Source organism: Muscardinus avellanarius (genome assembly GCF_963383645.1).
Source record: "Muscardinus avellanarius genome assembly, chromosome: X".
Lineage (NCBI taxonomy): Eukaryota > Metazoa > Chordata > Mammalia > Rodentia > Gliridae > Muscardinus > Muscardinus avellanarius.
In genome coordinates this window covers 123,948,931-124,093,109 of record NC_137792.1, presented here as the reverse complement: position 1 = coordinate 124,093,109, position 144,179 = coordinate 123,948,931, and the positions used below count along the sequence as shown (strand labels likewise).

Sequence of the window (144,179 nt, the reverse complement as noted above, 5' to 3'; positions counted from 1 at the left end):
GATGTTTACACACGTATACATTGGTATGTGAGTACAAATATTATGAAATTATATAAAGAAAATCAAAGCCTGACTAACAATAAGTGGGAGTTGATTTATAGTATGTTGGTCAGCAAAGTTCTTTCTGAGGAAGTGCTGTTATATTGAGACTTGAAGTATGTATTAGAATTAGTTTGGCAGATAGGACAAAATATGCACATGCACACTGCGGGTTGGATGGCGGAGGTGAGGCATATTCTGGCAGTAGAACCACAGATTTGTGAAGGTTCTAAGACGAGAAATAACATTAACTATCTGAAGAACTCAAAAAATGGGCATTTTAAGCAGTACCTGAAGAACAAAGTTGATGTATAAATATAATTTTAGTACAGGTTGAGAACCTACAATTCAAAAATCTAAAATGCTCTGAAATCTGAAAATTTGAGGACATGACATTCATAAAGTTTTGAATTTCAGATTTGAGACTTTTGGATTATGGATGTTCAACTAGTAAAGTTCATTTAAATATTCCCAACTTCATAAAACTTCAGATTCTGAAGCACTGCTTATCCCAAGCATTTTGAATAAGGGTAACTCTAACCAGTAAAATGATAATCATATCTTAATTCTTCCTTAGTATCATATTCTTTCTTATCCTTGCTTAAAATTCACCTGAAATTTAGGCTTTGAGTAGGCCGATATACTATCTCATACTCATTTATGGAGTGTCCTATACCTAAATTATACCTAGATGGTACAATATTTCTTAAAATTTATTGGTGCATTGTAATCATACATCATTATGAGGTACAGGGTGGTAGAGGAATACATGCACACATCACTCATTTAGCCAGGCCCCAGTTTCCACATACTCAAACACTTCAAACCACCTTCCTTCTTTATATCACGCTACTGTGGAAATTAAATATTTGAAAATTTGGAAATGTTATTTATCTCTAAAAATTTCTAACCTGTCTATCTCCCTTAGATACACAAGAAAAAGAACAACAAAACACTAGATACTTTATTCATGTAGCAACTCCCTACCAACACCTACATGCAGATAAAATTTTGTTCTTACTATTAGTTTGAGACCTGTGAAAAGGTTATTATTGTTAAAGTCTCACTCTCTAACTGTGGCTTCTAAAGGGTAACTTGGGTTTGTGATTTCAGGAAATTATGGACAGCATAAATAGAACTATGATTTAAAAGTGAAGTTTATCATTTATTGAGGGATTGGGTGTGAGGGGAAGGGCATTTTTATATTAGCCAAAGCCTTAATTCTTAAAATTGGGGAGTAATGTGTGAAATGGAGGTCTCACCAATTTCTCAGCCCAGAATGCCGACCTTCTTATATTAGGCTTTTTAAAAGCCACTCAAGAAGGCTATAAGAATTTATTATCTAACAAAACTTGAGAACAGTGTAATATAGTCAATGAATAAGACACATAGTTAATAAGATACAGAGAGAGAGGACTAACACTTTATTAGGCATTCTTCAAGAGACTTTTCAGTTTTGACTGATGAGGCAAATTAGGAAGATTGTCATCTGTTTAACATCTATTTACTGTGTTCTCTTTGTAAAGGTTTTATGCCTATTATTATGCAGTCTAATTTCATTAAAATTTTATTTGGCAATCTGCTCTGAAATACCTGGCCTTTCTATTGATCTTGGCTTCAGACTAGAAGAGTAACAGGATACATCTGACATGACGAAAAGAGAAAACTACAGATCTATGTGACTGAGGTGAACTACACATGACACACATACAGGTTAAACCTGGAACGTTCTGAGTTTCAACAGCTGGAGAGCAGCAAGTAAAGCCTCCTGAAGCATTATCACTACTTCTTGAAGCCCCCACTTTCTCGCATAGGCTTAAGTCACCACTAGAAAATGTAGTAGTTAATATGAATTCTTGCTCATCAGCATTTACTAAGACCTTTAAAAATCACCAAATTGTTAAACAACGAAGGCCTCATATAAAAAGATCTCCAAGGGCAGGTCAAATATACATTTCCCAGAGCATATAAATCTATTTGAAGGAGTTAACTTAATCACCAGATGTCTGTCAGACCTCAAGGAAAGTGATAAGTAAATCAAGTAATTCCATGAAATATGGACTTTAGCTTTGCTGGTTTGACCTTCCTATTTGCTGTTTAACCTTACTGCCCTTCAAAACTCAGAAAATGTGTGTACGACAAAGGTTCTTGTAAAGTTCCATTCTACTGCATCAAGCAAAAAAACAATGAATTATTATTCTTCCAAAAATAATGATTGGAAGTAAGACAATGGGAAGAAATTAGAAACTGTATTGCTGATCTTGAGCATTTATTTATTTTACAGAGGCTTTATTAACTCAGGGATACTAGGAGTGCTTTAAAATATATCAAAAAGAATATTATAAAAATGAAAAAAATAACTTTAATAATAAAGGAATGTTTCTTGGAATGTAAAATGTATTGCCATGTGTTGTAGCCTGGCAGTTTACTTACTGTTTGCTGCTGTTTGATGTTTTTGAATGCTTAAGAAGTAAACAAGAATGTTTCGCTACAATTATATAAAAGTGTATGTGTGATACATTCATACTCCTGACAAAAATACGGGTTATTTTACCTGTATGTTGTTATGAATGTTTGAATCATACAGGGACTGAAATAGCGAGTGAACATAATTCAGAAATTTGCATTAGACTTAAATGAAGGGGAAACCACATTTCTTGACTTCAGGTAAAATGTATTTATTTCTATCCCAACCCAAAGGGGTGCTTCAGCATACTGCCTCTACATCATTTTGAGGGAATTGATGTATGTGAGATAAAATTTATCTGAGGCAGTAAAAATTCAATTAATATGTATTATAGAGCAACTATAATAATTTATTTTGAAAATGGAGTAACTGACTACTGTTATATTCTTTGAAATGAAGAATATGTTTATTGCTAAATCACCAAATTGTTGAATGGAAAGATAACAAAGACTGGAGAATCAGATAGTTCTGAGTGTAAATTCAAGCTTTCCTATATATCATCAGCTATGTGATTCTGGTGAAGCACTAACTGCCAGTACCTTGAAATGTGGCTATATTGGGCGATTAAGATTTCAAAGAAGTAATTAAATTAAAATGAATATTCTAACACAAAGAAGTAATTTAGAAAAAGACAACTGCAGAAGGAAATATACAAGGGCCAAGTCTATATTGGTTTTTATGGCTGCCATAGAAGGTACCACAGACTAGGTAGTTTAAGCAAAATAAACTTATTTTCTCATGATGCTGAAAGCTTAAGTTTAAGATCAAGGTTAGTCAATAGGGCTGGTTTTCTTCTACAACAGTATAGTTTTCTTTGTTCTATTTTTTGGTTCAAAATGAGTGATGTTATGCTAAGTGAGATCAGTGAGTCTCAGAAGGTCTAAGGTGGTATGTTTTCTCTTGCGTGTGGAAGCTAGAGAGAAAATAGGAAAGAAAACAGATAAATAGAGAGAGACCAATAGAATGGTAGATGGGGACTGGAGGAGGGAGGCAAGGAGGGGGAACAAAGAGGATTGAGGAATGAAATGATTCAAATAATATTATGTTCATATATGAAGGCATCACTACCAATCTCATTTAGCTTGGCACAGGCTTGAGGAAATAACAAGAAAAATAAAGGTTCTGCTTTCTTATATCCCATACTTAGCCTGAAGTAACCATTACTTAGCCATAATATTAAGAGAAATGATCTTTTAGGACTCAATTACTTACCTAAGTGGAAGGCCAGATATTGAATCCAGTCAACTTCAATAAGTATCCACAATGCAAGAGAACATACAGAAATCTGCTAGACCAGAAGAGATACTCTGGAGTCTGATTTTAGTTGTTCCACAATGTTGACATGTACTCTTATCAAGACATTTGATCAGATATAATGTTTTGAGACCCACCTTAGTTCTATTTGAATTCTAATCTGATAGCAAATACTTTCTTGTGGGAGATGGATTATATTTCTGATTTATCTACAGTTTATTAAAATAGAGAGAAATAGAAGGCATGTGCTCTAACAAAAATGCCAAATTATTTTTAGTAGAATTTCTAACAGTAGCCAGCTAAGTGTTCTAGAATGAGTGGATGTTTCATAAACATTTACATAAAAAATGAAGGAAGATAGGCTAATTTCAAAGAAGTTTACCTGAAAATTAAAGTCATATGCAATGACTTCATATTCATTCTCTTCTTAGACGATTTGTCTATAGATGCTGGGATCTGAAGTGAAACTCAATTATTATTAAACTTGAGGAATAAATACACACCATCATAATTAATGCTGGTATTCTCAAAACAGTGACCGGCCCTGCATTAAACATAGTGGTCAAAAAAGATTTATCGATAGTACAAGGGCAAGTTTAGAAAAATATAATCATCTTAGAGCTCAACATAAGCCACAGTACACTGTCCTTCAAAATCAGTGTTGGTTGGTTAAAAAATGAAGGAGCACACCTTTCACAACAACACATATTAAAGATGTATGGAAGTATAAATAAAGTAATTTTTTCTTGAAAGTGTTATTTTCCACTTAGTTCATTATTTGGCATTGTGCTTATTTTTTAGAAGATGTGGCTAGGGATTTTGCAGTGCTAAATATCATAGGCTTTATACAGCATAGGGTTACTATTTTCCTCTCCTGGACAGCATGATCCTCCTTTCACATTATTTGGATAAAAGTAGATTATATTGAAGTGAATTGTAGCAGGTGTTGCTGACAGGTTCTGATCTTTTGACCTAAACTTTTCTATTATGCTTTTTGTCTCTGCTTTCATGTGGCTGCTCTTTTTTCTTCTATAGTGCTGCAAGTACCAGACACTGCTTTGTGATGTTTAATTCATGTTCTTTATCAATATTTTCTTCCTATAAACAAAAGAATCAGATATTAGTAGTGTCCCACATAATATTAATTACAGTATTTTCTCCTCTATTTTTCTATTTAAGAAAATGCATGAGTGCACCATATTTGGGAGGTTATATTTTAGTAGATATTTTATTGAGGTAAATATAGGTGTTTTCAACTTCTCACAAAAATAGAAATGCAATCTCTCTCCTCAGCTAGGGCATAATGCTGTTTTAGAATGGAGTGGATGATTTTTCTCAGCTTTAAATATCTTTGTTGGAAAAAGGTTAAAAACAAATAAATCTTAGTTGGTAAAATACATATCTCTTTTGAAACATGGTTTTATTTTGTCTCAAGGGTATTTGGTTTCTTCAGCTTCAGTTTTTCTTTCTATAATTTATGAAAAAAGTATTCTGGTAATAATTATTTAACATTTCTTTTATATTTTCACATTGGTGTTTTTGATGACATAGATTACAGTAGGGACACACTGGCAGATAAATTCAGAGAAGATAAATGATTCAGGTTGTATCTGTATACACAAACTACACCAGTTGAAGGTTAAAAGGCAACCAAGCAGCTTCACTAAACAATATTATCATTCTGACTCATTTTTCACTAAATTGTGCAATTTACTTAACCCTATTGAAATCACCAAATCAATCATGCTTTGGCATCATGTAGACACAGTCATAAAATATTTTTCTGGAGAAATGAGACCATTTTAATAGCTTCATTTTCCCTCTTCAGTAAAAAGCATTCATTTGGAGTGTGAGAGAGACATTTTCCTCTTATAAATCCTTGAGAATTCAAAATATTGGAGTACTCAACTGCCACAATGTCATTTCCATTCACACTTTTCACTATTGTGGTGATTCTCATTGCCAAGCTAAGATTAGCACTACTCTACAGAGTTATTATATTTTTGTGAGTTTAAAGAGACATTTTAAAGTATATTTTTCTAGAAATACATTGAGATAAAACCTACGAAGAATCTATTAACTCTTTTCAAGAAGTTAGTATATATCATCATTTATGGCAAGTCTAAAATCATAATCTGTTACCAATCTGAGATTGTTGAGAACAGATTGCCACTATAAATGTTATCTAAAAACAATTTTGTCTATTAAATAAAAGGCTTACATTTACAAAATATGCTTGTATCAGTGCATTATAGTCCCACATAATGTAAATCATGTTGACAGTGACATACATGTACATAACACTTGGTACCCGCTTCTGCAGGTGCCTCCCCATATTCCCCTTCCCTATTCAGGGTACTGAGATTGACATTGGTATATTTACATATGTATACATACTGGGTGGTAATATTTCCATTAATAAACCTCAGTCTTCTTCCTCCTCTTTCCTTAGACCACCTCCCTGGCTCCACTGAGGTTTCTTCTCAATTACCTGGAGTCCCTCTGGTATCCCAATTAGTCCATAGCTTGTGCATATTAGAGAAAGCATTTGACCTTTCACTTTCTGTGCTTGGCTAATCTTACTTAAAATAATGTTCTCCAGGTCCTTGCATTTTCTTGCAAATGACATAATTTTGTTCTTTATTGAGGAGTAGAATGTCATTATGTGTATTTTCCATGAAAAAAGTTAAAGCATCATTAGCAATCAAGGATATGCAAATAAAAACTACAATGAGATTCTATATAACCCCAATCAGAATGGCAATCATCAATAAGTCAAACAATGAATGTTGTCAAGGAGGTGGGGTAATAGGAACTCTTCAGTACTGTTGGTGGGATTGCAAATTAATGCAGGTGCTATGGAGATTGGTGTTGAGATTCCTCTGAAAACTGAGAATACATCCACCATAAGACCTGGCTATAACACTCCTGGTAACTTTTCAAAGGGCAGAAATCAGAGAACTACAGTAATATATGCATATCAATATTCATAGTAGCACAATTCACAATAGCCAAACTATGGAACAAACATAGGTATCCATCAACAGTTGAATGGATTACAAAATATTTAAATTTTAATTAAAAATATATGAAGCTACTTGAGTAGCTTTTTAAAATCACTTTGTCAGTCAGGGATGGTGATGCATACTTGTAATCCCAGCATTGGGGAGGCTGAGACAGGAGGATCACCATTTGTGGCCAGCCTCAGCTACTTAGTGAGGCCCTCCGCAACTTAGTGAGACCAGGTTTCAAAATAAGAATAAAAAACAGGGATGGGGTGTAGCTCAGAGGGAGAATTCCCATGGGTTCATCTCGAGTACCAAAAAACAAAAATCATTTTGTGAGAGAGAGTAAGTAGTTTAGACTCATGAACAAATGATTCCCAAGCTAATTGCTGAAAAAATAGATGGCTATAGTAAGAGTGACTTTTATTTAAACTCAGAATAATAAAAAACAAATCAAACCATATTAATAATGTCCAAAATAATGTTATTTACCTCTCCTAGAAAACACAATACTTATTAATTATAAAAACATACTGTAGCAGTAAAGCATATCAGTTTTTATCAACTCTGGTCTGAATGCAGAAGTTTCTGAGTCTTCCAGAGTCTCAGCTTATTTATTTATAAAGTAAGAGAGTACACTTAGGGAATTGTGTGTAATTATAAGATAAAGTTTACATGATTGGTTCTAGATTAAGAGCTCAATAAGCATTCTATGCTATTATAAGCACAATAGTTTCCTACTTACTTGTTTTCCTCAAACTTCTATCAATATGAAAATAAAAAGTAGAATGGAAAACACATATACATTTCAAAGTAAAAGAAGCGTGTGTGTTAGTGTCTCTTTGGTGCCTCTTTGTCTAGGCTTGAACGACAAGTTTCCTAGGAATAGAATTTATGCGCCTTTTTTATGGATGTATTGATATGTTTTTTTCTCCACTCACATGTCTGAAATTTAAAAAGCTTGATAAAGTTGATTTTTAGAGGCCCAACATCCATTCTACTCTTCCCCATTGCATCCTGATTTCCTTTTGGTGATTCACCTCTTTCCTACTGGATAAAATCTGATAATACTTTAATTGAGCCCCACTTTTTTAAAGCTAAAGGGTAACCATCTTTTCCAAGCTAGATAAGTCAGAAGCTTCTTTCCTGAAATTACAATTTTGTATAGAAGATAATAGAAATGAAAGTCAGCTGACATTCATTAGCTGCGGTTTGACTAGCTTGTTTCTAGACTTTCCTTCTATCATTTCAAGGTGCAACTTTGCTCCCAGTTCTAAAATTGTTTAGAATTTCTAAAGTCTTGTTGATTCTGTGAATTTCCCTTTGCTTAGATTACTCAGATGAGTAATCAGTTGCCAAATAATAATTGACTTTGGAAACTAGCTAGATTGTAAATTGATAGGGCTATACTAGCATCTATAAGTAGGAATATAAATCTATATAGACCTATAAATAGGGATATTAGGTCTATAAATAAATTTATTTATATTTATTTTTGGTACTGGGAATTGAACCCAGGGACATTCTACCTCTGAGATACACTCCCATATCTATTTTTAAATTTTGAAACAGAGTCTAACTTGATTACTGAAGGCCTCTCTAAGTTGCTAAAGCTGGTCTTGTACCTTAGATCCTCCCATCTCAGCCTCCTAAGTAATGAAATTATAGTCATGCATCACCATGCCTGTCTTCAATAAGTATTTATTAAGAAAGTAATTGCCCCAAGACAAGATAAATTTTAAAAATCTTCTAATGGTGGAATTGTGGCTTCAACACAGTAAAATGTATACATGTATATGCACACATATATTTGGTTTGGGGCAGGGTACAGTATGCAGCTCTTAAAGCACTGCTTGTGTGTGAGGCAAACTTAGCATGTAGTTTTTCCACATCCAATTTGGTACTGTTCTGAATGACTTTCAGATGAATATGATGTTAGATCACTCTAGTTTCCATTACTTCCCAGTACCACATGCTGTTTCAAGAAAGCCAGTCTCCTCTCTGTTTCTTGGGCACACCACAACTCACTCACAAGTTCTGTTAAGATATTCATTTCCCTATATTGATCTTTTCTGCCTCTTGAGTAAGCGGAAAAGTTATGTGCATTAGCATAGTAGAACACTAAAGAGATAAAACTCAAGACCTATTATCCCTAGGATGCCAAGTCTTTTTCCACACTAATTTTATTTATGTATTTTTGAAATACTTTTACTGGTACATTGCAATTATATATCACAGTGAGGTTCAAAATGATACACCATACATACTCATAGCACTTGGTATAACTCCTTCCAGACCCCACTCTACTTCTCCCCTCACTTCCTTTCACGTAAGGAAGATTGTTAGTGACAGCTTCATATATGGACATGCATTATTTGAATTGTTTTCTTCAGTCCTCCTTCTTTCCCTCTCACATCCTTCCCCAGTCCCCTTCCACCTTTCTGCTCTCTCCTCCTTTATATGAAGTCTCCTTTCTTTTTCTATTAGTGAGAGACAAATACGGAGGTTTATTTGGAAAAAGTGAGAGATACACATTCAAGGGAGAATGCTGGCCATCTCAAGAGAGAGAGAGAGGGCGCATCTGTGAGGTCTCACAGTTTATATTTTATAGGAGATCCCTGTAGCAGGAGTTGTGGTCTGGATTTCAGGTCTAGAATCCTCAGGTTCATGGCATTGATGGGTGGTGGCTGGGTGACACCTGAACTTGACCTTCCTTATTGATCCTTTGTTTACTAAGAATCTCAGGTGAGAAGAGGGGCTATTATGATTAAGGGTATCCGCCTCCTCTTGAGGCTCCTGCCTAAGATGGAGCAGAACCTGTAGTATGGCAGATGAAACTAACCTCCTGGGGGCTTAACAACTGAGACTTGGAGAACAATCAGGACATAAAAGCACTGAGAATAGCCAATAGTTTGGCCCTAGCCCTCCAAGGTCAAATAGGACACGGGGAAGACCTCACTAAGCCCCCAGTACTCTGATGGGGATATCATAATAGCCCAGAGACTGGGAGCCACCAGCACATAATCTACAAAAGGGAGGGTCATTGGAGAGGGAATGTCCCCAGCACATGATCAGCAAGACCGTGCATGACCCACACTGGCAGATGCCATAACTGATAGAGGAAAAGTCTCAGAAATTCCCTAAAGTAACTCTGAGGAGCCTTGACTGACCATAACAGCAAAGTTTTGTAAAAAAAAAAAAAAATGTTTGCCCCACATTGGGCTAACTACTTGGTCTTGCACATCCAGTAGAAAAGTATAACCCAAAACAAGTGTGCTATTCTGGGGTAAAAGAAGAGTCATAATCATGGAGCACTTATAATACCACCCACATAATTTAATTATCTTCTGGCTTTGGTCACCTTATATTCCACGTTATAATTTATAATGGTTACCTCTACTTTTAGGCTCAGATAAAACTATAAATTGACATTGATGCCCCAAACTCCACATCTTTATAAAATGTCTATAAAGCTAAACCTGTCTTTTTGAGCTTTTTCGGGTCCAATACCATTGAACATCATAAAAAGAAAAATTCCTATTCCTTCAAGATTCCCACTGAAATTGGAATGTCATCAAAAAGCAGATGATTGGCTTTGTTGATGAAATAACCAGGCTTATGAATGTCAACTCTGTAGCTCTGACAGCTGGCTTGGCACTATAGGCACAACAAACGCTTCAAGCCCATAGGAAAACCACCTACTGGTCCTCATGTTCCTGGGGCTGTGTCCTTCAGTGAGGTTAGCTTCTGGCCCGAAGTCTTTATTCTTTCCTACTTTCTCTCCAGCTTTGACATATGAGAGAAAACATACCACCCTTGACTTTCTGGGACTTGCTATCTCACTTAGCATAATATTGTCTGGTTCCATCTGTTTTATTGCAAATGACATAATTATAACATTGACTAGACATTTGACTTAGGACAAGTTACTTAACCTTGTTGTGGCTCTCTCTGTATTTGTAAAACAGGGCCTTTATAATAAAAACCCCAACTCAGTTATTTTTTCCTTTGTAAGGATAAAAAACATTCATATTTACAAAGGAGTTAGTGCTTGATGTTTGACATGTAGAATAGACAGTACAACTGTTCACCAAGATTTGGTTCCCTTCCACCTTGGTATATATAGATAAATCATAATTTTCTGCGTTGCCCATTTCATCACCACCTTGGAAATAACTTCCTGATTTGATCTTCCAGAATAAAAGGTATTACGCTAAGACTGAAGCATTCTGGAATTCTATCTGTTATGATGATATGTTTTGGGGAGTTAACAAGACCTGTGGTAGACTTTTGTTAAGTCAACAGCATCAACTAGTTTATGCAGATATATCACTAACATACTAATATATACTACTATATATAATGTTTGCTATATAGCTATAATATATATATATATTATACTATCAAGCCATTTACTGATTGTGACTTATTCTGGCAGTCATTTTTATACTATAAAATTATCATATTTATACTATAATTGTCATTTTTATACTATAAAATTGTTATGGTTTGTGTGTATTATATTTTCAACAAATTGTAAAAGGGGTACTGTCATAGCTTATACTTTGTTTTGTTATCCTTCCTCAGTGCCTAAGACTGTATGGGTACAATAAGCCCTGTGAATATTAATCACACGAAAAAGCTATTTCAGTGTTTTCGATCTAGAGTATGGTTTCCTAATGGGATCTCTGAAATAGGCAATATAATTATTTAGAGAGGATTTCAGCAGGTATGTATAAATACACAAGCTCTACAATCTTTCAGTCTCAATATTTCTGCTTACAAGCAGTCTGAGCCAGAGCCCTCAAAGTCATACTTACTCCTCCTTTTCTTCACCTTCCACGTTCAGTTTCCAAATACTGTCATCTTTAGTTCCTAAATATCCCTCAGGTCTGTTTCTCTCGCTCCATCTCTTTAGCAAGTCTGTTACCTCTGGTAACCACAATTTCTTTCATGGATAATCAACACAGCTCCCAACTTTTCTTGATTCTTTTCTCGTTCCTCCTCAATCCATTTTTTATGCATATCCCCAAAATGCAGATATCATCATGTCCCCGTCCCTGCTGAATAAGGAATTCCTATTGCCTTCTTGATCAATTTTATACTTCTAAATTGGAAAATAAGATTTTCCTTATCTTCTATTCTTTGTACCCTCCTTTTCCTTGCATTATGTTTAATGCATAAATCAAACCCTCTTTATGCTGCCTTATATTTTGACTTTAGCTTAGAACATTCTTTTTCCTGCTTTTCTTGACAAACTGCTATTTGTCTTTCAAGTCTCAGCTTAGATGACCCTCCTTTCTGTGAAGCCTTGTAAACCTCTACCAAACTGTTCATCCAAAGGCCCTCCTGCCTGCTGTCATAGGATGAGGAAGTGTAGCATACTGACTTCTTAGACCAATGTGCGTTTGAGCATCTGTTCTGCCAGTAAATAGGAGGGGTGATCCTGGGCACATTACACACCAATAATAATGCTATCTTGCCATTATTATCATAATTATCATTATTGGGGTACTGGAGATTGAACCTTAGTAGTGTTTTACCTCTGAAATACACCTCTAGTTCTTTTACTTTGTATTTTGAAACAGAGTCTCACTAAATTATTGGGTGTTGGAACTTGTGATCTTCCTATCTCAGCCTCCTAAGGACTGGGATTACAGACATAAGCCACCATGGCTAGATTTCTACTGATAGTAAATTCAAATCCTTTTAGCACAGTACTTAAAATATAGTAAGTGCTTAATAAACGCTTTCTACCATTCTTGTTTTTTTTTTTTTTTACTTAAAGAGACTACTTTTAAAAGTCACTTTCAGGGCTGAGAAATTGTTTTCTTTTTTGTGACATTCATCTTTTTAAAATGAATAAAAGGAACCCTATTTTTATTAAAATATAAAGTTAAAGTCTGTTTCCAAATACAATAGGATTCTTTACTCAATTCACTTGGGAAAATGTTTAGTGAAACCGAGCAAGAATAAATTTGAATAAAATTTTCAATAAATATAATTGTTATGTTCAAATCATATTTTCAGAGACTCCTGAATATATGGGTACTATTAAAGTAGGAAAGTCATTTTTTTCTTATGCAGGGGTGTTATAATACCACGCCCAGTGATTGTCTCGGTGTGTTTCCTAGGCAGTCTATTCTTTAAATAATGATTTTACTATAGATATGTTAATCCCAGAAGACTCTGTTTATTGAGTCTTTAGAGGCCGTCTGATTGGTTATCATTCATGGAAAGTACCTAAAAGAATCAAGGATGTTTACTTTTAGAGAACTAAAATGGAAGGGAATTATTTTTAGGATGCACTTCCTTTGCAAAATGGTTAGCACATCTTTGGTGAAAACTTTAGTTGTGTCAATAAACTATAAAATTATCCTAATGCTAACAGTCTTATGAGAAACACATGACACAAGTCTTTTTATCATCATCCAAGGTTTATTTTGTGAGGATAATTGTTTGGTTCAATCCTGGAGAAGAGACCTACTTATACGCACATGTAACATTACTATCTTATACAGAACATACTAGTTTCTTGTTATTTTATCATATTACCTTGTAGCATTTCATTATTAATCCATGATAAAAGAAATATGAATAATGGCATGGGATAGGATGAGGTTGTAAATAAAAGGAATGTTTGCAACTTTTAGGAATCTCTCCTATATTCATGAATCCTCTTTGCCAACTTATTCTCAATTTAAATATGGTTAGGACAGGCATGGAGAATTCTCATTCAGATAAGTATTTCTCTTAGAATAGGCCATCTAGATTTTATTTGTTACTACAAAATCAGTAAAGGATAGTCACTAAATACCCTGTTCCTATTCACGGATAAAATGTGTTTTCTCTAGGTTATTCTCATTTAAGCTCATGTCTCACAATGCTAATGAGAGAGAGAGAGAGAAAAAAAATCAGACATACACACTGATATCATTCAGGTGCCAGGGGTAGAGCCCAGTCCTTTAATCAGTCTGAGGATAAGAGTTACCCTTACAGAGATGAAGGCTATGGAGAGCTCTAGAACCATTTTTTTTTTCAGGTCTGGGGATGAAACCCAGAGGCATTCGATCTCCAAGCTACAACCCCTGCCCTATTTTTTATTCTTTACTTTGAAACAAGGTCTCACTTAGTTGCAGAGGGCCTCACTAAGTAGCTGAGGCTGGCCATGAACCATGATCCTCAGGTCTCAGCCTCCGGAATGCTGGGATTACAAGCGTGCACCATCACGCTGGGCCTCTAGAACCATTTTTTTAAATTACCACAAAATATATCCTCTGTCCATTCTTTCATCTTCACCATAGCTCTGTGTAAAATGTATCAAATATAGCTCTTTAAAAATATGTACTGATTTTCTGTTAGTTTGGAAAAGACCGAGTTACCCTACTAAAGCTTTTTCTTCATGAACAAGGAAAAAAGAAACCTTGACTCACTCTCTCTCTGAAACAGAAAGCTCTAACATAAAAACAGAAAACTCTAACATGGAAAGCTCTAACATAGAAATCACCCGTTTTTATTTTTACTGTGGTTTCCCAGATCTTAGGAAATAGTTCAATTGAGTAAGTGCTACTTAATAGTACCGGCAACAATACACTGGAAGAAAGAATACTGACAATGCTTAAATATGTGTTTTTTTTTTTTGGCTAGGAACAAATAAATTGAAGGGGGTAAAGTATGGATCACACTCTGTTGTCCATCCAAACTTCACTACTGAAGAGACTTGCTTCAGGCATATTTTGGTCTTTGTTTTCACATTTTAAATCCTGCAGTATTTCTGATATACCAATAGGTGGCAATATAAGATAAGCAAGGTGAATGAATAAGCAGCCAAAGAACAAGAAAAAAATGCGGAAAATAACCTAAGTAAGGAAAATTCAGAAGAAAATGGTGAATTTCATATTTAACTCTTATTAATTTTTCACAATATAAAAGAAAACATTTTTTCAGGGAAATATTCTAAAATATGAGAACATATAACTTCAAAAAATTATTACTAGTCAGTACTGAAATTCCCTACACTGTAAGTCATTTAACTTTGTACCTAGGATTATTTAGAGCCTTTTCTGGAATTTCCGCACTCTGAAACATGTTGGGCTTTTGAAAATGTAGGATTATCAAATGAACACACACACACACACACACACACACACACGCACACACACACACACGCGCGCGCGCGCGTGTGCTTCTGCATACACGTGCAATGTCAAAGATGACCTTGGCAGCGTTGGAATTCCAAGAAATAACTTACAAGCTAAGACATCCTGGTAGAAAATGTATTATGTGCTCATTCATTTCAGTAGAACACTTTTTGTTTCCTTTTTAATTTTGAACACAAGAAGTCAGATTTTCCCCATTCATATTCTATATTCTTGTTCTCTGTGAATGTGTTATTCACCTGTAATCATTGTTTAACCAGTCAAATTTGTGAATGTTTCAGCCATTTCACAGAAATGTATCAATCAGATGGAATGTACTACATATTTTTAAAATTTATTCCTTACTCATATACTTAACAATAATGTCACTTAATTGAAAGAAAATATCTTACCAAAATATGTTTCATGCTATGGATCCAGATAGCTAGATACCAATACTGAAAAACCTAACTCATAAGAAATAGTGATGGAAAAGTAGTCTTAGCTTAAATATCACATTGTAATTTTGATTTTTATGATCTCATGGTTAAAAGAGAGCCCCTCCCTTCCTTTGTTTTGGCATCACTGTCAAAATAGCTCTTTTTTCTTTCTGTTGTGATTATAAAAATGGGCATGAGAGAAAAGTATGTTGAAAAGTTAAATAAGTAAGTGTTTAACCTTCTTATACTTCAAAAACTGCACTGTTTCTTTTTTCTTTTTATTTTTATTGGTGCATTGTAATCATACATCTTAATGGGATGAAAGATGGCGGAGGCATACATGCACTTATCACCCAATTAGCCCTTCCCCAATTCTGGCCTCATTCCCTCTCCCTCCCTCCTTCCCAAGCTTGGCTTAGTGATTGACTTTTTGATATGTTTGTTAAAGTACATCATGAACATTAGAGAATTTCCCTCTTCCCCCCTTCCATCTCCTCAGTTAGGTCGCCTTATTTGCTCCTCTATAGAATTTCCTTTTTCATCTAGAGTGCCTCCTGTTACCCATTTCTCCCTAGCTCTTGCATATTAGGCAGAGTATCCAATTTCTTATTTGTGTGACTGACTAATCTCACTTAGCATAATGTCGGCCAGTTCCCACTATTTCTTTATATTAGGGCACAATTAAAAATAAAACATTTCATCCACTTTTAGAAACACATGTCAGAATGTTAGGACATCATTTGGTTTTATATTCCCAATCCTTCAGGCATTTGGTTTTAGGAGATTACTTCCTTAGAAATTTAAATGGAGGTGAATAGGAGTGACTATTTTAACTAGTTCCTTACATCTTAAGGCACCAATTCCTAGAAGTATAACACTTTGCTCTGGGAGCCAGAAAGAAACAAAAAGAAAAGAAGTATGTTGTTTATAAATAGCTTTCTTTTGCCTAATCCTTTGCAACATGTCATAATAGAAGTAGCTCTTTGAAAGTGGAGTTTTGGGGTGTGTGTGTGTGTGTGCGCGCGCTATATCTTTTCTTTTAGTGGTACTAGGGATGAAACCCAGGAGCATTCTACCTCCAAGCTCCACCCCCTGCCCTATTTTTTATTCTTTATTTTGGAAAAGTGTTTCACTGGGTTGCGGAGAGCCTCACTAAGGAGCTGAGGCTGTCCGCGAACCGTGATCCTCTGGTCTCAGCCTCCTGAATCCTGAGATTACAAGCGTGCGTCACCACACCCGGCTCCCTTTTCTTTGACTGATCACTAGCTGGAGCACGTAACACAGCGCCTGACAGAGAAGCATTTCAGTCAATGTCTGAAAAATTAATGACTAAGTAATGTAAACTATGAAATCCCCCATCAAATCCATTTTAGTTATTATTGCAGAGATGATTTTTGTACAAGTGGTCCATGGCTAACTGAAATAGAAATGAAAATAAATTTAATTGGTGCATAAGGGCTGTTTTGGAATATATGTTGCTACTAAACATACCCAGAGGTAGAAATATTAACAGGGTCAGTCCTCAGAAAAATTGTGACTTTGGTCAAATTGACCTTTGGCACTTCTTCCCTATCAATATCTACTTTTTTGTGTGTGGTACTGGGGATGGAATGCAGGGGCATTCTACCTCTGAACGACACCCCCAGCCCTCATTTTTTATTCCTTTCTTTTGAAACAGGATCTCACTGAGTTGCAAGGGGCCTCACTAAGTAGCTGAAGTTGTCCTCGAATTGGGATCCTCTTGTCTCAGCCTCCCAAATGCTGGGATTACAAGCGTGCACCACCACACCCGGCCAATACCAATTTATTTTCACCTAAAAAAAAATAGTACAGTAGAAAGGTACATGGGCTTTGTGACTATACAGGCCTAGGTTGGATACTAATACTGGATTGGATACTTACTACTCTGTACACTTGAGAAATTCAGTTACAGTTTGGGTTTGAAATGTCCTTAAAAACCTCATGTTTTGAAGTATGTCCCTGAAACAGCAAGGTTCAGATAAAGGGCATAGCTGGAGGAGTTGGGTAACTGGGGATGAGACCTGAGGAATGATACATGCCGTCTGTCTGTCTGTCTGTCTGTCTGTCTGTCTGTCTCTCTCTCTCTCTCTCTCTCTCTCTCTCTCTCTCTCTCTCTTTCTTTTCTCTTCTCCTACCACCATGATGGGAGACCAGCTCTTCCTCTGCCATGCTCTTCTGCCTTGTGTCTGAGATGCTTTTGACACTGACCTTATCAACCATGGACTGAACCTAGGAAATCTCCAAACTTTGAGCCCAAATAAACCTTTCCTGGTTTTTTTGCTTTAATTGCTGTGTCAAGTATTTTGGTCACAGCAATGAAAAATCTAACACAAATAGAAATATTGATACCTATTTTATATCGTTGAAAGAAGAAACTAAGTGCCTAGCTCGGTACCTGGGATATAGATGCTCCATAAATAAACAACTTTTCCCATACTTGCTTTTATTTAAAACAGCTTTATGACATTATTATTATTATTATTATTATTATTATTGTTGTTGTTGTTGTTAGTATAATGGTAGCTCAGTGAAATTTAGTAATTTGCCCAGATAAAAGAGCTGGGACTTGAACTTTGACAATCATGTTCTATTCTTATAACCACTGTGCTATATTATGAAGTAATTTCATTTTGGCTTAGAATTAGAAAAAATAGCATAACATATTGGTTTCCATGGTAAATTTTTATCTTTTAAAGTACACATACATATACATATATATGTATATATACACATGTATATACATATATGTATATATACACATATATATCCAGGAAAGGAAACAGTTTTTAAAGTTATGGAGTAGAATCACATGCTACACAGTCTGACTTTAAAAACTGGATGTTACTAATTAGCTGTGAATTTGGCCAATTTACTAACTCTCTGGACCTCTTAACTATATAATAGGAGATGTTAACAATTATCGTTTCTTTGGGCATTTGTGAGGATTCTATAAAATGTATGCAAGGTACTGTCCCTGACATGTGACTATTCAATGGTTTCAGCTATTATGATTATTCTTGGGAACAAAAATGTGATTAAGAGGCAAATAACCAGGAAACTATACTCACATTTATTTTCCAAAGAAAGCTTGTATACATTTATTGATAATATCACATATATATTTAAGTTTATCTTAAGAAGCCCCACCAATAATATTTTCCCCACTTTGTCAAGCAGCTACAAACCTAGCCTGAGTTATTGGAAAGTCAAGCTAGATGAAAATATCATTAATTTTATTTTTAGCTTGGTTCCATTGCTAACATCTTTTACTCTAGTAACGTAATGCACATTCCTTTCATAAACTTAATGAGGACAGACTTATGTAAACTAAAATTATATCACATTTGTTTACTGGAGTGTAAAGTAACCATTAGGCAAACCAATCTAACTTAGCAAATGTTGAACGATCCAAAGTTCAGGACTGGGAGATTCTTTAATAAGAAATACTTTATAAATAAAATACCTATTCAGTGTGGAATGTTGAACTTTTTGTAGTATAGTACCTAAACTTTGAAATGATCATAAGAAAAATGGAACATTAACCATTTAAAAATAAACACAATCATTTAATGAACATCAACTAGGCTATGAAATTTTTATTAATTTCTGTGAAAGAACAGCTTAAAAGGATGAAAGTGAGCTTTAAAAGGATAAACACATAAGACATATTATGAGACTGTTGAAATGTTTTACAGAACAATTCCATTATAATATACTGTGCTTCAAGAAATTACAGTTCAGTCAGAAAGCCTAGAGGTAAAACAGTAGAAGCATCTTCATCAGTAATAAATTAGTAAGTTTAAAGAGCAACTTTAAAAAGACTTTTAAAAGAGCAACTAAGCAAGTTAGAGTAAGAAGTTCAAGATGGAGAAGGAATGTTTGAAAGGGATCTCAATTCTCTTTTCCAAACTCTAAATTAATTTACTGACCTTTCAATTTGTAATCCATTTATATATCAAATGAGTTTTTCCAATGAATACCTTAAGCTTCCTATTCAAGGTAATAGTGGTTATTAATCTGGTAATATTTGTCCTTTCTTTTTTTTTTTTTGGTAATTTATCTTTTTCTGAATTACGCCAGAATTTCAAACACCAAAGATACCCCTACTATACCTACCATACCTCACCTTCTCTATCTTAGTTGTTAAGCCAAAGCAACCATCTGTGTTCTCAACCTAGTCATTGCTTTTCAGAGAGCAAGGTCATCTGCTTTTCTTTTTTGCCTGAGAGAAATGATAGTGGTATCTGGTAATAACAGAATTTTCTTTTCTCAATTCGGGTACAGATCTGTGGGCTTGCTCTGGTTTCTAAGAGAAATATTGAAAAGTAGAAATTGTGTAAATATAGTCAGAACCTAAAACAACATATAGTAAGATTTTGAAGATCATGTTAGGCTTTTATCCTGTCAAGGTTTTAATACTAAATTGTCAGCTGTGAATAAAATAGTCAATGTACAAAGACTTCTTACTGACACTTTAACTAGTCCATCTATTTCTCAGATCAGGAGAAGATTATCACTTACAAATGACCATGAAACCAAGATATGTAAGGTAGTATTTCTTAAAGGTCTCCAGGCATGAAAGGGTAAGGACTGTTGAAAGACAGTTGCTGCTTGATGGCATAAAAATAGAGCTTATGAAAAGTTGAACTACTGCTTAGTTTTTCTCTTCCCTGTCGCTTCATCTCTAGAAGATTAAAGATTTTACCCAAATCAATAAAATACCATTATTACGGGCCAGCTTCTGAAAGTACAAAGCTTTTATAACATAGAAATGTTCTCAGAAATGACAATTGTTAAAATAAGATTTCTGCCCCTGAAATACATATTTACTGATACAATTGAGAGTTTTACAATTTATTATATTTTATTTCTTAAAATGTGCAGAATATACCTACATATGAGAGTTCTTTGTTACTACCATAGCTGTTTATGGCCTAAAAGCTGAGATTTTCATTGACGACATGATGTACCTCATTTCAGAGGAGTCAAGCAATGTCAACAACACATCAGAGATATTTTCTACACATGTGAAAAATTTTAAAATTATGCAATTTTTAGTGCCACTATCAGAAATTAATTGCTCCTGTTATCACATTGTGATACTATGTTCATTCCAATCAATTATATGAATGTTTTGCTTAATATTGAAGAGCCTCAATGGATTTGGTTATTCAAGGTTCTCCGTTAAGTGTTAAGTGTTGTCTATCCTTTTATCCTTTTAACCACAGAGAGGCAGATTCCTGTTTGTCCCAGTGGTAGGTGGATAGAGAACACAGGGATTTGTAAAAAGAGGGTGATTACAGAGTGAAATATAGAGATAAAACACTGTTAATGAGATTTGGCTCAAATCTGACATAGTTTACATAAGAAAGTAATGATACCTTTTTCCAACTTTTCTGTCTTCTATTAGAAGAAATTTTTCTAAACATACTCCTGGCACTCTCCATTTTTAAAATCTTTCTTCTTTAGACAAATTAGAATAACTTATCTGATTGGTAAATAACTAGCAGGCGTGGCTCATCTCCATCTTTCTGTCTTTGGGGAACAGGCCTGCCCATATGGAGGCATAATGTGCTCTTCCCTTCTAGAGAGGGAAGCCTAATCTGGTTCACTGCTGTTCTGAATCAGTGAGTTAGATTACCTAATTCTGGGGTTTGTTAGTAACAAATAGACCTGATTAACTGTACTAAAGCTACATACATTCTTTAACTTATACTCCACCAATTACAAAAGTGATTTTCTTGTTTTTCCTCTTCCTTCCCTTTGTTTTTTTTTTTTTTTTGGTTCAGAAACTGAGCAGGAAACATCTCAGAGACTTCAAAGGTATGCAATAATATGTGAGGCAAATGTTGAGAGATTAACATTTATTTGGTTGTCTTTATTCAATTAACAACATGAACAACACAACCAAAGAACATAGTCCTACCTTAGCCTTACTGTCTGGAAAAATATCAGTGAAATAGCATCTTATACACTTTAAATGCTTATTTCATTTAAATGCTGATTCTAGAACTCTGGTCACTCTGCAATTATAGCCTTATTTGAACTTTGAGTTATGTTGAAATTCACAGGCAAATAAAGTAGAGCAGCAAGGATACAGTTGACTGAAATTAAGCCATTGGTCACTAATATTCTCAAACTTCCTTTATGTAAAAAGATAAAATCATTCTAATACTGAGAAATGTTTGCTTTTTAGGGGAGATAACTTTAATGATTTTTATGACACTCCTGCATCTGAACACATATAGCCTCTAAAATACCCTAAAGTAAATTATAATTTAAAAGTAAATATATGTCATAGAATCTTTTTGTGTGTGTAGAACTGGGGGTGGAATCCAGGGGCTTTATACCTCCAGGCTATACTCCCAGCCCTATTTTATACTTTATTTGGAAACAGGGTCTCACTAAGATGCTGAGAGCCTCACTCAGTAGCTGAGGCTGGCTTCGAACCTGTGTGATCCTCCTGTCTCAGCCTCCCAAGCATAGGGATTACAAGCATGTGCCACCATGCCCAGCTGTCATAGAATATTTTTGAAAGAATGATATTGGATAATCAATTATTCCCATGGTTGTACTAAAATTTCTGAAAGCTTACAACTTATTATAATTCATTCTTTAAATGATAATAAGAAAACGGGTCTCATAAATAAGAAAAATGTTTCTATTTATGTCAAGCTACGAGTAACAGTATTTGACACTATTAGAGATTGTCAATAAAATGATATTGGCCCATTCAATAGTGAACTTTGCAGAAATAGACTGAGAGGCAGACAAATCAGAGAATGAAATTTTACCACGTGATTCATCAGCTAGAATGGAAGAATTTTTTTATTAAAGCCTGAGTCAATATGAATTTCTACTTACCCATCAGATATTCATAGAACAGTAGATAATTTCATTCGAAAAACTACCCACAATATTTTATTTAAAGATTTTTAAATCCTTGTCAATGTCCTTACAAATATCCACTTTCTAGTTTAGTACTTAGTTTAGCTGCCTTTTGGATTGTACCTGGTAAAGGAATGGAAACATTCCAATGGTACTGACACAGGATTATTCTACATCCAAGTTATACTCCTAGCCCTATTTTCTTTTTTATTTTTAAACAGTGTATCATTAAGACTTGGAGGGTCTTGAAAATTTGCTGCGGCTGGCCCTGAACCTATAATCCTCTTGTCTCAGCCTCCCAAGTACTAGGATTATAGACATACACCACCATGCCAGTCTTCTGTTAAGGATATTTGAGTTTCCGTTTCCACATACCTAAAATATGGAAGCTGAGCTGTTTAATATTTTTTATTCTAAACTTTCTAATTTTTTTACTTACTATGAGAATTAAAAGTATAAAAACAAAGAGACAAAATTATATAATATAATTATTGATAAGAATGGTCCATTGGAAACTGGAGACACATATCTTCTACTGATAAGATTGATTTCATGGCATTAAAAATAGGCCTGGACAGAAGATAAAATATGTCTCTCTCTCTCTCTCTCTCTCTCTATATATATATATATATATATATATATATATGCAGAATATTTTATAAGCATAGCATTTGCTGGAACCCTGTAACTGCTAAAATTAGCCACTATTATTTAAATTTTTAACCTTAACATTTCATCTGCGTTTGTTCAAATGAAAATTAAAGCACCCTGTTGATGACATCAATAATTTAATTTTACCTTTCATAAAAATAAATTAAGCAAGAGATTTATAGACAATTAAATGGAAGAAAGTTAACTATACAATAGATAAGTTTCCTTTTCCAACAAGTTGAAGCACATTTTAAAATATAAAGCACATTTTAAAATATGAGCTTTAGAAAATAGTGAAAGTAATTTCATTGTTAAAAATGCTGCTAGCAACAGTGTATCCACTTATATCTCTCCTCTAGCTCCAATGAATATAAATAATAGTGAACTTTTCAATGCTGCAGAGATTCTAAACCTTTTTCCATATATCTAGACCTGACCACCACTTTTGTACTCGCCTCTAAATAACCAAGCATTTGTGGACCTACCTTAGTAATTCGAGCGATATTGGGCAACCAGCTTAAAGGGCAAATATTTGAATTCAATAACTATTCCAAATATGTTTTGACCTTTTCCTTTTCCCTTTGTTTATATTGACTGTGCTTTTCTTAGCTCTTGAATATCCTAAATTTCCTTACATATATGGAGAGAGCCACTTAGCTACCTTCCCTCTGGCAATGGACACATAGCTTATATTTTCCCCTATGTATATGTTTTAGTCTGCTTTATTGATGCTGTAATCAAAATATCTGATAAGCACAACTTAGAGAAAGAAACATTCATTTTCTTTTCTTTTTGCAGTACTGGGATGGAACCCAGGGGGATTCTACCTCCACGGTACACCCCCAGCTCTATTTTTATTCTTATTTGAAACGGGGTCTCACTGAGTTGCAAAGAGCCTCACTAAATAGATGAGGCTGTCCATGAACCATGATCCTCCTGTCTCAGCCTCCCAAATGAAGGGATTACAAACAAGTGCCACCACGCCCAGCTCAAAACATTCATATGGAACTCAAGGTTATAGAGGTCAAACTATGATGAGCCAGCTCCAAGGTTAGGGCTTGGCAGCAGAGCATGGTGAAGGACAAACAAACAAACAAACAAACAACAACAGCACTCTCACCTCAGGGTGGCCAGGAAGCAGAGAGGGAAAGATAGAAGGGACCAGAGACAGGTACAGGCCATGTCCCCAGTGATTTACCTCTTCTAGCAATGCCCTATCTCTGAACCTGGGTATATTATCTAAAATAGGAGCTCTTTGGGGGGACATTATACATTTAAATCATAAAGAGTATATACTTCTGGTGTAATGTTATCTATAATTATTGGACATAGGTCTTGAAATTGTGGACGTAGGACAAAAATATGCAACTCGTATGTCACTGGTGTTCATAAAAATGGGCCGTAGACACAAGGAGACGTTATTTGCTTCGATCCTGGGTAGGCCTGGGGCAATCAGAATCCCTGAACTCCTTGGGCTGATCAGAGTTTCTTGCTAAAATAAGCCTTATCTTGATAATTCAGTATGCCTTACTACTATATATGTTTTCATTTTCTATGAATAGAGACTTTTTATAAATAGAGAATCAGTAATCTTTGTTCTTACTAAGTTGTTGAGTGTAGCACTCAATGACCAGTAAAGGCATCATTTGGGGGCTTGTAAGAACTGAAGGACCTCATTTCCCACCTAATGAATCAGAATCTTTTTTTTTTTCAGTATTCCTCAGGTGATTAATATGCACATTAAATTTGGGAATCTATGGACTAAGCAATGACTTGGTGCACAAAGAGTTTGCAAACTTATCACTTCAGAATCACTTGGGGTGCTTTAATCCTGGTGCCTGGGCTATACTACAGACTAGAATAACTAGAGTTGAATCCTAGGCATAATGTTTTCAGAGTGTACAATCAAGCTTTCCCAGCATCGATCTAGCAATTTTTCTACTTCTAATCGGTAGGTGCTACATGCATGAGATCTAGTAATCTAAAAGAAAAATATAATAATCAGCTGCTGAAGGCTGACTGAGAAAGGCTAGTATGTGTGAGTATATAGGAGATAAAGGTGAGTTTTAGAAAAGAACTGTGCTTCATAGTGATGGATATACATAATGCTATAAGCCTTTGTAAGTGTTTAAAACTTTAAGTTGAATTTAAGGTGTCACATTGTCAACAAAATAAGCTAAGGTTCTAAGCTCCCCAAAACTTGTCTCTTTGCTCAAATATATTAGTGCCCTGTAGTGAATTCAAGTGTAATATCTAGCTCTAAATACAGGATGTTGCTGTCAATCAATTTAGGTAATCTGCTGCTATTTCTTTTACTTTTTCTCTACTATCAAATTTTAAAAGCCTTAACCTAACTGGGGGGATGGGAAGGGGGAAGAGGAAAATTCTCTAATGTGTATGATGTCCATTCACAAACATATCGAAGTCAATTATTAAGCCAAACATGAGGAGGAAGCAGGAGGGAGTGGAGTAGGAACTGGGGAAGGGGTAAACGAGTGATGTGTGCATGTGTGCCTCCACCATCTTGTACTCCATTAAGATGGATGACTAAAATGCAGCAATTTAAAAAAAAGCCTTAACCTATTTTTTCTTAGAAAACTATCATCAAAGAAATCAGCTATTTTGATAGTAGCAACTGAGAAATTTCTTTAAACTATTTATGTATGTAGAAGATTCTATTCTAAGAAAAGAGAATAACAAAGTAAAATAAGAACAAAATACTGAAAACTTTGGAAATAGGAAGATTGACTAGATTTTTATCTCATCTTCACTTTAGGACTGCTTTATAAAAATATCATGATAGTCCCTGCAAGTTATAATAAGAGCCCAGAGCATTCTGGTTTCCTCTGTCACTACCAACAGAGATTTAGGGAGGTTTTGTTTTAGAGATAGTACCTTAGGAATTCAGCTTTGACTCTTTTTCTTATTTGTATCTCTCAGTACTGACATAGCACCCAGAGCAGCCATTGACCATGTAATACATTTGCAAAAAGTTTCCTGAGATGCTCTAACAAAGGACCATAGGTTTGGTGCCTTTAAACAATGGGAATTTATTCTCTCATAGTTCTGAAAGACAGATGTCTAAGCTCAGTACCACTGGACTGACATCAAGGTATGGATAGGAGAGAGCCATGGTTCCATGAAGTAGCTCTAAAAGAGAATCTTATTATTATTATTATTATTATTTTTTTTGCCTCTTCTATCTTCTGATGGCAACTGACATTTCTTGGCTTATGGCTGCACTACTCCAATCTCCTCACCTGTCTTCATATTACTTTCCTGAGTGTGTGTGTGTGTGTGTGTGTGTGTGTGTGTGTGTAGGGGTCATGTGCGTGGATGTGTGTGAAGAACAATCTTTCTTTCCTTCCATCTATCTATCTTTCTTTCTTTCTTTCTTTCTTTCTTTCTTTCTTTCTTTCTTTCTTTCTTTCTTTCTTTCTTATATGGATACTTTATATTTAGTAGCCACCCAGATAATCTAGAACACTACGACTGGAGATCTTTTTAATCTCATCAGCAAAGAACTATTTTTCATACAAGGTAAAATTTAAATGTTTAAGGGATTTCTTTAAGCAGTGATAAATACCTCAGGTGTAAGTGGTAAGGCAAGTCATATAATTGTAGCTTAGATCTAAAAACCTTTTGTAAGGAAACCATGCCTTTGGAGACCTTTGTTCACTATATATACTTATCTCCAGCCCAGCTTTTTCTTTTGGGTCTCCATCATGTTTAATCATGCTTTTTTACTATCACCCTGGTTCTATCAGTATTCCAAGCCAGTATCATTGCTTCCTAAATGTCTCTTGCCTCAGATCCAATAAAATGATCTTACTGGTATCACTGAAATAGGATTGACCTAACCGAAGTTTTCCATTCATGAATGCTTAGGTTATACATTCAAGGAGCTTTTTCTAGTGTCTATCATTCTCATTTTTAAAACCAATGGGAGCTGTGCTTTGGAAAGTCATGTTTCTGTGGTACTGGAAATTGAAATTCAGGGGTGTTCTACCTCCAAGCCACACCCCAGCCCCCTTTTTTTGCGGTACTGGGGATAAAACCCAGGGGTATTCTACCTCCAAGCTACATCCCCAGCCTATTTTGTAGTCTTTTTTATTTTTTTGAAACAGGCTCTGATTGAGTTGTGAAGGGCCTCACTAAGTAGCTGAGGCTGTTTTTGAACCGGAATCCTCCTGTCTCAGCCTCCCAAATGCTGGGATTATAAGTGTATGCCACCATGCCCGGCTCAGCCCTTTTTACTTTTCCTTTTATTTTGCTTATGAAACAGAGAGTCTTGCTAAAGTGCTGAGCCTAAATTGACAATCCTCCTGTCTCACTCTTCCAAGTACTGGGATTACAGGTATGTACCACCATACCTGGCTAAAGTCATTTTTAACATGTTATCATTGTGCAGAATGTAGAGTAACATGCTCCTTCACAAGGCACAGCAGGCTTGGCATAGATGGTCTTTACAAATTTACTTTAACTGCCTTGCCTTTTAACTCTAGACTGATAGTCCTTATTTCAGCTGTTTTCTTTTACTCTGTAACGCTTTCAGGAATTAAAAGAATAAGACAGGCCGGGCATGTTGGCGCACGCTTGTAATCCCCGCCCTTGGGAGGCAGAGACAGGAGGGAGGATCGCGCAGGTTCGAAGCCAGCTGCACACTCTGGCTTAGGAGACCCTGTTTCCAAATAAAAATGTAAAAATAGGTCTGGGAGTGTAGCCCAGAGGTAGAAGGGCTTCCAGGAACCCCAGTACCACCAAGAAAAAATAAATAAATAAGACAACAATGTTTCTTTAACCAGAATGAATCTTTGAGCATCCGGGTTATGCTTTTCAGATACTTCATCTTCTCCCCTGTTTGAGACTATGTCTCCAGTTCCTAGTCCTGTGACAGCCATAGAATAGTTGCTTACAATTTACTTGATGAATGGATGAAAAGAAAAGCTATCTTCTAATTTTGGAGAAAAAAACCTGCTGGGTTCTTGATACAACAGACTGATAACATCTGACAATGTTCATGAACAATTTTCCTGACCAAACTATTTATGGAACGACTTCTTTTTTAAATATTTTATTGTGGTGTATTGTAATTATACATCATACTAGCGTATAGTACACATGTACAAAACTCTTGGAGTACTTCCCTCTGGGTCCCCGATCCTCCCACATTCTCCCCATGTATGTTTTTGTGGTTTGAATTGGCAATTTTTATAGGTACATAGCATTATGTCAACTGTTAAGACTCTTTATGTCTCTTTCCCTCCTTTTCCTTCCTCTGAATCCACCCTATCACCTCATAAGAATCTCTGCTCTTCTACCTGATGTTACCCTTATTTCTGAATTTATATATAGCTTCCACATATAAAACATAAAATGATTTGGGTTTTTATTTTTAGACTGGCTGATCTCGCTTAGCATAATATTCTTGAGTTCCGTCCATTTTCTTGCAAATGACATGCCTTTATTCTTCTTTAGGTCTGAGTAAAATTCCATTGTATGTATATATCCAATCAAAACACTGGGTAAACTGAGAAGATACTTCTCCAAAGAAGAAATGCAAATGGCCAATAAATATATGAAAAATGTTCAACATCTAACAATCAGAGAAATGATAATCAAAATTATACTGGAATTTCATCTAATTAGAATGGAAGTCATCAAGAACACAAATAATAATAAGTTATGATGAGGATATGGGTAAAGTGGAACCCTATTACACTGTTGGTAAGACTGTAAATGTAAGGAACAGCTATGGCAATCAGTGTGGAGATTCCTCAGAAGATTAGGAATGAAACCACCATATGATCCATTAATACTGCTACTGGGCATCTTTCCAAAGAAACTAAAATCATACTATTATATACTATTATAGTGTTACCTGCATATCCATATTAATAATAGTATAGTTTATAATAGCCAAATTATGGAACCCGCCTAGGTATCCACAAAAGAGATTAATGGATCACAAAAGTATGGTATATACACACAATGAAATTGTACTAAGCCATAAATAACTGCTTCTTTAAAGGTGTCAGATTCCACTCTTTGTGTGTGTGTGTGTGTGTGTGTGTGTGTGTGTGTGTGTGGTACTGGGGTTCCTGGAATCCCTTCTACCTCCGGGCTACCCTTCCAGATATATTTTTATATATTTTTTTAATTTGGAAAGAGAGTCTCTTAAGCCAGTGAGGCTGGCTTCCAACCTGCGGTATCCTCCCGTCTCTGCCTCCCAAGTGCGAGGAATACAAGCGTGGGCCACCACACCCAGCCAGAATCCACTGTTTTGAAATTTTCCAAACACTTTGAATATAACCAACACATTTTAAAAATATCAAAGTCAATCACGAAGTCAAACAGGAGTAAAAGGGAGGGAGAAGGGTATGGGGTGGGAATTGGGGAAGGGCTAAAATAGTGCTGTGTGCATGTATGCCTCCACCATCTTGTATCCCGTTAAGATGGATGAGTACAATGCAATAAAAACGACAGATGTGCATCAACAAATAGAAAGTCCTTAGTACAATCCTTATATCTATCATCTAGCTTTGGTTCTATGAAGTAACAATGCTTTTAAATAGTGTGAAAGCCATGCTTGTCATCCCCATGCTTAGGAGGCAGAGACAGGAGGATCGCGCAGGTTCAAAGCCAGTCGCGCTCGCTCGCTTATGAGACCCTGTTTCCAAATAAAAAGTATAAAATAGGTCTGGGAGTGTAGCCTGGAGGTAGTAGGGTTTCCAGGAACCCCAGCACCACCAAAAAATAAAAATAAAAATAAATAGTGTGAAAGAAGATTTGGAGTAAACCATTCTCTTTATTCTGTCTCGCAGCTTATTTTTTCTAAAATTTTCACTAGTTTTTCATTCCATAAATATGTGATTCTATATGATATTGTCTACTAATAGATATTACTTAGAAATGGACATATGTAGACAACTATATTTTATAGATATTTATCTGAAAACGTGTAAAACACAGTTTATAAAAGATTAATCATATACCTAACCTTTTGGGAAATGTATTTATTGGGACAAAAGACTGGAAGTTGTAACTACAGTAAATGAAAATACACTTGAATAACTATGACTTGTGCTTGCATTTCCAAGAATACATGCAAGTTCACCACCCAATTAATGGGCAGAAATCTGTAAACATGGCATAGCATTAAATAACAAAACATTTGTAGCAATAGAAATCTAAAGATAATGGTGGAAAACGTGCTCTTTTTTTTCTTTGTTCCAAATGCTAGATAGAATTCCTTGACCTTGGAATAATTGGAGATAATAATAACATATTTTATATTGCTTAACTCTTAAAGTTCATGGAATAAACTAGATAGTTTCTTGGGACATATTAATGTAGCAAAGAAAAAGTCGGTGAAATTGGTTGATGAATCTGAGAAGGAAAACTAATCCCAGTGTGTTCTCTTCCCACACTCTATAAAATTTATACCACAGATTTAAGGAAGACAAGACAATTTATCCAGCTATTATTTTCATACAGCAGAAGTTAACTCTCTTGTTGCTGAGCTTAATTTAACTGCTTTCATTTGATAAGCATTTCCTAAAATGTGATACACTCTCTTCCACCCCATTAATCATGTTATACTGTCATTTAGTATGTTATTAATGACTCAGAATAATTATTCCAGACCTTAAAATGTACTTTTGGTTTCACTTTAGGGTCTATAATGACCTCAGAAATGCTCTGAGACTTAAACACCATGAGATGAGCTTTCATTTTAACCTTTTATCTCTCTCTATACAAGTAATATGTAGAACCAAGAGCGTATGTATGTGTGTGTATATATATATATGTATATATATATACATATTTCAGGCAGTATAATATGACTTGTCATATTAATTAATTGACAGAATGCTAAAACCAAGTGATATTCTAATGAAGAGCTTAATGTACTTCACTATCCTTGTCATTTCATTCTGATTCGGCTGCAGAATTCAGGACCCTAGCTCTTATTTCTCCACATTTTACATAATAGGTCACGGATCGCACGTGCGATTCTCCTACTTGCATTATTTGCTACCAGGATATACGAAAATGAGATATCACCATTTCAAAGATTTGTGAAATTGTGTTCTCTTGGAGGATATACATCAAGGGTGGCAAAGTCTTCCTCATCACCATCAAAAGTCAGCAATCCTGCTGATGAAGCACTTTGCCTCCGTGTTCTCCACGCTTTGCATATTTGACTTCAAAAAAGCTCTGAGCAAAGAAATATATTCTGTGTTAAAATGAGGATGAAAACCTCATATTATCTTTCCATAATGCATCAAAATTCCAAGGGAAGTTCATCTGTCATAATTTCTCATATTCTGAAGAGCGCCTAGTTGCACAGGATCAGTGAGGTGAGAGCCTGGAAGCATCATCTGGAGAACAAACTCGGCCTCTTAAATGTTCTGTTCAAAGATACGGTTCAATAATTTTCAGCAAGAAAATATGCCAGTACGAACTTGTTAAACGCATCCCATCTCACAAATCTTGATTTAGTAAGAATGAAGTAAGATCCAGGATTTTTTATTTTTAATAAAAGCTCTAGATAGTTCTGATACAGGTAGTCCAGAGATGACATGGTGAAAAGCAATGTCTAGGCTGGCAGTTTTTAACCCCAGCTGCACATTATAGAATCATCTGAGGAAATTTTTTAAAAATCCATGTGTTTGAGCCCTATCCCAGACCAATGAAATAAAATCTGAGGGTGAGGCACAGACATTGGTATTTTTAAAAGCTCTCCAGGTGATTTCAAAGTATAGCTATGATTGAGAACTAAGAGTATAAAGGTGGATAGTTTCTTCATCTTCTGGTTCTGAAGCACATGAAACATAATGGGATAAAAATGAGAAAGAAGAAAGAAAGACAGACAGAAAGAAAATGTTTCTGCCTATCCGTGCACTGGCTTATTCTCTGTTAGCAAGATGCCAACTGTGATGCTTTTGAACACTCTAGGATGATTACATTTTCCAAATTTTCTTTCTTGGGAACTCACATAAATAAGCTGTAAAATTTTATTCCCCAACTAGTCCCAGCTGATTCAGACTGTTATGTTGTGCAGCTGCATAATACGTCTCCCAATCTCACTGTAATAATGTGCTTGGTTCACAGTCCATGCCGCCTTCTTAGCACTTAACTCCTCCATATATGTTCAGAGTCTTGGACTAAACCTGTCTGAACTGCTCAGCATTGAATGAGCTATTCTGCTAGTTCTCTTTTGATTTGACACTATGGTTTTGTCAGTGTAGTTTGGTTTCGTCCTTTCTGACCTGATCAGTCTTTATTTTATATCCTGGTGAAATAAAAACTTGCTTTCTTTATTATCCACAGCATGTATGGACAACCTGGATTCTGTATTCAATGCTTTCATACACTGGATATTCAAAGCATTCAATCCCCCAAATGGGATCCCATGAATCTTGCTTCTGGCTTTTTGCTTTTATTTATTTATTTATTTATTTATTTATTTAGTGTGGTGTGGTGTGTGTATGTGTATGTGTTTGTGTTTTAGTGGGGAGAGACTCAGGGACCTGCTGCCTCTGGTCTACATCCCCAACCCTATTTTATTTTTTATTGTGAAACAGGGTCTTGCTAATTTGTGGAGAGCCTCATTAATTTGCTGGAACTGTCTTTGAAGATACAATCCTCCTGTCTCACCCCCCCACACACAAGTACTGGGATTATAGGCATGTTTCACCGTGTTGAGCTTATTCTCAAATATTTATTTTCATGTGAGTTCATCTTTACAGAAAATTTTCAAGAATGTTACAAGGAATTCCCATAGATCTTTTACTAAGTTCACCAACTGTTCATATTTTGATCACACACACACACACACACACACACACACACACACATGTAATATATATATAAAGTTTCAACTTATTTCATATAAGTTCATACTGATATTTTCAATTTTGAATGAGTACCACAGGGTATACTGTACTATCATCCATTTTAATATTTGAAAATTCCCCAAGAGTGAGAAACTTGGCTTCCAAAGTCCTCGATATATTTATTCATTTGCTCAAAATCAACATATTTACTCTTTCACTCAAGTTTGGAATATATAGAAGATAGTCTGAAAAAAATTTCACCCATGCCACTGTAAAAACCTTTCCTGGGTTTTAAACTTCTTTCAAGTTTCTAAAAGGGGGATCCTTGTGTATACTCCAGTTTGCTCCCCCTCCTGATGTTGGAATTTTTTTCTTAAGTGAAGTTTTCAAGTCCTAACTTCCATCATTTTCTGAAATATGTTGAAGGTTGGCTTCTTTGAATCACTGATTACTACATACTTTCAAAAGTACCCTTAATTCCTTAGCAGCGTATTACAAACTATTTTTTCTAGGATCTTTACATACCTCCAATAGGTTTGTGTCATTTCTGACCCAGTTCACTACTGGCCAATCCGTTTCAGACCAGTACATGGAAAGAATTACCAAACAGTATATATGAACTAAAATTTAAATTATAAAATGTGTGTGTGTTTGTGTATTTCTACATGTAGAGAGGGTTGTAGACGTGTTTCAAAATGATTCATTGACAGGCCCTTAGAAAAGTCAGAGTTAGCAACTATTGCCAAAACCATTCATTTTCTTAGCATTGCAAATATATAATATATTCAGGTGATTTCCAGGAGATGAGGTTTTTTCCCGTTGGAAAAAATTACATTCTTTTGCAGCATCATAAATTTCTGTCTTTTTTTATACCAACTATATGTAGGCTTCTAATGCTCCATCTCACTTTGAAATGTCAAAGTCATCCTTCTGAAAAGTCACACAATTAGGTCAAATATATTGCCTAATAAAAATTTTTCACCTTCTCAATGAGCACTGGGACAATGATAAGAAGCCTTTAAGAACCACTCATGCAGCATATGGCCTGGGTCTCCTGATTTGAATATTCAGAGGTTTAATGATTCAAAATCTATTTGAAACTTTAAGCATTACTCGTTTGAAGAAGAGAATATAACATTTAGAAATCTGCTGTCCGAATATAGTTTTAAGTTACTTTTCATAGGTTCAGTTGCTTTATCTATAAAATGGGTATACAATACTACATCATTGGCAGAGTTACTGCATAAAATGGCATGCCTACGGTATATTCAATAATTGTTAGCTCTTCTTTTAAATATTATTCAGGTTCATAACTCTATTCATTCTTTTAGTTCTTGGTTTCTTTTCCTTATAATCTTTTTACGTTTTTGCCCCTTGACCTTCATTAAAGAGAGATTTTCATGCGGCACACTTTTCTGTTGGTTACTTATATACAACAAGGAGTATAAGTGGAGGTGTGTCAGTTATTATAACTCAACTCATGCTTATAGAGATTCCCGGTCTTTAAAGGTACTGTATTGATGTTTTATTAAAGCTTTTTAGAGAGAGTTATTTATATAGATATATGAAAGGATTTATTAGGGAATTGACTCACATGATTATGGCAGCTGAGAAGTCCACTGACAGGTTGGAGACCATGGGATGTCAGTGTTATGGTTTAGTCCAAATCCCAAAGCCTCAGAACCAGGAGGGTGTAACTTTCAGTTCAAGGCTGAAAGCCTGAGAACATGGATAGGGCCACTGATATAAGTACTGGAATCCAAAGGCCAGCAAACCTGGAGTTGTTCTGATGTCCAAGAATGAAGAGATGTGTTCTCCAGCCCTCAGAGTAAACACAAGTTTGCTTTTTTATATTTGTTCTCACCTGTGCCCAACTCCATGAGATGCGGGCTGCCTACACTAAGGAGCAGTCCTTTCCCACCTAGTATACTCACATTCACATAATGATCTTCCCAAGAAATACCCTCAGAGAAAGGCAAAATAATGTTTCCAGATATTCCACGATCCTGTCCAAGTTGGTGTCTAAACGTAATCATTGCAAAGCTCTTCTATGCATTGACCTGCTTCTCATATCTAAAGTGATATTAATAAGATACAGGGTACTCTTAATGAGTGTTGTGTCTCTAACCACTCTGGTAAGTAGGTCTGTCTGTGTTTCTTCACTGTAGACTCTCTACTTTCTGAAATAGGCTGTTCCTGTTGCTCCCACCTCACGACTGCTTCAGGTGACTGCCACCATCTTTTCTGTCTTCTTCCTTTCCTTGATTCTCTAATTTCCTTCCTTTTCTTCCCCTAAGCACTCTGCATACATGATAGTGAGATTCATAGTTATACATTCATATATGTACACAACATCTGTTTCTCTCCTCAGCCCTCTCCCCTTGATTTCTGATTCTGGCTTATCTCATCACAATATTAACCAGTGCTCTCCTCTCTCCCTATGCATAATAGTGAGATTCACAGTTATATATTCATATATGTACATAACATTATTTGATTTTATTTCCAAAAGCTCACCTTTTCCTCACCTCTTTGGTACCCTAATCTCCTCTCACTACTCTATTTTGTCATGAGGTCTCTTTTCTTTCCCTTTTATTTTTATCTAGCTTCCACATCTGAAACAAAATGGAGCCTCTGATTTCTCAGTCTGACCTATCTTAGCATGAGGTTCATCAGTTCTACCCATTTTCCTGAAAATGACATAATTTTGTTCTTTATGGCAGAGTAAAATTCCATTGTATGCATATGCCACATCTTATTTAGCTGTTGATCTGGTGATAGACACCTAGATTGATTCCATAAATCAGCTATTGTGAATTATGCTGCTATAAACATGAGTATCGCTCTTTCACCATAGTATTCAGACTTTAATTCTTTTGAGTAGATACTGAGAAGTGGTATTAAATTGGTATTTTATATAAATCACCCATCAACAGAATACTCTTCAGATTGCAGAGTCGATTGATCAACCATAACACCCTAGTATTGTCTTTGTCTTGTATTTCTTTGTCAATTTGTCGGTGGATATTCAGAGCCTACTCCTTTGATCTTAAATATTTATTTTGTTTGTATATCTTTTAAAATACATAGTATTATGGTAGATGAAGGGATTTACAACTAGTCTTTAGGAAGCTGAGGTCTTAACCATATTTTTAACTCCTGAAAATATTTCCTGTAACATTTTAAAAATCAAGAATTAGCCTGGCATGGAGGCCCACACTTTTAATCCCAGTACTTGAGAGATTGAGACAGGAGGATTGCAGGTTTTCTGCCAACCTCGCCAACTTAGTGAGGCCCACCAGAACTTAGTGAGACCCTATTTAAAGTAAGGAATAAAAATAAAGTTAGGGGTATAGCTCAGAGTTAGAATGCCCATAGGCTTAATCTCTACTACCATAAAAGAAAAAGAAAGAAAGAAATCAGTTGCTTTTTTTGTTTGTGTGGTACTGGTATGGAACCCAGGGGCTTTCTATCCCCGGGCTATACTCCCAGACCTATTGGAAACAGGGTCTCACTAAGTTGCCGAGAGCCTCACTCAGTAGCTGAGGCTGCCTTCGAACCTGTGCCATCCTCCTGTCTCGGTCTCCCAAGCACGGGGATTACAAGCGTGCGCCCTGCTCAATCAGTTGCTTTTGCTTTTTATTTTCCTGAGAAAACACCAAGAAAAGTAGGATTTTGGAGTTGGACATTTCAAGCTGCCACTAAGAAAGCAATGATACTATCTGTTAAAATCTGTCTTCTCTGAGGCCAGGAGTGTAACTCAGTGGTAGAGTGCTTTCCTAGCATGTATGAGGCACTAAAGTCAATCTACGCAACACACCCCATACAAACACACAAATATATAAGTTTCTTAACTTTTATCTGTAAAAATTTACTCATGTGGAGCCAAGAGTTTCTGTTGTCATAGAGGACTATGTTATTGTTTAGATATAGAAAATCCCCTGGAAGGAAGGGCTCAGTTACTGGCAAAGATGTTCAGAGGTGACATAATTGAATCATAAGGGTTGTGATCTCATTAGTGGATAAATCCAAGGACAGATTAATTGATTTACTTGGTGGGAATATAGGCAGATAGGGTGTGGCTAGAGGAGTTAGGTCAGTGGGGTGTGACCCGGGGGATATATACGTCCCTCATCCCCTCCTTTGCTCTCTCTCCGCTTTCCACCATATCTGAGCTCTACAGACATAACATGGCCTAACATGATAGAAACATCTGAAACTTCTAGAGCTCTAAACAAATCTTCCTTCTTCACTGCAGAGTAACAGCAGTGAGAATGCTCACTAAAACAGACCATAATAACTTTACCTTTCTGTTTCTGAAGCAGGGAAATTATATTGGCTATAGGCATAGATTTCTGCTCATCTCAGGTCTCCGAGATCTTCCTGGGTTTGCAGAGAAAGAACATCAGGCACCTGCTTGTGACATAGAGAGGGAAATGAAAAGCAGCAGCAGGATTCCTCTACAATAGTTATTTGACAACATGGTGATCGATAATAAGAAATATCCCTAAAAATGGGCATTCATTACAAATGGACTATGTACTAGATATTTATTTGAACATTTCATTTTGCAAAACTTTCAAATTAATATTGTTCTTCTCATTTTTACAAATCAGGGACTGAAGCCTAAAGAGACTAAATAACTTCTCCCAAGTCACAAAGGTCGAGAGTTGCAGAGTAAGATTCAATTTTTTTGCTTTTTTACTCTAAAGACATTTTTTTTCATCACACTGGGCAGGCTTCCCTTTTAGACCTTTTTGAGGGCACAGTCAGACTGGGTCTCATTTGTAGAATGAAGATTCAAGATGTATACCTGAGGAAAGTATATATAATTCATTCCCATTCTCTTTCCCCACATCCTTGCCAGCATTTGTTGTTATTTGATTTCTTTGTTTGCCACTCTGATTGGGGTTAGATGGAATGTCAGGACAGTTTTGATTTGCATCTCCCTGATGGCTATTGATGTTGAACATCTTTTCATGTATCTATTGGACATTTGTGTCTCTTCTTTTGTGGAGTGTCTATTCAGTTCAGTTGCCCATTTCTTGATTGGGTTATTTGTTTTGCTAGTGTGGAATCTTTTGAGCAACAACAAATGCCGGCAAGGATGTGGGGAAAGAGGAACTCTTTTACACTGTTGATGGTAGTGCAAACTAGTTCAGCTGCTATGGAGATCAGTGTGAAGGTTCCTTAGAAAACTGAGAATGGATCCACCATATGATCTGGCTTTACCACTCCTAGGTATCTTTCCAAAGGGGTTGAAATCAGAGAACTAAAGTAACATATGCATACCTGTGTTCATAGCAGCACAATTCATAATAGCCAAAATATGCAACTAACCTAGGTCTCCATCAACAGATGAATGGATTGCAAAATTATGGGAGATACACACAATGGAATTCTATTCAGCTATAAAGAAGAACAAAATCGTGCCATTCTCAAGAAGATGGAAAGACCTGGAGAACATTATGTTAAGTGAGATCAGCCAAGCACTGAAAGAGAAGGGACTTATGTTTTCTCTAATATACCCAAACTAGGGAGTATCAGGAAAACCAGAGGGACTCCAGATAATAGAGAGGAAACCTCAGCAAAGCTATAATGGAAGGGTAGGAAAGGAAGAGGGCTGAGGTTGATTAATGGAGGAGCTACATCTGAATATGTGTAAAAGTATGAATGTAGTATGGTCAACCTGGACACTCATTGTTAGGAGGGGGGAGGGGAATCAGGGGAGGGAGAGGGCATCAAGCACAGTCTAAATGTATACTATTTTCAATATTTTTCATATATAAATAAAATTAAAAAGAAAGGAATTCACATACTTAAAAAATAAAATAAAGATTTTATTTATTCAGACCAAAAAAAAAAAAACAAATTCATTCCCATTCAGAACCAATTAATCAATAAACATAGTGACCAGAAGATAGAATTCAAAACATCAAATTCATTACTAAGGCCGGGCGTGGTGGCGCACGCTTGTAATCCCCGCGCTTGGGAGGCGGAGACGCTGGTTCGGGGCCAGCCTCGCTGGCTTAAGAGACCCTGTGTCCAAATAAAAAATATAAAATAGGTCTGGGAGTGTAGCCCAAAGATATAAGGGCTTCCAGGAACCCCAGTACAACACACACACACACACACACACACACACACACACACTCATTACTAAACTCTATTTTGGTGGGCCAAAACTGGAGATTGAAACCAGGGACATGCTACTTCTAACCCGTACCCTCAACCCTCCCTATTGCATTTTTTTTAAACAAGGTCTCACTATGTTGTTGAGGGTTTCACTAAATCTTTGAGTCTGGCCTTCAATCCTCCTGTCTCAGCCTCCCAAGTGCTGTGAGATGAAGCTGCATTTCAAGTAGTAACATAGAATCTCCACTCTGCAATCTTGGAACTGCTCACCTGAGGATCAATTTATTCCTGCAAAGGATACCATCTACCCATAGTTGCTGCAGCACACTGGTCTGTGTGAAGAAAGACTGAGAGAATGCTTACAGATTTTATTCTTGGCCCAGTCATGTAATTTTAGACCAGCTGCTATATATAACACACCCTCCAGGTAACTCACTGTATCTCAGTTGAGAGGCCTGGATGTTTAATCTCTCCTTAGGGAAACTAGAATTGAGGAATAAATATTCCCACTAATATCCCTAAAGTTTAGAGATTTTACTCAGTGACTGGTTCATTAAAAATGACAGATTGAGGCTATAGTTAATCTGTAGATTCATTTGAAAAGAAAAATAAAGTCTACGTGAAAAAAGCTGCACATATTATTTTTGTTACAAATGTAACACTCTCTGTGGCCTATGCAGATATAGCTTTGAGGTCAATTTTCTATTCAAATCAGTGGAATTTTCATTAAGTGCTTCTCAGCTGAATCCTTTACATGTTTACTTTTCATGATTAATCCATTTCCCCAAGAGAGTCATATTATAGAAGTATATCCGCTCATTCTTTCAAATCATACATTATAAGGCCCATGGGGGTATGTAGGAAAAACAGGGCCAAGAGTAGCAGAATAACCACGTGAATAAGTACAAAACTCTTTTGTCCATAATCACAGAAGTGGATGGATATATCCTTACAAATAAATGGAAAATGGAACTCAAAGGAATTCAATGAATAGCAATTTTTATAAATTAGAAAAGGTATTTTTAATCTTAGTTTTTTAAAGGAATTCTTGTATAAAATCAATACTGTAAACAACTGGTTAAATGCATATTTTGAATTTCTATCCAGTAAGGATATTCATATTTTAATACAAATACATCTAATATATTTAGTAGATAACACAAATATTGATTAAGTAGCAATTTATAATGTTTTAGCATCTTCATTTGTAGGTCACTCTAATTCTAATTTTTGAAATTTGTAATTCTGTGAAAGTTGTCTGGACTCAAGTTATATATGCTATGTGTTGCTATATATGCCTATATCAGCGGTAGGTAATAAAACAAAACATAACAATCGCCAGGAAAATATATAAGACATAAGAAGAACAGAGCTTAATGCATTTTTGTTATTACAGCTAAATTTGTGAAATGCTCTACAGAGTAGACCAGAGATCCTAAATTCACTTCCCTAGTTCAGCATGCACAAAATCATCATCTCACATTTAAGAATGCAATCTAATACCTAGAGTGACAAGAGTCTAGGCTCGAGAACCACTGTAAAACAGCATTTAGCCATGGAGCTCCTGGCTTAAAAAGGACCTTAGTGAGTGTCTGGTTTTTCTTCTTTGACAAAGGAAACTGAGGTCTAAGGAGATCAAATAAAATGCTTCAAGTCATATGTGTAACAAGTATCAGGTAACGAACTAAGACTCCCAGTTTTGTCATCCAGTCTAATATTCTTTTTTTACATATGATGCTTAAAAAAGAGAGATAAAAGCCCTAATATAATAGAAAGACTTAAAAGTCTATGAGTTTCCCTATTGTATTGGACTTTAACTCATTCTAAATTAGAGACTCAGATGTGACGAGTGAGACATAAAAGTTCAAATCCTTTAATTATTTCTGCACTAGCACAGTAAATCAGACACTACAACATCAATAATAGTGATGATAATAATATAATTAAAGCCAGGTGCAGTGGTGCATGCCTGTAGTCGCAATGCTTAGGAGGCTAAGACAGGAGGCTCACAGGTTTAAGGGTAGCCTCAGAACCATAGTGAGACTCAGCAAGGTAATGAGACTGTTTAAAAAATAAATAAAATCATGCTGGGTATGTAATTTGGAGGTATAACACTCCTAGGTTCAATCTCTAATACCACACAAAAATAATATTTACAGTTAATACTTCAAGTATTTTACATATAGCCGGGCATGGTGGCACACACTTTTAATCCCCAATGGTGGCACACACTTTTAATCCCCACGCTTGGGAAGCAGAGACAGGAGGATCGCCCCGGTTCAAAGCCAGCCTCAGCTACTTAGTGAGGCTCTCAGAAACTTAGTGAGACCCTGTTTCCAAATAAAATATAAAAAAGGTCTGGGAGTATAGCTCGGAGGTAAGAAGCCTCTGGGTTCCACCCCCAGTACCACACACACACACAAAAATATTTTATGTATAATATTTTAATACTCTCAAAAGCCATATATATGAGGATATCCATATATATTATATATACTATAATTTCTATTTTAAGAGATAGCTAAAAGTCAGTGAGTTAAGTACCTTGCCTAAGTTTATTAGTCTAAGTGACTTAACTGATAAGTCTTTCAAGTCCTTCTCACTCCAGTGCCTGTGCTGCAAACATGTGTTGATCAGTTTTTGTTACTGTGAGAAAATACCTGAGATAATAAACTTATAAAAAGAAAGGTCTTTTTGACTGACCATTTCCATGGTTTTTAGTCTGAGGTTATATGGCCCCATTATTTGTGGAACTGTAACCTAGAGAGAGAGAGAGAGAGAGAGAGAGAGAGAGAGAGAGAGAAAAGAAGAAGAAGAAGAAAGAGGAGGAGGAGGAGGAGGAGGAAGAAGAAGAAGAGAAAGAGGAAGAGGGGAGGAGGGAGGACAGAGGAGAGAGGAGAGAGGAGAGAAGAGAGAAGAAGAGAGAAGAGAGAGACCTGTGTTTCCAATATCTTCTCCAAGGGCATGCCCTCAGTTACCTAACTTCCTCCCATTAGGCCCCACATGTTAAAGTTTCCACTACATCTCAAAAATGCCAGAGGCTGGCTACTAAGCCTTTAACACATGTACCTTTAGGGACACTTATCCAAGTCATAAGAAAACCAGAATGGTCTAAATCTTCATACGGTAAGATACATAATTCTACTCTTCTAATGTTTCTGCCCTTGTCACTATCGCTTTGAACTACATTAACATGTGAGAGTATAATGCACCAATAAACGTATAAATAAATATTGAGGGTTTTGGATTAAAATGTTCCAGTATTTCTTTTATTTAGAACTTATTATGTGAGGCTCTAGAAAAACCAGCAAAAGCAGCATAGTCCCTGCCTTCATGTACCTCATAGGTTCCCTGACGCTCATCTCACTGTTTTAGAGAAGATTAATTATCACAGTCTACCTCTAGATTAGAGGCGGGGGGGGGGTAATTGTAAAATATTATTAGACTACTTCTTTTATTTTTAATTCATTAAAATTTTTAACTGCCATAAATAAAATATATGGATATAAATTGTATCATGTGGTATTTCAATACATGTATACACTGTATAATTTTTGTGGTACTAGAGATTGAGTTTAGGGGCATTATACCTCTGAGCTATACCCCTAGCTCTACTTTTTACATTTTATTTTGAAAGAGGATCTAATTAAGTTGCTAAGGACCTTGCTTAGTTGAGGCTGGACTTGAACCACTGACCCCTCTGTCTCAGCCTCCAAGTACTGGGATTATAGGCATGTTGCACCATATCTGGATACCTTGTATAATTTTTAAATAAGGTGAAATGTATTTTTTAAGCAAATATCTATTATTTCCCCAAGGCAAAAACCATTCAAACTTATTTTTTCTGGCTTTTGGAGCTGTAAAGTTCATAGTTGTTACCTTTAGTCACCCTATTCTGCAATACTACACCAACAAACTAATTATTTAAGATATACCTTTCCCATGACTTGAAAGCAAGTTATTCTGCACAGGAAAATCCTATCCATGTGTTATTATGGATGAAAGCTGGGTGGTTAATGCAGAGAAAGATGCCTGCTGACTCTAGTATAGCAGGGACAGGAGAAACTCTATGGGCGTGTGGTGCTGGGTTTTGCCAGGGGCACAGCCAGATGACTAGCTTCATCCACATGAATTTCCTCAGTAGCAGACTGGCAGCTGCCACACAGGCCTGGCACTCCTAAGTGCTGGCTCAGAGAAGCATCTGGGCCTGTCCCAGCAATTGGAGAAAATAACAGATCAAGGTGGTTTTTGGCTCTTGGGTGCTGGATTTCAGTGTCAGAAATATGGAGGGTGAATGGAACATAACAGATAAATTAAAAGGCCATGTATGAACATAACTCAGCTTTTATCCAAGTGGACTGTGGTTTCTATTCCTGCCATTGTACATCACTGAGACAAAACTGCATGTATATTTCTGCTTCCTACCCCTGATTTTTCTTATCACAAACATTATCTTATAGTTGGTATGACTGATCTTCCTTTTAATATTGTAATTTCAAAATGAGAGTTAAAATTTTAATTTTGAGTGACATTCAAAGAATAGTGTAGGCAAAAGTGATTTCTATTAATACATAGGCTATAATATTAAAGACATTATTCTTTTGGTAGATGTTAATAGTTCTGTTACCATGGAACATTTATTCCTCTAATTTCATGTAAATTTAAATTTTATGATGTTTGCTTCTCCAAGATTATATAATCCTTTTTATTATTGAAAAGAATCACAATTATGCAAATGATTATATCCAAGGAGACAAGCAGCAATTAACTGTGAAAGACAGGCTGTTACTGTAAGAATTGTATTTGCACTGAATGGAATTGGACTTTTCTTAAAATAAACCTTTAATAAGAGAATTCAGTTGGTACAGATTTTAAAGGCAAGCAGTTCGTTGAGACAAGTTTGTACTCTTGCCATAATAGTTTTGCATTTTAATATTTATAGTTTTCTTTTACTCTAGTATGCTTTTAGCTACTGCCTTATAAAAAATGACTGCTTCAGCAAGTAGGAGATATATATATATATATATATATATATATATATACAGACAGAAAAATCTCACTTAGGTTTAAATAATTTTAATTTAACTACTCACTCATTATTAAAAACTGGGCAATAATAGCCATTTTCAAAAATTTTATAAACCTAAATGTGCTTCTATTTTATTTATAGATTTCTAAAATTAAAATGAGTCTTCATTATGATTCCTTAATACATACCAAGCCAGGGTTTCCCCTGAGCCTACTTGTTGGTAGTAAATTTGGCATAGGGGGAAGGGCTTTGCTGAATTTAGTGGTTGGACTATACCTTTGCATTTCTTTAGCTGTCACCCTTTATTAGGGTCCAACAAGACATAGAGGTGGTGTATCATTCTGTTTTAAAAGCACATATTAGCTGGGCATGGTAGCTCACACCTGTAATCTCAATGTTTGGGAGGCTGAGACAGAGGCCCACAGGTTTGAATCCAGTTCCAATATCTTAGCAGAACTCTCTGCAACTTAGGGAGACCCTGTTTCCAAACAAAAAATGAAATAGGGCTGGGCATGTAGCTCAGAGGTAGAATGCCTCAGGGTTCAGTCTCCAACACCATCACCACAACAACTAAGAACAAAGAAAACTATATATTGCTTTAGAACTTGAAAAATCTGTGTTCAGAATCTGGCACTTGTATTTATTAATTATGTTGCCTTGGGCAAATTGTTTAACCTTTTTGAATTTCAGTGTCTCCATTTTCATAAGGTTTGGTAGTAAGACCTTTATATTTTGCCATTGTAATATTTCCACTGCTTCCTTACTCAATCTTCCTTTTCCCAAACCTCCCAACTCCCTCCCCTAGTTCTCTTGCATTATTCTACTAGTCTCTTGCTGTATTATTTAAGGTCGCATTTGGTTCTTATTTTCTCTTTAGTTTCCACATATGAGAGAAAGCATGCAACCCTCGACTTTCTTAAACAGGCTGATCTCACTTAGCATAATATTCTCTAGTTCCATCAAATTTCTGTGCAAATTATATCATTTTCTTCATGTTTGTGACTGAGTAAATCTCTGTTACGTGTATATTCCACATTTCTTTATCCATTTATCTGTTTACAATTTCTAGGTTGGTTTCATAATTTGGCTCTTGTGAATTACAGATTGGAGTAGTAAAATAGATACCAAAAGGCATCCTCACACAGCCAGTTGATTTTTGATGAAAGAGCCAAAAATATATACTGAAGAGAAGAGCCTTTCCAACAAATGCTGCAGGGAAAATTGGATCTCTATGTGTAGAAGAATAAAATTAGACCACTGTCTCTCATCCTGTACAAGAGTCAACTCAAGATGGATCAAAGACACAGAAATTAAGCCAGAAACCTTGCAGTTACTAAAAGAAATCAAAGGATAAACTCTTCAACATATAGAAAATGGTAGATACTTTCTTTTTTGTTCTTGTTTTTTGGTACTGGAGATGGAACCCAGGGGCATTGTACCTCCAGCTACACCCCCAGCCCTGTTTTTTTTTTTCTTTTCTTTTTGAAACAGGATTTCACTGAGTTGCAAAGGGCATCACTAAGTATCTGAAACTCTCCGAGAACCGTGATCCTCCAGTCTCTGCCTCCCGAATTCTGGGATTATGAGTGTGCACCACCATGCCTAGCAGTAGATACTTTCTTAATAAGATCCTTAAAACTCAGGTACTAAACCCAAGAAACATAAATCAACTAGTCAAATTAAAAGGTTTCTACACATCAAAAGAATCAATAAAAATATAAAGAGAGAGCGTACAGGACAAAAATATTTTGCAAGCTACTCCTCAAATAGATGACTAGTATCTAGAATATATACAGAATTAAACAATCTTAACACTACGCCAGGTGTGGTGGCGCATGCTTGTAATCCCCGCGATTGGGAGGAGGAGACAGGAGGATCGCGCAGGTTCAAAGCCAGCCATGCTGGCATAAGAGACCCTGTTACCAAATAAAAATATAAAATAGGTCTGGGAGTGTAGCCTGGAGGTAGAAGGGTTTCCAGGAACCCCAATACCACCAAAAAAAAAAAATCTTAACACTGAAAAAACAAAGAGCCCAATAAAAAAATTGTCAGTTGAACTGAATAGACACTTCTCAAAAGAAAAACATAATTGACAAATATATGCTTGTTGAAGATCAGTAGCAATTAGAGAAATGCAAATCAAAACTACACCGATATTTCATCTAACCCCAGTTAGAATGGTAATCATCAAAAATACAAATAGTAACAAATACTGGAAAGGATGTGCGGAAATGGACACTCTTATACAGTATCTGTAGGGCTGCAAAGTAGCACAACCATTATAGAGATCAGTATGAAGGTTCCTCAAAAGACTGGGAATGAAATCACTGCATGACCAACTCTAACATTCTGTGGTTTCTTTCCAAAAGAATTAAAGTTAGAGTACTATATGTTTATAGAAGCACAAATCACTGACTTGAGGCTTTAATAATACCACCTTCTTTGTGAAAATTAACTGAGTTAATCCAATTTTAGCTAAGTGTCAGGAACATAGTACTACTTATTAAAACGGCTATGTTCTTAGGTAGTATATATTCTGGAGAACTGACTCTAAGAAAGGTACATTCTAGTAACTTTCTCTGGTGAAAAGTAGAAATGGATTGGGGAGTTTGCTTTAAAAATAAATGTCTTAATCTATTTGCTTACGTTCCTATAGAGATTTCTCACATTTGGAAGGCAAGGAAGGAAAAAAGGAAAAGTTCTAATGTAACATTTGGGTATAGTTGTGCACTCCTATAATCCCAGCTACTCAAGAGGCAGAATTAGGAGGATCACGAGTTAGAGGCCAGTCTGGGCAACTCAATGAGACCCTGACGGGTCCAGCCCATCAGCTGTGGGGCTGAGAAGGAAGGTGGATGCCGACGGCCCAAACAGAACCACATGAGCCGGGAGATGTGTCAAGCAGGATCTCATTTATTTTTTTCTCAGGTAACCCAATTTAAAGCAAAAAACTGCAAGGAGGATTTCCAACAGGAAACTATTCTAACGTATCAAGCTAAAGGTCACCCTTGCATGTACAAAGTACATAACTTGCAGCCAATCATTATCCAATGTACGAGGGGTTCACAAGCACGGAATCATTATTTGAGCCAATAATGCTCAACATTACCAAATTGGGCTAGCGGGGGCAAGGAGAGTAGTCACGCCCTCCATATCCGTTCGGCGCTACATGTTGCAGATTCATCCATTGGAAGTTCAGGCGGTTGTGCAGACCTGCGCTCCACGCTACATGTAGCTGATTCATCGGAAGTTCTGCCAGGCAGTTAAGCAGACCCCAACAAGACCCTGTATTAAAAATTTTAAGAAGGACTTGGTATGTAGTTCTGTTGTAGAGCACCCCAGGTCAGTACTCAGTATTGTGAAAGGAAGGAAGAAAGGAGAAAAAATAAAGAAAGGATGAAAGAGAGAAAGAAAGGATGAAAGAAAGAGAGAAAGATACCATAGAGGGTGAAAAGATGACTGCATATGTTGAGTAAGCTAAGCAGAGCATAAGGCCCATCCCAACCTTTGTATCTGCATTTAAATTCATATTGAGAACGAGGAGTTTAAAGAAGAATTGCAAAAGTAGGTACATGTGGCAATAATTTGGCCTAGAAGCTTCCTTTTTAATTGAAGGCTCTCAAATTGTCCTAGAATCTTAGGCTGTGATAAAGTGGTAAAGGAAATACAACCTCATTTTTTTAGCTCAAGATCAATGGAATTGTATTCTAATTTAAAACACAAGAAATAAATAGTTTCAAGGACAAAGGGACATAAAAGTGGTATTAACCACTCCAGACCGCCAATACTACTGCCACCAGAAGCACCAAAACAGTCTTTTCCCAATTCTGTACACAAATCTAGGTTAAACAACAAAGGTCTTGAGGGAAGGACAAATAATGGAACAGAGGCATGACCACCTGTGGGGCAAAACAGCAGACTTCAGAGTGAAGCCCTTCCGGCACATGTTTTCTCATATATCATTTTCCATCTTGTATACCTAGGTACCTGGGTGCTAGTGCTGGCTCTTCCACTAACCAACTATATGCCCATGAGCAAATAACTCATATCGCTTCTCAATTTCCTCATCTGTAAACTGGGGGAGTGAGATTTTTAAGGTTCTTTCTAGTACTGATAGTTTATGACAGTAGTAGAAGATTATGAAGGGAAAAGGAAAAATGAGACTAGAAAGCAAGTGTTTGGGAAGTATACGGGTAGATGAGAAAGGGTAGCTCTCCGAGTCCATTTTTAGGGGCATCAACATTTTAGGAGCATGATACTGATTGAATGATTCTTTTTTCTCCAAAGAGTATTATTCTCACTTGGAAGCTCTCTCTCTCTCTCTCTCTCTCTCTCTCTCTCTCTCTCTCTCTCTCTCTCTCTCTCTCATCTCTCTTTCTGTCTCTGTGTGTGTATATAAAGAAAGAGACAGAGACATCGGGAGAATAAAGAGTGAAGAGACAAGAGAGGAATGCAAATACACATATTGGAGGGGAAGTTGAACTGGGGAAATTCAGGCTCAGAATCTTTTCAAATGTTTCCTCTTACACTTCTATTCCTTCTGGGTCCCTTTAGGAGCTCTAACTTTAGAATCACACACAGATTTAATTAGTTTTTTTTCCAAAATGTTAATAAATTATTAAAATCAGACCAGATCGTCAAGCCCAGTGAGCTTCCCCAGACAACTGCTACTGCAGAAAACATCCTCCAGACTGATCAAAGAGAAGCAAGAGAAGTACTCCAGGGCTTCTGCCCCTCATCCAGGAACAGACCTAGCTATGTGCTTTTTAACAAGACCAATTCATTAATAGAGAAAACTATTATCAGCATTGGATTAGCTACTTGAGAGACCATCTGTACCTCCTCTACTGAGACCACTGAGAATGACTGGGTCGGGAGGGCTGTATTATTTCCATACAGGTCAGAACATCAGGGAGTTTAATATTTGAGACTGTTCTTCCTCCTAATATTTACAGAAGATTACCTTTTGAATTCCTCGAGTCTGCAGTCTTAAAGTCATATACTCTTCCCAAATATTTGTTTTCCTATCTGTGGACTGGACCTTTATAAACTGTGACATGTGTATAAGACGTGCTATGCTCATTTGCTTTCATATCTTCATACAGCTTTCATTACAATAGCAGATGATTATTAGAGACATCCCAATGCATTGGTGATTATTCCTTTGCATATAAGAGTTATAACAGTAAGTTTCTATTTTGGTTCAGATGGCTTCGACTCTCTTCAATATCAGGTCTCAGAAGTCTCAAATGACAACCCATCCTCATCCCATTTTATTGAGAGACACTTAAGAATATTAGTTATAGAAAGGAATGTTTCAGTCTTGGAGTCAAACAGACAGGTTGAGCCACTAAATTTGTAGCCTGCTTGTTCATCTTTAAACTAAAAATGTAACAATATCTACCTCACAGGGATATATTAAGATGTAAATATGCCATGAGATAATACTCATAAACAGCTTTACAGCATGTGGGTAGTAATAACAATAAATACTGACTTTTATTATCATTGCCTTAAACTATCTGCATTGAGCCTTATAGTTTCAAAAGTACAACTTAAGCTTTTGAACATAGAAATGTATATAGTTTCTGGATATGAAATGGCAGCTCCTTCAAAGGAAATTTTAAATATTTCATTTTCTTCTTTATTGCTTGGGTTTAATTAAACAAAATTTTAGGCAAGTGAAGATTCAAATGCACTTATAGAAAACAATATATAAGCATTCTGTATTATCCTATGACTAGTTTCTCCCCAGTGATAAAACTCTGAAAAACTATAATAAGATACCATAACCAAAAAAATGACATGATACAACTCTCCAACTACAATCACTTAGGCACTGTGGTATCTTGTAATATTCATGGATAAAGTTTGATTCAGTTAAGCATCAAAATATCATTTTTAATAAAACCATGCAGATACTCACTTGCTGTCTCTAAGTTTTATGTCATGGACCTGGTCCAATTAAGGTAATATATCTGGTAGATTTCAGGATAAAGCTAAATGTTTTGCTTCACATTTAATTTCAAAGTTAATATCCCCTTGTATATGAGAAGTAATGGAAATCTAACTCATAAAACTCACAGCTTTAAGTATGACTTCATATAAGATACACTAAAATGTTTGGATCATTCTTGGTTGGAATTTCAATTCTGCCACTTAAAAACTGTGTGATCTTGGGTGAGTTAACCTTTCTAAATTTTTTTCTCCTCTATAAGTAGAGCTAATAATAGTCTCTATCTCATAAGGCTGTGAGAATTAAATTAATCAAACACATTTAAATTTATCCCTATATATGTAGTATATATTTATGCTAAAATTAGTCCTATGTATTAATGTTAATAATTAGTTCAACCATTTTAAGTGGGAGTGCCTGATTAATACCATTAAATGGTATATATATATATATATATATATATATATATATATATTTTTTTTTTTTTCTTCCAATTCCCCCTTCTATTTTATCTTTTGCTTCTTGGTCATATGGATCATCTAAGAACTTTAACTTAAAACACAAGACTGTGGCACCTGATTCATAATCAAACTAGCATAATCTTCAAGGGAAGGAGAGGTCTTGAAGGGTACCAACTCTCCTTGGCCATTATAACACCTCTTCCTTCTATAATTCTCATGTTAATGTATGTTCCTTTAGGAATCCTCTCCCAGTTACTACTCCTCATTCTCAGTCATCTGCAGAATCTTTGATCATAACACCTTCCAAATCATACATTTGACAGTGATTTATTGAGCCTATACTATTTTTGAAGGCAGTTTCCCTCAACGATTATTTACCTCCTTAAATTTGGTGATTTTTCCTCTCTTATAGACTGGCTGCACGTTGTCAATCAGATCTCTGCTATTTGTGACATATAAAAATTTCAGTATCTCTTTCTCCAACTTTAGCTTCTCAAATCTTCCATTTCTCTAAAAAAAAAGTCTTTTCTCAGGCCCTTGTTGCTTTTTACTTCATTAGGGCTGTGGCTCAATTGACTGTTACACTATGTCTTACCGTGTTAATTTCCTTTCGGACTATTTATCTTCTATGTGCAACCACAGAAGACCCAATTCTAAGCTTATTCTCTTAACAAGATCTCAAAACCCTTCCTTTATGCTCCTAAAGGACCTACTCAGTAAAACTCCAGTGATGAATTAATTTCTAAAATAATTTAATCTGAACTCAGATATTGAAGAATATAGCATGCCTGAAATAAATTTTAAAAGTGCATACTGGGGTCGCTAGAAATATGTAATAACCAAATTCCGTCACAAGCCTTCAGTATTTTCCATCAAACCTTTCATTTAGTCAAGTGAACTCTTTTCAGTCTTTCCATATATATTCCAAAACATTATTTATTCAACTCCTCATTCAGACAGTTTTCTGGGATAATGGAGACTGAACCAAGGAGCATTCTACATCTAAACTGCACCCCACCCCTATGATCCTCCTGTTGCAGCCTCCCAAATACTCTGGGATACAGACATGGACCGCACACCCAGCTTCCCATTCAAACTTGGAATCATACATTTTCAGCACATGACAGGAAATAGGATATTGTCCTTAACATTCGAATCCTCTTGCCTACAACTCATTTATATCTACATACTATTCATATATTTTCTTCAAACTCAAAGAGGTTCTATTAAAGGGAAACTCCTCTACTTTGACCATTGTGATTATTCCACGCTACCTTCCCTGAAATTTTCACAATCTCCTTCTCCACCAAATCCTCCCTTTCATTCTATAAATATGCTCAGGTTTCTCCCATCCTAAAACAAATATCATCCGACGCTTCCTCCATCTGCTTTTATTTGAATTTCTCAGAAGGGTTGCTTCACTTGGCATTTCTATCTTCTAACTTCCAACTTCACATTCACTCTGCGACCCACTTGTAATCTAGCTTTTAACTCTGCATCCTATCACATGTAGTCTCGTGTGCCCCCAAAATATTCTCATATACATCAAATGTATTCTATTATGTTCCTGTGTGCATCACCAGTTACTTTCTGAGTATATCCCTTATTCCTCAGTTTGTCTTATTGGAGCACAAGGGCATTTTAACTCTGACCTTGAAACTGCAAATCTTCTGACTCAACCTCCCAAGTACTAGGATTACAGGCCTGTGACACCAAACCTGGCTGAATTGTTTTCATGTTAATAGCAACTTTATTTGTAAAGACCAAAGACCAGAAACAATGCATATATCCAACAGCAAGTGAATGAATGAACAAACTGATACATCCATAAAATGAAATAATGTTCAGCAATAAAAATAAATTACTGATAATCTAACAACATGAGTGAACTTTAAAACAGGCTAACTGAAACATGCTACACACATACAGTAATAGTGTATAATTTCTTTTATATGAAATACTTTTTGTGGTACTGGGGATGGAACTCAGGTGCATTCGACCTCCGAGCTACACCCCCAGCCCTATTTTTTATTCTTTCTTTTGAAACAGGGTCTCCCTGAGTTGCAAAGGGCCTCATTTAGGTAGCTGAGCCTGTCCATGAACTGTGATCCTCCTGTCTCAGCCTCCCAAATGCTGGGATTACAAGCGTGCAGTACCATGCCTGGCTTATATGAAATACTTTTAAGGAAAAAAAAAACTGACCTATTGTGACAGAAAGCAGATCAATATTTTCCTAGAGTTTGGGAGTAGAACAATAGGATTGATTGAATTGGGAAAAGAGGGAACACTTTGTGGGCAAAGAAATTGTGAAATCACTAAATGTAGCATTCTGGGTTTATTTATTTTCTTATTGTCGGTGACTAGTTTAGTGCCTACTGCTAATAGGTGCTTAATAAACGCCTAACTGGAGGACCCAAAAATGGTTTGTTCTTTTCATCTGAAGCTAGATATGTGAGTAAAAATACCTGCTGTATCCTCTAAGCTCTCTAACCTGGAATTGATTTTCATTTCATTATCAGTTTCAGTATTGGGAGTAGAAGAGTCATGGACTATTCATCTTTGAATGGATTTATACTTTATACCTCAAGTTGTACAATGAGCTTTCTGTCAGTAGAACACAGACTGGACATTCTAAGGGCTTCAGGGTTTCTTTTACTGAGAAATGTAGTCCTCCTTGATGTTTCCACTGCCTCTATATTTATCTTAATATTCAAGTGAAAGAAAAATTTGATATAACTCCAAATTTATAAAAATAGTGAGGTCACATGTTTGACATTGTTTTCATATTTACAGGTAAAACTCTTCAGAGTAGATATTTTTAAGAAATAGTATGTCACAGTATAAAGTGCTTTAGGCTTAGAATCAGGTAGACATGGATTTGAATTCTGGCTCTGTTACTGTATGTGTGACATTGGACAGAAATACCCTATTTTTTATCTGCAAACAGAAATAGGAATACTTCTTTCTAGGGAAGATTTTCCTTATTTCTTATATTTGTTTTATGTATTTTTATGTTATTGTTACACTGTGGTCTCGCATCATAATGTGGATCATGTTGACAATGGTATATCGTCACACACCTTCCCTGCTGCTTCCCCTTTCCCCTCCCTCCCAATACTGAGTGTCCAGGTTAACTATGTTATATTCACAAAAGCAACATATTCAAATGTAGCTTTTTCTAGGGAAGTTTTCAAGATCAAATAAAGTGATATAGATATAACTATCTCTAGCGCCTGGAACATAGTGAGAACTCAATATTTGTTAGTCCCTTAATCCAAGGCTCACCCATCTCTATCTTACTCTCTCTGAACAGTTGATAGTTTCATCTTCAATAATAGTCCAGTTTTATAACAAAAAGAGTTCTTTAGAATTTAGAATGACACTTCTTAAACATCAAGAACATCAACCTTTCTGTTAGAAAGAAATAAAGTTTTATAAGCATGAATCCTAGATGGGGATGCTATATACCTCAACCTACACCCCACCCTTGAGTGATCAGGAAGTTCCACTGTTTAGTTGTGTCTTAGGGAGAGAACACTGTCAATATGACCTCATTGATGTCTACTATTTCAGCTTAAATAAAAGAATACGTCACCTCTGTAAACACACTGAGTATAATTTTCCAACTAGATATGTCCATTTCAAAGACAGAAGACAGCAAGCTTGTCACACTTGTCAGTTTATAAGCCTTATGAAAAAGAAAATTGAAACCATTTTGCTGACAGTTTAAGGGGAAAAAAATCCTAAAATCTTGAATTCTCAGACTTTAGCTTTTGCATTATATGTTCAACCAAAATAGATTTAAAAATAAAATGATGACCATCTTGTAATATACAGCCCATCTTAGAGGCTCAATCAGAGCAAACTGGTGGTCATGGCCTGGTAGAACAGAATGACCAAATTTGTATTGTCTTCAAATTCGACTACCCCTTTCTTTTTTATTTGTGCATAGTAAACATATATCTTGATGAAGCTCAGGGTGATAGAGTCATACACGGAAACAGCACTTGTTGAGCCCTCCCCCCAGTTCCCACTCCATTTCCTCTTCCTCCCCATTTTCCTGCGCTCAGCATAGTGATTGGCTTTGATAAGTTTGTATATGGTGTTTTCCTCAGTTAAGTCCCTTCCTTCACTCTATTAAGTTTTTTTCCTTTGTCTGGTGTCCCTCCTATGGCCATTTTCTCTCTAGCTTCATATTAGGGAGCACATTCAATTTTTCATTTTTTGTAACTGACTTATTGTTGTAACTGACTAATCTCAGTTAGCATAATGCTTTCCGGCTCTATCAATTTCCCTGCAAATGACAATTTTTTTTCTTCTTTAAGGCTGAGCAGAATTCCATTGTATACATATCCCATAGTATTGTAATCCATTCATCTGTCGATGGACATTATGGTTGGTTCCCTTCTTTCTCCTATATCTTCTCATTCATCCATATTTTCTGTGTGTTCTTCTGAATCATCCAAATGTAGGGAAAATGGATGCTAATTACTTGGATCTTACTATCAACTTAAATCAGTTTGATGTTTCCCTCTAGGAGTGTTTTTAAATTAAATTGTACACTGACATTCTTGCAATAAATATCAAATAGAGAATTGTGTTAGGAATATAGAAGTGGGAATACAGTCACAGCCCTTATTTATTATGGAGTTTTTTTTATAGAATCACATTTTTATTTAATACCATTTTTTTCTAACAAGTATTTTATTTTATTTTTAATTATTTTATCGGTGCACTGTATTCATACATCATAATGGGATAAAAAAAAACTTGTGTAGACATACATGCACACGTTGCCCAGTTAGCCCCTACCCAATCCCCACCCCATTCTCTCCCCATCCCTCCTTCCCGTGCTTGGATTAGTGGTTGACATCAAATATTATAGCAATTTATCCAAAATTAACAATGATAATCTCGTATAACAGATTCATTTGTTTGATATCAAGCGTTTGATCACTTAGAGATAACATTTTAACATTTATTTTTGCTTTCTTTTTTATATTTTATGTTATACATTTAATATGTATTTGGTGCCCCCCTTATTTTCCCTTCCCCCCTCCTGACAATTAATACCCAGGCTAACCTTGCTATATTCGTACCTTTACACCTATTTGGAAGTAGCCCCTCATCAATCAAGTTCAGCCTCCTTCCTCTCTTAGTTTTCCATTCAAACTTTGCTGAGATTTTCCTTCCATTATCTGGATTCCCTCTGGTATCCCCAATGCTCACTAGTTTGAGCATATTAGAGGAAACATATGTCCCTTCTCTTTCTGTGTTTGGCTGATCTCACTTAACATAATGCTTTCCAGCACTTTCCATCTTCTTATGAATGATGTGATTTTGTTCTTCTTTATAGCTGAATAGAATTCCATTGTGTATATATCGCATAACTTTGCAAACCATTCATCTGTTGATGGGGGCCTAGGTTGTTACCAAATTTTGGCTATTACAAATTGTGCTGCTATGAACATGGGTATGCATATGTTACTGTAGTTCTCTGATTTCAACGTCTTTGGCCAAATACCCAGGAGTGGTAGAGCTGGATCATATGGTGGATCTATTCCTAGCTTTCTTAGGAATCTCCACACAGATCTCCATAGTGGCTGAACTAGTTTGCACTCCCACCAACAGTGCAAAAGAGTTTCTCTTTCCCCACATCCTCGCCAGCATTTGTTGTTGTTTGATTTCTTTATGCTTGCCAATCTGACTGGGGTTAGATGGAATCTCTGTAGTTTTGATTTGCATCTTCCTGATGGCTAATGATGAAGAACATCTTTTCATGAATCTATTGGTCATTTGTATCTCCTCCTTTATAAAGTGTCTATTCATTTCAGTTGCCCATTTCTTGATTGGGTTGTTTGTTTTTCTAGTGCAGAGTCTTTTGAACTCTTTGTATATTCTCGATATTAGCCCCCTATCAGAGTGGTGACTGGTAAAGATCTTCTCCCATTCTGTAGGCTTCCTCTTTAGGTTCTTGATGGTTTCCTTTGATGAGAAGAAGCTTTTTAGTTTGATGTTATCCCACTTGTTGATTCTTGCTTTAATTTCCTGAGCTTTGGAGGTTTTGTTGAGAAAGTTACTGCCTGTGCCTATATGTTGTAGTGATGAGCCTATGTTCTCCTCTAATAACTTCACAGTCTCTGGTCTGATTTCTAAGTCTGTGATCCATCTTGAGTTGATGCCTGTGCATGGTGAGATATAGGGGTTTAGTTCCATCTTTCTACAAATGGATATCCAGTTCTGCCAGCACCATTTGTTGAAGAGGCTGTCTTTTCTCCAGCGTATAAGTTTGTCCCCTTTGTCACAGATTAATTGGCTGTAGGTGTGTGGATTTGTTTCTGTATCTTCTCTTCTGTTCCACTGGTCAGTGTACCTGTTATTGTGACAGTACCATGCTGTTTTTATTAATATTGACCTATAGTATAGTTTGAAATCTGGGATTGTGATACCTCCTGTGTGATTCTTATTGCTGAGAATTGCTTTGGCTATTCTGGATCTTTTCTTTCTCCATATAAAATTCATGATTGCTTTTTCTAGGTCTGTGAAGAATGTCGTTGGTATTTTAATGGGAATTGCATTGAATCTATAAATCATTTTAGGCAGAATGGCCATTTTGATGATATTTATTCTGCCTATCCATGAGCACGGGAGGTCTTTCCATCTTCCAAGGTCTTCTTGAATTTCTTTCTTTAATGTTTTATAGTTTTTGTTGTAGAGGTCTTTTACATCTTGGGTTAGGTTTATTCCTAGTTATTTTATTGGTTTTGAGGTTATAGTGAATAGAATTGATTGTTTTATTTCTTTCATTGTGGATTCATTGTTGGTGTAAAGAAAAGCCACTGGTTTCTTTAGGTTGATTTTGTATCCTGCAACTTTGCTGAATTTGTTAATTTACTCCAGAAGTCTTTTGGTTGAGTTCTTAAGGTCTTCTAGATAAAGGATCATGTCATCTGCAAATAAGGATAATTTTAATTCCTCTCTTCCTATTTGAATTCCTTTGATTTCCTTCTCTTGTCTTATTGCTGTGGCAAGAGTCTCAAGGACTATACTGAAGAGGAGTGGAGATAGTGGACATCCTTGTCTTGTTCCCAATTTTAGGGGAAATTCTTGCATTTTTTCCCCATTCAGTATAATGTTGGCTTTGGGTTTGTTGTATATTGCCTTAATGATGTTGAGGTATGTTCCTTTTATTCCAATTTTCTGTAGTGTTTTTAACATGAATGGGTGTTGGATTTTGTCGAAAGCTTTTTCAGCATCTATTGCTATGATGATGTGGTTTTTATTCTTGATTCTATTTATGTGGTGAATGACATGTATTGATTTGCATATGTTGAACCAGCCTTGTTTTTCCGGGATGAAACCAACTTGGTCGTGGTGTATTATTCTCTTGATATAGTTTTGAATGCATATGGCTAGTATTTTGTTTAGAATTTTTGTATCTATGTTCATTAAAGATATTGGTCTGTAGTTTTCCTTTCTTGAGGTATCTTTATTTGTTTGGGGGATTAATGTGATACTGGCCTCATAGGAGGAATTTGGGAAAGTTCCATCTCTTTCAATTTCCTGAAATAAGTTATGCAGTATTGGTATTAGTTCTTTACTGAAGGCTTTGTAGAATTCAGCTGAAAACCCATCTGGGCCTGGGCTTTTCTTTGATGGAAGAATTTTTATTGCCATTTCTATTTAATTGTTTGCTATTGGTTGGTTTAGGCTTGCTATGTCCTCTTGGTTTAGTTTAGGAAGGTTAACTGTGTTTAGGAATCTATCGATTTCTTCCATGTTTTCTTGTCTATTGGAGTATAAATTTTTAAAGTAGTTTCTGATAATCCTTTGGATTTCTTCACTATCTGTGGTGGTGTCTCCTTTTTCATTTCTGATTTTAGTAATTTGCACTGATTCTCTTTTTCTTTTGGTTAGGTTGGCCAGGAGTTTATCAATTCTATTAACCTTTTCAAAGAACCAGCTTTTTGTTTTGTTGATTCTTTGAATTTTTTTTTTGTTCTCTATTTCATTTATTTCTGGTTGAATTTTAATAATTTCCTGTCTTCTGCTGGTTTTGTGATTGGACTGCTACAGTCTTTCTAGGTTCTTGAGTTGTGCCAATAGGATCTGAACTTGGTGATTCTGAGTCCTTCTTATGTAGGCACTCAATGCTATAAACTTTCCTCTTAATACTGCCTTCATAGTGTCCCATAGATTTTGGTAAGTTGTGTCTCTGTTTTCATTTATTTCCAAAAATTTCTTTATTTCTTTCATATTTTCTGCTCTAACCCATTCATCATTCAATAGTGTATCATTCAGTCTCCATGTATTTGCATAGTTTCTTTTGAGTTTCCTCTTGTTGATTTATAATTTAATTCCATTATGGTCTGAAAAGATGCAAGGAATTATATTACATCTTTTGAATTTGCTGGTGCTTTCTTTGTGTACCAGGATGTGATCTATTTTGGAGAAGGTTCCATGGGCTGATGAGAAGAATGTGTATTCTGTAGTTTCTTGATGAAATGTTTTGTATATGTCTATTATGTCCATTTGCTTTATAGTTTTCTTTAGTTCTAAAGAGTCTTTAGTCAACTTTTGCCTTGAAGATCTATCCAGTGGTGTGAGAGGCGTATTAAAGTCTCCCAGAATTATTATATTTGGGTCTATTTGAGATCTCATGTCCTGAAGGGTTTGTTTTACAAACGTGGTTGCATTCACATTTGGAGCATAAACGTTTACTATCATTATATCACCTTGGTGTATTGTTCCTTTTAATAAAAGGAAGTGCCCTGATTTGTCTCTTCTGATGTGTCTTAGTTTAAAGTCTGTTTTGTTGGATATCAGGATTGCTACCCCTGCCCTTTTTTGTTCTCCAGTAGCATGGTATATCTTTTACCATCCTTTCACTTTCAGTCTGTGAGTGTCTTTGGCTGTTAGGTGAGTTTCTTGCAAACAGCATATATTTGGGTTATGTTTTTTGATCCACATTGCCAGTCTATGTCTTTTAATTCGTGAGTTAAGTCCTCTGACGTTATTATCGAAATATGATTTTTGTTTTCTGTCATATTGTGTTCTGTTATCTGTTTGGTGGCTTTTTCTTTCTTCCTTACTTAGAAGCCCCTCTCATCACTTTCCTCTCTTCTCTGGTTCTGAAGTCTGCTTCTTTTTTCTTCTTTGTGGTTTATTTCTTTAAGTATTTTCTCTAGTGTTGGCTTTGAATTTATAAATTTTTTGAGATTTTGTTTATCTTGAAACACTTTTATTTCTCCATCAACTTTGAATAGTAGTTTTGCTGGATAGAGCAACTTCGGTTGGAAGTTATTTTCTTCCGAGGTCTGGATCACGTCATACCAGTCTCTCCTGGGTTGTATAGTCTGGGGTGATTCTTATTGTTTTGCCTCTGTATGTCACCCGACCTTTTGTTCTCACTGCTTTTAAGATCTTTTCCTTGGCCTCTATGTTTGTCATCTTGACTATTATGTTGTGTGGGGAAGTTCTTCTTTGATCTTGTCTTAATGGTGTTCTGTATGTCTCCTGAACATGGAGATCTATCTCTTGTTCCATGTTTGGGAAATTCTCCGAAATTATTTCTATGAAGAGATTACGGATGCCCCTGGTTTATACCTCTATCCCTTCTTCAATGCCCTTTATCCATAAGTTAGGGCGTTTCATGTTGTCCCAAATTTGCTGTATGTTTAGGTTTTGTTGCTGTAATGACTTCTGTATACTATTGACTGTGTTTTCGGTCTTGGATAAACTGTCTTCTAACAGTGATATTCTACTTTCCATTTCATCTAATCTTCCAGAATTTCTTTCTATTGCTGACTTCATTTTATTTATTGACTCTTTCATTTCATTCCAGACCTCTTTCTGATTCTTTCTTAGTATTTCTACCTCATTTTTCACCTCCTTTAAACTTGTTTTAAATCCTTTCATCATATTGTAGATCAAGTTTCGGAATTCCCCTTCTTGAATTTCTTGTAGATCAGTATTCGTGACTTCTGTCATTTCTCCATTATTCCTAGTTCTCATATTTTCAAAGTTCTCAGGCCTGCTTTTCTGCTGTCTTCCCATCATTAGCTGGTATTATTTTTAGCCCAGTTTTTGTATTAGGACTTTAGAAAAGTCAGCCGGTAAGCAAAACTTTTTCTAGTGGTGAGGGTTGGGTGATGGTGGAGTAGCTATGGTGATGGGTACAGGAGTCAGGTAAGGTAGAAAATATGATTATGTTGTGGATGAATTTACATATAATAAGGTTGTATACGGTTGAGAATGGGAGAAGTTTAGATAGTAAAGTTGTTGTAATTATTGGAATATATAAGTATGGAGATGTGAGAAATTTTGTGTATTAAACACAGAGATACATTTAGGGGACAGAGAGAAAGTTTTGAGGGAAGATAGTATATAGCCTAAATTGAAGACTTTGTAGACAGGGTGGGAGAAAGGAGCAAAGACAAATAGATAAAATAAGGTGCAAAGGCTAACTTTTATACATCATGTATAGACAGCAACTTTGATAAAGAAAGAAAAGATACCATCCATAGAGAACAGAAAAGATTAAGGGAATAAACAGGATGAGAATAAACTAAAATAAAACAAAATTCTAGCCGCCATATATATAAGTAAAAAAAAGAAGGAACTAAAAACTTATTCCCACAGAAAACCAAAAAACAAATCAAACCCAAAGACCCAAAAAGTAAAACAAACAATACCAAACAGCAATAATAAAAAGTAAAATATAAAAGGATAGAAAAATAATAAAAAATAAAAGAGATAACAGTCCTACTATATTACTGATACATGGTGAATGCACCACTGTCTTGTATTTGCTTGGAGTGTCCCCTTGTGGCACCGTGCAGGTCTCACACCTTAAGTACCCTTCTGCAATACCGGATTTTGAGGTGGCCCACTCTGCGCACACTGGCACTCAGTTATCGCACTCATTGTGTGCTCGCCGGGTCCGTGGCTCCTCTGAATTCACGCTGACAGTCCAATCTGTGGCTCTGAAACTCTGGCAGCTCTTCTGTATCCTGCTGACTTTCTGCTCCCACGATGAGCAGGTCCACTTCCTGGTCCCTGCAGATCTCTGGGCGTGTCTGCGGGGCCGCCTTTGGTGGGTGAACAGTGCCACTCAGGAGCTCCAGTTAGCTCGCAACTTCAGGTATTGGAACTCACTGGATACTTTCAGACTTTAGAGCCTCTCTGGGAATGTTAAGGACCCAAAAGTCCCGACTGGGCCAGCGGCCCTGTGGCCATCTGCGCCTGCGCTTGTGCTGTGTCTTCTTATTATGGAGTTTGGAGCTTAGAGTTTAAAGGGGAGGCAGACATTCTTAATATCACAAAATAGACATAATTACCTATTTTTATAAATTCCATAAACAAAAAATGTAAGGTGCAATTAGAAAATATAATATAAGGGCCAAAGTTCAGGCACATTAATATAATGTGAAATTTAGAGAAAAGGTAAGAAAACATTATGCTAAATTGATAGAGTACAGAATCAGAGCTGAAGGACCTGATGTTACAGGCAGAAGGATTAGCAGGTGTAAAGGTCATATGGTGAGAAGAAGATTGAAACTTTTAGTAAAAAGAAATAGAGAAAGAGGTGGCTAGTGAACCTACAGGAATTGCTCCTGAGGATTAAGGGCCTCTCTATGAATGTTGAAGCAAAATCCTGCCTATAGCTACATGTTCTTTCCAATGACATACTGAGTCTCATAACTCTATACATATCATTTCCTAAATAGAATTTATTAGGGCTCTTTTTACTAATATAGACTACTTTCAATTAGGTCTGTCTGGCATCATTATACCAGACAGTATACCACGGCAACATTATACCATGGTATCATTAGACAGTACCTCCTCTGTGTGAGAGCATTGTGAAAAGCATGATTTTCTTTGATCCTTACATATGTCCTAAGACATAGATGCTAGTATTACAAACTAATTTTATGGAGAATGAAACCAAGGCCCAGAAAAATTATCTGACTTATTCAAGGTAAATGGGAATCATATTTGGCATTTCACTTATTCTCTCTCTGTGTCATAATATGTGATCCAAAGTGGAATTTAATTTCAAATCCAAAGTTCATCAAACTATGTTTATACTTAAGTATAACAAAGACTTTTAGAACTGATTAACAAATTCAGCAAAGTGTCTGGATACAAAATCAATCTAAAAATCAGATTTTCTATATGCTAACCATAAATCCACTGTAGAATAAATCCAGAAAACCTTCACACTCACAGTAACCTCAAAGACAATGAAATGCTTAGGAATAAACCTAACCAAGGAGGTGAAAGAGTCCTACAACAAAAATTATAAAACATTTAAAAATGAAATAGAATAAGATCTTAGAAGGTGGAAGTACTTTCCATGCTCTTGGATAATCAAAATAAGTGTCATCAAAATGGCTGTCCTTCCAAGAGTGATCTACAGATTCAATGTAATGCCTATTACCATGGTCATTCTTGACAGATCTAGAAAAATCAGTCCTTAAATTCACTTGGAACAAAAAAATACCCAGAATAGCCAAAATACTTATCAGCAATAAGAACAATGCAGCATCACAATATTTGACTTCGAACTATACCATAGAGCCATAGTAATAAAAACAACATGGTATTGGCACAAAATCAAACACTTAGATCAATGGGAAAGAATAGAAGTTTCAGAAACAAATCCACACAATTACAGCCAGTTGAGTTTTGCCAAAGTAGCCAAAGACATACACTGGAAAAAAGATGGCCTCTTCACCAAATAGTGCTGGCAAAATTGGTTATCCATATTCAGAATGGAATTACTTTCTTACCCTGAACCAGAATCAATTCAAGATGTATTGAAGACCTAGAAATTAGACCAGAGACCTTATAGTTACTTGAAGAGGTCATAAGAGCACAATACTCCAACATATAGGCATGGGTAATTTTCTCAAGATCCAAAAGGCACAAAAAAATTAAAAGGAGTATCAATATGTGGGGTTGCATAAAACTGAAGAGCTTCTATGCATAAAGAAAACTCACAAGAATTCCAAGAGAAAGTAGACAAAATGGGAGATCTTTGCCAACTATTTTTCTGATCGAGGACTAATATCTAGATTATACAAAGAACTTAAGAAATTCATCCCCAAAAGAACAAATAACCCAATCCAATCAAAGGGGACAGGTGAACTAAATAGACACTTCACAAAAGAATAAATACAAGTGGTAAATAAATATATAAAATATTCAATACCATTAACAATCTGAAAGATGAAAATCAAAACAACCTTAATATTTCACCTAACACCAAATAAAATGACAATCATTAAAAGCACAAGCAACAGCAAATGCTGGTGAGTATGTGGAGAAATAAGAATTCTAATACACTGTTGGTAGAATTGCAAATTAGTGCAACCACTTTGGAAAATAGTGTGGAGGACCCAGAAGAATAGGAATGAACCTACCATATGACTCAGCTATACCATTCCTGGGTGTCTACCTAAAAGAATAGAAACCAGACTACCAAAGTAATGCATGTCTACATTTATAGCAACGCAATTCACAATTGCCAAATTATAGAGCCCCCAAATTATGGATCCCTCAAGATTTCCATCAAGAAATTAATGGATTAAAAAGGTTGTGGGATATATGCACAATGGAATTCTACTCCACCATAAATAAGAACAAAATTATGTTATTTTCAGGGAAATGTATGGAAATGGAGAACCTTATGCTGAATGGGATTAGTCATTCATAAAAAGTGAAAGGTTGGATGTTCTTCCTCATAATAGAAAGCTAGGGAGAAACTGGGACAAAGGAGGTACTCTAGACAAAGGAAGACAGACCTACATGGAGTGAAGGAGGGGACTTAACTGAGCAAGATGGAAGTGGGAAGGAAGGCATAAAGAGGGAAACACCACAATGGATATAATGTACATGCACAATCTTATCCAAACCAATCACTGTGCTGAGTACAGGAAGGTGGGGAGGAAGAGAGTGGGGAGGGAACTGGGAGAGGGTTCAAAAAGTATTGTGTACACTTATACTTCTATCACCCTGAACTATGTCAAGATTTTGAATACAAAGCACCAATAAAAATTAAATTATAAATGAATAGACATCCAGTTACATAGTTTAAGAGAGACATCTTAGTCTTTGATTCAACATTTTACTGGTGAAGGAATGACTGAACACAAGTTTTAAGCAAATGCAAATCTTGCTGACACTTTATAATGCTATGAAATTGTCAAAGAGGATGTGACAATCCTTCATGCTTGAAGACATAATAGGACATTCTTTGCTGTTGTCCTTCCACAGCAATACTTTTCCCGCCATCCCTGGACAAAATTGCCTTATGGGAGCTTTAGAATTTTGGTAGGATTTTTTTGAAACCCTAGTGAAGCACAAGATCTCGGAGATACATTATGAATCTATAGAACTATAATCTCGTACATGCTTGCTGACTGTTGTTCTGGCTCCAGACCTGGAAATGGCCCCATCTCCCTGTGGACTTAACTGCAGTTACATTTTACTTACTCCTGAAACCAGGACCGTCTGCCAAGGACCAAGAGGGGTCACATGCATTTATGCCTCAGGCAATATGCCTTCCTTATTTTAGTCCTAACTGTGGACTCTGAATGGCCATAAAACTTAGTTCAAGCTCATTTCAGCTGTGGTATGAAGGTTGTCCTTCCCACACAGGTAGGGTGGAGTCCCCCTGTGTCAGTGGAAGAGTGATTGCTAAAAGATGTAGAGACATTTTTTGGTGGTATCAATTACAGTGAACACAAGAAGCCAAGTGATTGGGAAAAGCTTAGATATAGCTAAAGGATAGGGATTGAACAAAGAAGTGGCATAAAAATCAGACATGGTGGTGCATGTCTGGAATGCCAGTACTTGAGAAGCAGAGACAGGAGGATCTTAGGTTCCAGGTCAGCCTTAGCAGTTTAGAGGGATCCTCAGAAACTTAGTGAGACCCTGTTTTAATACAAACAACAACATGCTGGGATGTAGCTAAGAGGTAGGATGCATCTGGGTTCTCTCCCCAGTATCAGAAAAAAGAAGTATTTTTAATGCTGGCCATGGTGATGCATACCTGTAATCTCAGTACTTGGGAGGCTAAGTCAGGTGGATTGCAGGTTCAAGGACAGCATCAATAACTTAGCGAGAAACTTTGCATCAGCAGAAGCTAATACCAGAATTTTAAAACAACTCTAAATGGATCCTATTTATGTGAGAGTATTACAGACTATCTGAGCCAAACTTTATGAACCGGCTGTCCAGAGCACAAGTCCATCTACGGTGTATTTTGTCTGGCCTGCACAGTATCGTAAAATATGTCAAATGGGTTGATAATATTGACAAAGTTAGAGAAGAGGTTGGGTACACATCTGGATATAAATTTCCCTAGAAATTCATAAAGTTTGGCAAAATGGGAACTTACAGTCTTACAGATAAATTTCATGTTTGAGCTCAGTAGTGTCTGCACTTAAGTAGAGCTGAGTCTCTGCAAATTTATCTTTTTTTTTTTTTTCTTGGTACTTGGGATGGATCCCAGGGGCATTCCCCGGCCCTATTTTTTATTCTTTACTTTGAAACAGGGTCTCATTGAGTTGCAAAAGACTTCACTATGTAGTAGCTGGGGCTGTCCCCGAACCCGGGTCGTCCTGTCTCATACTCTCAAATGCTGGGATTATAGGTGTGCGCCACCACGCCCAGATGCAATCTATCTCAAATCCCACATGCCTAGCTGCAATCTATCTCCAATCCCACTGCTCCTTTGTGTTTTTCTGATTCTAATGCAGCATATCAGCTGCCATAATCTTTCTGCTTGAGGTAATGCTTTTCTGCTACTGATAGGACTTATTTCTTTTTGTGTGCTTTATTATCTAAGGACATCCACATCTTCTTTCAAAGGGGATGCTAATCCCTTAGGATAGAGTGATCTGTAGAACTTATTTAGGTAGAGATTGCATATTTGGAGTGTCTAAAATTATTTATTTATATTGGATTCAATTTATATTTCTGAACCCTGCTGTCTTCTGAGACCTGAATCCTAACACTTGTGATTTTTGGCACACTGACACTTTTCACTTATAAAAATACATAAAAAATACCCTTGCCCATTTCACAGAATAATGGTTCTAAATATAAAATTTCCGTATTCAAAATTCTAAAAGGATATTATGGTTTGAATCTGGAATGTTCTCCAAAGGCTTATGTATAGAAGGCTTGGTCCTCTATGTAGGATTACACAGATGTGGCTCTTTGGGGAAGTGACTAGATCACAAGGGCATTAAACTCATTAATGTATTATTTTACTGATGAATCCATTGAGGAATGAACGATTGGGAGCTGATGGAAACTGTAGGAAGTGAGACCTTGAAGGGAATGGGTCCTTGATGGTGTGCCTATGTGGACTAGATCTTGACCCTGACCATTTTCTCTGTTTCCCTTTGACTCTTGGCTACCATGAGGTGAGCTCTTTTCCTCTGCCACACCATTGAACCATTAGATTTCTGCCTCACCACAAGCCTAAAAGCAATGGAATCAGCTTACCATGAACTTAAACCTTGAACCAAAATAAATATTTCCTCCTGTATATTTATTTTTAAAGTATTTTGTCACAGTAACAAAAAGCTGACTAACATACAGGATAAACAGAAATATTTGTGCAGTTTACATTTCACGTACTCTTCTTGTTTACCTATTTGTTGTTAATATTTTCTAATTCCCCAAGTTGGTTCCACAAAGGGAGAATGTAAATTTCTCTTTCTTTCAAATGATCAGATTCAACTGTCTACCCAGAACACATTTACTAGTGATGGGTCAATATTTCAAACTATATAGACACGGATTTGAATTAATTCTTAAGTGTCCATTAGTTTTATATCAATAATAAAATAAATGTGAAATTTAAATGGTCAGAATTGCTTTCCAATTTGGAAATCTATATAGAATTGGGATTTAGATCTCCAGTCCCAAGGCTTGTATTATTGTTCTGAGCAATTTGAGTATGCAGAACAGATAATGAAATAAAAGATTTTTAGTAGGTATCAGGGAAAAAGAGAATCTGCTAATACTTAGTCTACATAATTGTCTTGTTCCATTTCTATAAATACCAAAGATTATCCTGCCAAGAGTGTGTATGTATTTTAGATAGCTCCTAATCACAGAAGGAGAATATGAAATTGTCATATGTTTGGAAGCTCCTGGTTCTTGCAGAAATTTGGTAAATTGGAAACTGAAACCCTTACACCATTTAACTTAAATACAATAACGTACATAAACATAACGGTGCTTGTGCTCACAAAGTGGATGCTGATCAATGAGCCAGTCAATTCAAAATGTATTAGCCAATTCATACAGGATTTCACACACTGAATATTACATTAAATATTGCTCTTTTAAATTGTTTACCCACTAAACCAAATGACAAATTAGCCATAGATTTAGAATAATTGAATTTAGGTTACTGGAAACAATTTCTAAGCTCCTAAGGGAAGAATTCATATTGTCAGAAATGGAGCTGGGAAAATACAAGAATAATGAAAACAGTGAATAAATTTTGTCCAGGATTGCTAGTGAAGGAATAATACCACATACCAGAAATTACAGAGTTTGTTTTAATATCAAAATAATCAGAATACATCTGCTGCAGTCTCCTATCTCTGACTCTTAACCTCACCCAATCATGGACTAAGGTACTGTTTCCCCCCTCAAGTGTTATTTGAATTGCACTTTTTCATGTTATGAAAATTTATCAAATATGAAGATGTTGTCTTTTTCTCCACATACACTTATTAAAAATTGGTCTTAAAATGTTTATGGCAATTTTCCTGCCTGCTTTACTTTGGTGAATTAATGTATAGATTTTCTGGCTAAGGTATTCAAGAAAAGAAATATTATTTTCCACAATGATATGTAATCACTTATCTGAAGGCAAGATACACATAGTTTTGTACTCTGGTGTTATTAAGAATAGACTAAGTCAGACGTGGTGGTGCATAATTGTAATCCCAGTAATTGGGAGGCTGAGACAGGAAGATTGTAGTTTGAGGACAGCCTCAGCTACTTAATGAGGCCCTTTGTAACTCAGTGAGACCCTGTTTCAAAGTTAAGAATAAAAAAATGGGGCTGGGGATGTAGCTTGGAGGTAGAATGGAACCCCCAGTACTGCAAACAACAACAACAAAAGTAGAATAGACCACAGATGACATTTTGTTAAGTGGAAAAAGCCACAAACAAAAAAATACTAGATGTTCATTCTCAAAAGTAAATACTAAAACAGCTGAGTTCAAACTATATTGTAGAATAGAATATTAGAGTCTAGGGAAAAAGAGCAGGAGGGGAGATATATGAAGTTGTATAATGGGTACCAAAATACTTTTTTGTGTGGCACTGAAGATTGAATCCAAGAGCATTCTACTTCCAATCTATACAAGTTACACCCATAGCACTACTTACTTAATTAACTTTGTTGTTTTTGTGAAACAGGGTCTCACTAGGTTGCTGAGGCTGGTCTCAAACCTGCAATTCTCCTATTTCAGACTGCCAAATACTCGCATTGCAGGTATATGCAACCATGCCTAGTTCCAAAATACCATTATAAAATAGAACTAGTTATATTGTTTTAGAACATCTAGAATAAAAGGAAACTCTAATAATTTATTACATATTTCAAATTACTATAGATATTTGAAGGTTCCCAGAACATAAGAATGATAACATATATGCTAATCACTCTGAAATGATATATAAATGTGTTGAAATATATTGTACTGAACAAATATGCACAATTATAATGTTAATTAAAAAGAAAACTTAAGGCCCTTTGAGAAAATAATATATTATAAACTTTTTTCTTCAGATAGATAAGCATATTTTTGATATCTGCATAATGTTTCATTACCATTGTTTATATATCCATTCTCTTATTGTTTGATGTTTATGTTGTTTTCAATTTATCAACATTATAATTTATTCTCCAGTAAAGTTACATGTATAGAAATATTTATCCAAAAATTTTTCATCTTGGGATATATACTCCTAGAAGAAAAATTATTCTGGTTAGGAGTATATACAATTTTAACTTTTCTGATATTTATTTATTTATTTATTTATTTATTTATTTATTTATTTTATTTGGTGGTACTGGGGTTCCTGGAAACCCTTCTACATCCGGGCTACACTCCCAGACCTGTTTTTTATATTTTTATTTGGAAACATGGTCTCTAAAGCCAGGGAGGCTGGCTCCAAATCTGCATGATCCTCCTGTCTCCACCTCCCAAGTGCGGGGATTACAAGCGTGTGCCACCACGGCCAGCAAGTTTCTGATATTTAAAACCACATTGTCCTTCAGAAATAACATTTGATTTAATTCTACTGAAAGCAACATCTTTTATCTGTACTCTTTCCAGCACTACAGTGTGTGTGTGTGTGTGTGTGTGTGTGTGTGTGTGTGTGTGTGTGTGTGTAACCTTTGTCACTCTAGACAAGTGTAATACCAAAACCTTAAATTTAGTATCATGTTACTTATTGTTCTTGTCCACCAGGACATTAAAACTTTGGGAAAAATTTCCACCCCTGAAGATAACTTCTGTGAAAAAGATAAGCAATACATTTTTTGAATGGAGAGTGAAAAGTTTTATTGCCTGATCCTCTGGTGCATGTCTAGATGGCAAAAGAGATAAGGATAATTACAACCATGACTTATACAAATTTTACAATATACTAGCTTTCTTAAGTTATTTTCAACTCTACTACAACAAAGGACTTACCACATGATATTGATAAGAAAACAAACTCAGGACCAGGGCAGTATAATAAAGAATACAAAAAAGTGTACATGCGATAGTCAAATATGAATAAAATACCAGCTTCACTATTTCCTCTCTATAAAGCTGTGCATGAATTAATGTAAAAATATGGGCTATTATACTTTATAGGATTTTATGCAGATTAATGAAATAATAAATACCAAGTACCTGCAACTTAAATGTTTCTTTAATTGCATCAACTACTGCTGCATTTATCAAATTGATGATATCATGGTGGTAGTTAAATTTGGCATAAACCACATTGGTAATGAGTACTAAATCTGAGGTTTGAACTCACGTATAGTACTGTGTTCTTTCTATTGGTCAGAGCTATCCTAGTAGTGCTTGCTGATTTGCAGCCAACGGAATGGTCATAATTTTTGTTCAAAATACTGTGCTGGATGCTTTAACTATGTGATTTCTTGCTCCTTAGACACATGTTCTAATAGGGTCGCAAAGATCCTGAAATACAATGCTAAAAGTGTCATGGTGAAACTTACTTTAGAAGGCTGATTATTTCCTTTGTTTTAGGTACCAAAGCTTCAGCAATAATAACATATTGGACACACTACTATAATTCAGTAGCAATTTTCTTACTCTTTAATTGTTCATACTTCTCTGTGTGTGGTGATATACATTGTAATCCCAGCATTCCGGAGGCTGAGATAGAAGGACCCATGTTCATGGCCGGCCTTGTCTACTTAGTGAGGCTCTTTGCAACTCAGTGAGACCCCTTTTCAAAATAAAGAATAGAAAATAGGGCTGGGGGGCCGAGATATAGCTCAGTGGCAAAGTGCCTGCTTTGCAGGTGTGGCGCTCTGGGTTCAATCCCTGGTTTAAAAAAAATAAAAAAGACAATAAAAATAAAAATAAAAAAGAACCCATTAAAAAAATAAGCTAAGAAAATAGGGCTGGGAGTATAGCTCAGAGGTAGAATGCCCCTGAGTTCCACTTCCAGCACTGCAAGAAAACATGCTCATACTTTAACATGTTCTTAAATATGGAGTTTATCTCAGTCAACATTTTCAATGATATAATTCAGAACTGACCACACAACTTATAAAAAGGAAAATTTTATTTTCTCACAGTTTCTTGGAAATTCCAGGATCAGTCTATGTGAGGCCAGGGGTCTGGAGCTCAAGGCATAGTGACAGGTAGCAGAGAGAGGTAGAGTGCTTGGGCTGTGCTCCTTATATCATGGAGGCTGGAAGCAAGAGAGAGGGAGAGAGAGAAATGTGAGAGAATTCAAAGACATAGGTGCAATTCCTAAGGCAATATTCCCAGGGAGCCACCGTCTCCAGCCACACCATTCCAACCTAGGTTAACACCTAGGTAAGTTACCCTTATGACTTAACTATTTTAATACTGAGAATTTCAGGAAACATTATATCTATGACCAAAACAGTGTGTGACTCAGAATCATTAGAATCCATCCATTGCTTTGTCAATTTCCTTCTTAAAATGCAGTGGTCTGATTTTAGTGTAATACTGAAGAAGAGGACCAAACAGAATAATGGTACATCATCACATCTTATTGTTATTATAGTGAAATTTATGATTTTTTTTACTGCAGCCCAAGTTGACATTGACAAATTGACAGCTACATTACTTTTTAATATAAGCCAATCATTCTTTTTAAAAAATATTGACCTAGTAATTGTACATCTTTATGAAATACAGTGTAATGTTCTGGTACATTAACATATTATATACTGATCTACTCAAGATAGGTAGGTTTTACAACATATCCAGTGTTTTATCAATTCTTTGTGATGAGAACATTCAAGACCGTATCTTTTAGTCATTTTGGATTATATGATACAATATTGTCAAGTGTAATCACACTCCGTAATACAATACCAACACTTATTTCTCTGGTCTGGCTGTGATTTTGTACCCATTAAACTAATCCTTTTCTAGCCCCACAGTCCACTCTTCTTTCTTTTGCTCCTTCCACCACTTGATCTTTGGTAACTACACACACATCACCCAGCCAGCCCCCCAGTCCCCACCTCACTCCTTCCCCATCCCTCCCTCCCATGCTTGGTTTAGTGGTTGACTTTGATACAAATAAGTACATCCTGTGCTTTAAAGCGTTTCCCTCTCCCCACCTCCCATCCCCACAGTTAGGTTGTCTTATTTTCTCCTCTATAGGATCTCTTTTTTCACCTGGAGTTCTTCCTATGACCCCATTTACCCTAGCTTTCACATATTAGGGAAAGGATCCGATTCCTTACTTTTTGTGACTAACTAATCTCACTTAGCATAATGTCCTCAAGATACATCCATTTCCCTATAAATACCGCAATTGCATTTGTTTATGGCTGAGTAAAATTCCATTGTGTACATATCCCACAGTTTTGTAATCCATTCATCTGTTGTTGGACATCTTGTTGGCTGGTTCCACAGTTTGGCTATGGTGAATTGGGCAGCTATGAACATAGATACACATGCATTAGTTTGGAAGTTTGGCTTCCTATCTTTTGGGTAGATACCCAGAAGTGGTATTGCTGGATCGAATGGTAGATTTGTTCCCATTCTTCTGAGGTTTCTCCATACTGTTTCCCAAAGGTTTTTTTTTTTTTTTTAATAAACTAAAATTTTGAGATTCTTTTACAAATGACTGTTTATCATGTCTCTTTTATTTCTTAATTATTTTGGATGGTCATAATGAGATACCATCCACTGGGTGGCTTAAATAACAGATATTTATTTTTTCACAATTCCAAAAGCTAGAAGTTCAAGTTCAAGGTTCAATTGTCTTCTTGTGAGGGCTTCATGTTTCAAATACAGATGGCCACCTTCTTGCTGGTTCCGCAATGGCAGGGAAAAAGAGAAATAGCAAGCTCTTTGGTGTTTCTTCACATAAGGGCACTATTTCCATCATGTGAGCTAGAGCCTAATTACTTAATGTAAACCTATTTGATTCTCAAAGGCTCTATATCAAATATTTCTTACATTGGGTATTAGGGCTTCAACAGAGAAATTTTTAGAGGGTAAAATTCAGCTCATATAACTATCCTTTTATATGAAGCAGTTTTATGAAACAAGATATTGGACTTTTTAAATATTTGTATTCATTATTCTTGGAGATTTCATACCTTTCTTCAGGAGAAAACAAATAATCAGAACTTAAGAACTTATAATGATATAAGATAAATTCACTGCCCTCCCATAATAATCTCCTTCATCATTAGGCTGAATTCTCCTTTTTAATTTTTTCTTCTCTATTTTCTAGTTGGAAAACCACAGTACTTGTTACAAAATTTTATTTTTAGTCCAATTATCTAAACCTAATTATTTCTAGAAATTATATATTTCTACCAAATGACTATAAGTCTCCTTGACCAGAGCATAAGTTATCTGTGACTGTTAATTTAAAGAACAGTAAAATATTTTTGTGTTATGCAGAATAAAACAGAACATTTTTAGCCACCAAAAACCAGGAAAGATCCAAGCCTCTTATGCTATCAAATGTTCCAGTGCATAATGGGAGCTGTTGACTTGCAACAGAATCAGTGAAGTCATACAGGTGTTAAGGTACAGTTTTATCTTATTTTCTTTAAATTATTTTAGTGCCTTCCTCACTTCTTTAATTGATGATATGGCATTGTCCATTTATAAGCTTTTTTTCTTTGTTTCTAAATTTCTATCAAAGATAATTTTATTTTAAAATTCTTGAGCCAATTATCAGTTTTAATTTGTTATATGATGTTCAGTACAGAATATTTTTGAATATTTGGATAATTATGCATAAATATGCACATGTGCATTCATGAACATACACATATGCATCAAAACAACCACAAGCATGTCTTTTATTTTTTACTTCGAAGTTGGTGTTTTCTAATGTGTAGGCCAAAGCTGACTCCAAGCTAACTTTTGAGGGCTATCTTTGGCTCTATTCTCTCTCTTATTTACATAATTCTCTCCTCATACTTTTACATATTTTATCTAGGCACCTGTGTCCTCATAACACCCAAGAACTCTCACAGATTTCAATAAAAATCTAATTTTCTTGCAGAGTAAAATCTTTATTTCCTCTCTCATAAAAGTATAGCTACTCCTCTACCTCCAAGGTTTCTTAATTTTACATTGCCATTCTTAAATAAATTTTCAGATATTTTATTAGTTGATGATTGTATTCTTTGTAGAAAATATACTTTTACTTAAGTCAGAGATTCTTTAAGATGTCACCTTAAACAAAAATATTACTCTGATGACAGGAAAGTGAGGCAATATAATGAAGATGGTAGATGTCTTTCTGGTGCCTTAATTTCATAAGACTTCACTTATATCTTTTTTCCAAATCTAGCATGCTCACCTCTAATATACTCAAAAACACTCAATAGTAATTTAGACTAGCTGCATACTGAAGGTTATGAGGTTAGGACTGAGAAGAAAGGATTGTGGCATACTTTTAGATTCAAAATGCTTTTAAATGAAAGTTTCATAGGTCTGTAACTCTCCCTGTCATTAGTGATCTGTCTAGTTCTGAAAGCCTTTTCGAACAAAGCTAGGATCAGAGAAGTATCACTTTTAAAATTCCCTTTGTTGCTATGACTGTCTTTGTGGTTGTGAAATGGTGATGCTTGACTTGGGCTTCTGTACACAATAAAGCATAGAATATGTGATGGCATCTAAGGAAATTGATAGACAACATCAGGACATAATTACTGACTACTTCCTGATGAATTGAAGACTAGAAAAAATATGCCCTGATCTCAGATTTTATCTCCAGATTTAAAATATGAATTATGAAATTAAATGTAATGGTCATTGGCCAAGGAAAAAATTAATGGGTAATTATAATAAACACAAAAGAATAATGACTTGTACATGGTGATTTTGCTATTTAAATGATATGGCATAGGCCTGAAAGAATAAATAAAATCCCAAACCATATGTTATTGCTTTGGTTGTCTAAAAATTATGTCACACCATGGAAATATGAGTCTTAAAGATTTAGCTGTTGATAGATATATGAAAGTAAACACTGGGACAGATGTGTGCATCTAATGAAAATAGTAACTGACCTTAAAAAAATAAGATGATTGGCTGTGCAAAGTTGCCATTCTGTTATAATTAATAAATTCCAAAAATAATTGCTTCTATAGGACATATCCTTGTTTGTGCAAAAACTATTGTTTTAATGAAACTGAATTTATATTTACATTTTTGTTACTCTTTTGGAATAAAGTTGCTTCTACATAAATGATGCTACATATTAAATTATTTCATAACGTATTTATATTTGAATTTAGATAAATGGAAATCAGTCATTTAAAATGAATAAACATATCTTCCAATAAACCTTTCAGAGTCAAAGAAATTTAGTACAAGGAGTTTATAGTATACATGTATTCTTTATCTCAGTCTCGTAAAACAAAAGCTTGTTTTACAATAATTGAGAGGGATATTGTTTGTGGTAATTGGAAATTAAAATCTGTCAATTATTTTACTATCTTATATGTTGATATCTTTAATTTCCTTTAACCATAAATATCTTTCTAGTTTAAGCATGTCTGTGGAGCTCCAAGTTTACTAGACAAGTCTTTCTCCATGTGTGTCTTCCATTTTATATATTGAGAACTCTCTTTTTTATAGCTTAATAAAATGATTAAAATATAATTTATATATATTATTTAACCCTTTAAAATATGGGAAAGAGGAACTCCTTTACACTGTTGGTGGGAGTGTAAATTAGTTCAGCTGCTATGGAGATCAGTGTGGAGATTCCTTAGAAAACTAGGAATGGATCCTCCATATGATCTGGCTATACCACTTCTGGGTATCTTTCCAAAGGGGTTGAAATCAGAAAACTACAGTAACATATGCATACCTATGTTCATATAAGCACAATTCATAATAGGCAAAATAGGGAACCAACCTTGGTGTCCCTCAACAGATGAATGAATTGCAAAATTATGAGAAATAAACACAAACACAATGGAATTCTACTCAGCTATAAAGAAGAACAAAATCATGATATTCTCAGGAAGATGGAAAGACCTGGAGAACATTATGTTAAGTGAGATCAGCCAAGCACAGAAAGAGAAGGGACTTATGTTTTCTCTAATATGCCCAAACTAGGGACCATTAGGAATACCAGATGGACTCCAGATAATGGAAGGAAAACCTCAGGAAAGCTGAAATAGAAGGGTAGGAGACAAAGAAGGTTGAGGTTAGTTAATGGAGGGGCTACATTTGAATATGTGTAAAAGTATGAATGTAGCATGGTCAACCTGGGCACTCATTGTTGGGAGGGAGGGAAGGGGAAGTGGGGGGAGAGGAAACCAAACACAGCCTGAATGTATGCCATTTTCAATATGATCCACATAAAAATAAAAAATTAAAAGAATAAAATGGTGTAAATTTTGCATATAAAAATAAAAATGATAAATACTAAAAATAAAATATAAACTTATTTTGTTGCATAAGGGCTCATTGGATGATGTGTGCATGTATATCTCCACAAGATTTTTATTCCATTAAGCTGTATGACTACAATGCACCAATAAAAAACCCCCAAAATTATTTTTGTATATGTTCAAAGTTGCACAATAAGTGCATTTTATATGCCCCCCCAAACTCCATTCCCATTAGCAGCCATTCTATTTTCCCCTCCTACCAGGCCCTGGCAACCACTGCCTACTTTCTGCCTTTATACATTTGCTTATCTTGAACATTTTCTATGAATACAGTCACCAAATATGTGGCTCTTCATGACTTGTGACTTTCACAAGGTTTGACAGTGTTGTGACGTGTATCAGTACATATTTTCTCTTTTTGCCTAAATAATATTACATTGTACAAATATATTACATTTTTATCCATTCAGTAGTTGATTGTTGAGTTTTTCACAAGCTTTGTCTAGTATAAATAATGCTGGTATAAACAAGCATTCATGTACAAATTTTCATTTAGAAATAGGTTTTTAAATATACTTGGAAATTGTTAGATATCATAATGTGTTTAACTTTGAAGAACTGTCAAATTATTTTCCACAGTGACTGATCTATTTTACATTCCAACCAGTAGAATATGAAGACTCCACTTTTTCCATGTCCTCATTAGCACTTGCTATTGACTTTTGTTATATCCACCTAATGGTTTCAATGTACGTTTCTTTTATGGCTAATGATAGATATCAAACATGTTTTCTGGGCTTTTTGGTATTTCTATATTTTGGAGAAATTTCCATTCAAATCCTTGGTCAAATTTTTAAATTGGATTCTGTGTTTTGGTTATTGTTTATTATAATAGTTCTGAATAGTAGATCTTCATCAAATATATGACTTGTAAAAATTTTCTCCCATTTTGAGCATTGTCTCTGCACTTCTTTTATTTTTATTTTTTTGAAGATTTAAAGAAGTTTATTAAAAAGATAGAAATACAGAAGACAGTTAAAGCCCCATGCCATTCTGGCATGGGGGGGAACTTGAGTGAATACACCCTCTCCACTTCTTTTATAGCATTACTTTTGTAAGTGCATAATATTTTATTTTAAGCAATTATACCATACTAATCATCATGAACAGTATACACATGATAATGGCTTTTGGGGGGTATTAACATTGCAGTATTTTTATATATTGCAATGTTTCAATCGAACCAAGAACGTTAGCAAGTAAAGATCTTAGATGAGAACTGACATTAAAAATTCTGGTGTTCTAACCTATGGAATTAATTTAACCTCCCTATAAATCAGTGGCATTATGTTCACTTGGTACTCTTTATCACAGAAAAGATTTTATATTAATTGAGTATAATCTGTCATTTTTTATTGTGCTGCCTGTGCTTCTCGTATTATTTCTTAGAAACAAACAAATGTGAAGATTTATACTTATGTTTTCTAAGAGATATTGCAGTTATTTTTACATCTATGATATATTTTATTTTTTATATTTGTATGTAGTGTCACATAGGAGCCTGATTTCATCTTAAAATCAAAATGTATGAGTTCTTTAACTTGTATTCTTCTTGTTCAAGATGGTTGTATTCCTATATGAATTTTAGAATTATACTATCAATTTCTACAAAAAATGTTTTTGAGAGTTTGATAGAAATAGCATCACACATTTATATAGCTTTAGGTAATATTTTTATCTCATTATACTTTTATTGATGTATTGTAATTATATACAATGTGATGTTCAAAGCAATATATCAATATATACACACATTACTTGGTGTATTTCCCTCCAATTCCCAACCCTTTCCCCCTTCTTTTTTCCCCATATAGGCTATAACCTTATTTAAACTGTTCCTTTCTTCAAGCATCATTTTTCTCTTTGACACTTCCATCCCCCAATCCACTTCCACGATTCTACTGGTTTCTCTTCTTATTGGAACAAAGTCTCTGTTGTTTTCTATTTTTGTCCTAGCTTCCACATATGAGTGAGCCTGTGTGATCACACTTAGCATAATATTTTCTACTTCCATCCATTTTCCTGAAAATTATATGTTTGTTATTTTCTGTTGTTTGTTTGTTTTTGGACCAGACATTAAACTTGGATGCATTCTACCTCCTAGCTATACCCTTAGCCTTTTGTTTTCTTTTGAAACAGAGTATCCCTAAGTTGTTGAAACTGACCTCAAACTTGTGATCCTCCTGTCTCAGCCTCTCAAGTACTGAAATTTCAAGCATGCACCACCATGCCTAACTATTTTTGTTTCTTATGACTGAGGAAAATTCTATTGTATGTATATACCACATTTTATTTACCCATTCATCTGTTTATAGACACCTAAATTCATTCCATAATTTAGCTATTGTGAATTGTGCTGCTATAAACATAGATGTTATGTTTCACCATATTGTTTTGACTTCAAATCTTTTGGAAAGAGACTGAAAAGTGGTATACCTGGGTCATATGGCAGATCCATTCTCAGTCTTTTGAGGAACTTCTATGCTGCTAGAATGGCTATATTAGTTTACAATCCCACTAGCAGTGTATAAGCTTTCTGTTTTCCCACGTCCTCACCAGCATTCATTATCATTTGTTTTCTTGATGACTGCCATTCTACCTGGAGTTAGTTGGGATCTCAGTGTAGTTTTGATTTTCATTTCTCTGATTTGTGATGATATCAAACATGTTTTCATATATTTGTTGGTCACTTGTAATTATTCTTTTCAGAAGTGTCTATGGGTTAGTTCAGTTACCCAGTTTTTGATTGGGTTAATTATGATTTGGGGTGTTATGTTTTTTGAACTCTTGGTATATTCTAGATATTATTCCTCTATCAGAGAAGTAACTGGCGATAATTTTCTCCTATTCTATTGGCCCTCTTCTTGTTCTTCATTATTTCCTTTACTGCCAATGTGTGTGTGTGTGTGTGTGTGTGTGTGTGTGTGTGAGAGAGAGAGAGAGAGAGAGAGAGAGAGAGAGAGAGAGAGAGAGAGAGAGAAGAGAGGAACTGAGGATTGAACCCAGGGGCATTCTACTTCTGAGCTACACTCTCAGCTTTTACTTTTTTTTTTTTTTTTTTGAAACAGGGTATGGCTAGGTTGCTGATAGTTTCACTACATTGCTCATGCTGTCCTCAACTCTACAATCCTCCTGCTTCAGCCTCCCAAGTACTGGGATTAAAGGCATGAGTCAACATACCTAAATCACAAATCTTCTTAATTTAGTACCATCCCACTTAATGATTCTCAGTTTAATTTCCCAAGCTTAAGGGGTTTTATTAAGGAATTCTCTGCTCATGCCTATATGTTGGAGAGTTGCTCTTATGTTTTCTTCTAGTATCTGCAAAGATTTTGTCTAATTTCTAGGTCTTTAAAATTTGTATTAAATTCTTAAAATATGATTTTTGCTTTCACTGAATTTTTCTATTGCTTTTCTCTCTATTCCACTACTTTCTACCTTCTTTCTTATGTTCTTATTTCTACTTGCTTTGGATTTAGTTTACTTTTCTATTTCTAAAATAGCTGGCAATGATTCTCTCACATTCTGTAGGTTGTCTCTTCATTGTGTTGTTTCCTTTGCTGTGAAGAAGCATTTTTAAAAAATTTGTTGTAATTCCATTTGTTGAATATTACTTTTTCCCTTCAGACTATTGGAGTTTATCCAAGAAATATTTGCCTATGCCTATATCATGAATTGTTTCCCTGATGTTTTTTTTCCAGTAGTTTCAAAACTTTCAGGTAGTACTCTGAAGTCTTTCATCCATTTTGAGTTGATTTGTATAGTGGGTGAGATATATCATTCTAGTTTCAATTGTCTACATATAAAGTTACAGGTTTTTCAGCACAATCTGTTGGAAGAGCTGTACTTTTTTGAATATATATTTTTGGCACCTTTACATAGAATCATTTGGCTGAAGATGTGTGGATTTATTTCTGGGTTCTTTGTTCTATTTCTTTGCTCTAAAAGTCTATTTTTCTGTCATCACCATGCTGTTTTATTACTATGGATCTGTAGTATATTTTTGAAATCAAGTACCAAGATACCTTAAGCATTTTTTTTCCCCCTTAGAATCGCTTAAGCTATTTGGGATGTTTTGTGTTTCCATATGAATTTTAATATTGTTTTATATAGTTTTATGAAACATTTTATTAAAATTTTGATGGGATTTCTTTGAAGCTGTAGATTACTTTTGGTACTGTGGCCATTTTAATAATATTAATTTTCATAATTCATGCAACTAGTAGGTTTTACCATATAGTGTCTTCTTTGATTTCTTTTTTTTGTGTTTTATAATTTTCATTGTAGAGATCTTTCACATCTTTAGTTAGGATTATTCCTATTTATTTTTGTGGCTATTTTTTTTTTTTTTTGGTAGTACTGGAGTAGAACCCAGGGGCTTTCTACCTCTGGGCTATACTCCCAGACCTATTTTATATTTTATTTGGAAACAGGGTCTCACTAAGTTGCCGAGAGCCTCACTAAGTAGCTGAGGCTGGCTTCGAACCTGCGCGATCCTCCTGTCTCAGCCTCCCAAGTGCAGGAATTACAAGCGTGCGCCACCACGCCCGGCATTGTGGCTATTTTGAATGGAGATGCTTTCTTAATTTCTTTCTCATTGAGTTTATGTGTGCATCCTGTTACATAAAATAATTTTTGTCATTTCTAAATGTCTCTTGGTGGAGTCTTTAGGATTTTCAACATATAGAATTATATGTAAAAAGAGATTATTTGAACTTCGTCCTTATTTAGTTGGCTGTTTTGTCACTTGTCTGATTGCTCTGGCTAGGTTTTCTGACTAAATTCATGAGAGTGCATACCATTATCTTGTACCTGATCTTACAAGAAATACTTTCAGATTTTCCCCATTCAGTGTGACGTTGGTTACAGATTTGTCATATGTAATCTTTATTATGATGAGACCTTATCATTCCATACTTAACCTATTTAGATGTATTATCAGGAAGGAACCTTGAGTTTTATGGAGGCTTTTCTATGTCTATTAAAATAATCATGTGAACTTTTGTTCTTGACTCGGAATTTTATTATGTTTATTAATTTCCATTTACTGAAACATCATTCACCTCTGGAATAAGAACAGTTTTATCATAGTTTATGATATTTCAAATGTGCTGTTGAATTCAGTTGGCCAGTCTTTTGTTGGGGAGTTTTGTACTTGTGTTCATAAGGGATATTGCTCTTCAGTTTTGGTTGCATCTTAGGGCAATATTAGATTTGTAGAATAAATTTGGAAAGATTATTTTAATTTAAGTTTTGTGAAATAAGCTGAGAAGCATTTTTTTTACTTTAATATATGGCAAAATATATCAGTTACTCCTTATCCTGGGCTTTTTAGCTGATTAAATTACTTGTTACTTTATCTATTTAGGTATTCGACATGCTTTGCTTCCTCGTCATATCTGTCTGGAAATTTATCCATTTCTTCCAAATATTGCAGTTTATTGATACAATTTTTCCAAAGTATCCCCTAATGTTTCTTTGAATATAAGTTATATCTGCTTTATTGTTTCCTTTTCCACCTATACTTTTTTTTATTTGTGTCTTCTCTTTTTCTTTAAGGTAGTTTAACTAATGCTTGTTATTTTTTTATATTTTCCAATAACCAACTTTTGTTTTATTGAGTCTATCTATTGTTCTTTTAGTCTCCATTTTACTTATTTCTGCTCAGATCTTTATAATTTATTTTCTTATCTTGATTTTAGTTAGATTTGTTCTTATTTCATAGGACATTGAGTTACATCATTAGATTAGTTGAGATCTTCACACATTTTGATGTAGACACTCAATGCTATAAACTTTCTTCTTATTACTCAATCTGCTATGTCTCACAGATATAGGTAAGTTGTATTTTTCTTTCTGCTCCATTCAAGAGATAATTTAATTTCCCATACGACTTCATTGACGACCCACTCTTCTTTACGTAGTGTGATTTTCAATTTCCATGTGTTTGTTTATTTTTGAACTTTCTCTTGCTGTTAATTCCCAGTTTTATTCCATTGTAATTTAATAAAATACAAGAAATTATTTCAATTTTTTAAATTTGAGATTTGATTTGTGCCGTAACACATGGTCTACTTCATAAAAATCTCATCTGCTAATAAAAATAATGAGTATTCTATAGTGATTGCATGAACTATTCCATACATGTTTTTTAAGTCTACTTGATCTACAGTGTAATTTAACTCTGATATTTGGTCATTGATTTTTTTTTCATTTGATGAATTGTCTCTTAGTGAGAGTGGATTTTGAAGTCATTCACTATTATTGTTTTGGGCCCTGACTCTCCCATTATGTCTATCAACATTTCTTTTACAAAACTTTACATAACTTGGATTCTCTGACATTCTGGGTGCATATAGTCATTATATAGTCTAGATATATTGTCCACTAGTGATTTTCTTTGTTTCTTCTAGCTCTTTTAATCTTTAAAAAAAATGACTACACAGCCAAGTGTGGTGGCACATGCTTGTAATCCCCGCGCTTGGGAGGCTGAGACAGGAGGATCTCACAGGTTCTAAGCCAGTCTCGGCTACTTAGTGAGGCTCTCAGAAAATTAGTGAGACCCTGTTTCCAAATAAAATATAAAAAATGTCTGGGAGTATAGCTCGGAGGTAGAAGCCTTTGGGTTTAACCCCAGTACCACCCAAAACCAAAAACTGACTAAAGCATTTTTCAACATGAACTCCATAGTGTACACTCCCTGTTTCTTCTCTGGTTGTGACGTATGGGTTTTATCACAGAGCATACCATATTGGAGTTGAAATGACCTACTATCTCTTTTAATTTGTTGAACGTGTAGACATTCTGGTACTGCAGGCAGATGTGATGTAGGCAGCAGAATATATGGGCTGTACTCTCTGCACTTCTTCCTCCTATGGGAATTGTAGTCCCCACCACAAATAGAATTACACATTTTGAATTCACACATTAATTACTACTTAAAATAGAATTACCACTTAATAGAATTACTACTTAAAAGAAATTGTGATGCTGGTTGCTCCAAGCCCTGTCCAAGGGCCTGAAGCTCTTGTTCTCTTACTGGAAGGTGGGGTAGATCTAGAAACTTCATGAGAAATGGCAGGTGCTGGGGCCACAAAGGAGAACTCTATTGGATTCAGCTCCAGTCTTCTCAGCTCTATATGATTGGACAAGTTATGACTACAATCAACATAGAGGTCCTACAGACATGTTGCATCAGCAACATTTGTCTCCTTTTTTTTCTCTGCAGCTACTGTGAGGATATTGCCCAGGACCCAGACCTCAGACCATGTTTTACTGTGCATGCTCAACAATTGTTTGACACCCTAGGGCTTATGTCCCCCATGTTCTTTATATTTTTGGTACCAGGGATAGAACCCAGGGGAGTTCTATCTCTAAACTATACCCTCAGAGTTTTTATATATTTTATTTTGAAACAGGGTCTTGCAATCGATACCCAGTTGCTGAGGGTATCAGTAAGTTGCTGAGACTGGTCTCAAACCCACAACCCCCTGTCTTAGCCTCCTAGGTGCTGGGATTGCATGTATGACCCTTTCTTTTATGTAGAATTATTTGCCAGAATTAAAGCAGGACTAGGTTGTGAACTTAATTACTTTCAGTTGAACTGGGAGTGTAGCCCAGAGGCTGAGCACCTGTCCAAAGTTCATGAGGCCTGACCCTAATTTCCAGCAGTGGAGGAAAAAATGAGAGATTAAAAAAAACAAAGGAAACAAAGATTAATGAAATCAAAATAAGAATATCAAGGTATATCTGAGAATGTATATTCTGATGTGGTTGAATGGAGTGTTCTATAGAGTTCAGTTAACCCTAGTTAATTTATAGTGCTGTTCTTGTCTTCTATTTCACTTTTGATTTAGTATGTAGTTATATGCATTTTTTGAAAGTGGGTTATTGAAATCTCTCCTATTGTTAATTTTTATTTCTCTCTTTAGTTCTGTCAAGTTTTGCCAGCCTTATTTTTCAAAGAAAAAAATGTGTGTAGTAGCCTTAAAATGTATTTCAAAAGTAAAAAATAAATAAATAAATAAATAAATAAATAAATAAATAAGCCAGGCATGGTGCACATGCTTGCAATCCCAGTACTTGGGAGGATGAGGTGGGAGGATTTCAGGCTCATGGCCAGCCTCAGCTCCTTAGTGAGGCCTTTCATAACTTAGTGAAACCCTGTTTCAAAATAAAGACTAAGAAATATAGGGTTGGGGGTGCAGCTTGGCAGTGGAATGGCCCTGTGTTCCATTCCTAGTACCGTGAAAAAAATTGACATATAAAACTTGAAGAAAGTTTTATTTTGGCTCTTAGTTTCAGAGGCTTCAGTTCATGGCCACTCAGTTCCATTGCTATGAGCTTAGGGGGAGGCAGTTTGATGGCAGAATATTGTGGAGCACAGATGCTCACCTCATAGCAGGCAGGTGTGGGAGAGAAGGAGAGAAGAAGAAGGAGCAGGAGGAGGAGGAGAATGAAGAAGAAGAAGAAGGAGGAGAAGAGGAGGAGGAAGAGAGAATGCTAGGAAGAAGATAAACCCATCTAGGATACATCCCAGTAACCTACTTCCTTCAGATTGGCCCCATCACCTAGTTTCCATCTCCTCCCAATAATTCTGTCTAGTATGAATCCTTCAAATAATTAACCTGTTGATGAGTTCAGAATCCCCATGATCTAATCCCTCCCCCAAGTCCCCATCTCTAAACATTGTTACACTAGAGACATCTAGCACTACCTTTGCAAAGTTTGAATGAGTTACTTTGGAAGAAAAACAGTATCACCAAAAAATTTAAAAAATAAATAAATAAAATTAAAACTTTGCTTGAACTTTACTTCTCACGCATTAAAAATATTATGATCTTATTTCCAAAATAATATTGACTTTGTCAGCCCAAATATTTTATCAGTGTCATTGAAAGGTAAATTTTGGGTGGTTGTTTATAATGTGATTGACAGCTCTCTTTACATAATAGCACTTTAAAAACAATTTAGGCCAGGTGTGGTGGACGAGGCTTGTAATCCCTATGCTTGGGAGGTGGAGACAGGAGGCTTAAGAGACCCTGTTTCCAAATAAAATATAAAATAGGTCTGGGAGTGTAGCCCGGAGATAGAAGGGTTCCATCCCCAGTACCACCAAAAAATACATAAATAAAAACACTTTAAATCATTGTCATGTCTCTTGATGGTCTGGGAAAGTTTCCTAGATAAATAGAAAATAATAAAGAGGGATGAACTTCATTTGTGTATCATGGGGCTGTAATGAAGGTAGTTGAGCTGAAGTCCTAAAGGTTTATAAACTTTCTTAGCATTTTTATCATGATTGCTTCTTTTTGAGTCTAGGAGATTTTCAAATGAAATATAATTAATTCTAATATCTAGGTAAAAAGTTAGTAGAAAATTTCAGTTAAAATAAAGTTAGTTATTTAAGATATATAACTACAATGCACCAATAAAAATAAATAAATAGTTAAACAAAGGTGCCTTGAAGAACATAAAATAATATAGTTTTAGATAAAAGCTTTAATAATATAGTGTTGGATATCTCATCTCCAAATTTGAATATTTGTTCACCCTGTAATTTTAAGTAGGTATTTTTGACTTTGCAATAATGAAATATAATGATTTGATTTTGAAATGTTTTAAAATCCAAGAGGCTTCATCTATAGCAATTTGAAAATGAAGTCTTTTAAATACTTTTACTTGAATCCAAACAAATACATTTCATTTCAGATACATTCAAATTTATATTTAAGGAAATTAACAATCATGTATGTTTCAGTTCAGCAAAAGTCAATGGGCTGATAACTCCTTGCATCACCATGTGTCAAACTTTATGCAGTTATGAAAATATGATATGACTTGCCCTTAAGAAGAAATCTTTCTAGGTTAGCATTGGCCAACTAATCACATTTCTGAGGTTTGATTGTTAATAGTAAAATTTGTAGTCCTATAAGAAAGGCAAGTGAAGCAATCAGAAAATACTTCTATGAGGAGAAGAGTTTTGTTTGGATCTTGACAGTGGGACAAAGAATAGGGCCAAAGAATATTTTGTACTTCCCCTGAACTTTAAATATCTGGCTACAAATGTATGAAGAAGAGGGGCAGATTAAGGAATCTGAAATCAGAGCCAAGTGTTCCTGGCTTTAATAATGGAAGAGTAAACCATTCCAACCATAAGTTATATTGTATTATACTATATTATATTAATTATATTATATTATATTATATTATATTATATTATACTAAATACCTCGATGCATGCTGAAAACAACTTAAAAGAGACACCTTTGAATTCCTTAAAGGTACAGAGCAACCAAAATAATGTTATCACTAAAGCCATATAATATGTGAATTCTAAAAACGAATGTGAAGTGGTGAAATAATCCCTCACAAACCATGGTCTCAATTAGCCTAATATGCTATGTGCCACAATGCCATTGGTAGGGCTACTAACAAGGGCAATTTCATTCTTTCATATCCACAGCAATTTCTAGACATTTTTTTTCAACGTGTTTTTTTTTTTAAGCAGTCTTGTTCAGAGGTCAGACGTATTTTTATCTTTGTCAAAATAAATGTTTTATTTGTTATTTACCCTTCTTGGCGAGAGCAATTGCTAGGTTCAAGTGTACAAAGGAAGAGAGGTAGACCTTCGATCTTGAGTGAAACATTTGAAAAATAGAGTCTAACAGTGGTCACTTGAAAATATAAAACAGTTTGTGTACTGGAGATAAGTAGACCAGAAAATTCAGAGATCTTCAGGTGAATAGGACGCCATTCCAAAAGCACAGGCAGATGTATTTAGAATACAGGGGAAGTTTGGGGGCAAAAGGGAGAAGAAAAAGGACTAATTGCAGCGACACTTTACTGTTAAACTTTTCTTAAGCTGAACCCTGGGAGAAAGAATCAAGCAGCTGTTACTCTATCGCTGCAGCTGCCCCAGTCTCCATGGAGGGAGTTTGGTGGAGTTTTTCTAACCATATTAAATGAGAAGAATTGAGTGGACCAGGGCACCTTTTCTCTTAGAACAGTTATTCACAAATTTAAAAAAATGGAGTACTACTGTTTTAGATATATGATCCAAATATTTCTACATTCCTATTTTCATCCAGGTTTTTAAACATTTTATGTATTTGTCATAGATCGGTTCTTGCCAATTCTTTTTATAAGGCAGTATTTGAGGTATATTATGCAAATGATGAAATGCAACCATTTAAATTATACAATTTAATGAGCTTTAGCATGTTAATACTGTTGCGCATCCATCGACATAATCTAAGTTTAGATTTCTGTCATCACCAAAAGAATCCTTATGATCATTTATAATCACTCCCCACTTTCTTGGCAGTTCTTATGCTCTGATCAGATACTAGGCTTATATATTAGGTGCAGAATTTAGACAGAAGCCAGGCTTTTTTGTTTCTTTTTATTTCAAAGAAGTTCTCCATGTCTCTTTCATGAGACATTATATGACCAGCTATACCTGGACAATATTTAGGGATATGCATACATTTTATAAAAGCAGATGAAGCTGTGGTCAAGGGGGGATTACAGAGATAATGCTGTACTGAATTGGGGACCCATAATGTCTTTCTTTTCTTTCTAATTCTACTGTGTGTCTTGTAATAAGGCAGATTCTTTTACATGAGATCTATCACTATATAGTATGGGAAAGATGAAGATATACACATTCATTGCAGCAAAAGAGGAATAAACAAAGAGAAAAACATATTAGTTTCCTGACATATACATACTTTTTTTTAGGTTTTACTATGGATTTATGGCATACAGAACACTCAAAGCCTCTTTGTTTGTCTTGTGTCCAACCCACTGACAGTCAACCAAGATATTTTTCTCTTACCTGGGCTCATGAAAAGCAGTCACATTATTTTGCAGTTTATCTTTTCTGCATTGAATTTTCCTAAGACAATGTTTGCCTCTGCTGAAATATATAAATTTTTCTTTTCAATGCATCTTTAGAATAGCCTCTTTGAGCATGTGTGTCAGGAAACCATGACACCTATCTAAAAATCAGTCCTGGAGATATAGACATAGACTGACCTTCAATTAGGCTTTCAGTTAAGACAACATAAGAAAATCAATAGCTTATTTTCTCTTCCTATTTCTTTTTTTCTACTCACATTTTGATGTTTGCTGAGATAAAGTGTCATAACACTACAGGCTAACATCTCCACTGAACATTTAGTGAGGTTAGAATGGGCTCAAGGGGTCATGCTTTGGACTAATCGTTATAAATCTACCAAACCAAGCCTGTCAATACACACCCATTCCAACTGTATACAACAATGTCTACTATCATTTTGGAATTGAGGATCACTCCCATTTGCACACTTTAACAGATCCTCCTTCCTCTGTCTCTAAGACTACAATGAACTTTACCAAAAGGTTGTTATATAATTGGAACTCCAATCATAGGGGAATCAACCTATGACATTGAAACATGTTGTTGAATTTCATCACTCTTTGCAGGTGTCAAAATGTACATCACCTCCCACAGGGGAAAGATGAAATTCTGACCTCTGTCAGAAATGTCCATGGGAAGTTTATTGCAATAAAGCTGTAGGCCAGAAATAATTATCAAATGTCTATCAGTTTGCAATAAAGGAAGAATAAGCCTTGCCATCTTTCTTTTTTACTGAATTTTTTTCCCTATTTGTAGTATGTCAACTCAATTTCTGCAGACAAGTTAATCAGAAATAGCATTTACAAGAGAAACATACACTGCTGATGTTCAGAATAATTGTTAGAGACATGAAAAGAGGTCTGAATGGAAATTTCTGATCTCCCACTTCCCTATCACCAATAATGGAACCAAGATTTTATTCACTGTTGTAGAACATTGGGTTTTATGTTGCTTCTATTTCTTATACAAGGCAAATTGAAAAAATTTTTGAAATAAAAATAAAATACTTTTTAACTTTTCTATGTATGAACTTGAGATCAAGTATTTTTTATACAGTAAACTTGAGTTTTACTGTATTAAATAAAGATTATTGTTTTTTATTTTCTATGTGGACCATATTGAAAATGGCATACAAGCGCAGTCTGAATGTATGCCATTTTCAAACTGAACATTTTTAAAAAGTGAGGCAGTCACTCTGCATAAATTTTGCATAATGGTTTCTTCCTATTAATACAAATAATGAATACAAATAACCATAGTTCATTATGTACAAATTCCACTTTATATAGTCTTCAAGTGAAAGTTACAGTTGTTGAATTCTGTATATACCTTTTTTTTTTGTGTGTGGGCCTGGGGATGGAACCCAGGGGCATTCAACCCCCGAGCTATATCCCCTGCCCTATTTTTTTATTCCTTTTATTTTGAAACTGGGTCTCACTGAGTTGCAGACAGCCTCACTAAGTAGCTGAGGCTGTCCACAAACCGCGATCCTCTGGTTTCAGCCTCCCAAATGCTGGGATTACAAGCATGTGCTACCACGCCTGGCTGAATTCTGTATATTCTAAGCAATAGATTATGAGCTTTAGATGTACACATATCAATCACCTAATATTCATTAATAGAAGCCAGATTTTATTTTTCTTACTTTCTAAATGATGACACTGAGGCAAAAGATTGTTAAGCAATCTGACCAAGGTGGACACAGTTAGTGATGGGAATGAAATTGGAATACAAATAGTTTGGCCTGGGGACTGCACTTTTAACCATTGCACCAAACTGCCTCTTAGACTTTGAGAACAAAATGAGTTATCCAGTCCAAGTACAAAACATTTTTCATGGTAGTGATTTGAACTTCTAAGGTGCTTTTTAACATTCTCTTATGCAAAAAAATCATCTAATAGAGTTAGATTTTCCCATACCGAAATCTTTTCCTTAGCATTAGACTTTGCAGATAAATTAACGATGTTAGGCCATTAGGATAACATTTAATTTACTGCTGAAGCAATGTGGTAATGCATTTAATAGTCCTCTTGAATGCACTATTTGAAAATAAAGTGAGAAATATAAGCCTATGAAATAATGAATATAGTGCTCCAGCAAAAGTCATCATGATAAATTCTCAGAGAATTAACTTTTCATCATGCACAAGATACTTTCCTACACACAATTATAATTGAGATTAGTCATTTTGGTCGTGGCATGATAAAACCTATCTGGTATCTCTTTAATGGGAAAATTCAAAAAGAGTTGCAATATAAATAACCTGGTTAGTGTTTTGATTTGAACTATGGGTTTTGAAATGTTTCACGCCAATTAATGCACTCCATTCTAGCACCAAGAATTGAATGTATCGTTCATTCACTGTCTCCACTTATCCTAGGCAGCAATTTTCCTAGAAAGGACATAAAGTGTTTGCATTATTTCTACCCATGTCTTTCTTTCCTAGATGCTCTTTTTTTAAAATGTATTCATTGTGTTGTTAAATTTATTTTCCCAAAGTGAGTTGCATTATGTTATTTACCTCTTTGAAAATCATTATTACTCACCAATCTTATTCTAAGGATTACTTCTGTAAAAAAATGAAAATTTCGTAGAATAAGTCTTTAAAGTTTTTGATATGCTGGTTCAAAACCATTATCCTAGTTTCCCCCCATTACTTAAATATAATTCAATGACATAACTGTGCTCCAATATCTCCAGAATACTGATATCCTCCTAAACCATTGTTACATTTGTTCACACCTGCTCCATTCTATATGTACTAAAAGGGAACTGTTAAGACTATGAGCTCTGTAGTCAGAATGCCTTAGTTTGCTTTTAGCTCTAAAAGTTACCAGTGGTGTGGCCTTGGACAGGTTATTTCATCATTCTGACTTTTCAGTAGTCATTATCCTCATGTATAAGGTGGTTCATGACAGGACCTATAATATAGGGCTGCTCTGAAGATGAAATGAGCTAAACATATAAAGTATTCATATAAAAATTCTGGTAGATAATGAGTTTTCAACAAGCATTACATTTTACTGTTCCTGTTATTATTATTTCTACCGACCAAACTATTTTTCCTGCTAGTTCTACCTATTGATAGTCTACATTTCTAAGTATGAGCCCAAATGTCAATTTCTCCATAAAGTCTTTAGAAATTTCCCCAAAATTATTAAATACTGACTCAGCATTTTGAATTATGTACCAGCCTTTTCTCCTCTATGACATTGGACTATATTTTTAGGTCTTTTGCTGCATAAAATACAATATGTGGCATATAGTAGGTGACCAGTAAAAACATGTTGAAAAGAACAGAAGAATACTTTGAGATTCCATGCTTAAAAAACTTTTTGTAGTTATGAAGGGGAAATCCATAAAACTAAAAGGAATTTTGGCTAGTTTTCCTGTATGAACATGGAAAAGCATAGTGGAAGTGATATCATGCCATTTAACCTAGATGCCTTTCCCCTACTTTTCAATCATCTTCCCTGCATGCCACAGACAGACTGCCAATTCACACATATGCCATGTGGGCACAGTTATCTCATTGCCCAAATTGGATCAGATATGCACATATGCTGTATGACAATTTCTTCTGCGTCTGGCTTTCAAATGGTAGTGCCTGCATAGTCGTACTGAATTTTGTTTGCTGTGTACTAACTAAAAGAGAGTTATGGCTGGGTTTCTTTGAAATGCTTAGTAGAGGGTTTCAAATAGTTTCTACGTATTCTATCAAGTGTCTAAGGTACCAAGGTTTTATTTCTAGTAATAAATAATCATCAGTCTCTACTTCTCTTGAATCCAAACGATAGTTAAAAGTTGACAGTTTGGTAGATGTTGCATATTTATTGACCACGGAAGAGATGTGGGAATGTAACACTATTCAGAAATATAATTCATCTCTGTTCAAGATACTCATCAGTAGATCACTGAGCCTAGGAACCCAATCTCTGAGACTGAACAGATGAGTTTGAAAAATATGCTCAGCTGACTATTTCTGTTTTACAGAACTACTTAGAGGTCCCCCAAAGTGCTATTTTTCTCTCCAGGTCTTTATTCCTGTTGTTCCCCCCTCTTCCTGCAGAGTTAGTCTTTCTGTTTCTCCCCAACTCCTTTGTCTACTCTACCTCTTTCCACCCAAAGTTTCACTTTGATTTCTGGCATATCTTCACCACAATGCTCGTCTCCACTGCCCCAATGAATGAGTGTATAGCAAAACCCCTTTCCCCCAACCTCGTTCCTGCATCTATGGAAGGAGCTATAGCCTGTGCTGGTTCCCATCGGCCACAAAAGTCCAATTCATTTTAGGCAGCATACAACACATGGTCACTGACCTAATAAGGGCTACAGTCTCCCTAGCCTGCTCAGTTGGTTACAGGGAAATGGGTGGAACTGGAGGACATTATACTGAGATCAGTCAGTCACATAAAATTAGAAATTGTATGCTCTCCCTAGTATGCAGAAGGTAGGGAGAAAATGGGTCATAGGAGGAACTCTAGACGAAGAAGGAAATACTACAGATGAGCAAATAAGGTGACCTAACTGAGGGGATGGGGGGAGGAGGGAAATTCTCTAATGCACATGATGTACTTTAACAAAGATATCAATATCAATCACTAAACCAAACATGAGAAGGAGGGAGGGGGAGCGAATGGGATGAGAATTGGGTAAAGGCTAATTGGGTGATGAGTGCATATATGTCTCCACCATCTTGTGTTTCATTAAGATGTATGACTACAATACACCAATAGAAAATTAAAAAAAAAAAATCAAAAGCTCCCTGCATTTGGAAGCATTCATGTGGTCAAACCAGTGGCCCCTTTCTCCCCCTGACTCAGCACCAGTGTTTATCCACCTCGACAGGTGCTGAGAACAGTCCCACTCACCTATATATAGCTAATTTATTCCATGAGCCATATACATACAGCTCATGTATTACAGATCTCAAACTGCTGCAGGCAGTGGATACTAACAAATATCACCACTAGCACAGCCTGGCCACAGCCACCAAGTCATAGTCAAAGGTCTGGCATAGACCAGAGAGTGTCCCCCAGAGGTAGCATGGGTAGAAACACCAGCAGGATCTCAGACCAAGGGGCCACTTCAACCAGGAACTGCTAGCAAAATGGTACAGCTTCTCATATAGACCCAGTGGCAACAGCATGAGCCCAAGATACAAGGTTTCAGAGAGACTGAGGACCACTGCACCAACAAAGTGCACCACACCACATGCCCTGCACCATCAGGGTATGTGTCCTCTGAGTAGCATCCCAGGTTCTCTTTCTTTCTCTAGCATACCACTCCTGAACATAACAAAGGAGAGGAGAGCCCATCACAAGCAAGGAGCCCTAAGGTACTCTTAGGTCATGCAATCAGGATCCCTGTGTCTACTGACAGGGAGAGAATCTTCTCTCTCCCCCACCCAACATAATATGAAAGCTACCTGGCACAAGGAAGAACTCACAAAGGTTAAATTGGACCATAAAGGAGTTGAGAGAAGACTCAAATAAATGATCTCAAATGGTCTCGCTTGGATCTGGCTCACTAAAGGACAAAAGAAGCAAAAGTTCTGTCAAGCAGGGGCAACAGAAGTCCATAACCACTTAGAACAGAAGAGGATTTATTTGCTGAAATTCCATTACTAACAAAATCAAGTCTCTCTTCTAAAGAGATAAGAAACAGATTCATCTTTTTAATGTATTTATTAATTCAAAAAATCTTTTCAAATCATTAAAATGTTTTGTTTTTAATTTTTCTATTTCATTTCCTTTTTAATTTTCTTATATTTTATTTTTCCCTTCTTATAAATACTCACTTTTATTTCTCTGAACATACAAAGTTTTGAGGGTCTCTCTACTGGTTTTGTCATTTTGTTTATTTTAGACTCTATCTTCTCCTTCCCTTTTGTATAGTTTTATCATTATTTAATATACATTTTAATTCATTTAGTTTGAGTTTGTGCTTATTTTTGTTCTGTTTGTTAATGTATGAGCTTTCTTCTCTTTCTAAATTTGGGCCATCTCTTGATATGGATGTGTCTATCGATAGATTATTCTGAAGTCTGGCTTTGAGTCTTCGCTTTTTTGATACTTTTGATTTATCTCACTCTCTCATCGAGCATTTTTCTCTGTTATATTAGATATAAAACATCCCCTATATAGTTCACTTTATGTTTGGAGCTGATGTAATTAATTTTGATGGTTGTAATTCCAGAAGTAGATAAATTCAATGTAATGGATGTACCTGGGTGGTAAGCCTGTTGGGTGTGACTTGAGATGGGTCCCTAGGGCAGTGGCCTTGGAGATTATATAAAGGATTCCTCCTACTCCTGTTTTTTTAACTGTCTTTTGTGTCCAGTTTCCATGATATGAGCATAGCCCATGTGCTCTCCTTCTGCCTCCTGCTATCCTGAGATTCACTGTCCCCAGACTCACACAGACTGAGCTCAAAACCAGCCGGGCGTGGTGGCGCACGCTTGTAATCCCCGCGCTTGGGAGGCGGAGACAGGAGGATCGAGCTGGTTGGGAGCCAGCCTCGCTGGCTTAAGAGACTCTGTTTCCACATAAAAATGTTAAAAAATAGGTCTGGGAGTGTAGCCCGTGGGAGTGTATACCGGAGGTAGAAGGGCTTCCAGGAACCCCAGTACCACCAAAAAAAAAATAATAATAAAAAATAAAAAATAAATAAAACCATAAGAAAATATGGCATCTTTCCTCTAAGTTAATATGGTCAAAAATTTATATTATGACTGCAAGAATGCTTACCAGGACAGTTGCTTTATTGATGCCACCACCGTCATTTTTCTCTTTTCATGTTTTGGACTGTCCCTGTTACACTGTCTTTTCCTCAGCTCTCATTCTATAAAATAATAGTGTCCACCTGGACATAAACTTCTCACCCTGGAGTGAAAACTCTGAACATCAAGAAACAAATATTGTGCTGCTAGTTCTACCAAATACAAAACACGCTGGAGGATAACTCACAAAATTCCATCCATACACCACCAGCAAACTGACAGCAAGAACTGAGAGAAGAAGTGTATCTCCCCACAAATTGGAAGAAAGTCTAAAAAGGGCAGATGCTTTAGACAGCACTGTTAGAATTAAAAAAAACAGCCAAATTGAAGGTGGACCTCCCTCCTGAACAGTCAATAAATCCTGTCCAACTGACACGGCACCCTAGAGAAGGTAACCAGGCAAGCAGACACTGACACATTACAATTTCAGAACTCCAATTAGACAAGACCAAATAACAACTACCCCACAGCACATTATAATCAAAATGTACTTCAAGCTCTTAGTGGAGATGTCTTGCTACCAAGACTACTCTATCCAACAAAATTATCCTACAAAATTGATAGAGAAATAAAGTCTTTCCAGGATAAGCAGAAGTTAAAAGAACTCACGATGACCAAATTGGCACTTGAGAGAACACACAAAAAAGAAATGAGAAACAAATATCCAAACCAAAGAAGGAATGCACACTACCAGATGAATAATCAAGCTAGGGAGAATTATTAGCATCACAAATAAAAAACTGTTCAATATGACAGAAAACAAAAATCATCTCTCCATTATAACACTGAACATCAATTATCTCAACTCTCAAGTTAAGAGACATCTGCTAGCAAATTGGATTAAAACTCATAATCCTACTATATGCTACTTGCAAAAAATGCACCTTATAGGGAGAGAGATTCACAAGCTGATGGTAAAAGGATGCTAATGGAGACGGAAGACAAGCAGAGGTAGCTAAGCTCATATCTGACACAACTGACTTTAAACCAAAACTGATCAGAAGAAACAAAGATGGATACTTCTAACTGATAAGAGAAACTATCCAAAGTGAAGATATAACCATATTAAATATTTATGCCCCTAATATTAGTGAACCAACCTATGTAAAACCAAAGCTTGATTTGAATACCCAAATAGACCCTAATGCAATAATTCTAGGAGACTTTAACATACCTCTTCCACTATTAGATCAGTCTTTCAGTTCAAGGATTAGTAAAGATATATCAGACCTAAGGAGTATAATTTATCAATTGCACCTACCTTACATTTTCAACAGCAATTGAATATACATTCTCACATGCCCCTAGAAGTTGCTCCAAAATAGATATTTTATAGCCAGGCATAGTGTCATACATTATAATTCCAGTACTTGGGAGGCTGAGACAGGAAGATTGAAGGTTGATAGCCAGCCTCAGCTGCTTAGTGAGGTCCTCTGCAACTTAGTGAGCCCTGTTTCAAAAAAAAAGAATGAAAAATAGGGCTGGGGTGTAGCTCAGGGATAGAATTCCCCTGAGTTTCATCCCCAGTATTAATTATAATAAATAAAAACAAAATAAATAAAACAAAATAAATATTTTAGACCAATTTGATCAAGTTTAAAAAATCAATTTAATTCCCTGTGTCTTCTCAAATAATAATCTGCTGAAAGTAGAGTTCATCAACAAGAAAATGCAGAAAAAATACACAAATACATGGATATTAAATTTTATATTACTAAATGAAGACTAGACCACAGAAAAAATAAGGGGAAATTTAAAAAAATTTTCTAGAATCAAATGAGAATAAAGACATACATATTAAAATCTATGGGACACCCTGAAGACTGTGGTAAGAGAAAAAAAAATTATAGTATAACTACTCACATAAGAAAAACAGAAAATCCTATATAATGATGTCCCTCAAAGCCCTTGAAAAGCAGGAACAAACTTACCCTAAAGCCAACAGAATGCCAGAAATAACCAAAATTAGAGCAGAAATTAATGAAACAGAAAAAGCAACAACAAATAATCTATAAGATAACATAGATGCAAACATTCTCAACAAAATACTAGCAATTTACATTCAAAGTTACATGAAGAAAATAATTCATCATGTTCAAGTAGGCTTCATCTCAGGGATGCAAGGCTGGTTCAACATTCACATATCAAGAAATGTAATTCACCACATTAATAAAACTAAGCACAAAAGTCACATGATTATATCAGTAGATGCAGAAAAAGTACTTGAAAAAGATCAAACCTCCTTTCATGGTAAAAATCCTCAGGAAATTAGGAATAGAAGGAACCTAGCTTGACATCATAAAGGGTCTATAAAACAAACACAAAGCCAGTATCATTATGAGTGGGGAAAAATTGAAAAATTTCCCTTAAGATTAGGAACTAGAAAGCCAGACGTGGTGGCACACGCTTGTAATCCCCACGCTTGGGAGGCAGAGACAGGAGGATTACACAGGTTTGAAGCCAGCCTCGCTGGCTTAAGAGACCCTTTTTCCAAATAAAAATATAAAATAGGTCTGGGACTGTAGCCCAGAGGAAGAAGGGTTTCCAGGAACTCCAGTACCACCACACACACACACACACACACACACACACACACACACACAAAAAAAAAAAAGATTAGGAACAAGAAAATGGTGCTCAGTATCATCACTCTTATTCAATACAGTACTCAAAACTGTAGCCTCAGAAATAAGGCAGGAAATGGGAATGAATGGGAATGAAAGGAATACAAATATGGGAACAAAAGAACTGAAACTATCTTTGTTTGCTGATGACATGATCCGTTACATAGAAGAGCCAATAAACTCATTGAAAAGACTGTCATTTTTCACAGACCTAGATAAATAAGTTATAAAACTTATATGGAAAAAATGAAACACTGAGAGTAGCCAAATCAGTTCTCAGCAATAAGAACCATGCTGGAGGAATCACAATATCTGACTTGAAACTGTACTACAAAGAGGTAGTAATAAAACCAGCATGGTACTGGCATAAAAACACATATACTGATGGAACGGTAGACTCAGAAAAAAATCCCCATATCTATAGTCAGTTGATCTTTGAGAAAAGTGCAAAGGACATACACTGGAGAAAGGACAGCCTTTTCAACAAATGCTATTCAGGAAACTGGCTATTCATATGTAGAAAAAGAAATTAAACCCTAACCTCTCACTTTGCACTAAAGCAACTTATTATACCTCAAAGATCTAGAGATTAATTCACAAACTTTGAAACTATTTACATTCTAACATATAAGTACAGGTAGAAACTTTCTCAATAAAACCCCCAAAACTCAGAAAATTAAAATAAGAATTACTGAATGGGATAGCATTAAATTAAAAAGCTTTTGCTTAGCAAAAAAAAAATAAATAAAATTCTACAGAGCGAGCCTATAGAATGGGAGAGGATCTTCACCACCTACCCTTCTGACAAAGGTCTAATAACTAAAATATATAAAGAGTTTAAAAAGTTTAACCCTCTAAAAACAAATAACCCAAGTAAAAATGGGCAAACTGAATAGACAATTTTCAGAGGAAGAAATACAAATGGCCAACAAATATATGAAAAAAAACTGTCCACCTTTAGCAATCAGGGAAATGCAAATCAAAACTACATTGAGATTTCATCCCACTCCAGCTAGGATGGCAATTATCAAGAACACAAATTATAATAAATGCTGGTAAGGATGCAAGGAAATAGTAATCCTATTACTGTTTGTAGGACTACAAACTAGTATAGCCAACTTTGGAAATCAGTGTGGAAGTTTCTCAGAAGTTTAGGAAGAGAACTACCATATGACCCAGTGAAAGAACTTCTTTGCATATTCCCAGAGAAAAGGTAATCAGTATATTATAACCATACTTGCAAATCCATGTTCATAGCAGTACAATTTACAGTAGCCAAATTATGGAGCCAGCCTAGGTATCCATCAGTGTATAAATGGATTACAAAACTTTGGTATATACACACAATGAAATTTTATTCAGCCATAAAGGAGAATAAAATTACACTATTAGAAAGAAAGTGGATGGAACCTGATAATGTTATAGTATGTGAGTACAACCAGTACTAAAGAATGAGTAGATGTATGTTCTTTCTTATATGTGGAAGCTAGAGAGATATTCAGAAATAAGAGCAATGACAAATAGATGAGCCGAGACTCCAGGGGCATGACCGCATGACCGAGGGGGATTAGGGAGAGGAGGGGTGTGAAGTCATAAAGAATGCAATAGTAGAAATAATGCTATGACCATATACAAAATTCCAAATTCTAATCTTAAGGACTTGCAGAGTGAGGGTGAGAGTGGGACCTGGTGGGGAGAGCAACATGAGTTGTGTGCATGTATTTTTCTTATACTCTCCAACCCAATATGATATAAGATTGTAATGCTCCTAGTAACTAATAATAATTATTATAATCATTATTAGGCTTAGTTATAGCTGGAAAATGGGAAAGATAGTTTTAATATAAAAAAACTTGAAGAGAATTATTTCATAGTAAGGAAATAATTTTTATCAGTTGTTAAAAACATTTATTGTGGAGGTGGGTGTGGTGGCAAAGCTTGTAATCCCAGCATTTGGGAGGCTGAGACAGGAGAAACATGATTAGAGGACAGCCTCAGCTACTTAGGTAATTTGCAACTCAGAAAGACCCTGTTTCAGGATAAAGAATAAAAAATAAGGCTGGGGGGTGAAGTTCGGAGGTAGAATTCCTCTTGGTTCCATCCCCCTTACCTCAAAGAAATAAAAACACTTTTGGTGTAGTACCTATTGATATGTATAGAATTACGAATTAAGTGTGAAGTCAGCCATCTTTAATGAGCCTGCCTTTGTCAGAACCTTGATGCTTTTAGCATAACTGCCTCTTTTAATTCACTGTGTCAAATTTTCTTTCTTATCTTTCTAATGAATTGTTCCCTTAGTTTCTCTATTTTCTTTACTGAAGCCCCTAATTATTGGTTTGGGGGGAAATACTCATAAAAATGTAAGTGTTGAAGAAAGACAGATACCATGTGCTCTCATTCATAGGTGGGAGCTAAAAAAAATGTATGCTGATGTTGTATAATTACAGAGCAGAATAGTGATTAACAGAGGATAGGGAGCATATAGGTAGAGGTATGGGTTAATTTGTAGGTATAAAAATATAGTCAGGTAGAGGACAAAGTTTTAGTGTTCTGCAATGCAATAGGGTGTCAATAGTTACAAAACATTTGTTATATATGTCAAATTACCAAGAAGAAATTATTTTGAATGACACCAGCACAAAGAAACAATAAATGTTTGAGGCAATGTGAATGATCATTATACATTGAATACAGGTACTAATATATCACAGTGTACCCCATAAATAGGTGCAATTATTACCTGTAATGGTTTGGATTTAGAATTTACCCCTAATCATCCCCAAAACAAGGTAGTGATGTTAGAAGTGGGCTTGAATGCTGAGGGAGGTCCCTAGAAGTACAGCCTTGGAGATTACATAAAATCTTTCTCTGCTCTTGGCCTACACCATGTGAGTGAAGCCTCATGCTCCCCCTCTCTCTCTGCTTCCTGTCTCTGCAGACGCAGCCTCACATGGACTGAACCCAAAATCTTAAAAAACTGTGAGCAAATAAATATTTCTTCCTCTAAGTTGTTTGGTCATTTGTTTTCCATTATAGCAGTGAGAATATTGATGGAAACATTACCTATCAAACTTAAAAAAGTATTAAAAATATGAATGCCAGGACTTCACTGCTCTTATAATATCAACTAAAATGTACTATTTTTTTATATTCTAACACTTAGTTACCACATCTGCTTATCCTAGAAAAGTACAGAAAAGCTATATTCTGGTAGTTCTTTGTTTTTCTTTATGTGGTACTAGGTTTGAACTACAGGCCTCACGTATGCTAGGCAAGTGTACTACCACTGGGCTACATACTCAGCTCATATTCGGATATTTCTTATGGTCAGAAATGCATGTACATTTATCTCATTACTGTGAAGCCATGTTTGGGGGAATCCCAGATGTACATTTAATTTTACTCTAAAAATGCCATCTTATAATTGTTCGCTTGTCTAGTTAATCTGCTATAAAATGCCCAGGTCTACTCAAATACATTAAAACCATTTCACACGTACCCTACTGGAAATAAGGCACTGTTCATGAAGCATTCCACAGAAACTTATAGTGATGTAATGTTAACTGTAGCAAATAAATCTATGTAAAGCCTATAAGAACATCATAAGCCAGCCTGCTTTCAAATATGCCTAAATATAGTCACCATCCTTTAAAGCTATTAATGTTCTTTACCGTGATCATCACATGAATAGAATTGACCCATCATCGCCCCCTTGTGGAAATTGACTTTGCTTTAACACGGCCAAATAAATCCATTTTCTTAAACTCTGAACATCTCTCATGTCTTGTTTGTTTTATTCACATTTAGTGCACATAACTTTAAATCGCAGCTTCTCACTTACCAAGTGCTGTGTGCATGTAAGACAGGATCACTCCGAACTACATACGATGTGCAACTATAAGAATTTAACGCACAAAAATGATAGTATAAAAAAATAAATGGCAACTGCTCTAAGCCTTCATTTAAAGGAATTAATATTTTTGTTTGGCTCAATGATTGTTTTAAACTTCTCTAAAGAGGGCCTTTGGAGCCAGGCATGATGGTGCACACCCATCATATAATCCCAATGCTTGGGAGGCTGAGACGGGAAGATTGTAGGTTTGATGACAGCCTCAACAACATAGTGAGACTCTCAGCAAACTAGGGAGAACTTTTTTCAGTAAAAAACGCAAAGGGATGGGGGTGTATATTAGAGGTATTATGTCCCTGGGTTCAATCCCGAGTACCATACACACACATATAAAAAGAGGAGCATAGGAATGACAACCTTTTATATTTATTTATTTATTTATTTATTATTATTTTTTATTTTGGTGGTACTGGGGTTTCTAGAAGCCCTTCTACCTCCGGGCTACACTCTCAGACTTATTCTTTTTATATTTTTTAATTTGGAAACAGGGTCTCTTAAGCCAGCGGGGCTGGCTTCGAACCTGCGCGATCCTCCTGTCTCCGCCTCCCAAGTGCGGGGATTACACGCATGCGCCACCATGACTGGCCGAATGACTATCATTTAATACCCAATTTTCAAAGAAGCTCCATTGCATATACAAATTCCATTTTAGCTATAGAGACATGTAGAGACATCACTGCAGGTTTTCAGCAGATTAAAATATAGAAATCAGTGGTAGCAAAAAGCAAACGAGTATTTTTTTAAGAAAGGCATCTTATTTGGAAAAGCCTTTATTTCAAAGTACCTTCAAGTATAAGAAAAATTTAGGATGCCCTTTAATGCATTATGAACAAATGGATATGTATTATATAATGTTGGTATACTGGGAGAACTGGATCAAGAAGGATAAATCAATACTTCATGTATATATAACTTTCTCCTTTCAAAAAGCTCAAAGCCTTGTTTCTTCTTCATCTGAACAAAGTTAAATCAATCCAACAACTCTGAAAACTTCATTTTCTTTTAGTATGTTTGGATAAATATCAGATAATATTTCCTTAAGTCCTAGTAAGCAGTTCTGCATATATGACTCTAGATTTGAGTACAGAATACCCAGGATGTTAATGAGTTTTCAGGTCTTAGAATACTTAACAGTATTTCTTCATGCAGGCCAGAGAAAAGGCAATTTGGTTGAATTTTCCCTTCTTTTCTCTCTGCTGTGCATGTGTGCTGTATATTAGAATTTTGAAAAAGTAAAGAACAGTAGCACTTCACTTATCTACCTATCAGATTTCTAGCAAAAACAATCACCCAGGGTACAACTGAAAGCTAGAATTAAATGAATCACCTGAAAACAGCAAGTGATGAAGAAACCAGCTGCTTTAGAGCCTGAATTTTATACTCTTAGAAGAGCAGTTCTGTACAGAAAATTAAAGTTATCATTTAACTTAGTTTGGCTACTTGGCTTAATCTGAAAACATTATGCCCACCCTACCTTAAAATGTACAGCCATTTTTGAGGTATCAGCGGATGCTGTTCAAAACAGTTACATCCACAGCTGTGAAAATGGATATTTAAGTACATAAAAGGGAGGAAGGAAACTGACATTTAAAAAGAACATCAAACTGTAGTCATTAGTTGACCATGGTGATTCTATGATTCATTCAATCATTCACCACATATGCATTGAAAGAATATTTTCCACAAATGGAACAGCATGCAAAAAATATACTAATATATGAAGCATTGCTTTTATAGGGAACGGAAAAACACAGAGTGGGACTGAATAAAGGACATGTTAGTGCAAAGAACATAGAGGTTGGGGCCAGGCTATAGAAGATCTTCAATTCTGGAAATTTAAATTTTATTTGGGTTCAAAGAGAGGCAATCAGATGCTTTCAAGTTTGAGAGTAAATGATTAGATTTATATTTTAGAAAGCTTACTCTGCAAAAATGCAGAGTGCAGTGAATGTATTCTGTTTTCTTGTGATAAAAAGGAGGGGTGTCCATATATAACTACATACAAAATTATATAACATTGTGTGTGTGTGTGTGTGTGTGTGTGTGTGTGTGTGTGTGTTACTGAGGATTTCTGCCCTGAGCTACATTCCCAGGCCTATTTTTATTTATTTATTTATTTATTTATCTATTTATTTATTTATATTTTGAAACAAGGTCTCACTAAGTTGCAGAGAGCCTTGCTATATTGCTGAGGTTGTCCTTGAACCTATGATCCTCCTGCTTTAGCCTCCCAGGTACTGAGAGTGTGCACCACCAGGCCTGGCTTTATAACAACCTTACATATGCTAATATGCATAGACTATAGAGTGAGACATACAAAAACTGGCAACAGTAGATAACTCTGAAGAGGAAAGATGAGAATTTGGAACACAGATTTTGTTTATTGGAGAGAGGCTTTTTATTAGACAATAAAAACCTTTGTACTGACTGTACTTATTTTTACCATGTGTCTTAGCCCTGGCTCTGTGAAAGCAGAGCCCAAGGCTGAAATAGTGCGCTGCCACTTTTTCTGTGAGGGCAAGCCACGGATTAAAGAGCAAAGACTAAAACAGAAGGAAGGCAACAAAAGGGATGAAGCAGTATTAGGCACTGAATTCCTGAGCTGGGTTTGGCTTCATCCTGGGCTTTGAGGAGGCATTGCAGGCTGCTGTCAGCACACATGTTTGTTTGGCACTGCTGATGTTGGGTTTCTCGGGAAAGCATGTAAAGATTTCCTGCTTTTTAGCACAAATCTCTAAAGGGAGAAGGGAAGAAGAATTCATCTGCCTGACAGTCCAGTCCTATTGGTCAAGTTCGCCTCATGGGGAACTCACACCTCCCATCTCTAGCCACTGAGAGGCTGTTCAGGAAGACAGATTTTATAGTATACTGTAGCATTTCATTCATGTCCAAAAATGAAGGACTGTACATGCTGTACATTAACAAACATATCAGAGTCAATCACTAAGCCAAACCTGAGAAGGAGGGAGGAGGGAAGAATTGGGGTGGGAATTAGGTAAGGGCTAATTGAGTGATGTGTGCATGTATGCCACCACCATCTTGTACTCCAGTAAGATGTATGACCACAAACCAATAAAAACTAAAAAAAAAAAAAAAAAAAAAAAAGAAAGATTGCTTTCTTACATTTAGTCTTTTAATGTGAAATATCATAAGCACACAGTTCTGGGGCTTGGACTTGGATTCGGGCTAACTCTGTGAACCTTGCAAAGGAAGTGGCTGTGCTGTTCAGGGCGTGGGCAAACATATTTGGAAAGGAAGTCAGTGATGTCACTGGAGAAGATGCACGGCTGTATGTCCAAAATGCTTTTAAAACGTATCAATCAAACAGACTATTAGGATAAAAATCACAGGCTGCTTCCTCTAGCAGAAGTGTGAAAGATGACTTGAAGAGGGAAAAGAGGTGAAAAGAGTCTAGTTATGGGGGAGTTTTATGGTGATTTCTGTAAAAAAAATATTAAAGCAGAATTAAGGAAAGATGCAAGCCCATTCAGAAGTACCAGTAGAATGTTACTGTGTTACTGATTGTATATCAACATAGGGAAGATATTAAGAATAGCAGTAAATCTTTTAGATGGCAACATAGAGTAAACCAGAATAAGTACAACTGAACTTGGTTTGTAAGCTACTCTGATGAATTTATCTTGATCCATGTTGAATTGGAGGGGCAGAAGATAGAGATATTCTTATGAAGATGATGTATTTATAGTTAGAAATAGATATCTGGAGTTTGAAAGAAAGATTAAGACTGGAGAGATACATGGGTTATAGGATACATGTGTTACGAAAATTTGAGTTATTTGTTTCTGTGGAAATACAAAAGATTATCAGGGTAATTTAATATTCTTTGTTTAAAATGGTGAAGTTATACGTTAAGTGAAGTTTGAAATATATTCGCCAAAATGATTTAAGATCCAATGTTTAATAGGCCTTTTAGTTTTATAAATTAGAATCATAGAGGCCATATTTCCAGTAGTGAGTCAGTGTATATCATATCCCCATCACATGCAGATCACCATCCTAAGTGATCTGTGGAAATAATAAAGGAAATAACAGGTAAGATACTTCATCCAGATGCTGATGAATATAAGATGAACATGAAACAAAGAATATGAGCCTAACAGAAACTACTCAATACATCATTAATCAAACTTGTATATTTCTAAAACAAAAAATACATAGTAACCAGAAATATATTTTTTGTTAAAATCTCAAGACATTTATTTGAGCAGAACTGTTCTGCAGCATGTCTTAGAAAGGTTATCATCCTTCTAAGGATTTGTAGCCAAAACTGGCAGTCATGATGATCATGGTGGAACCTATTACTAGCACCCCCAAACATTCAATTTTCTTTTCTTTCCAAATATGCAAAGAATTATATATTTTTTTCTAATTTGCTTGGTGTCAGAAGAGCTCATATGCTCAGTTTTGCCTTATTGTAATGGAATAAAAAATGATGTATCACATTTAGGACAAAACATAGAAATGCTCATTCTCAACTCTCCAGCCCTATGTTTCCATATTGCGTGGACTCAAGTTTGTTTTGAGATGACAGCATTTGAAGTTTGGAACTTCCATGAGCCTAAATATAAATATAAGGAGCAGGCAGAATTCCTCAATCTTCTACTCTTCACACTTCACACTTGGTTATTTCATACTTGATAAGAAACAATCATAAAAAATAAGGCTCTGTTATTTTATTTAAGCCACTGAGATTTGGGAGTTGCTTGATGTCACATACTAACCTAGCCTGTCTTGTTTAACAAACAGTATACATATTTTCATTCCGTATCCTATCCTCTTTCCACTACTTCTATGAATTGGCAACTACATAGCCTAAATATAACCCCTAATTGTTCCTCCTTTTCCATTTTTCTTTTTTACCACAAATATTTGGTTTTCATTACTGTCATATGTTAAATAAAATGACGAGAGGCAGAAAGGTCTCTTGGATTCCCTCAATTAAATTGAGGGGAACCATGGTGCCATTATGAAAATCACCTTCCATATATACAATCTGCTGCAAATGCATGAACACAAAATCATTTTCTGTCATGTCCTTGATTTGAGAGCTGCCGGGAGAGAGAAATACATATTAGTCTGGGGATCCAATCTCCTAGTCAACCTGTCAAAGCAACCTTCAGGCTCAATAGCATTCACTGGGTATGTGCATTTTGCCACATCCCTGGGGCCTGGATTGTCAGTGTGTAATCTACAATGAAGTAGGTCTTCAGCTAATTGAAAAATTCACCACTAAGTTCTGGTGCAGAAGTAGTCACGGTCCACATGTACACTTGTGTTTTCCTTGAAGTATAACATGACATTTTGGGCCTCAGCCAAATTATACCCTCTCTCTCTGCCTGAATGCAAGTTAAAAGGCATGTTGAGTAGGAAAATGAAAGTAGCTCTGTGCCCTGGGAACTGATTTAGGATCAACATTTTAAAATCATGTTTATGTCAATGGACTAGATTAAAATGAGGAAAAGTACTTAAGACTCATCTGAGCTTTGACCTTAATGAATAAATGTACTATGGAACAAAGCCATTCTGATGATGACTTCCAGTTGCAGTGGTAAGGATAAGTTTTCCATTAGCCATCGTAATGTAGCGTATTTATTCTTTCTAACAATATTTCACATGATAGATATAAGGTTTCTCTGAGTGTCTCTATTCAGGAAACAGAATAATGAAGCCATATTCCTTATGGATTTGACCTTAAATTTTAATAGGTACAACTTTATTTTTTGAGAACATAGGGAGGTATTTAAATGTCAAGTTTTAAGAGACAGACTAAATATCATGTCAAACATTAATGTTCCCAGATAAAATCTAAATTCAAGTAAATACCTACAAATAAGCCCAATTCTTCAAATTAGTCTTTTTTAAGAAAGAAATGATCCTTATCTCCTTTAAATACTAATGTGTTTGCCAGGCGTGGTGGCACACACTTGTAATCACCGCACTTGGGAGGCAGAGACAGGAGGATAGCGCAGGTTCGAAGCCAGCCACGCGCACTGGCTTAGGAGCCCCTGTTTCCAAATAAAAAGTGTAAAAATAGGTCTGGGAGTGTAGCCCGGAGGTAGAAGGGCTTCCAGGAACCCCAGTACCACCAAAAAAAAAATACTAATGAGTTTTTTCATATAGCTGTTTTTTTATAATTTTCCCTTAAAATATGTTTTAATTATCATTTTGTAATTCAATTTTGAAGCTTTCCTAATGTCAAAAGAGCAATGTCAAGTGTGTATGATTTAGAAAGAGCTATAGAATTCTGAGTTTGAATTACATCCAATGTATTCTTTGGGAGCTCAGTGAGGCTATCTAAAACATATTGTTCAAAGCACGGTTATAAATGACTAATAATTTTACTATTTTCATGAGCAGACATTCTCAGCAATTTAGGGAGGCCTTCCATAACTTAGTGAGACTCTGTTTCAAGATAAAAAAAATATAGAGGGGCTAGGAGTATAATTTGGAGATAGACTACTCCTGGTTTCAATCTGAAATAAAAAACAAAATTATATGGAAAATCTCTGATTTACTACTTTAAAACTCTTGACCTTACCTTTTATTCCAGCCCAAACTGTGACAACCTGTTTCTTACAGATTTTGACCAGCTTAGTACGAGTCAAACCTGAAAGCACCTCCTCTCAATCTTGTGCTAAGTGCTTCTTGTGTAACACTCTGGCCTTCTCTGGTACTGTAGTGCAGGCTTTGATGGGAACTTGCTCACTATTTGTGCAAATGGGGAATGAAAGTATAGGGAAGTTTCTGCTTCATAGAGTAAGCTTCGACATACAAGGGGAAAAATTCAGTGAATATCTGATTCCCTTATTTTTTCTGCCAAGTAGACTATCCTGAGAACTATTTCCAAAACCTTCTCACAAGGTACAGCAAGGTATTCTCAGATGAGCCTTCTTTCCCCATTCTTGTTTTACAAATTCTGACTATCATTCCTGTTCCATGGGTAATTCTCTCAAGGAAGCCTTTGTTTCTGGGGAAACTGGGACCAAGCCACCATATAAATTTGAGGTGGTGGTGGGGAATAGAGTTGTTTTAATTATGTTATGTACAAGTATAACAAAAAAAATCACAGTATTATGGATAATCATAATGCAACAGTAAAATTATTTAAAAATTACGCTTAGACAAGGTTCAAATCTTTATTATAGCTTACTTATAACACCATGAGAAAAAATCTAAATGATATCCTCTGAAACAGATCTATTATGTATCAACTGTTATTAGAAGAGAAGTAACTATATCAAGAAGATTATAAGTTTGTTTAAGACAGAGAATAATACTGATAAGATATAAATGACACATGCTGAGATGCATACAGCAAATATTTTTTGTTCACTTATTAACTCATTCATTTATTGAAGGAATATTGATAAAGCAGGTGTTAGGCCATCTGTGGGCATTAAGAATACAGAGGTAAATAGAGTAGATATGTTCCCTGTTCTCATGAAGCTTACAATATTTACATTTGATCATTCAGAGACACATGTGAAATTTTCATCAGCAGAAGAAAAAGTATTTTTTTTTATTCAGCACTATCACACCTCACTCTCAAATAATTCCAGAGGTAAATGAATAGCTAAAAGTAAAAGCCACAGAAGGGAGAATGAATAGTTTAAAGAATCAAGAGCTCATGCCAGAAAATGTAGGAAAACTCCCTGAATATAGCCAGTGAAGTTCTTTATTTAGTTCTTATACATCATGACTTTAACTCTTGAACCTTCATTTGTGAATAGTCCAGCTCATAGACTTCCTTGCAACATAAGACAGAATATTCCCTCCCAGTGAAGTTCCTGTCAAACTATTCCTCACCTTGACCCTGATAACTTAAGCTCAATGAAATGATGATCACCTAACACCAAATTTGTAGCCATATGACCAAGGAGGCAATTCCTCAAGAAAAAATTTGAAGGAAGAAAAAACACAAATCACAACTCTTTTAAGACTTTGCACAGAACTCTAGCTATCTAAATTAATTTGAGTCTGGGTTTGAAATACTATCTAAATTATGCATCTGTGCTCTGGGGTTCACTAACTCTTTTCTCAAGCTTCAAGGACTGCCATCTCACCTTAACCTCATGTGACTAGAAGTGACGAACAATGCTCAGTGTCTCCCTGTGTTAGGGCATTTACATCTCGTTCTGAGTATTTAATCCTGGGGCCTCTGTAAAAGCTCACAGTACAAAGGGAAACAAAAGGGAATGAGGAAATTATGGGGAAAAAGATAAGATAAACCTGACTTATTAAGTTAAACTGTTTTTAAATAAAAGCTAATCAGATTACCTTCCTGTTGTTTGATATTTCTGTTTATTAGAAGCTTAGAAAAAATGTTTTGTGCAATTTCTCTAATAAGAGTTTGCAATTCTGCCTTGATAAAGTTCCCAATTCTGCCTTGATGAATGTAATAGAAAAAATATCCAATTATCACAGTTTGTGTTTGAAGTCATATATAATAGTAGCTAATACTAATACCAGCTATAGACCACTGTTCTAAATGTTTTACACAACTGTCATTCAAATCTCATAACAAACCAATAAAGCCAACAGTGTTTGTGAGGTACATTTTATAAGTAGCTCATAGATGTTGTGAAACTTGTCTAGGGCCACACAACTAGTCCATGTCAGAACTGGAATTTGAACCTAGATTCAAAATATAATTGATATGGAAGACAGAGAGTGGACATATAAAATGTCATAATTAGTATTGCTGAAAGATGAAACAGAAATTATCTTAAAGTTGCAAGACATAATAAAATAAAACTTTACTGAAATAAAAGAAACTTAGACATTGTAGACAAAAAGGTACTTGTAAAAAGTAACTAAAATGCTTAAGACCAAAATATATTCTTATAAAATCATTTAACTTCAATAACAAATAAGGAATTCTACAGAAATTCTGATAAAATAGATGACTTACCAAGCAAAAGAAAATCCCAAAGTGATCTAAAATTTTTCATTAACAGTGGGCTCAAGAATACAATAAAGCAAATCAAGATTAGAGGCTATAGCCCAATAATTATGCATCCATCTAGAATGTTCTTTATTTAAAAGGTAAAAGAAATGCATTCATAAATATATGAGAACAAAATGATTGTAGCATCTACTTGCTCTTCCTGAAACATGTTGAAACAATTGTTTTCTCTTAATAGGAAGCTCCACTCTACAAAAGAAATAGCCATATGTTAGTCGAGGGAACATACTTAAGAATGCACAAGGATATGTGTAGTAATTTTAGTATTAGAGTTTTAAGGTAAAAACACAATTCTTTTAAAATGAAATACCTCTAAGAAGACCAAAGATTTTATAATTACTGACAGTACAGTATGAATAAGTTTTGTTATATGTAGTGTACTAACAGCTAAACTGAGATCAGGTGAACCTGCTGCATAAAAATTTTGATGTGGTAAGAACACCACTTTCGAAGTAAGGTAGATGGACAAACCTGAGCAGGTTGTAAGCAAAGCAAGAAAAGAATAACAAAGAAAACAACAAAAAAAAGAAACATTGACTATAATACATTTTGTTCCAACATTAATGGATTACTACTTGTTGTGTCTTAGATTTAGCTAAGGCAAAACATTTTTATTATAACTCCTTAGCTTGTAATAAATTAAGTGTAACAATATACGAACATTCATATCTATCTCACATGTAATATTACAAGACTGAAAAATGTCTAAGATGTGTTCCTGTTTCCCTAGTATTTAAATTCTAGTGTTTTAAACAATTTATTTAAATCTAATGAATATGTAAAAAATAATTCTAACTTGGAGCCCTTTAGAATTGTATAACTCCTAAGAGCTTAGAAAAGGAAAGAAAAACATATAGATTCATTAAGGAACCTAGAATTTAAATGATACTCCTTTATATACTCAGTACTAGTACACATTCTAATGTTTAGAAGGCTCAAAATTATGAATAGTCATTTTCAGAGGTCAGCTCCAGCACCAAATGTACTTATGGTACATTACAAGAAAATATATTCTCTGAAGGAAAAAAGGCTACTGTATAATTTATACAATATGGGCAAAACCAAAATCCTAACAGGAATCCCAGTACCATTCTAAGATCTTTCTTTTCTAGGTTCTTTTATATATGGTATAAGAAAATATATAGTGGTTAAAAGTATTTATTCTGAAACCTCATTGCCTGGTTTAAAATCCCACCTATACCATTTAATAGCTCTTTGACATTGTATATGTTACTTAAGTTCCCTTTGCCTTAGTCTTTTATATGTGAAAAGGGAATAATATGAATACTAATGTCTTATTGCAAGGCTTAAATAAGTAAAAATATATAAAGCTCTTAGAACAGCATCTGCTACATAGTAAACACTGTATTGCTAGATTTTCTCATATGGAATTAAACTGGATGCTTCTTAGAAATTATCTTCAAGTTCGGTATTTTTAGATTACATAGCAGGTTTTTAAATTGCCATTAATGATCAATGATATATATATGCTTTTCAGGTAAGATAAGCTTCATCTATGAAGTTAATTATAAAAATTAATCATTATATGATTGACTCAATTATCCCCGACAAATCAGTTACATCAAAGCTTCATTAATGACAGCTGAAAGAAAAAGATAGACGTCAAGGTGTCACATGGCTAACACCCCAAAAAAGACTCTTAATGTCATATTTACTGATAAGAATTCTATTTCAAGGAGAAAATTTTCATAAGTATGGAAAGACAGAAGAGTGACATACTATAATCTCCACAAAATTACCCAGCACAGGATACCAGTTTAATTTAAGCTCCAGGACCACACCAACTGAATGGGAAGCAAAACAAGAATTCTCAAGTCTTTCCACCAGGGGTCAGCAAACACTGACCTTGGGATTTTATAGAAGTCAACAGGCTTGTAGAACAGAAAAATGTAGTACAAGGTAATATGGATTCCAATCATATTTTCCCAAATGCCCTAATGAAAAACTGGGATATCCAAATTATTTAGGTAAAGGTCAAACTCCCAAATCATGCTCAGCAGTTGATAGAAATTCAGATGTCTGATTCTCACCCAAGTGAAATTCTGATGCAGTAGTTCTTTAGATTCATTCCAAGAAGCATAGATATAGCCAGTTGTAGTGGTGCCCACTTGTAATCTCAGTACTTGAGAGGGTGAGACAGGAGGATCTCAGGTTTGAGACCAGCCTTAGAAACTTAGCAACCTAGAGAGACTCTGTTTCAAAAAGAAAAAAAGATATAGAATACCTCTGGGTTCAATCCCCAGTAAATTGCTTTGAGCAATACTGCTAATTGTTCCTTTGGTTTTTCAGAAAAGAAAAATGTACCTTAAACTCCAAAATGAAAAAAATAAATAAAACTAGAACTAAGATAGTTCAAGAAGAAGTTTATTGGGAACTCAGTTAAGCCACTACATAACTTCTCCTTTACTCAACCAATTTTTTTTTACTCCTAGCACTTGAGGTTTTGCCTCAATGAATAGAAATTTTTTAGGCAATTTGAAATCTTCCCGATTTTCCATTTTGTTGGAGTGTAGTTTTTCAAAATAGTTTCTGATAATCTCTGGATTTCTACACTGTCAGTGGTAATACCTCTTTTTTTACTCTTATCTTCATAATTTGGGTTGATTCTTTTTTGGCTAAGTTGGCTAGTGGTTTATCTATTTTGTTAATTTTTTCAAGAAACAAGCGTTTCTTTTTGTTTATTTTCTGTATTGTTTTTATATTCTCTATGTCATTGATTTCTGCTCTGATTTTAATAATTCCCCGGCTTCTACTGGCTTTGGAGTTAGACTGTTTCTGTTTTGAGATATGCTCCCCAAATCTCTACTGAGTTTTGTTGTTTTTTTTGGTGCTGGGGGTTGAATCTAGGAGTATTCCACCTCCAAGCTAGAGCTCCAGCCCTATTTGATTTTTTATTTTGAAACAGAGGCTCACTAGGTTGCCGAGGGCCTAAGTTGCTGAGGCTAGCAGAGAATCTGCGATTCTCCTCTCTCAGTCTCCCAAGTACTGGAATTACAGGCAGTGCGCACCACCATCCCTGACTGTTACTGAGTTTTAAAACAGAAGTAAACTATATTCTGGAGACATAGCTATAAAAATCATTACACCATTCTGAAAAAGTAAATACACAGGAATGTTAATTCAATACTTTAAAGTGAAAATATTTTTAGAGATAATAAAAATGTTAGTCAATATGGAAGAGTTGAAATCAATTATGGTAGTTAAAATAACTAATAATTGATGTACTCTTAATATTCACAAAGCACTGAACTGGATGCTTTATGTGTATTGTCATTTATCTTTCTCAACAACTGTATTAAGTAGTATCAAAGCAGAAATTAAAATGGACAAAATTAAATAGGTAAGAAATAATTTATTCAAGGCTATTTCAATAGGGGAGGAAGGTCACAACTCAGTCTGAGCTCAATTATGCTAGACAATTGGCAAGAAGGTTTTTAAACACCGGAGTTTTGTAGAGGTGATCAAGGCTGGGAAGTTGAATGTTCAATCTGTTCCAACCAGAAAAGAATCAAGGCATTTAGGGAGGATGAAACATGCCTTTATTTCAGCAACAGCAAGTGAAACACAAGAAGCCTTTGCCTCCATATCTAGTAGAAACCATCTAACTACATGTGAGCTCTGCACAGACTCGCCCACCTAGGAATACACACACTGGGCTATCTCAGTCTAGAATGTATGTATACATGTATGTATATGTATACACACATATGCACACACCCTGGTGAGCTCTCTCAGTCTAGTGTGTGTGTGTATATATATATATATATATATATATATATATATATATACATATGAAAAAATATATACGAGAGTATATATCAAAATAGACAAAGAAGATGGCAGCTAGCTCATATGACAATGAGTTATTCTCATATACACGTTATATAATAAAATGAGAATATATATAAAAATAGACAAAGATTGCAGCTAGCTCATATGACAACGAGTTATTTCATATACATGTTATATAATATATATATATATATATATATATGTATATCAAAAATAGACAAAGATGGCAGCTAGCTCATATGACAGTGAGTGAATATAGACAAAAATATATATATACACAAAGATGGCAGCTAGCCATTGCACAGATTTACATAAGACAATGTAGTATCTTTAAGGACATGCTTAGTTGTCTTTTAACACAACAATGGCCTTTACCTGAGGAAGTGAGAAAGCCACTGACACCATATTTTGATGGTCCCCACATGGGGTAAGCTCGTGAAAAATACTGGGAGACATTACAGGAGAATTTATCAGCCAACTGTTTGTCAATTGGCTTTTTTCAAAGGGCAATTGAGCTTCTCATATTGTCATGACAGAAGCTACTTTTGCAATTTAGAAAAAGGTACCCATCAAAATTAGGTTTCCCTCTATTATGTGAAGTGAGATTAGCTAGTCACAGAAAGTGAAGAGTCATAGCTTTTCTCTCATGTAGAAGCTAGGGATCAATTGGGATACAAAGGAGAATTTAGATTATAGAGGAGAAACCCCACTGGAGTGATTAAAAGTGTCTAAGGGACAGGGTGGTAAATCAATGAAGAAATCACTTCCACTGATGCTATGTACGTACATGACATTACTAATGTCAAACTGAGTACCATGTATGGACATTCCAGTAAGCTTTCCTATAGCTATAATCTAAAAAATTGACCATATAACTTTAAAGAAAAGAAAATTTATTTTCTTAGAGTTTCAGGTGCAGTCCATGTGAGGCTGAGGATAACAGATCTCAGGGCATGGTAGTGGGAGACAGTGAGAAGGAGAGCTCATGGGCTGCACTCCTCACATCATGGAGCCTAGAAGCAAGGCAGAGAGAACAGCAGGAGGAGAGCCATATATATTCTCTCCAAGGCTGCACTGCCAGGCCTCCAGTCCCTCCAGCCAAACTCTACTAGCCTGGATCACCACCCAGCTAAATCCAATGGATTTATCCACTGATGGGATTACAACCATCGTGAATCAATTACATGAGCTCCAAATATTAATAAGCGGGCTCTTTAGGAAACATTTAATATCTAACTATAATAAAGGGAAAGGGGAGTGAGTGGAGAGAGCCAAGTGCTGTGTGCATCTATGTCATGTCACTATCACTCTGACTGTATTATTATGTGAGACTACAAAATAAAAAATAATAATAAAAGTGTATTTAAAAAATTAGGCTACCCCCCTTCCACAGACATTGGGAAAAGGAGTGATGCTTTCTTAATAACATTATTTTAGAAATATGACTACGGGGTCCTTGAGAAAGACATTTCTGCATTATAAAACTGGCAAGAGGCTTTTCAAAAAATTCATACTGCAAAAGAGCAGAGTGGAGGAAGAATTTTACAAGTTTTTAAGAAAATCCTCTCAAGGCCTTTATGTCAAGAAAAGGACTGTGTGAAGTTTTTTTAACTTTGAAATAATAATTTTTATTTTTTTAATCAAACTAAGGGGAACACCGATGCCATGTTTGTCAGTAGATATTTTGGTCTTCATTTTGAAGATGAAGAAATTGAGGCTTAGAGAAAGCAAGGATCTTCCTTAAACCTTTACTGCTAGTAAGTGTAGGTCTCATATCAAAGATATCTTTGTTTCATATAACAGCAAGTTTAACAACTCCGTGATAGTGCCTTTCCATTCAGACCATTATATCACATAAAACGTTAAAAAATAATGGAGTACATTTCCTCAACAGGGTTGAATATATAAAATAAGTAGAACAATTTATTGATATTTTGGGCATAACAACAATTGAACAAGAAAATGTTAATTGTCCAATTGATTTGTCTTCTATCCCTCGCAAATCCAAAGAAAAAGGTATGAAAAAGGAAAAAAATAAACCTTTATCTTAAGAGTATTGGAAGAGGGTGGGAAGAATTTTAATATCACAAACTCTTCACTTTATTCTTTTGTTTTGAAAAATGCATATTTATTATTAAGCTAAAGAAAGCAGAATTATTAGGAATGGAGAAAGAAGAGTAGAGAAAATGGGAAAGAGAAAATGTTACTGAAAAAAGGGAAGAAGGGAAAGAGAATGGTAAAGGAAGAAGGAAGGGAAAGTGGGGAGAGAAAAACAAAAAAGGAAAATAAGAGTATTAAAAAAGGAAAGAGGTGAGGAAAGAAGAAGGATAATAAGAATAGGAAAGAAAAGTCACTGAAAAATAGAAAAATAAAAATTGTAAAATGAAAAAAGAGAGGGAGGATATGAAAAATAATAAAATGATAACAAAGACAAAAGAGAAAGAAAATAAGGATGAAAGACATAGAAAACTAAGGAAAGGAAGGAGGGTGAGAGGGAAAAAGGAAGGAAAGACATTTCCAAATTAGAATATTTCTAAATTGTTTTATAGAGCTGCAAGATTGGCTATATATACTGTGATAGTTTCCTTTAAATGCTGATGTTCTCAGTTATTGTTGAAAGTGAAAAAAATTAACTACACAGAATATAGTGAAGCCATAGTTTCTAAGTAATGGGAGAGGTATGGATCAAAGGGAAGGAATGGATAGATTAGAAAATGAGTACCAAAATATCATTAGAGAGGAAGTATTCATTCTGGCATAATATTCATTCTGGATACTTTATTCTATAGCAATTTCTGATCTTTCAAAAATGACCAGTAAAGAAATGTTTGAATTTTCTCAGTACATAGAAATGATAAATATTAGAGGAGATAGAAATGATAATTACTCTAATTTGATTGTTACGCAGTTATAAGCCAAGTTATTGTACTGTAAAACATAATATGTACAAATATTATGTCAATTAAAAATTTTATTGAAACGCTAATGGTCTAGTCACACAACAGAAGTAGAAACTTTTATTGGAGGCACATCCAGTGCCTTAAAAGAATCCTGGCTTACATTTTGATGCTTTATTAGAACTACTAGAACAGACAACAAGACTGAGTATGTCTCTCTGCTATATCTCTCTATCATCTATCTATGTATCTATCTATCCTTCTACCTATCATCTATCATCATTTCCCTCTAACTATAAGAAAGGAATTACACGATACACTCAGAAAAAAACTTTATACTCCTAATAGGAATTTATATTTCCTGTGAAATATTATGTAATGCTACTTACTTGAGGAATCAAAAATAAATTATGTATGTATGTATATATATATATATATAATATCAGCTTTATAAAAAGAGGAACTCCCATAATTTATAACAATATGGATGAAGCTATAGGACATTAGCACCATTCTAATCACTACCTCTATGACTATTTTTGATTCCTCATGTAAGTGGCATTATATAACCTATTTCTTCTTCCCAATTTTGTTTATATCTGTTCTATGTATTTAGGTGCCCTGAGGTTGGGTATATAAATATTATATAAATATTTATAATATTTATATGCTTTTGATGAATTGACCCTTTTATCTCCATATATTAAAGTTTGTCTCTTTTATTCTTTTTACTTAAATTCTATTTTATCCAATATAAGTATTGCAACTCCTTATCTCTTTTGGTTATTTGCAGAGGTATCTTTTTCTATACCTTTATATTTAACCTATGTATGTCCTTAAAACACAAATGAGTCTCACGTAAGAAGCATGTAATTGAATCGTAATTCAAAATCCATTCAGCCACTCTGTACCTTGTAGTTAGAAAATTTGACCAATTATTTTTACTTTAATTATTAAAAGGTAACAGCATACTAATGCCATTTTGTTAATTCCTATTTATTGTTTTGCAATTCCCTTCTTTTTTGTGGTCATCCTTTGTAATTTTATAATTTTCTGTAGAAGTAATCTTCCATTACTTTCTCATTCTCTTTTGAATATGTACTAGGAGTTTCTACTTTATGGTTACCATAAAGCTTAGAAAGTATCTTTAAGTTATAATAACCTATTTTGAGCTGATAACTTTATTTGTATTAAAATTAACTTCTATTCTTTTACTCTTCCTTTCTGTTATAATTTTGATTTCATAATTCATATCTTTATATTGTGTTTCCATTAAAAAGTTGGTGATTCTATAGTTACTTCTAATAAATTGTTTTCTAACTTCTAAAGTAGATGTAACAATGATTTACACTTTACTAGCCAGAGTTAAAGTATTCTGAGTTTTACTATATAATTACCATAACCAGGAAGCTTTATATTTTATATGCTTTCATTTTACTAATTAGCACTTTTTATTTCACTATTAAGATGCTTTTGGCATTTTTTAAGGCCTGCCTAGTGGTGATGCGCTCCCTCAGGCTTTGTTTGCTTTGGAACATCTTTATCTCTCCTTATTTCTGTATAGGCAAGATATTATTGTTCAGCACTTAGTTTTCCTTTCAGCACTTTGAATATATAGTTTTATACTCTGATGGCCTGCAAAATTTCTTCTAAAAATATACTGGTAGACTTATAGAAATTTTCTCCAATAAGACAAATCTCTTTTCTCTTGATGCTTTAAGAAAATTTGTCATTCAATTTTGGCAGTTTAATTAGAATGATTTTTTAGTAAAGTTCTTACTGGATTGAACATTTTGGGGGATTTTGAGTTCCACCTACTTATATATACATATCTCTCTACTTGGAGGAATTTTTATCTAGTATTTTCTTAAGTATTTCTGCTCATTTTTTTCTCTTTTTATTATTGTCTTCCTACAATCCATATATTAGCTCCCTCAACAGTATCAAAAAATAGAGAATTATTTCATTTTCATTCTTTTCTTTCTTTTTGTCTTGTGAATAATTTCAAATGATCCTTGACTTCGCCTAGTCCCTCTGCTTGATCAAAACTTGTACTGATGCTCTATATTTTATATTTTTTCCTTTCAATGTTTATATCATTTAGTTCTAAATTCTTTGTTTTTTATGATTTCTGTCTTTCTGACTTTTTTATTTTTTCTGTATTTTCACAATTACATTGAACTGTTTCTATTCTCTTAGATCTCGCCAAGTTTTCTTTACACATTAGATTTGAATAATTTATTAGGCAATTTATAGATGTTTATTTCTTTGAGATAAACTACTGAAAAATTATGGTCTTCCTTTGGTAATATCATGTGCTCTCTGAAGTCTTGGATGACTTTTTTCACATTTGAAGAAACAGTCACCTGCTCTTACCTTTACTGGCTGGCATGGGGGAAAATAACACCATTTAATCTGGCTAGGAATTATGATGCCCTCTCAAACCTAATATATGGATATTCTCACTCTACACCTCTTCCTTTTTGGGGGAGAATTTTTAAGATTAAATGACTGCTCTCAATCCTTCAAAGTAAAGACTACTGAGAGTCTCCCATTTGTTTACACCAGGGTTGTGGAATGAAATATTCAAGTTTGCACGATTCGTCTGGATTTTTCCTAATTTAACCAGCTGTCTGAGCTTATTCACAGACTATCTTCAGAGGCTTGCAATTACTACCTGCTGTGAGGGTGTACATGGGGGTGGTCACACTGAGCAGAGGGTGGGGCATGTAGAACACTGATGTTGCCTGTGACTAATTGAGGGAATGGTCCCAACTGGAACATGAATGGACTTTCTGTTGTGACTCAGAAGTTGATAGTAGAATCCTTGGCTCTTTGTGGATTTTAAGCCCTGGTTCCTATGTGTTCTTGACCACTATCTGATAACTGCTAGCCTCTGCCAGCCAGCCAGCCATACAACCATTATTATCATCTCGCTTTCTGGGTTGAATTAGTTTTCAGTGTTCTTCAGGTCTGAGAGATTCAAATACTCACCTTTAGTTTCTCCTTTGTAAAAATTCTAGGGCAGAGTGGGTCTCTGTTTGCACTGAGTTGTGCCACTTTTGCGATGATATAAATAAAGTGAAAAATCTTCTCTTTACCCTCTTCAATGAATCTATTCTTGGAGATATATAATTTTTTTTTTTTGCAGTGCTAGGGATTGAACCCAGGGGCATTCTACCTCCACACCATACCCCTGGCTCTACTCTATTTTTGTTCTTTACTTTGAAACAGGGTCTCACTGAATTGTGAGGGCCTCACTAAGTAGCTGAGGCTGCCTGTAAACAATTTCCCTGCCTCAGCCTCCCAAGTACTGGGATTACAAGCATGTGACACCATGGTGAGATTTATTCTTAATCATTTTATCTCAGAGACCTGAGATAAAATGATATAACTTTTCTGCTAGACTTCTGGACTACTTCAAAAATAATCTTATGCCAGGTGTGATGGTGCAGGCTTATAATTCCAGTACTTGGGAGGCTGAGATAGGAGAATCACATAGATTCGAAGTTAGCCTCAGAAGCATAGTGAGGCTCTCATCAACTTAATGAGACCCTGTTTTCAAATAAAATGTAAAATAAGTCTGGCAGTGTAGCCGGGAGGTAGGAAGCCCCTGGATCTTACCCCAATTACCACAAAAAGAGATACTCTTGTCCAATGAGAGTTGGCAAAAGTGACATTTTTGTGGAGAAATAACAATTGAGAACAACTATTCTACCATTTTGTTGACATCACTCAGGTCTCAAGTTTATTTTGACAGTATTTGTATGCTTATTATAACAAAATATTTTAAATGAGCACGAAGCATACTTTAAAAACATAATTTTAATTTAATTATATAAAATATTTTAATAGTTCTTTTTCACACACACAAATTCTGCCATGGCTCTTGTCCAAGAAGCAAATAACACTTTTATTATTTAAATCTTTCTTCATACTTTCATCAGTTTTTACTCCAGTGAATTATTTCTGTCTATAGAGTCCATTCCCATTTTTACAAGGCAAAGTTCATTATAGAATTGTGGGTTTTTCTCTAAAGGATTATTTTTCTATAATCTGCATTCTGCATTGGTGAAGAGAATATGTGTGCATACACAGGCTGATGCATTTCACTGCAGGACATTTTTTCATTGTAGAGCCCATTTAGAGTACAAGGTATACCTTGAAGCCACAGTTATTAAAAAGAGTTGCTTAACTAGTTTTTCTTTAAACTCCAAGTTAGGGAGAACCATCTGGGTACAGGTTTCTTTCATAATATTCCCTCAAAGGTGTCCTTTAGTTTGGAAATTTATAAAGACCATGAACAGGTTTCTTGGGAATGACTATAAACCAGTGATTCTCACAACTGACCCTGTTCTTGAATCAACCTGGAAAATCAAAAACCATGTGGGGCCTAGAAATCTTTTAACAAGCTCTCCAGTTAGTACAAACACTGAAGCAAGAACAAAAGTCCCACTGGGTCTAAGAACTTCTTTTTGCAAGGTTTAGGTTTGAAGTCGTTAATAATCAATCTCTTTTGAAGGGCTTGAGTCATTATCCCATAACAGAGAATAACCCAATAGAAATATAAACAGTATATGTAAATTTAATCTTTTCTACTAGCTTTCCTTACAAAAATAAAAATAAATATTAAATGAATATTAATATTAGTATAAAAATCATTTTATCATATAAACAACATAAAGTATGCAGTTATATTATTCATTATATTATTCTGTATTCATACTTAATCTAATATAGCCAACGTTTATTTTGTACTTACAGTTTACAATTAGAACTAGCTATATTTCAAATGCACAATAGGCACGTTTTCTTATAAGCTACTGTAGCAGACAGGAGAGAACTAGAAGATCTTGGTTGTGACTATATGATTTTGCGGTACTAACTCTAATCTGATTTCTTCAGTCTTCATCTGTACTTTTTAATGTACATCATTCTTTCCAGGATGTAGTAAAGTGGCATTTTAATGTTGTCTGGACCGAAAAGAGATCCCTCCTGGTTCATGAAAATAGTTATCAGATGATTTCATGTACAATGCTACAAACATTCTGTGGGACGTAGTAGCTCTTATGATTCCTGTTTAGTCATTCTTACCCAGAATTATATGAGTTATATAAACAGTACTTCACAATGTACAGTGATATTCAATATAAAACTGACTTCTAAGATTGAATTCATTTACCATGTGAGATATATGTCCATCTCCAGGCAGAATGTAATGGTCAACAGAAGAGTCATATGTGTGTAGAAGCTGCATTAGATGAGTGTAGAGAGACTTGTTAAAGAATTATGTCCCAAAGAGGTAGCAAGCTAGAGCAACAGATATCCCATATCAGATCACATGCAAGAGAAAGGAGATGAGTATAAAGCGAGAAAGATATATATATATATATATATATATATATATATGAATATAATGACATGTTTAAGATAATTGAATTAAAATAATAACTTAAGCTAGTGCTTTAAGACATTTTTATTAGATTTAGGAATAGATTTAATAGAAAATCTAGTTATTTACCTAGAAATCAAATAGAATAACAAGCAAGCAACAATATAAACCACATATTTTGGCATCTTAAAAGGCCACTTCAATACACTGTAACTTGTCTCCAGTTAAGAAACCCCCCTCAAGCAAAGGATTATTTATTTATAAGTGGATCGACAGGACAAACCGAAACTTTGTGATGGAGATGAATGTAAAGACTGTGTCATAGTAAACTGCTATTGACTGAGGGTCTTCTGACTACAAACTATCGTCCATGAATAGTGATGCCAAATTTCAAGATACAGAGACATAAAACTGTAGCAGGAAGGGCAGGAAAAAAACCAGAAAATCCTGAGATTGAGAAAGAAAGAGAATTTCATAAAAGAGACAGAAAAACATTTACAGTAAAATACCTTTTTTAAAAAATCAAGGAAAAACTATAGCTATTTCAGTTTGGATGTTTGTTTGTGTTTTTTTTGTGTGTGTGTGGCACTGGGGCTCCTGGAAGCCCTTCTACCTCTGGGCTATACTCCCAGACCTATTTTTTTTTTTTGGAAACAGGGTCTCTTAAGCCAGTGGGGCTGGCTTCGAACCAGCGCCATCCTCCTATCTCCACCTCCCAAGTGCGGGGATTACAAGCGTGCGCCACCACGCCCGGCGAGTTTGTATGCTTTTGATTGCAATTAGAAAATTCAACTTAAATTGTTTTAAGTAATGAAAGAAATGTACTAGCAAAACATATTTTGAAAAATTTAGGGGCAGGAATACAGGTTCTATAAGGCCTCTAAGTTTCTCTCTAATTCAACTTCACCCTTCTCCATGCGTTATGATCATTTTTAAACTATTTATTTTAGCAAAATGTCTATAGCAGTTTTACAATGTGCATTAACACACTACATATTCATACAAAAGTTCTGACAGTCATTTTGAAACAAACTATACCAGTCATGTAAGTTAGAGGAATAGTACATTGTTACATTACTTTAGATTACAGTTATTGACAACTCATAATTCAATATTCCAAAAGTGTATGAGGATCGATCCCATCCAAGCTGTATGGCTGCCTTACAATGAGGAAAGAATGATATGAAGAAAAAAAAAGAGACTAGTTTCAGTTAACTATGTTTTTATCTAATTAAACTATAAGCAGGGCTTTTTTTAAAATATGCCTAAGCCCTTTACAAATAAATAATCACAACTATTATGAAGACTTTGAAAAAATTTTTTACATTAAATAAATATTAATCATAAAATATAATACTTAAAATATATTAAGCAGAAAGCCATAGTATCTATAACATGATTTTAATAAGCATTTCTCTAGAAGAATATAATTTGTTTATTGAATCACACCAGTGAAAACCATCTGCTCAGTTCTATTCCTTCCAAAATAACCTTTTTTTCTATTATGTATACATATGTAATAAAGTGGAGAGTTAACAATTAGATGATGAATTTGAAATACCTAGAAAGACAGTTTGTATAGTATGAGAGTATTAACAATCTATAAAATATTTATTGTTAATGTTTTATTAAAGATAACACATAGATACTAGATTAAAATGTCAAGAGTATCATTTTGTGGGATTTTTTGTTGTTTGTGTATATATGTTCTTTGGTTTATGAAGAAAGAAGAGGGAAACTCTCTAGTGTACATGAAATATATCCATAAACATATCAAAGTCAATCAGTAAGCCAAACATGAGAAGGTGGGAGAGGGAAGGAAATGAGGTAGGAATTGAGGAAGGGCTAAATGAGTCATGTGTGCGTGTATGGCTCTACTATCTTGTACCCCATTTAGACGTATGGCTACAGTGCACCAATAAAAAATTTAAATAGATCTAATTTTACGACCTTATTCTTATTGCCCTTTTATTTGTTTAGAATTTGAGGCGAATGCCAGTGGCTGCCTTAATTCCTCTGTATTCAATATTATTTCCTTCATTTCTACAGTTTTTCTATATTATTTAATATGGATTTTTAAGCCTTTGCTTTAACTGAATATCATTTTTCATATTTATAGTACTGTATTTTGTTTAGTCCATACACATTCATTTGCCATATACTTGATAGTAAATATTTCAGAAGTTCCATGGCCCAACTATATCTATATAAACTTTATTCAGATTAACTCAAAACAGACAATTGATAATGCCATAAGAGTAGACAAAGTGACAGATATAATGTTTTATTCTTTCAATGTGAAAGCATTCCACAAAGCCTATTTATTTCAGAAAAATTAATTTAATATTAATATCAATCAGCTATTAGAACATATTTCAAAAACTATACTGACATTAAAATAAGGTTAATGAAATACAGGTCACAAGGTTGCATTTAGAATTCAACAGATGAAAAAACATAGCACATTCTTTGTTCTAATACCTTCTCCAAGTATTCCCTTTCCATCCCTCATCTAGATATCATTATCAATGAAATAAAATCAACTGCAGAGAGTATTCATTAAAAGTTTGAGCTCTGGAGTCAGACAGCCTTGGGTTCTTAGTTCTATGATTTACTAGCTATGTGACCTTGAGAAAGTTTCTTTAGTTCTCTGGTAATTAGATTCTTTGTATATGAATTAGGAATGACAATTATCATTCATCTTACTGTTTATTGGGAGTATTAAGTAAAATATTTTATGTTCATACATAACAAGAAATTAATCATTATTGATTTTATTATTACTGCTAACCACAGTACTGTGAGGTAAATTATTTCCACTAGAATGCAGCTGCATATATCTGTTATTACTAATACAACTTGAACAATAGAAAAAATTTCACTTGAGGAAGTGTCTAAACACTGTTAACAATAAAACTTACATCTTTGATCACTTTGCATTAGTACACAAGATACCTTAAAGTTATAGAGCCAAATATTAAAATCAATTATTTAAAGAAAAACAAAAAATGGATCAGTAAAAGTAGTAGAGAGTTATTCCTAAGTCATATTATTTTTGTAGTATTGAGGATTAAATCCAAGGCCATGCACATGCTAGACAAGTAATATACTTCTGTGCTATCTCTCCAGGCCTAGGAAAGTAGTCTTTAAGACAAAAAATAGAAGAATGTCTGTATAATTGATAGATAAAGCCAACAGCTATTTCTGTAAAATAAATTTATCTAAAACAGAACTAAGAAAAATAAAAATACCCACAAAGGAGGATATGCGGAAAAATTTACAGCCTGACAATAATTATGTAAAACTTTACCTGATAAAATTTGCAAATCTTGGATAAATGGAATATAGAAAAGAAATCATATCAATTTAAATAAATAGTTCAATAAAAGGTAAAAAATTAAACCTTAATATACCAAAATATAGAAAAAAATTATACCATCAAAAGGACAATAGAGATAATGATACAATCAGCTTTTATCAACTTTTAAATGAATGGAAAATTTTCATTGTAGAGGTCATTTACTTCCTTGGTTAAGTTTATTCCTAAGTATTTTAATTTTTTGTGGGATATCATGAGTGGAAGTGTTTTCTGGATTTCTTTTTCAGTGAATTTATGGTTAGTATACAGAAAAGCTTTTGATTTTTTAAGAGTAATTTTGTATCCAGACACTTTGCTGAATTTGTTGATCAGTTCTAATAAGCCTTTTGGTTGAGTTGAGTCTTCATGATAACAATAGTATCATGTTATCTGCAAACAGTGAAATTTTGAGCTCTTCTTTTCCTATTTGTACTCCTTTGATTTTCTTTTCTTGCCTTATTGCTCTGGCTAGAGTCTCTAGTAATATATTGAAAAAAATGGTGATAATGGACATCCTTGTCTTGTTCCTGTTTTTAGGGTGAATTCTCACAGTTTTTGCCCATTTAGTATGATGTTGGCCATGGGCCTATTGTAGATTGCCTTTATGATGTTGAGGTAAATTCCTTCTATTCTGATTCTCTGCAGGGCTTTTAGCGTGAATGGACGTTGGATTTTGTTAAATGCTTTTTCAGCATCTATTGAACTGATCGTGTGATTTTTGTCTTTGGTTTTATTTATGTGATGAATTACATAGATTGATTTTGTTATGTTGAAACAGCCTTGCATCCATGGGATGAACCCTACTTGGTCATGGTGCATGATTTTCTTGATGTGGTTTTGAATGAATGTTGCTAGTATTTTGTTTTAGCAGTTTTGCATCCAAGTTCATGAACTATATAGGCCTGTAGTTTTTCTTCCTTGAGCTGTTCTTATTTGGTTTTAGTACTAATGTGATGTTGGCTTCATAGGATGTATTTGGGAGAGTCCTGTGTCTTTCTGTTTCATAAAATATATTGAGGAGTATTGGGATTATCTATTCTATAAAGGTTTTATAAAATTCCCTTGGGAAACCATGTGGTCCTGGGCTTTTCTTTGATGATAAGCTATTTCTGCTTCAATATCTTTGATTTCTATTGTTTGGTTTAATTTTTCTACATCTTCTTGACTCAGTTTAGGAAGGTTTTATTTATCTAGAAAGTTGTCAATTTCTTCCAGATTTTTCATTTTGTTGAAGTATAGTTTTTTAAAGTATTTTTGATAATCCTCTGGATTTCTACACTTTCAGTGGTAATATCTCATTTTTCATCTCTTCATAATTTAGGCTGTTTTTTTCTTTTTGATTAAGTTGGCTAGCGGTTCATCTATCTTGTTTATTTTTTTTAAGAAACCAGCTTTTGGTTTTGTTGACTTTCTGTATTTTTTTAATTCTCTACTTCATTGATTTCTGCTCTCATTTTTAATAATTTCCTGTCTTCTACTGGCTTTGGGCTTAGAGTGTTCCTGTTTTTCAGGTGTGTCATTAGGTTACTTGTTTGGTGATTTTCTGTTTACCTAAGGTGCTATAAATTTTCCTCTTAATACTGCCTTCACAGTTTTCCAGAGGTTTTGATATATAGTATCTCTATTTTTGTTCATTTCTAGAAATTTTTATTTTTCCCCTTACTTTTTCTATGACACATTCTTCATTCAGCATTGGGGTGTTAAGTCTCTATATGTTTATGTTGTTTCTCTAGGTCTTCTTAGTTGATTTCTATTTTCATTCCATTATGGTATGAAAAGACATAAGGAAGTATGTCACACTTTTTTATTTGCTAGTGCTCACTTTGTGGCCCAGATATGATGTTTTGGAGAAGGTTCTGTGAGAAACTGAAAAAAAAATTAAATTAAACTCTGGTGTAGTTGTGTGGAATATTCTATATGTGTCTAATAGGTCCATTTGATTGATGGTGTTCTTTAGGTCTGAGACATTTTTATTGACCTTTGGTCTAGAAGATTGGTCTAATGGTGTTAAGGGGTAATGAAATCTTTTAGTATTATCATATTGGGACTTATGTGTGACTTAATGTCCCAAAGAGTTTATGAAAGTAGCTGCACCTATGTTTGGGGCATAAATGTTGACTATTGTTATTTCCTCTTGCTAGATTGTTCTTTTAACCAGTAAAAATTGACCTACTTTGTCTCTTATAAGCTGGGGCTTGAAGTCTAACTTGTCTGATGTCATAGTTGCTACTCCTGCTTGTCTTCCTTTTTTTTTTCTTTTTGACATTGATTGTCTTGTTCGAGCCCTTTACCTTTAGTTTGTTACACTCTTTACTTGTAAGGTGTGTTTCTTGCAGACAACAGAAAAAAATGAATGCATGGAAAATCCTTGTTACTTTAATTATTCTATAGCATTAAAAAATGTTCCTAATTCATTTTTGCAGGCTTCTAGAACTATGACACTAGATCTCTTAATACGAATAAAAACTATTTAGGAACACGCACACTAGCAAATATATATGTCAAAACTACTTTTGAATGGAGTAACTCAATACTGCAAAATTTAATTTTACCCAATTTGGTTTATAAATTTAAATGCAATGCAAATAAGATGGCAGGGTCTTTTTTCAGATTATGATAAATGACCTGTATATTATACTTGAAAGTAAAAGTGTGTGAGATTAACCAATTAAGTAAAGAAGTGATTAAAATGTATTTGGGAGTATTTCATCTCTATTTCAAGAAATAATTTGTGAAGGGTTATATTTACTTCTGTAAATGCCTTGTCAAATTCAGCTGGGAACCTGTCTGGACCTAAAGTTTTCTTTGATGAAAGGCTTTTTATTGTTCTTCCTATCACTTTGCTTGCTGTTGATTGGTTTAGATTTGCTATATCTTCTTGGATCAATTTATGTTGGTTGTATGTTTCTTGAAATTTGTCGATTTCTTCTATGTTTTTGTCTTTATTGGAGTATAAATTTTCAAAATAGTTTAGGATGATTCTCTGGACTCCCCCATGGTCTTTGACTATCTCTCCTTCTTTCTTATTATAGTAATTTGGGTTAATTCTTTCTTTGGGTTAGGTTGGATAAGAGTTTAACAATCCTGTTAATCTTTTCAAAGAACCAGCATTGTGTTTTGTTGAACTATTATATTTTTGTTGTTTTTGTTCTCTATTTCATTATTTTCTGCTATGATATTTATTTATTTATTTATTTATTTATTTATTTATTTATGGTGGTACTGGAGTTTCTGAAAGCCTTTCTACCTCCGGGCTACACTCCCAGACTTTTTTTTTTTTAATTTATTTGGAAACAGGGTCTCTTAAGCCAGCGAGGCTGACTACGAACCTGCGGGATCCTCCTGTCTCCACCTCCCAAGCGTGGGGATTACAAGTGTGCGCCACCATGCCCAGCTGCTATGATTTTAATTACATCCTTTCTTTTATCGGCTTTTCGATTAGTGTGTTCTATCTTTTGAGGGCCTTGAGTTATATCATTAGTTTGCTTATTTGGTGACTTTCTTTTCTCTTATGTGGGTACTCAGTGTTATATTTTTGTTCTCTTAAAAGCACCTTTAAAGTATCCCATAGATTTTGGTATATTGTGTTTCTTCTTGTTTAATTCTTGGATTGTTATTTTTCTCATATCTTCTTTTAGCCCTCACTCAAAAGTGTCACTCAATCTCCAGTACTTATGTAATTCCTTTGGGTCTTCTTGTTACTGATTTCTGCTTTCATTACATTATGATCAGAAAAGATGCACAAAATTATATTAAACTTTAAAAAAAATTCTGGTACTTACTTTTTGGCCAAGAATATGGGATATTTTTAAAAGCTTCTATGAACAGGTGAGAATAATGTGTATTTAGCTGTTGTTGGTAGGAATATTCTATATTTGTCTATTAGATCCAATTGGTTTAAAGCATTATTTAGGTTTGAACAGTTTTTACTAATCTTTTTCAGAAATATTGATATAGTGGTGTGAAAATGTGTTAAACTCTCCCAGTACTATTGCATTGTGGTATATCTGAGTTTTAATATTCTGAATATTTATTTTTAAAAAGTGGATGCATCCACATTTGGATCATAAATATTTACTATCATTTTTTTTCTTGCTGAGTTGTTTCTTTTATCATTAAGAGATGACCCACTTTATCTCTTCTGATAAGCTTTAGTTTAAAGTCTACCTTGTTAGATATGAGAATTGCTAATCCTACTTGTTTCAGTCTCCATTGGCATGGGATATTGTTTTCCAACCTTTTATTTTTAGCCTATGGATACTTTTGCCTATAAGATGAGTTTCTTGTCAGCATCATAGAGTTGAATTGTGGTCATTATTCTAAATGACCAGTCTATCCCTTTTAATTGGGTAATTATTTTTTTCTATGAAAGTATCACTTGAATACCAAAACAGAATAAAGATACATCAACAAAAGAAAATTACAAACCAATATACTTGAAAAACATAGATGTAAAAGTTATAAGAAAACACTAGTAATACACATTCAAAATTGTATGAAAAATTATACAATGTGACCAAGTTGGTTTCATTCTAGGGATGCAAGGCTGGTTCAATATAAACAAATCAGTACATTCCATGCACCACATAAAGAAAACTAATGAAAAAAATGACATGGTTATCTCAATAAGTGCTGAAAATTATTATATTAAAAACAGTGTAGAAAATTGGAATAGAAGAAACACACCACAATATTATAAAGACAATAAACAGTAAACCTGAAGAACGCATCATATTAAATGGGGAAAAACTTCAAGAATTCCCTTTAAAACATGAAAAAGAGAAGGACACTCACTTTTACCAGTTCTTTTCAATATCATACTGAGGAATCTAGCCAGAGCAATTAGGCAAGAGAAGAAAATCAATGGAATATAAACAAGAAAAGAGGAATTGAAATTATATCTATTTGTATATGACACGATTCTATGCTTTGATGATACAAAATAATCAACTAAGAAACTTCTAGAGCTGTTTAACAAATTCTGCAAAGGTGTGTGATAAAAATCAATCTCTCAGTGGCTATTCTTTGCCTACCATGAATCCACTAAAACAAATCCAGAAAACAATCAAATTATAGTAATCTCAAAAACAATAAAATACTGACAACTAACTTTAACCAAGAAAGTAATATATATCTACAATGAAATTTATAAAACACTAAAGAAATTGAAGATCATAGATGATGAAAAGTTCCCTCATGCTCTTGGATAGGCAGAATAAATATTATAAAAATAAAAATGACCGCTCTTCCAAAAGTATTCTACAGATTCAATTCAATCCCTATCAAAATACCAATCCAATTCTTCACAGATTTAGACAAATTAGTTCTAAATTTCATATGGAGAGACAAAATACCTAGAATAGCCAAAGCAATTCTCAACCATAAGAACCATGCAGGGTGCATCACAATTCTTGACTTCAAATTATACTGCAGAGTTTTAGTACTAAAAGCAGCATAGTACTGGCACAAAAACAGACACATACACCAATTAAACAGAAGACACAGAAACAAATCCATATGCATACAGCCAATTAGTTTTTTACTAAGATGCCAAAATCATACACTGGAGAAAAGAGCCTGTTCAACAAATGGTGTTGAGAAAGCTGATTATCCATTTCTAGAAAAACGGAATTAAATTACAGCCTCTCACCCTTCACAGGCATCAACTCAAGATGAATAAAAACCTGGACATTAGATGAGAGACTTTGATATTACTAGAGGAGAGCATACTCCAACACAAAGGCACAGGTAGATACTTCTTCAATAAGACCCTCAAGGCACAAGAAATTAAAATGAGGATTAATAAGTGAGACTGCATTAAAGAGATGTACAAAAATCCATCAAAAGCCTTAATAAAGTGCCAACAAAATGAAAAAATATCTTTGCCAGGTACTTTTCCAATAAGAAGACTAATATCTAGATTATACAGAGAACATAAGAAACTCACCACCACCACCACCAACAAAAATAACACAATCAGGAAATGGGCAATTGAATTAGACACTTCACAAAATAAGAAATATATATGGCCAATGAATATATGAAAAAATGAACATCATTAGCAATAAAGAAGATGCAAATTAGAACTTTACTGAGATTCCATATAACCCCAATTAAAATGTCAATCATCAAATCTCTAACATCAATAAATTCTGACAAGGATGTGGGGAAATAGGAACTCCTCTACATTGTCCCTCCATTCACCAATTTTACTATCTGGAACTCAGAGATTATTAATGGTTAGACTTTAAGTTCTAAGAGAAAATAATGGCTAGCAGGAATGCTATACTTAGTACATATGATGCTTATTCTTATACAGAACTTAGTGCTCCAACCATAAATAGGAACTTGCTTTGAATTAACAATTGTCCAACTTGGAATCCAGCTTGTATACATCATGGTTATTTGTATCTAGAAGGAGAAATGGCTAATCTCCAAAGAATCCTTACAGATGGAAATTCCAAGAAATTAAGACTAGAGTAATAAAATAACATAGTGGTCCCTGTAGATGCAGTATACTACTATAAATTTAGGCTAGTTCAGTGATTTTGGTATTTAAAATTAAAAAAAAAATTCTTGTTTAGCGATTCAGCCCTACCATAAACAAACACAAGAATATGCTAATATACCACCTAACCATATTATAAATCATAACTGTGGACTGAGCATTTCATTAACAGGTTGATTTGCATTCTTTCACTTACATTTTTAAACAATGATTTTAATAGGAAGTAGAACCCTGAGCTGCTTTCAAATCATAGGTGTTTTACCATTATAGATACAACATTTTTTAAACTCTGCAAGCATTCAAGAGCTTTGCTGGGCAGAGTACAAATGAACTCTGGGAGATAATTGGAAAAATGTTACAAAAACAAGTCTTTTCTGAGGCCAGGAATGGTGGCATATGCTTATAATCCCAGCATTTGGGAGGCTGAGACAGGAGGATTGTGGTTTGCAGACAACCTCAGCTACCTAGTGAGGTCCTTTGTAACTCAGTGAAACCCTGTTTTAAAGTAAAGAATAAAAAATAGGGCTGGGGATGTATCTCAAAGGTAGAATGACCCTCGTTTCCATCCACTGACTGAAACAAAAAAGAAAAAAAAAAGTCTTTTCTGGTTTTGTCTTTGTGAAACAGATGCATAAAATGTACAATTTCTGTTGAAAATAAGTGAATTATAAATGTATAGTACTATTTTTGAAGTGCCATTCTGCTTTTGATTCCATTTGGTTTTCACCTGAGGATCAATGGAATAGAGAATAAAATCACAGATTTCATGTTTCTATTTTGACCTTAAGAGGCACACATGTACGTTTACACAAGTCTTTTATCCCATTAAGATGTATGACTACAATGCACCAATAAAAAATTAAAATATAAAAATAGGGTTGGGAATGTAGCTTGGAGGGAGAAAGGTAGAATGTCCTTGGGTTTCATCCCTGGCACTGCCAAAAAAAAAAAAAAAAGAATTTTTTATAACATTTTTAAAAATAAAAAATATGCACAAGAAAACTAACTGTATACAGATACTGTGATGTGTGTTCCATATTAGTCTTTTTCCATGCATACTTATCATGCTGTATAATTAGGATTATATATAGCATCATTAAGATAATTATTTCTTTAAATTATATTTTGAGTTATATAAGATGGCCATTAGTTATTTTAAAACATTTTAAACTCATATTTTTTCTTTATGTGTAAAAGTTACACATTATTGAACACTTACACATTTCCATAAATTGCACTTAGCGCTAAACTACATAATTGTCAGGGCCCAGTACAATATATATATATATATATATATATATATATATATATATATATATATATATATATATATATATAAAATCAGTTGTTGAAAATGCAGGAGAACTGCTGTGATTTTTTTTAAAGTTCTCCCATTTGCAAACTATTTTCCACATAGACTGTGACATTGTGTATTTCTACCAGTAATGTATGTGTTCTCCAATTTCTCCACATCTTTACCAATACTTGTTGTATTTCTCTTTTATTATAGTGATTTCAGTGAGCTTGAAGAAATAGCTCATTAAGGTTGTCATTGGAATTTCCTTAAGGACTGATTTTAAGTATCATTTCATGAGACTATTGATCATTTGTTACCCTTCTTTGTATAAATCTCTCTTTAGTTACTTTGTTTTATAAATCAGATTTTGTAAATTATTAAGTTGTAAAAGTTCTTTATATATTCTGGAAACAAGTCCCTAAACAAATACATGAGAGGCAATATTTTCTTCTATGCTATTGGTTAACTTACTTTTCACTTTCTTTTTTTTTTTGATGTCTTATTTTCACTGCCTTTATAAAGGAGCAGAGATTAGAGGGAGATTAGAACCAACTACATAATTTGTGGGATCTAAAACCTGAATTTTTGTTTAAAATATACTGAGAGGGCTGGGGAAAGTTCCTGGCAAACTTAAAATTTATCTATAGAGGACAACAAGCCCTTTATCATATCACACGGTAGCTCCCTGGTTCTTGCCTAGTATGCACAAGGGCTCTAGGCTCCATCCCCAGCCACTGCTAAATAACAAACAAAACTAATTAACCAAGTAACATAAAAATTACCAAGAAATTCAAGAGAGTGAAAGCATAATATTAAACCAAGTGTGTGGCTCCTGAATGTGGTACCCTCTGTGAATGCAAAGGCCACACATCCAGGAAACTAGCCCTACTCTCAAACCAGTCTACTAGGACTTGACCCCTGGCTTTATTATTTCCTAGGTGTGTGCTTCTGGACAAGCAATCTGTAAAATGAGGTAACAGTCCCTATCTCAGTTCCTAATTTGGTCAAATAAACAAGTATCTAGATATATGGTATACAAAACATATTATATCAATGTTTAGTAGCATATACTCTACTAGGTCAACGTATTTCCATGTGCCAGAAATCACTACATCCGTCATCCATGACATTTTGAACTTATTAAAACATTTTTAATTGTTTTGAGAATTTGGATTCCTCTTAACTAAAATCATGTTTTCACATAATTTTTTAACAATTAAATAAGTGGTTTAAGAAGATATTCTGGATTGAGGTCAACTACTCATAATGCAAGGCTTAGATACTGATTTGTGCTCAGGTTCTGGAAGCCTGTGGAGTACAGATTGTCAGGAAGCCAACTTAATATAACTGCTTCCTTTATGCTGAAAGAACTCCCTGGGGACATCAGTACTTCCATACAGGAAATAAAGCCTCTTGTATCTGAACCAAAACTAAGAAATACCTTTCTTTCCTTTTTCTTTTTACAATGCACAATACTTTTTTTTAAAGCCATATAACAGGAAATGTTACTAATCATACAAACTCTATATTTAGGTTGAGAAAAAAATACTACTAAAATAGCCAAAAAAGTTGCAGGTACTGATGCTTCCTTTTACCTAGAAACAAAGTTTGGTCTTACAGAGACATAAACATTTGAGCTATTGTTTTCTTAATATTTGTCTTATAAGAGAAGCTGCAGTTTCTTTACTGAGTTCTCTGCACATTTTTTACGCCTGATCGTCCATAGTTCTCAGGACTTTCAGAAGCCTTTGCAATAAATATGTTATAGTAGCCGGGTATGGTGGCGCAAGCTTGTAATCCCCATGCTTGGGAGGCTGAGGCAGGAGGATAGCACAGATTTTGTTCAAAAGAATGAATTTTATCAGCACTCATTTTATCAGTATCAGCAGAGATATATGTCTAGTTGCATAAGCAGTGGATCCAACCAAGACACTGAGAGATGCCCAGGACTTAAAGTCCTGGGGGAAGCACCAGCCATAGTCACAGGACTAGAACGACTACCACAGGTCCTGCAGCTGCAGCTAGAATAAGGAGCCACACCACCTATTTTCACTTTCTTGACATCCTTTAAAGCACAAATGTTCCCGAATTTGATGAAATCCAATTTATCTTCTTAAATTATTTTTTGGTTGTAGCCCCCATGACTAAACATTTGTTGGAAACCAGTAACTGAAATGTGATTGTGCTTTGAGTGTTGTTTCTGATTTCTTTAATAATTTTCTTATTTATATTTCCTGAAATAATTTTCATATTTCCATGGTCACTGACATTTACATCTATGTTTTTAAAAGAATTTTATGGTTTTGCTCTTATAGAGCTCTCTCATCCATTTTAAGCCAGCTTTTATATACAGAATTAGGAAGGCATCTAACTTCATTCTTTTGTGTGTGGGTATCCAGTTGTCAATGTTCGCTCATTTTTAAACTGTCATCTTCTGTATATCACAGTGAGGAAAGCACTTGGCCACAGTGTTTTAGAACACTGTGGGAGTGCTAGCAGATGCTAAGCTGGTCTCAATCTCATTTCCTCCCTCTCCTTGTACAGTTACTGATCAATAAAAAGATTTAAAGCCATAGCAAAAACGGCTTGAATGGGAAGATAAAATCTAGTAAATATAGCTGAATACAACCCAGAAGCTCAGCATATACAATTAACATTAAATCCCAAATTCTCCAATTCAGCTTTTATTAAAATTAGAAATTGAAAACAAAGTCACAGCTATTTACTAATAGAAATCATTGCAATATGCAAAGACATTGAAAATAGAGTGAGCTGAACTAACATGAGACTAAAATATATTTGTTATTTAGATACTTTAAAAATGGAAAGAATAAAAATGTACACCAGTGTGGGAGTAAAATAAATCATCTCTTCTGTTATTTATATTTAGTCTTTTATTGACATGATTCCTTTGCATAAGACCAAATATCTAGCTATTGAATTCAATAGTTTGAATTCTTTGTATAGTTGAGTATTAGCCCCTTGTCAGATGGCTAGTTTGCAAATATTTTCTCCTGACTTACTGGTTTTATTTTTACTCTGTAAATTGTTTCTTTTGCTGTATAGAAGTATTTTTGTCTGTTTGATATACTCTCACTTGCTTAGTTTTGATTTGTTTCCTTTGCTTTTTGTATCATATTGAAAAAAAACTCTTCCCAGCCCAATACTGTTGAATATATCTCATTGTTTTTCTTCTCTTAGTTTTATGGTCTTAGATTTTATGATTCTATTTAAAGTTGATTTTTTTTATTTTTTTGTGGTACTGGGCTGGAACCCTTTTTCCATATAACAGAAAATATCTGGATAAAAGTAAGTAGTCATTTAGACATTAAAAGCATTCAGATTTTATGTAGACAATATACGTGAATGTGTATTTATATACTTTGCTTTACCTTTGACCATGTAGAAAAACACAGATAAATGTATTTTCAGAAAGATAACATCCTTGAAAATAACATGTATTTTCATTTGTTCCTTTTATTATTATATCTATTAGTTTTACAGAAACAGTATATATCATAGTGAGAATCCAATTTTAAAATGTGTAGGAAAGACCTGTTTAGTTTCAACAAGAAAATAATGCAATACAAATTATGTTTTTGCCTATAATCTATTCATCACTGATTTGTAAAATTGAATATATAATTTCCCATGGAGAAACTCTTTAGTCTTAAATTAAAATAGCTCCATGAATCAAATGAGCTTTCTGGTCACCACTTGGTTATATTGTTCTCACTCCTAAGAAAAGTATGAGCCAAATACTTTATTATTGATAAATCTATTATTTATCTATTAAAAATGTACATATTTGATTTCTTATTGATTTAATGCTTAGGAACAAAAAGAATTATGATAATGAAAAAGTCCTCAAGTCTTATCTCATGTTTAGGTACTTTAAACATGATACTTTTCGTCATGTATTTGTTTGGTAAGCAGTATGCTCAATTACATGTTTTATTTACATTAGAGATAAAAGAAAGACAAATACAAAGAAAGAAAAAATATATATCCTTTTTATTCTACCTATTGGATTTTGTGAATGTGCCAAATCTGATTCTGGTAGAAATTTTATTTAAAAAAAGACAAAATAATAGTTAAAGTTTTTTCTCACAGAAGAAAATATTTACCACCATAAAAAATTTCAAAACCTTTTACCATTGTAAAAAATACTAATAGTATTCATAAGATTGTGAGCCTTAATGAGATAATCTGTGTACATCACTTAGTACAAAACTCAGAACATAGTAAACACTCTATAAATATTAGCTATTATTAGATATCTACATGCAAATAAATTGATAATTTCTTTTTTATTTTCAATTTGTTTGCTTAGGGTTGGGTAATAATAGCAAATATTTATGGAGTACTTTTTGGCCAATTGAGTGAAGTGGTAAAGTACTCAAAATTGACAACCAAATGGCCTGTACAGTGTCTTTTTGAGTCTAACAGTTATGCCTTATCTCTTTTTGCAATCCCAATTTTAATTTCTAGGAGATTTCTTAATACCAATATCCAAACCGTGTGCAAGTTTCTACCAAGGAATTACAAGTGAAGGCCTTTATTACAGATATTTTTCTTAATCACATTCTGCCTTGTATCATTCATTTTAATTATTTTAGACCTATATTACTAATAAAATTACATATTATAAATGCAAGGACCATATCATATAGTTGCTTTATACTTTTTGCAATGTTTAGTCCCTTGTAAATCTTTAATATTTATTGATTAAACTGTGTGACCTTGGATATTATCATTCTGTAAAGGTGATTTTCTCTTTACAGTATTGCATAGCAAGCTTTTATAAGGTAGAAAAATACATATATGCCTGAAGAAAGGTAAAACTAGCATGGGATAAGCTAATTTGGAAGTAGTATATTATATAGTACCACTTTCCTTTTAAAGATTTTTTAATATTTAGTTTTGAAGGTAGCTTCCTGAGAGATTCAGTCGCCATGAATTACTCTGACCTCTGACAAAACCTGAAAATTAGACTTAACAATTTAAGTTCTCATAAATACTTCTTAAAATCCTGGTTTTATGTTTTCCTTTAATGATAGGTACTACTAAAGAAACTATGTCAGAAAATTTTAAAAAATTTTTTCCATAGCTTGGTAGTTTTGGCCTATTGATATTCTAGGATTTACACTCATGTACATCAAGAGATTGATGAAATTTGAAAGTAATTTTTTCTTTACACAATAGTTAGCAATTTAAATCTGATATATCAGACTTGTAATAAACCACAGCCATTTTAATCATTTTTCTCCATATAAGTAAACTTCTCTGAAGCATTTTTCTATTTCTGCCATCTTTGTTTCCTTTTTTATAATGTAGAGTAACATTTTTATTTAACATCTACAAGATCTGGTATCTTATAGCTTTAGATAAGATTTATACAATCTCAATTTTTCAAAAGCGCAACCAATGCAAACAACCAACAACACATAGCAGAGGCCTCAAAGGCTTCCTTGTCATCTCCAGCTAAAGTATGGTTCCCTGTTTATGAGTCACAAAGCAAATCCAGATCATAGAGTAAAAAAAGATTGCCAAATGGAAGCCAAATATACTTCTTCCTGAAACTATCTGTAAGAAAAATATAACTATGAAAATAAGGCTTACAGCCATTTTTGTAGGACACATTAGAAATACTATTAATACATTAAAATTGACTTTTTAGGGTTTTATCACAAAAAAATGCATGTGTTCATTATCTTGAGGAGGGACCTGGGGCAGCGAGAAGAAGAAAGGGGCTGGGGGTCTCAGGGATAGAAGCAGCACCCAAGTATAAAGGCTATAAAGTACACTGACAGTGATATACATCTGCAAAACGTTTCTCTCTGAGCCTTGACTTCTGTGTTAGTCTTATTATCAGAAAAAATACTACTTATTTGATCTAAAAGTTGCATATAAACCTTTACTAAAGAATACAATTTTCACAAGATAGTTACATATAATTTAAATATTTCCAGACTTTTGCCTGTCATTATTTAATATAGTATTCAAGAATCAGCACTAGAAAGGCTACTTTCTACAAACCATTAAGCTGTACATTAAATATTTATTACAGGAAAAATAAATCAGGAACTATTATCGTTTTTGAGTTAAAATTTAGCACAAAGTGAATTTAGTCCACAATTTATTAATTCTGGGAATCTACTTGTTTCACCAGAAAACATTAATCTCTCAAGATCAACTTTTAAAGAAAGGTTCATTTTCTTTCATTTAATTTAAGAACATGAAATGTTCAAGTTTGAACCTTCAAGGACTTTAAGTTAAGCACGATAAACTAATTATGAGCATTTTAAACTGAAGCTCAAAAAATAAAACAACTTATTCAAGACTACATAGCAATATCTGCAAAGTTAAAAGTAGAATTTACGTGTTTAATTTTATTTTTTAATATTCTTTCTCTTACATAATATAGGAACATTCACTTTCAGTAATTTGAAGCCCTTATTCTTATAATACTCCCCCAAGTAAAACTTTTGATTTTTGGAATAAGATAAGTGTTTTTTATCTTTTATAAGACATTGCTCATACAGCTAAATATTCTATTTTTATTTTCTCATTGTTTTCAAAATTCCTCATCTCTGGCCACTTTCTCCTAGTCTCTAATTTGTCAAAATCTCTTTCACACTAAATACATATATGCATATGTGTAGTTGGAACCAGATTCTTTTGAACTCCCACATTACTTAATTTTTCCTTTATGTTACAGGAACCTTTATAAGTAGATACTCTTATTATCATCACCATGTTATGTATGAGGAAACAGAGGTATGGTAGTTTGAAGGGATTTATTGATGATCACATTGCATTTTAGCATGTGCTATCATTACATGTGGTTCTTGCATATCTCTACATATATCTACAAATCAACGGACAGTTTATTTTCTAAATAACAAATATGTAATACCGTACTCATAAAAAACATAAGCTTTTCCTCCTGCTTGTTTTCTAGGAAATTGGAATCTATATAAGATTATATAAAACAGAAACAAAAATATGCCTTACAGTAAAACTAGAAAAGTCACAAGTTGCTGGGCGTGGTGGCGCACGCTTGTAATCCCTGCGCTTGGGAGGCGAAGACAGGAGGATCTTGCTGGTTCGGAGCCAGCCGCGCTGGCTTAAGAGACCCCGTTTCCAAATAAAAAATATAAAATAGGTCTGGGAGTGTAGCCCGGAGGTAGAAGGGCTTCCAGGAACCCCAGTACCACCAAAAAAAAAGAAAAAAAAAAAGAAAAGTCACAAGTTTATAAGGAAGAAAACAAGCAAGATAAAACCTAATATTTAAACATTTTGTCTATTTAACATATGCCAAATGTTATATTGGCTGTTTTTCCATACAAAATATTTATCTTTACAAAACCCCAGTTATGTAAGCATTATTCACCTCATTTTAAAGTAAGAAATTACTGATGCTCAGAATGAGATTAGAAGAAGAAAAACATGAAATGTACAGCATGTGTGTGTTAGGCATTCAGTTTAACAGTGTAGTTACCAGAAGTTCATATTATTGAGAATAGGGGGAGACAAACTGTAAGATATAGTAAGTAAATGAATTAAAGTTCAAAGATCCCATTCTAAAAGCATTGGAAGCAATTAGTTCAAATTGCAAATACACTAATGCTCTAATACACCTGTGTCAAATAAAGACAAAATCTTACACCCTTGCTCTTACAGGAAAAAAAAGTAGAACTGTAGGTGTGATGGTGAAAGAAATGTGGAAGGGAAGAAAACTAAGATGTCAAAAAGAAAAGAAAAACTGTTTCAAATTACCACTTTTCTTTGAAGATTATTGATATCAGCAAACTTGAGATCTCTGAGAACATATACTTTTTTTTTTAAATAGAAGAATACTGGGGAATAACAGTCCTGGTTTGTGATATAGATAGACTTATATCGACTTGGTCCTCAATATAATATAATAATGTTCAAAGGTGGGAATTTGGGGAAGTGGGTGGATTTGGAGGGCTCTATCTTCACCATTAGGCTGATATTTGAAAACATTGGGAATTGTAGGAGATGGAATCCAGTTGAAGGAAATAGGATGTGCTTTTAAAGGGCTACATGTTGTTACTAGCCTCTTTCTCTTTCTCTCCTTCCTAGCTGCCATTACGCAAGGAATTATTCTCCACTACACCCTTCTGCCATGGTGTTCTGCTTCACCTCCGTCACATCAAAAGCAATGCTATAGCTAGCCATGAACAAACCTCTGAAACTGTGATCCAAAATAAATTTTTATTTCTATAAATTGTTCATAACAGGTGTGTTGGTTACAGAGAAGAAAAATTGCGTAGCGCAATAGCTACTATTCAGTTCAACTCACTATGTGATGGGAGCTTTGCTGAATAATTCACATAAAATCCTTATCAGAAACAAAATTTTATAATTTCAAAGATAAAATCTAAGGTAGATATGGTATAAATGATATATCTACTCATGCATCTAAGTCAAGAATAAATTGCACAGAATTTCTACAGGATTATACTTTTGTGCATATATTACTACATTATAGTCTCACATCATGATGCAAATCATGTTGACAATAATATAAATGCACGCAGTAATTGGTGGCCCCTGCCTTATCATTAATCTTCCTTCTAATACAGGGCACCCAGATTGACAATGGAATATTCACAGGTATATTCATAGTCAATGGTAGTATTTCCATTAATGAGCCTCAGTCTTCTTTCTCCCCTATCCTTAGATCTCCTCCCTGGCTCCACTGAGATTTCTCCTCCATTATCTAGAGTCCCTCTTGTATCCCAATTACTCTTTATCCTGCACATATTAGAGAAAACATATAACTCTTGATGTTCTGTGGTTGGCCCTTCCATTTTCTTGCAAATGATGTAATTTTGTTCTTGTTTATTGTTGAGTGGAATTCCATTTTGTGTATTTTCCATAATTTTGTAATCCATTCATCTGATAATAGACACTTAGGTTCATTTCATAATTTGGCTATTGGCCCTCTCCTCAGGGGGCAGCGGGGCTGCTCCCTCCGTCCTTCCCTCCCTTACCCACCCTCACCGTCCCTTGTTTCTCCTTCCCCTGCCCGGGGCAGCCGCCGCCTTGATCCTGCTGGAGGTGAACAACTGCATCATCGAAGAGACGCTGGCGCTCAAGTTTGAGAACGTGGCCGCCGGAAACAAACCAGAAGCAGTAGAAGTAACATTTTCGGATTTTGATGGTGTCCTCTATCATATTTCAAATCCTAATGGAGACAAAACAAAAGTAATGGTCAGCATTTCTTTGAAATTCTACAAGGAACTTCAGGCGCATGGTGCTGATGAGTTGTTAGTGTTTACGGGAGTTTCTTGGTAAATCCAGAATCAGGATACAATGTGTCTTTGCTATATGACCTTGAAAATCTGCCTGCATCCAAGGACTCTATTGTGCATCAGGCTGGCATGTTGAAGCAAAACTGTTTTGCCTCTGTCTTTGAGAAATACTTTCAATTCCAAGAAGAGGGCAAGGAAGGAGAGAACAGGGCAGTCATCCATTATAGGGATGATGAGACCATGTATGTTGAATCTAAGAAGGACAGAGTCACAGTAGTCTTCAGAACAGTGTTTAAGGATGATGATGACGTGGTCATTGGAAAGGTGTTCATGCAGGAGTTCAAAGAAGGATGCAGAGCCAGCCACACAGGTCCTCTTCAGCCACAGGGAACCACCTCTAGAGCTCAAAGACACGGATGCCACTGTTGGTGACAACATTGGCTACATCACCTTTGTGCTGTTCCCTCACCACACCAGTGGTGATGCTCGAGACAACACCATCAACCTGATCCACACGTTCCAGGACTACCTGCACTACCACATCAAGTGTTCTAAGGCCTATATTCACACGTGTATGCGGACAAAAACATCAGACTTCCTCAAGGTGCTGAACCGTGCACGCCCAGAAGCCGAGAAGAAAGAAATGAAAACAATCACGGGGAAGACGTTTTCATCCCGCTAACTCTCAGGAACGGAGGATGCGCTGGTGGCCGAAGGCTGGAACTTGATCCTGGATAACTGTAGCCCTTCACGTTGCACCTCTCCAGGTTCTTAAGGGATTCTCCATTTGGGTTCCATTTTGTACACGTTTGGAAAATAATCTGCAGAAAGGAGCTGTGCTTGCAAGGACTTTATAGTTCCCAAGAATTAAAAAAAAAAAAAG

General features: G+C 34.9%; 1 pseudogene across 1 annotated transcript; it reads left to right on the top strand.

Annotated features, from left to right (window-relative positions):
• Positions 1-61,360: 61,360 nt before the first annotated feature.
• Positions 61,361-143,978, top strand: LOC308279065 (actin-related protein 2/3 complex subunit 2-like; annotated as a pseudogene). Its single transcript has 2 exons — positions 61,361-61,421; positions 142,996-143,978. The product of its transcript is annotated as an actin-related protein 2/3 complex subunit 2-like (transcript).
• Positions 143,979-144,179: the final 201 nt, after the last annotated feature.